Below are 125567 nucleotides of genomic sequence, written 5' to 3' on the forward strand. Positions count from 1 at the left end.
GGAGGTAAAACACATTTGCCATGTTTGTTTGCTTCTATAAGCCTCGGAAGTCAAAATTTGTGTGAAAATGAATAAAAGTTGATGTTTTACTGCCACACTAGTGTTCATTTCAGCTAGAAACTGCAGTGAATTATGTGTTTAGATATATGTTTTTGGTGTTTTGCAAAAATGTTTATAGAAAAATGAAGAATGGAAGCTGACACCTAATGATCTGTGTATGTCACAGGCAACACCCCATAATAGTGAGTACATTTTGGATGAAATAAGACAGCATTCAAAGAAGATCTGTTTCTATAGTAACAAGTTACATAGCAACCATGGCCACTGAGACACTGCCTCACATGGCTAAGGCTTTGTGAACTTTCAGGGGAGAATAATTTCACAGTAATTGAAGAACAGTGTTTAATGTCAAACTGTAATGTCTGAGATGTGATTTGGGTGGAAAAGAGACTGTCCATCCTTCTGTAATGTTGTGTCAAAAATAGCTAGATGACATGAGTACCAATCTGTCTGGGGATATTTGGGAAGATTTAAATTTTGCATTGTTAAATCTGTAACTATCAGAATTTCTAACTTTATTTGTATTACACACGTTTGGGGAAATACAATATAATATGAGTTAATAGGAACACATTTCTGGTTTAGTTACACTGATGGGGCTGTGGCGGTATATAAGACAGAGATAGACACAGGAGTCTAGACAAGACTGGTCTAGAAATACATCCACAGGGGGAGTGTCTCACAGAGCCGATTTAGTGTTCTTCAAACACACAGTTCTAAAAAGAGAAACAAAAAAGAGAAAAAGAACACAAACCACACCAGGGTGGGCCATTATCTAATTTATTCTATTCAAAATATTACTAATAACGCTTATGACAGTTTAATATCCTCCCAAGTGTCTTTTTTCTCTGTGGTTGAAGATGGTTTCTTCCACAGCTGTGTAATAAGCAAGGGCAAACATGTCTCAGTGTGTGAGAAAGAGGAAAGTCTCCATCTAGAGTACAAACATTGAAATGTACTATGACATCATAACTATGAATTAGTGGCATGATTGAAACAACTCATTTGTCATAATATTATATTAAGAAGCAAACGGTAAGTCTAGGGGTAATAATACAAATTATTATTATATATATATATATATAACCTGGTCTAGATGTACAGTTTTTGTTTAGCACACAAAGTGGTTTCAAATCTCAGCCTAACATATATTTTATGTTATGTTAACAAACAACTATGCACATGAGCTTGCAAAGTGAGCTGCTTCGACATTTTAATATTTTCTCATATTTGAATTCTGTCGCCGCCTTTTCTCTTGTGTACTCAGTTTTTTACACATCTGTTTTTGAGCCAATCACTGCTTTTATTGAAATACAAAATGGCATCCACAATAACAGATCAAAAAAAAAAAAAAAGCATGTGCCGTCAGTAAGAATGGACATGCCACTTCTGGTGGTAGTCTTGAAACTGCCATATCATCCCGTAATATGAAAACATCATCCAGCAAGACTGTTATTTATCATGTCAAAGGTCTATAACATTTGTCCATTTATAGCAATACTGACATTATTTTGAGACATTTACATGATGAATATGAATGAATATGTGTATTTTTTGACTGATGCAGATGTAGTTTGGCTCATTGGCTCAAATATATTTGAGTTATATTTGAGTTTGACTTATTTTAGTTGAAAAATAACTGCCATTTGTTAGATTACTCTTCATGTTTTGTGTGTGTGTGTGTGTGTGTGAGTGTGTGTGTGTGTGTGTGTGTGTGTGTGTGTGTGTGTGTGTGTGTGTGTGTTTCTAGTTCAGTGCTTAACCTACTTGATAACATTTTTTCTTCAAGTTTGCATAAGTCCAGACAAGTCACAACAGATTACGAATAATTACGAGTCAATGGTTCGTCCCATTATTCTCTGTGATTTATTTTGTGACGTAGGAATTCCTTTGAAAGGCCGAACTCACAGACAAGAGCCACATACAGTGGCTTTAAAAATTATTTAGACATTTACACAACACTTAAAAATATATCTCAGTTATCGCATTACATACAAAATATCAAAGCAAGTGTTATTTTAAAGTAAACAAGTACATTTTCAAGCAAAAATTCAGGTTTTGAAATGATAAAGCAATAGATGTACTGATGTTGCAACAATTTAACAAAAGATAAAAGTATTTTGACACTGTCTGGTTGTCAAACATGGATCATGTTCATAGTTACTGTGATGAATTACATCTAACTCTGGTAACACCTGTGGGAACTAACTTCATACATCCATTAAAGGGTTAGTTCACCCAAAAATGAAAATTATGTCTTTAATTACTCATCCTCATGTCGTTCCACACCCGTAAGACCTTTGTTCATCTTCGGAACACAAATTAAGATATTTTTGATAAAATCTGATGGCTCAGTGAGGCCTCCATTGCCAGCAACACATTCAGATGCCCAGAAAGCTACTAAAGACATATTTAAAACAGTCCATGTGACTACAGTGGCTCAACCTTCATTTTATGAAGCAATGAGAATAATTTTTGTGCACCAAAAAAAAAAAATAAATAAATAAAAAAATAATAATAATAATAATAATAATAATAATGCCTTTATTCAACAATATCTAGTGATGGGTGATTTCAAAACATTACGTCATGAAGCTTCAAAGCTTTACACATCTTTTGTTTCGAATCAGTGGTTTGGAACTCCCAAAGTTACGTGATTTCAGTAAATGAGGCTTCGTTACTTCACAAGTATTTCGAAATTTCAATGGTTTACCACTGGGGGAAGGGCTTTGGCAGTTAAATACATGCTCCAAACCACTGATTCGAAATAAAAGATTCGTAAAGCTTTGAAGCTTCATGAAGTGTTTTGAAATCACCCATCAATAGATATTGTTGAATAAAGTCATTCATGTATTCCTGTCACTTCATAACATTAAGATTGAATCACTGTAGTCACATGAACTGTTTTAAATATGTCTTTAGTAGCTTTCTGGTCATCTGAAAGTGTTAATTATCTTGCTGGCAATGGAGGCCTCACTGAGCCATCAGATTTGATCAAAAATATCTTAATTTGTGTTCCAAAGATGAACGAAGGTCTCACAGGTGTGGAACGACATAAGGATGAGTTCTTAATGACAGCATTTTAATTTTTGGTGAACTAACCCTTTAGGTGTGACTTAAGTGTCCAAATACTTATTAGTGTTTCTGTACATTCCTTTGAAATAGTTTCAATAAAAGATAGAGGTTACCTGAAAATATCAGAAAGCCTACTCCACTTACAAGAATGTGTAAATAGGCAGAATCAGACAGAGCAATAAACATATCAAAACAATTTTGGCACTTTCAATACTACAGTAGCCTATTTAGAAGAACTCGATTCTGATTTTTGAGAAATCACTATAAAGAGTCAAAACAGAGGACCTGATATACTTTGCATGTGTAAAATATTGAATATAAACATGTAGTACATTTAATCTCCCAAATGTAAAAAATAAATGCAAATACCCCTCATTATAACCCAAAATTACACTATGTATGAAAAAAATCATTGTTCTCATAAAGATTTTCGATATCAATCAGGGCTCGTCCCAGCGAGCACACAGTCTTCTAAAGACAGTCGGCTGAGGTCATGTCTGGTCTTTTATGCTGTTGTCTCTGTACTGGCACGTATTTTAATGTGCTAATAGCTGTGAACAGACATCTTGTCTCAAGCTGCTGACTGGCAGAAGGTGACATTGAAAGCTGTGTTTTCAGACATGATGCATACTGTGTTGGCAACACTAATGACAGTGCCTGCTCCCACAACATATGCTGATCACAAACTATCACTGTTTCCATTTAATAAATCCATATTCTATAATAATCTTTCAAAGACTTTTATATTATATGTTAGAGGTAACCTGCCTCTTTCATATATCTAAAATGCCACTCTGATTATTACACAACAACTGCAATATTTAACATGAAAGCTTTTATAATACACAGGTGCTCTGATATTTAATGCAGTAGGAGATACCAGGGGCAATGATAACACAAAATTTCTTCAATTACAAATCTTTGTGATAACAAAGATATTTAGAGAGGCAGTTCTATCTCTGCCTGAAAGAACTGTGATTATTTTACTTGTTAGAAGGTGAAATAGTTAATGTTAATGTTAAATCTAAGTTCATTTTTGTTCATGCTAGTTCACAGTGCATTAACAAATGTTAACAAATACAACTTTGGACTTTAAAAATGTATTAGTAAATGTTGAAATTACTATTGACTATATGATTAATAAATGCTGTAGAAGTAGTGTTCATTGTTAGTAATTTGGTATCCAACTAATATGGTTAACTAATGTTAACAAGTAAAGCTTTATTGTAAAGTGAAACTACAATTTCATTATGGTTATACGGGCAATAAATAGTTATGAATTAAAACACGTATGACTGAATTTCAAAATATGGATTGAATTAAAAATATATAAAGTACATTATTTCATTAATGATTGTATACATTTGTCAACTGATCAATACATTTCAGTATATATGATTTTAGACTTACATTCAAGTGACAGTTAAAAGAATAAGGCGAAAACCCCCAAAAAAGTTTGGTAATATTATTAAATATTAAAGCATAATATTACTACTTTAACTGATGTGTTCACTTATTTAATATACAGTGTGTTAATATAATTTATTTTTAAATGACCTCTTGATATATTGACATAGCAATATTATCATCTGATATGTAAATATTTTTAATAGCACTATAACTGTTGGAACATATATTTGTTTCTTATACCAAAAGACATCATGGCAATGACGATCACAATGGCCCCAGATCTCCCCTAAACAGAGTTCAACTTTATAAGGAATGTTCTGAGTTGAAAACTACATCTCTGGCCTTCATGAATGTCAGTTTGTGTGTATGCGTGTTTTCCACATGGCTTATTAAAATGCTAAAACAGTAATATAAATGCACAGATAAACACAGTAGCCTGCCTGCTCATATCCATCAATAAAATTTGATTACTGTATCTACACCGCACAACTAGATCACTTCCATCATAAATAACAGAGCTGTCTACATTGCAGAGACATGTCTTAGTTGACAGATGCCCATTTTCCATTTTGACACGCTGCAGCTACTCCAACCACTTTTGTGGTTTGCCTGTCTATTTAAAATATGTGTGAAGTGATTCCTGTGTATTTGTCTTTTATGACCATGGCTTCCATGTGTAGTATTAGTTATATCTTATTATAGTATTTATTAATAGTTTGAATTAGATTTTAATTTTTATATTTTAGTCATGTTGTTATGTGCTTTTGTCATTTTTATTGGTTTTTGTTTTTTATATTTCTTAGCCACATTCTGATGTTTCTGGTCACTTAATGTTACTGCTACCTGCCAAATCTGCAGATAGAATTGTAGTTTGTCTGGCCACAGATGGAGAACATCACTTGACCAATGGCCATAGGTAATCTGAGAGATCCATGCTATGGTTTCAAGGAAATAAGAGACACACAGGCATGAGTCTGCAAGTCCACCAGCTAGTGGCCATAGCGTGTGCAGTCTGCACAGATATCTTATCACTGAGGTATTTCCACCTTTATATTTCCTCTTCTTTCTTTCTCCATCATTGATGTTGGACAGTTGTGTTCAGGATCCCTGTTTATCCTCCGAGCTTTCTGGAGGGAGTGGAGCTTCCTCTGATGTTGGAGACTGAGCTCCTCCGGGACCATCTGCAGAAAGAGAGCAAAGAGACAGGTTAATGAACAGAACACCACATTTGTGTGTGTGCGTAATTTGACTGACCTGTGAGGGAGAGTTCAGCTAGTTTGAGAGGAAGGTCAGAGGGGTTGACACCGGCAGGAGAGCCCAGGATGTCAGGCAGAGCATTTCGACGACCTGACCGACCCGACGATGCAAAATCCAACGCCGGCTCCACCTCCGTCATCTCACCACTGCCATTCTAGAAGAAAAAAATATAATAAAAAAAATTGCCAATTTGAGTAAAAATAGTAAAAGTTGGTTTTCAAAAAGTAGAAGAAAGTCAAGTCACCTTTATTTATATAGCGCTTTATACAATACAGATTCAAAGCAGCTTTACAGTGATAACAGGAAAATGATTCAAAACAGAGTTCATTTCAGCTGCACAGGAGCTCTAAAAGAAAATAGTGTCACTGCTGAGCAGAAGTCAGATTATTGTTGATTCAGGCCCTGTTTCCACCATATTAAGATCCATTTTGGTCGATCGGATCACAAATGGATGAGGGAGACACATACCCGTTTACAATCTGTCTCTTTTGTCCACTTTCAACCACTTCTGTCCTGATTTCTTCAAAGGGAAGGGTCTATATGGGTAATTGTAAGGGGTTTTTTTTTGTTTGTTTTTTTCGATCTAATGGACAAAATAAGCTTGTGCAATTTACATTTGAATGCTACCGGAGATGGCGGAAAAACATACAGAGAGCATCAGCTTTCGTTTCTGCTCTGACAGCCGCAAGACGGGCCGAACGCAGTGAGTGCATGTTAGAAATACGGAATGGTGAGAGAACATGGTGCTTGGTATGTTTTTTTGTTTTCAAACCGAACTTGTGTCTTCAGCCGACAAACTAAATCCGGCTAGCATGCTTTCCATAATGTTTACACATTAGGTCAGTAAGCGGAGGGCGGTCTTTAGTGGCTGTTTGAATACATTCGACCACACTACAAAAGCAATCCTGTCAAATGATCGACCAAAACGCATCTAAATACCAGGTGTAAACATGGCCTCAGTTTGTAAATATCATCAATTATTAAATTGTTTTCATTTCTCTATAAAGTGTCATCCAGCTTGGTTCAGTTCTCATCCAATAGTGTCAAAATGCAGTCAAATTAATAATAGACAAGGGCTCTTTGCACTAAGTGCAAATAGTGATACATTTTGTATCCACACCATGTAAAAGTATCAGTTCTTTGCAATAAGAGTAAATAGTAATTAGATGCTAACTATACTTTATATTGGCAGATACTATTTGCACCTCAGTATTTTTGTACATTAACAATAAATTATTATATTTATTAAAATTATTAAATGGATGCTGCCTTATTTTTAATTTTAGAACATTATTTTAATTTTTATTGAAAAAAAAAAAAGCGAGCTCAGCAAAAGGAGGAATCAAACCCACGTCTATTGCGTTATGAGCCAGGTCTGCAAGCCTTACTCGCTACTGCTGTACCACTGAAGGTGTTAACCTCCATGCATCTTTTTTAAAACTTGACTGCACTGTAACAAGTTTCTGTAGTTTTCACAGCATTATTACTGTAAAATGAACAAATCCTTACTGTAGAACCTGTACACAGCATGTTGCTGTAAATCTGCAAAGCATCAAGGTGAAATTTTAATGGTGGGTAAATTCTACAGTAAATTTATTTTTTGCTGTGAATCACAATAAAGAAATTTTGAGCAGGACTTTTTTCAGCAGCAGAAACTGAGGAGATTCCACAATTTCTTTAGGATTTGACTTCAACAAGGTAACTTTGCTCATATTTTGCAATGTTACGTTAATTTCCAAGGCGTCCTCATGTAAATTTGCCTGTGTTTAGGAGTGCGCCAGGAGAGAGATGCAGAGAGTGGCACTAGTAAGCCATATCTTTACAAACATAACTGTTTGCTCATGTAAATTTGATAGTTTTTTTTTTAATTTATGTATTTTATCTGTCAATATTTGATAATGTCATTAGTTTGGTGGAGTAACATTGCTGGATAAAAGTAAACTGGAACTCTATGCACATGCACATGCATGTGTGTTAGCAAAGTGCGCTAGCCATTTCTTCTTCGTTTTTCTAGCTATGGCATGATGAATCAAATACTGAAGTGGGCTGAAGTAAAACGCAGCAACAGGTAAGGATTTTAAACAGCACAACATTTTTCAAAGGGTCATGTTTTCTGAGTTTCTTTGCGAGGCAAAATACAGCAGCTACATAGAATAGATGCTAACCTTTTTTAGTGAACTCCTGCCTTGTGGAAGCATAATATGCCATTGTATTGTCATTGTGTTTGTATTAAACCATCACAGGACCCTTCATTTACTGTTTAACTCCTTACTTTTAGGCTGCATCAAAGAAACCACAACAGTCATTTCAGGTACAAGCTAACTATGCATACAATATGTTGAGTTTTGCTTTATAGAGAAGGGAAATGAGCATTATAATATATGGTGACTGGTTCAATGAGTTTTATTCTGGAATTTGATCGATATGGGACTTTATTGATACAAAATGGATATGACAAACTATGTATGTACATCGTTGTGTTGTGGCCAATCGATGTGTTGTCATGACCTCAAGTTCATATGTTCTCAAGTTTATTGTAAAAAAACTACATGACATATAGCAACTGTTATGATATGCTGGTGTAGAGATGAGGCTGATACGGATTTCCACAATGAACATAGAACTTTAATCAAACAAAGGTAAGGAACGCCAACATATACAGTAAACAACATTCAGAACGGACAAGGAGTGAAGGGAGTGAGTGTCATATAAAGGGAGTGCTAACAATAGAGTCCTAGGTGCAGGTGATGAGTGATGATGAGGAACTGACGAGGGAAGTGAGTGCAGGTGTGGAGAACAGGAGGATTCTGGGAAATGGAGTCCAGGGAAACAAGGGATCTGTAACAGTACCTCCCCCTCCCGGTAGGCGCGTCCTCGCGCCGTAGATGTAACAACCGGGAGGGGGGCGGGCGCCCTGGAGACCTCAAACCGGAGCAGGGGAAGGAGTAAACTGGAGTGGAGGTCTCCAGGGCAGGTCCAAAAACCATGGCGGGTCAGGAGCCGTGGGCAGCCATGGCGGGTCAGGGGTTGAAGGCAGCCTTGGCGGGTCAGGAGCCGTGGGCAGCCATGGCGGGTCAGGGGTTGAAGGCAGCCATGGCGGGTCAGGAGCCGAAGGCAGCCATGGCGGGTCAGGTGCAGCGGGCAGCCATGGCGGGTCAGGTGCAGCGGGCAGACATGCAGCGGGCATACATGGCGGGTCAGGTGCAGCGGGCAGCCATGGCGGGTCAGGTGCAGCGGGCAGCCATGGCGGGTCAGGAGCCGAAGCCTTCGAGGCGTTGAGCCCAGGCGTCGCTGAAGGACTGGCGGGTGATGGCGGAACCGAAGACTCCGCCGACCGAAGCGCAGCCGGGGCTCCAGAAGGCCGCAGTTGAACACAGACGACAGACAACAAAGTGAACACTAGGGGGAGTGAGGAAGCCAACTGGAAGCGAGGGACGGAGGGACGGAGCGGAGACGGAGGAGTGCAGTCCAGAGGGGAAGGCAGGCTGACGAGGGACCAAGGTGTGAACGGGGGCTGGATGGAGACTTGTGAGGCTGGAGGACTGATGGGCAACGGTGGAGCAGAGGGAGGTTGGAGCCAGGGTGTAGGTAATCGCCCAGAGGTCCGAGGTGGAGATCTGGGCGAGGGGGCTTGAGGTGAAGGTTCAGTGAAGACAGACATGGGAGGCGGGAGAGGGAGGCAGGGAGGGAAAACAGTCTTTGGGCTGGAGGGTTCATAAACACAGTTCATAGGAGCAGTAGGTTCGGCGGCGGCGGCGGCTGGAGCGGCTGGCTCGGCGGCTGGAGCGGCTGGCTCGGCGGCGGCGGCTGGCTCGGCGGCGGCGGCTGGAGCTGAGGGCTCGTAGGCGGAGACTGGAGAACTTTGCTCGGCGGCGGAGACTGGAGAACTTTGCTCGGCGGCGGAGACTGGAGAACTTTGCTCGGCGGAGGAGACTGGAGAACTTTGCTCGGCGGCGGAGACTGGAGAACTTGGCTCGGCGGCGGAGACTGGAGAACTTGGCTCGGCGGCGGAGACTGGAGAACTTGGCTCGGCGGCGGAGACTGGAGAACTTGGCTCGGCGGCGGAGACTGGAGAACTTGGCTCGGCGGCGGAGACTGGAGAACTTGGCTCGGAGGAGACTGGAGAACTTGGCTCGGCGGAGACTGGGGTTGAGGGCCATTTCATCCCCTCAAATACAATTAAAATCCCCACAGGCACTGGAGCTGGCTCTGGAGACACTGGAGCTGGCTCTGGAGACACTGGAGCGGGCTCTGGAGATACTGGAGCGGGCTCTGGAGATACTGGAGCGGGCTCTGGAGATACTGGAGCGGGCTCTGGAGACACTGGAGCGGGCTCTGGAGACACTGGAGCGGGCTCTGGAGACACTGGAGCGGGCTCTGGAGACACTGGAGCGGGCTCTGGAGACACTGGAGCGGGCTCTGGAGACACTGGAGCGGGCGCTGGAGATACTGGAGCGGGCTCTGGAGACACTGGAGCGGGCTCTGGAGACACTGGAGCGGGCTCTGGAGACACTGGAGCGGGCTCTGGAGACACTGGAGCGGGCTCTGGAGACACTGGAGCGGGCTCTGGAGATACTGGAGCGGGCTCTGGAGATACTGGAGCGGGCTCTGGAGATACTGGAGCGGGCTCTGGAGACATTGGGGCCGCTTTCCTTCCCCTCCTCCGCTTACTGGGCCCAGTAGCGGAATATGGGTCCAGCCTGGGGCAGGCAGGGAGTTCGCTGGAGCGGTATGCGGAGGAAGCCGGAGGTTGATTGACTGGCCCGGCCAACCGTGTTTCTGGATGGACCGGACGACAACACTGATCCTGAACCTCTTCTACTAAGAATTTGGAGCCATTCAACCACAAAATTAAATTGATAGTATCGCTTAAGGAGAAACAAAAAACAGGTTCATCAAAACGGATAGTGTCGTCATCCAATCCATCCAAAAACAGGGAGATCAACTGAGCGTCGGGCCAGTTAGACAAGTAAGCAAGCTCAACGAACTCCTCCACATACCTCTCCAGCGAACGTCCTACCTGCAGGAGCCCGATAATGCGTTCGCTGGCTGTTAGGGTGAGAGGCGATGGAGGAGCTGGATCCAGGGAGCTGGGGAAAGTCTCCATTTTTTTTTTTTCTGTGGAAATCCGGTTGGTTAAGGTCCGTTCTTCTGTTATGATATGCTGGTGTAGAGATGAGGCTGATACGGATTTCCACAATGAACATAGAACTTTAATCAAACAAAGGTAAGGAACGCCAACATATACAGTAAACAACATTCAGAACGGACAAGGAGTGAAGGGAGTGAGTGTCATATAAAGGGAGTGCTAACAATAGAGTCCTAGGTGCAGGTGATGAGTGATGATGAGGAACTGACGAGGGAAGTGAGTGCAGGTGTGGAGAACAGGAGGATTCTGGGAAATGGAGTCCAGGGAAACAAGGGATCTGTAACAGCAACATGCTTTTCATTTGTTTCTATAGTAACTGTCTTTAGTTAATTTGGTTTTAGCTGTGTTTGATTAATTAGTCTTGTTTGTATTAACTAGTTAAGTTGTGCCTTGTCTCCATTCTCTGTTTGGTGTTACGATTATGTTAAGGTGTGTCACTCTGCCTGTTTAGTGGATTGGCTTGCCTTTGAGGGATTTATTAAACTTGGTAATGGATTTATATTGAATTCTGCAATAGTATTTTTCTGTCTGCCGGCACACACACCCATTGTGTGACAATAATATAGTATAATTGTTACAATGTGTCATTAGGAAAGTCACAAAGATGAGGAAACATTCAAGGACGCTTTGATGATGAATTCTTAGAAAACAAGAATAAAAAGAAATGCTACAGTTGTGGCCAGAATTATTAGACCCCTTCATAAATATGATCAAAGATGACTCTAAAAATAAACCTGCATTGTTTATCCTTTTGATCTTTAATTTATAAAATTAGCAAAAATCTAACCTTTCATTGAAGGAAAAGAATTGAAAGTGGATGAAATAAATGTTTTTCTCCAAAACACGTTGCCCACAATTATTAGCACCCTTTTATTCAATACTTTTTGCAACCTCCTTTTGCCAAGATAACAGCTCCGAGTCTTCTTCTATGACGCCTGATGAGTTTGGAGAACACCTGAGAAGAGATCAGAGACCATTCCTTCATACAGAATCTCTCCAGATCCTTCAGATTCCCAGCTCCATGTTGGTGCTTCTTCTCTTCAGTTCACTTCACTCATTTTCTTTAGGGTTCAGGTCAGGGGACTGGGATGGCCATGGCAGAAGCTTCATTTTGTGCTCAGTGACACATTTTTGTGCTGGTTTTGATGTTTGTTTTGGATCATTGTCCCAACGGATGATCTAACCACAGCCCATTATAAGATTTCTAGCAGAAGTGTCAGGTTTTGATTTTTTATCTGATAGAATCCATGATACCATGTATCTGAACAAAATATCCAGGACCTCCAGCACAAAAATAGGCCCACAACATTAAAGATCCAGCAGTATATTTAACCGTGGGCATGGGGTACTTTTTATCCATGTGTGCACCAAACCCATCTGGTGGGTTTGCTGCCAAAAAGCTCTTATTTTAGTTTCATCTGACCGTAGAAGCCGGTCCTGTTTGAAGTTCCAGTCATGTCTGACAACTGAATATGCTGGAGATTGTTTCTGGATGAGAGCAAAGGATTTTTCTTGAAACCCTCCTGAACAACTTGTGGGGATGTAGGTGCTGTTTGATAATTTTTTTTAGGCTTTCTGAGATTCAAGACTCAACTAATCTCTGCAATTCTCCAGCTGTGATCCTTAGAGAGTCTTTGGCCACTCAAACTTTCCTCCTCACCGTGCATTAGGATGATTTAGACACACGTCCTCTTCCAGGCAGATTTGTAATATGTTTAGTTGATTGGAACTTCTTAATTATTGCCCTGATAGTGGAAATGGGGATTTTCAATGTTTTAGGTATTTTCTTACAGCCACTTTCTATTTTGTGAAGCTCAACAATCTTTTTCTGCACATCAGAACTATATTCTTTGTTTTTTCTCATTGTGATGAATGATTACGGGAATTTGGCCTTTGTGTTTCCTCATTTTTATACTCCTGTGTAACAGGAAGTCCTGGCTGGACAATTTAATGTTCATGATCACCCCGGTGAGCTAAAAAAAATTTAAATATGAATGCAAATATACTTCAGAGATATTTTACTCATAAAAATTCTAGGGGTGCTAATAATTGTGGGCAACGTGTTTTGTAGAAAAACATTTATTTCTTAATGTTATTTTCCCCCACTTTCAATTCTTTTCCTTCAATGAAAGGTTAGATTTTTGCTAATTTTATGAATTAAAGATCAAAAGTATAAACAATGCAGATTTATTTTTAGAGTAATCTTTGATCATATTTATGAAGGGGTCTAATAATTCTGGCCACAACTGTATCTGTCACAAGAACTGATGAAGACTAAGGGAACATTATAAGCATGAACAAACAAAGGGACCTAATAAGATAATTAATGAGACAACAGGTGAACAGAATGATTAATCAAACAGACTGAGAAACTACATCCAACAGGGAAGAAACAAAAACAATGAAGACAGCATACATGTTAATATAATACAATATAATATAATGTAATATAATGTAGCCATTATGCCATAATTGAAAATAAAGTGTTTAAATTTATAGTGTATTAATGTTACAGCTTGGTTGTATGTATATGCACAAAGAGGAAGCTAAAGGGTAGAACAGTCTTTAATAAATGCACAGGCAAGTAGATCCGCAAACACAAAACACAACCACACACAGAACGATACCGGACAAGGATGAACTGAAAACACAAGACTTTAATACACTGACAAACGAGGTGGGTAATGGAACACAGCTGATAGTGATGATGAAAGTGATCAGTAACTATGGTGACAACCCTTTATGACTATCCCATGTTGCTAAAGTCATTCAGGTTTGTTTACGCATTAAGATGATGTTTCCTCAACACAGAACATAGCCTTGAAACTTTGGGATGGTCAGCTCAGCTCCCTAACTCCTGAGCTTGTGAATCTGTATATGGTGTACATGAATCGCGGCACTTGTAAGAACAGTAAAAGACATTGGCTCACACATTGGGACTCAGATGTCTCTAGTTCTGGTGACAACACAATGTCATTATTTTATAACTCAACTACTGGTATTCATGAACAGCAGCATTTTCTTGTTACATATACATGCATCAATTCAGGGATAAAAATTAGTTAGATTATGCTAATTACCTATCTAGTGATTATGTGTCGTTATGTGTAGTGAGTTGGCTCATGTGATCGAAGTTTCACGCTTCAGAACTTCCGTTAAGGGAGCATAGTGAGCATTGTTGCTCCCTGATTTTCATGGTGCATTGTGGGACTTTTTAGGAAGTGAATATTTCAGTGCACTGGAAGGATTCTGTGACTGGGGCTGCGTTCCAGTTCGGTTTTTAAATGCCCTTCCCTCGCTAACTTCACTCAGTCTCGTTGACTCGGATGTACGTCATTGCTTACGTTGCACGAGTGCCCACTTCTGGCGGAACCTTTGTATGGGCTGAACTGGAACGTCCTAAGCCCTTGATCACTTGGAATCCGCAATGGAGCTGATTTATTATTAATTTTTTTCCCCTTACAAAATTGTTTAATACAGCATTCTATATTTATATATGTGTGTTTTAAATGTTTAAAAAATAATTAGAATATCATAGAGTTGTTTGTGGTGGGGTAAATTAAACGCAATATGCGGTGACGTCACAATCGTGTTGCATTGTGGGTTATGGAGCTGCCTGAAGTGTACATATGAAGTAGACTCGCTCCCTCGGTCAAAATCGAGGGAGCGAGGGTCTGTCCATATAAACTTCCCTCGTCCACTTCACGAAGTGGAACGCACTTCAAAATGGCGGCAGGGATTCCCCCGAGGGGAAGTGTTTAGGGAAGTTTGCGAGTGCGTGTCTAAAACCGAACTGGAACGCAGCCTAAGACAGCCCTTAAAATGGCTGACTCTCTGATCAGTGCTGAATACTGAACTAGGGAGCTGATTGGGTTCCACTCATTATCATGTTCACACTAGTTAATATGGTCAACATAGTAATATTAATGTTGACTGGATTGTTTAATGTAGCCAGACCAACTTGTATACATTGTCATCAAGCCATCAGTCTTGCCTTTAGTCGTCTACATTAATGACTAATTTCTTCCACTGCAGGAAATGACTCCAGCCCAGAAGGAAGTTTCCCATTCAGGAATAAAGTCAGTATTAAGGATTTTGAAGCTTAAAATTCTACAGTTTTTGAATTATATTTACTTTCTGTTTTATTTGTTACCAATTGTATCTGGACATTTTAATTCAACTTCTAAAAGATGATGGATTTGTATGTTTAGGGGTGTTGTATACCAAATAATAAAAATGTATAGCCTATAAATGTGTATATAATGTAAAATATTTTATGCCTATGTATTTTCACATTTAAAATGTTTAAAATAAATGTCATTTTGTGACAAAAATCATGTCTTCATTTGTGACCCGATCTGGCGAAATGAGTCGGAAGTCGCAACGTTCTATTTTAAGATATGGGCCGATAATGTGGAAAAACAATGAAAAAATCGATTTTTTAAGCTAATTTCAAAGAACAGACTTTCAAAAATAATCTCCCAAAGTTTCGTAGTCCAGATAATCGAGTAAAGGTATTTAAATGGCTATTAAATTTGACATGGTTTCGCTAAATTAGCTGGAAATGAACTTCTCATCTCCTCTCGTCACTTATGAGCATTTCCCAGTATCCCCTGAAACGTCATTATCTCTGCTCTACAAATATGGTGTTACACGTTGTATAGAACCAATCAAAAAGCTGACCTAAACGCTGATTTTTAATAATGGGAAGCCCGGTTTCGACTGACAGGCACGCGATCGGTCCAGCCATCCTCCTGTCAGACTAGCGCGCCTTAAAAAATAAAATCATTGATCACAAGATATTACTCACGAAATGATTCAACATACTTGGCTAAAAACATGTCTCTCATCTCTCTGGGATGCAGTGTGTATCCAATGTTCCCGGACCCATCCATGTTCGTTTTCCAACGTGGAATAACACAAAATAGATATAATTTTAAAGCTTAGAATCTCATCTTTTTAATGCATCTAACCATTTTGAAAAACTCCTAATGAGTGCTGAGAAGCACCTCTAAACTGGAGTTTACCGCCCGTTGGCGCCTCCTGGCGGCGGAAAAAATGAACAATTTTTCAAACTATTCTTTATAATATCACCACAAAATTTGAAACAGATGCAGCTCACATATAGGAGAAAATCACCAAAAAAGTTTTTTTTTAGCGATCTTATTGTGTTCCTGAGTTATTCCATGTCAAATAAAAAAAGAAAAATTATTTTTAAAATATTTATATATATTTTTTGTCTTTTATCAGCTGTTTCTCGGCAAGAAAATGTCCAAATGTAATGTAATTTATATTTTCTTAAAATTTAAAATGTTTTGTATCAAATGATACCTACCTTTTGACTCTCCTTGCTAGAGTTTTGGAGTTATGAGTCTTTACTTTTGTGTGTGTCGCTCAGTAAAAAAAAAAAAAAAAAGGAACTCTAAAAAAGACTTCAGGTCTTAAAGTGTTAATTCAAATAAATACTTTAAAATAATTTGAGCTTCAGCCTGGTTTAATAGCATTTATATATATATATATATATATATATATATATATATGTGTGTCGTTGGTCAAATTAAGCTGTAAAATAAATAGTTTATCCCTTTAAATGCAATGGATTTTGGATGGATATCAACAAAAAAACGGGCAAAAAACTTTAAAAGCGATTTTCTCAGGTTTTCAATTTGAAAAAGAGGGCAGACGACCATAATTAAAATGGGTATATCTTTAAAACCATTCAAGGTATGACTTTGACTAGGATATCATTTTGAAGCTTATTGTGCTTATCTCAATTTTGAAATTTGGGTCACTGACTCATTTTGCTGGATCAGGTCACATTTTATAGTACATAATAAAAACAGTTTACAGTAATCTAATATTTGCTGTGATAAAAAATTACAGCAGTAATAATAAAATTCTGTGAAATGTACGGTAACTTGCTGGCAGCAATTAGCAAGTAAGTTGCTGTGTTCTATTCCACAGTATGCATACTGTGAATGTAATCACAGTAACTATTTTGTTACATTTTTATTATTATGCAGTAATTTTACTGTAAAAAGAAACACAGTAAAAAAAAGTTAATGTGATTTGATTTACAGTTATTATTTTGTTACTGTGTTTATTATTACAGTAAAATTACAGTTACTGTGATTACATTTACAGTAAGCATACTGTGGAATAGAACACAGCAACTTACTTGCTAATTGCTGCCAGCAAGTTACCGTGCTTTTTACAGTGTTCATACAGTGTGGCCCAACCAGTCATTGGTGGGTGGAGCTTGTAGTGTTTGCCAACAAGGGATGCTATTTGCACTTAAGGGCACCGTTAAGGGCATTGTTGAATATTAAGTGTCCCCAACTAAGCAAGTCAGAGGCAAAAGTGGTAAGGAACCCAAATTCCATCAGGTGACAGAATGAAGAAAAAAACCTCTTTTAGATGATTCTCTTTCAGAACTTGAGAATGATATAATCTGTTTGCAAAACAAAATGAGTGAAACAGAAGAAAATAAAAATATGAAGAACTAAAACAAAAACTAAGCAAAATTAAGCAAAACAAAACAAGAATCGAAAAAAAAAAAAAAAAAAAAAAAACTTGGTAACTGTAACGAAGCGGGAGTCATGGTAAGATCCAAATGCAAGCTTTATTAAGAATGTCGTACAGGCAGGGTCAATCAGGAGCAGACGAGAACAGCAAGGGACAGGCAGGATCGTAATCAGGATGCAGGCAATGGTCAGGACAGGCAGATATCATTCACAGAACAGTATAACAGGCAAGGGTCAGGACAGGCAGCAACGGGTCAAAAACAGGAACAGGCAAGATCAATCACAGGCAGACAGAAAACAAGGAAACGCTCAGAATTGTCACAAGGAATCAAGACTTCGCACACTGGTGGTGTGAGTGTGAGTCCTTTATAGTCCTGTTAATGTACTGCAGCTGGGTGTGGTGATTAGTGAGGAGTGTGTGCATGGCTGTATGTGGCGACAGGTGATTGGTGTGGAGTAACCATGTGACTGGCAGGGAGGATTGTGGGTAATGTAGTCCGGGAACTGACAGGAACAGACGGTGATCGTGACATAATGTCCCCCTCCCGGAAGGCGCGTCCTCGCGCCGTAGATGGCACAACTGCGGAGGGGGGGTGGGTGCCCTGGAGACCTACAGGCAGGAGATACTGGATGTGCAGGCGGGTATGGAGGTCTCCAGGGCAGGTCCAGGAACTCAAGCAGCCACGGCGGGCCAGGAGCCTCGGGCGGCCACGGCGGGTCAGGAAGCCATGGCGGGTCAGATGGCCTGGGCAGCCACGGTAGGTCGGGTGGTTCAGGCAACCACAGCAGGTCAGGTGGCTCGGGCGGCCACGGTAGATCAGGTGGCTCGGGCGGCCACGGCAGGTCAGGTGACCTGGGTAACCACGGCAGGTCAGGTGACCTGGGTAACCACGGCAGGTCAGGTGACCTGGGTAACCACGGCAGGTCAGGTGACCTGGGTAACCACGGCAGGTCAGGTGACCTGGGCAACCACGGCAGGTCAGGTGACCTGGGCAACCACGGCAGGTCAGGTGGCCTGGGCAACCACGGCAGGTCAGGTGGCTTGGGCAACCACGGCAGGTCAGGTGGCTTGGGCAACCACGGCAGGTCAGGTGGCTTGGGCAACCACGGCAGGTCAGGTGGCTTGGGCAACCACGGCAGGTCAGGTGGCTTGGGCAGCCGCAGCAATGAGTCCATAAATGGCCCTGACAGCAGTGGCTGGGCAGGGTCCCCACCCACCAGCTCCCCACCCCTAGGTATACTGCCCCCCCCAAAAAGTTCTTGGGGATTTCAGCGGAGCCCGTCGCAGGTTCGTGTGCAAGGAGTTCGGGTGGCGCTGGCAGGGCCAGGCGTGTGGGTGAAGCCGGCAGGGCAAGACGCCTGAATGGCGCTGGCAGCGCAAGGAGTTTGAGCGGTGCCGGCAGGGCTGGAAGCTCGGGTGGCGCCGGCAGGGCTGGAAGCTCGGGTGGCGCCGGCAGGGCGGGGAGCTCGGGTGGCGCCGGCAGGGCGAGGAGCTCGGGTGGCGCCGGCAGGGCGAGGAGCTCGGGTGGCGCCGGCAGGGCGAGGAGCTCGGGTGGCGCCGGCAGGGCGAGGAGCTCGGGTGGCGCCGGCAGGGCGAGGAGCTCGGGTGGCGCCGGCAGGGCGAGGAGCTCGGGTGGCGCCGGCAGGGCGAGGAGCTCGGGTGGCGCCGGCAGGGCGAGGAGCTCGGGTGGCGCCGGCAGGGCGAGGAGCACGGGTGGCGCCGGCAGGGCGAGGAGCACAGGTGGCGCCGGCAGGGCGAGCAGCTCAGTAGGCGCCGGCAGGGCAAGACGCTTAGGCGGTGCTGGTAGAGCATGACGCTTGGGCAGAGCAGGAGAAACCTCTGGAGTGGTCTCCAGGCCCACAGCGACCTCTTGAATGGCGTTAGCGTCTTGAGGAGAGGAGGACGCCTTCTTCCTCCTCCTCCTCCTCTTCCTCCGAGAGTGAGGCGATGGTTCACCGACTGGAGCGGTCTCTGGAGCAAACTCACTGGCTGAAGCGGGTTCTGGAGCGGACTCAATGGCTGGAACGCCCCCTACCTCCGTGAGCACCGAAGGGGCGGCCATCTTGCCCGTAGGCACTGGCAAAGCAGCCATCTTGTCCATCGCGTCCAGGGCGCTTGAGTGCGTTGCAACAGGCGAGCTTGGGAGCGTTGCAACAGGCGAGCTTGAGAGCGTTGCAACAGGCGAGCTTGAGAGCGTTGCAACAGGCGAGCTTGAGAGCGTTGCAACAGGCGAGCTTGAGAGCGTTGCAACAGGCGAGCTTGAGAGCGTTGCAACAGGCAGGCTTGAGAGCGTTGCAACAGGCAGGCTTGAGAGCGTTGCAACAGGCAGGCTTGAAAGCGTTGCAACAGGCAGGCTTGAAAGCGTTGCAACAGGCAGGCTTGAGAGCGAAGCGTCCGGCAGGCTTGAGAGCGAAGCGTCCGGCAGGCTTGAGAGCGAAGCGGCAGGCTGGCTTGAGAGCGAAGCGGCAGGCTGGCTTGAGAGCGAAGCGGCAGGCTGGCTTGAGAGCGAAGCAGCAGGCTGGCTTGAGAGCGAAGCGTCCGGCGAGGACTTGGGGATGCCAGCTGCTCGGACCGTAGTCAGTGGAGGATCAGCCACACTGGAACGCAACCCTCTCCGCTCCCGGACTGATCTACAGACGTGACGTTGCTCTGGGCGATCAGCGAAGGCGTGACGTTGCTCTGGGCGATCAGCGAAGGCGTGACGTTGCTCTGGGCGATCAGCGAAGGCGTGACGTTGCTCTGGGCGATCAGCGAAGGCGTGACGTTGCTCTGGGCGATCAGCGGAGACGTGAACTGTTGCTGTTGTGATGGTAGCCGCCATCTTGTGCGTGTTACCTGGCGCGGCGGCCATTACGGGACTCACCATGGTGTCGCATTCCTCCGCGACACCCACAGTAAATGGAGAGCCAACAGTCAACAATGCATAGTCCATAAAGCTGCTAAGTGATGAATGCGGTCCCTCTCGACTTAATTTATTCTGGAGAGGTTGGTTGACGCCATCACAAAAAAAGTCAATCAGTGCACAGTCCGGAAGATCAGAGAGGTAAGCAATGTTTAGATACTCCTGCACATATTCCTCCAACGATCGCGTGCCTTGCGAACTCCACAATAGCAATAGATTAATGTCCATACCGTAATGAGATCCTCCGGGAAAGCTGCTGGATCTTGGTGGCGGCGAAGTCTTCTGTAACGAAGCGGGAGTCATGGTAAGATCCAAATGCAAGCTTTATTAAGAATGTCGTACAGGCAGGGTCAATCAGGAGCAGACGAGAACAGCAAGGGACAGGCAGGATCGTAATCAGGATGCAGGCAATGGTCAGGACAGGCAGATATCATTCACAGAACAGTATAACAGGCAAGGGTCAGGACAGGCAGCAACGGGTCAAAAACAGGAACAGGCAAGATCAATCACAGGCAGACAGAAAACAAGGAAACGCTCAGAATTGTCACAAGGAATCAAGACTTCGCACACTGGTGGTGTGAGTGTGAGTCCTTTATAGTCCTGTTAATGTACTGCAGCTGGGTGTGGTGATTAGTGAGGAGTGTGTGCATGGCTGTATGTGGCGACAGGTGATTGGTGTGGAGTAACCATGTGACTGGCAGGGAGGATTGTGGGTAATGTAGTCCGGGAACTGACAGGAACAGACGGTGATCGTGACAGTAACATTTTAAGGTGTCCTTGTTATATGTTACATGTCTGTAGTAAAAACAGTGAATTATGCATAATTACGTGAATTCAGGCTTGCTTGGACACAATGACCAAAACTAAGGTAAAACTCAAACAGGTAGGTTTATTTGCAAATATGAACATAATGCATAAACAGGTAATGGATGACACTTGAGATTGTTAGCAGATGAGACTTATATTGCTAACTTTAAATTTTTGTCTTCCAGAATCGTTGGAGCACACACACATGCACAGGGGAACATTGTTGAGATGAGGGATGACTGGAGATTTGATGAGATAACAGCAGCTAACAAGGTAGTCAGGAACACAAAGCAAAGCAGGTAAGTAGTCTGTAGCATCATACGTGGTCAGACCATGACTGAGGGAGTGAGTGTGCTCTATATAGTGCTAATGATAAAGGCTAGATGAGTTCCTAACCCTAAGCCAAACCCTATTCCTAACCCTAACCCCATAGATCATTCAGTGTTATCACACTCGAATTCTGGAATTCTCTCCCCCGCTCACTCTGTTGTGTTAATACTATCTCTGTATTTAAATCATTACTCAAAACTCACTTGTTTTCTGAATGTTATGCCTCTGATTTGATGGACTGATTGCTCTGCTTATATAGTTCTCTGAATGTTATGTTATGTCTCTTAAGTCCTGTTTTGTATTTTACTGTGCTTGATTCTATTCTTCTGTATGATTCACTGTTCATATAATGTTCCTTTACTGTATCTTTAAACTATTGTTTTTCACCATTGTCTACTCGTATTATCTCTTCCTTGTTAAATGTACATTGTAAAGTGCCCTTGAGCCCTGGAAAGGCACTATATAAATAAAACTCATTATTATTATTATTATTATTATTATTATTATTATAGTAAGTACATGTTGTTAATTAATATTGTTCAGTACTTTAATTACACAGTGACAAGGACACCTTAAAATAAAGTGTAACCCAAAGCTTTTATGCAACCACACATTCTGAATACTCAAGTGTACACTGTAAACGATTTCTGTTGTTTTCACAGTATTATTGCTGTATTATCAGAGAAAGCTTACTGTAGAAACAGTTTACAGTAAGTTGCTGTCAATTTTATAACTTTTGCAGTATTATTGCTGTATTTCCAGCTTTGTCTTACTGTAGAAACTATTTACAGGAGAGTTGCTGTCAATTTATGCTATTCTTTGAAAAAAAACAATAGAGTGGGAAAATAATTACAGTAATCCTTATATTACTGTTAAATTGATGACAGTAATAATCCAACAGACAAGGAATTTTATTTATTAATTATATATTTATTTATAAGGAATTTTATAATACATCGTTTCATAAGGTAACCCATATATTAAGGCATTTAGCATATAGTTAAAAAAAGTTTAATGTTTTATGTGGGTGTTTTTTTAATTGCGTATCTTTATGGTTGCCAGATTTTGACACAAAACCAACTAATCTCATTGGTTATAGCCAACAATTTTGTGGGTGGGAGGTAGTTGTAGAGATGTAGATGTCAATAATATAGGCTAGGTAAATAGATAAAAATCAATTCCCATGATATTTTTTATTGTTATTATTTTGCTTTTGTCACAGACACGTCAGGTTCCACCTCACTGCAGTACCCACGCACTCAATCACCAGCCTTCTAATCACCGCCACCTGCACGTCATTACCCTGCAATCACCAGCACCATAAAGCCACCACACTCACACACACTCACTGTCCGGTCTCGTTCGCACTACATGTTATGTATGCTAACCTTAAGGACTCACAAACGACTTACCTACCTGCTCCAGCGATCTCCTTCATCTCCTTCGTCTCCTGGTCTCCCCGTGTGCAAACCTACCTGTGTGTGTGAGTGTCTCCATCGTCTCCCTCAACTGCATCTCTCATCCAGCATCTGCAAGTTTTAAAGGACAGTATTATTTCCCATTCATCTCTCATCACGCCATATCTGCCTATTATCATACTGTGCTCTACTGTTTGCAAATAAATACTTAACTGGATTGCTTCTACTTCAGTCTCCGTGTCTCTGTTGTAACAGAAGACCGGACCATAACAACTTCACACTATGAGCACCAACGACCCGTTTCAAGAGCTCGTGGACACGCTGCGCCGAGCACTCACACCACAGCTATCGTCATCTTCCTCTGGCAACGCTTCCACTCCAGCACCAGCCAGCACCGCTTCCTCACCTGCATTCACCGCCAGTCCCATGGCCAAACCGGCGCCCTACTCTGGATCGGCGGAGGAATGCAGCGGATTCCTTCTCCAATGCGAACTGGTCCTGGAGATGCAGCCGCAATTCTACACCACCGACACGGCTAAAATAGCGTTCATCATCTCGCAATTGCAAGGTAAGGCCCTGCAATGGGCAGACTCTCTGTGGACTCAAAAGGGCCCTGTGGTCAGATCTTACTCGGCGTTCATCTCTCACTTCCGAGAGGTCTTCGGGAGACCTCTGACGGATTCATCGACTGGTGAGAAACTCTATAATCTAAAACAACGTAATCTCTCTGTTAACGAATATGCCTTGCAGTTCCGAACGCTAGCCGCCACCAGCGGATGGAATGAACAAGCTCTTATCACATCATTCCGTCAGGGGTTGGAACCCAATATGCGGCTGCATCTCGCTGCATACGAGGACTCCATTGGACTGGAACGCTTCATCCAACTCGCCATTCGCGTGGGGTCCCGTATGCAGTCGTGTCTCCTAGAGCACCAGGGCCAGTCAACCATCACCAACCTCCTCCGTCGGTCCGAACCCGTCAGCTCTCCAGAACCAGCCACCGAACCCATGCAGATTGATCTTTCTCGTCTCACCACTAATGAGAGACAAAGAAGGCTGACCCTGAACTTATGTTTATATTGTGGATTACCGGGGCATGTCATCTCCACATGCCCAACCCGTCCTCCTCGGCCCGTGGTGAGTGCAATTTTTCCCTCTATCCAAAAAATGAAACCACTCACTACTGTTGTAATCCTTACTGCTGCAAACACCTCTGTTCCAGTGGTGGCGCTCCTCGACTCAGGGTCAGCAGGAAATTTCATCTCTGGTGCCCTATGCCGACAACTCAACCTCAAAGTCTCCCCGTCTCCGACTAGCTATCAAATCCACTCCATCACGGGCAAACCCCTGAGCCGTAAGAACATCCGTCATTATGTGGGACCTCTTCAACTCTGTGTCGGCATCCTGCACTCGGAGAAGGTACATCTGCTGGTTCTGGAGGAATCCACTGCTGACGTGGTTCTAGGGCGTCCGTGGCTGGAACAACACAATCCCACCATCTCTTGGCGCACGGGCGAAATCCTGAAGTGGGGCGATCACTGCTTTCCCGACTGTTTCCCAGCGCTTCCTGTTCCAACGTCTCCACTCTCCAAGTCTCTCTCCATGAACGCCACCTCTATCGAAAGCCCTGTCGAGAAACGCTCCGTGGATGTTCCCCCGGACTACGCCCCCTTCAGTGACGTTTTCTGCCCGCAGCGCGCCTCCAAACTTCCTCCACACCGGCCATGGGACTGTGCCATCGATCTGCTACCGGGTGAACCAGTGCATACTTTGAACTTACATCAAAGAGGCACTCGAACAGGGATACATCCGCCCGTCTACTTCCCCTGCTGCTTCAAGCTTCTTTTTTGTGGCAAAGAAGGACGGAGGCTTGAGGCCCTGCATCGACTACCGTGCCCTCAACAAAATTACTGTCAAATTCCGCTACCCACTTCCCCTCGTCCCAGCGGCCCTGGAACATCTCCGCGGTGCCACTGTGTTCACCAAGTTGGACCTCCGCAGCGCGTACAACCTCATCCGGATACGTGAGGGGGACGAGTGGAAGACCGCCTTTGTCACGCCCACCGGACACTATGAATATCTCGTCATGCCGTATGGCCTAGTCAACGCCCTCCGTATTCCAGGATTTCATTCACGAGGTGCTCCGGGAGTATCTCCACAAGTTCGTTCTGGTATATATTGATGACATCCTCATCTACTCCCGGAGCTTGGCCGAACATCGCCACCACGTTGCGGAGGTCCTTCAACGCTTACGACAGTTCCACCTCTTCCTAAAAGCTGAGAAGTGCTCTTTCCACCAACCCTCCGTACAGTTTCTAGGATACATCATTGACCACAGTGGCATCCGGATGGACGAGGGGAAGGTCACCGCTATCCAGTCCTGGCCCACTCCATCAACTATCAAAGAGCTCCAACGATTCCTAGGATTCTCCAACTTCTACCGCAGATTTATCAAGAATTACAGTACCATCGTCAGTCCCCTCACTAACTTACTCCGTAACCAGCCCAAGTCTCTGTCCTGGTCCCAACTTGCCACCAACGCCTTCGAGACCCTGAAAAGAGCCTTCACCACCGCTCCCCTCCTCGTCCACCCTAACCCGGACCTACCATTCATCGTGGAAGTGGACGCCTCCACCACCGGAGTGGGAGCGGTCCTTTCCCAGCAGCAGGGGACGCCAAGTAGACTCCATCCATGCGCCTTCTTCTCCCGCAAGCTCAACCCGGCGGAGGTCAACTATAACATCGGTGACCGCGAACTCCTGGCCGTCAAGCTTGCCCTTGAGGAGTGGAGGCATTGGTTGGAGGGGGCTACTCATCCGTTTCAAGTTCTCACTGACCATAAAAATCTCGAATATCTGAAGGCTGCCAAAAGACTCAACCCTCGCCAAGCTCGCTGGGCCATGTTTTTCTCTCGATTCAATTTCTCCATCTCTTACCGCCCTGGTTCTAAGAACACTAAAGCTGACGCTCTGTCTCGCATCCATTCCCCTGAGGACAAGCCCGAAGAGCCTGAAAAGATCCTGCCGGAGTCTATATTCGTGAACCCTATCCAGTGGTCCGAAGAAACCATTCCCTCCTCCAATGCCTCCACACGCACTCCGCCGGGTTGCCCCCAAGGCTTGCAATACGTCACACGGGCACGTCGCACTCCACTTCTGCACAATACCCACTCATCACTTGGCACTGGTCACCCGGGGGTCAATGAGACCCTCTCGTTGCTCAAACAACGCTTCTGGTGGCCCAACATGGCCAACGACGTCAGAAGGTACGTGCAGGGCTGCAGGGAGTGCGCCATCTCCAAAAGTCCACGCCATCTTCCCACCGGCAAGCTACTTCCTCTGCCCGTTCCTGAGCGACCCTGGTCACACCTGGGAGTGGACTTCGTCACCGACCTCCCTGAGTCTGACGGTCACACGTGCATCCTGGTGGTGGTAGACCGCTTCTCTAAGTCCTGCCGTTTGATACCCCTGGAGGGTCTACCTACCGCTATGGCCACGGCAGAGATGCTATTCAACCATGTTTTTCGCTATTATGGAATACCTGAAGATATAGTCTCCGACCGAGGACCTCAATTCATTTCCCACGTCTGGAAGGCCTTCTTCTCCCTCCTGGGTGTGACCGTCAGTCTGTCATCTGGATACCATCCTCAGTCGAACGGGCAGACGGAAAGGAAGATCCAGGAGATTGGCCGCTTCCTGCGTACCTTCTGTCACGGCCACCAGAACTCCTGGAACCAGTACCTGGGTTGGGCCGAGTACGCACAGAATTCCCTCCGTCAAGCCACAACTGGACTAACACCCTTCCAGTGCGTACTCGGCTACCAACCCCCGCTGTTCCCCTGGGATGGGGAACCCTCCAACGTCCCTGCAGTCGACTACTGGTTCCGGGAGAGCGAGAGGGTATGGGACTCAGCTCACCACCAACTGCAGAGAGCCCTGCGCAGACGCAAGAGGACAGCCGACCTTCGACGCTCCGACGCTCCAGTCTATCAACCGGGGCAGAAGGTCTGGCTGTCCACCAGGGACATCAGGATGCGTCTGCCCTGCAAGAAGCTGAGTCCCCGCTTCATTGGCCCGTTCACCATCCTTCGGCAGATCAACCCCGTCACTTACCGTCTCCAACTCCCTGCACAGTATAGTAGAATTCATCCTACCTTCCACGTTTCTCTGCTAAAACCTCACCACCCTTCTGTTGTTCCCTCCACAGAACCTGACGTGGCAGCCGCCGAGCCCCCCCTTCCACTCATCCTGGAGGACGGCACAGCTTACGTGGTTCATGAGATCCTGGATTCCCGGCGCCGTGGTGGTCAGCTCGAGTACCTCGTTGACTGGGAAGGTTATGGCCCCGAGGAACGCTCATGGGTACCCAAGAATGATATCCTTGATCCTATCCTATTACAGAACTTCCACGCCAATCACCCGGACAGACCTGCCCCACGACCTAGAGGACGACCACCACGGCGTCGAGGTCCGCGGCCCTCAGGAGCGGGCCGTGGGAGGGGGGGTACTGTCACAGACACGTCAGGTTCCACCTCACTGCAGTACCCACGCACTCAATCACCAGCCTTCTAATCACCGCCACCTGCACGTCATTACCCTGCAATCACCAGCACCATAAAGCCACCACACTCACACACACTCACTGTCCGGTCTCGTTCGCACTACATGTTATGTATGCTAACCTTAAGGACTCACAAACGACTTACCTACCTGCTCCAGCGATCTCCTTCATCTCCTTCGTCTCCTGGTCTCCCCGTGTGCAAACCTACCTGTGTGTGTGAGTGTCTCCATCGTCTCCCTCAACTGCATCTCTCATCCAGCATCTGCAAGTTTTAAAGGACAGTATTATTTCCCATTCATCTCTCATCACGCCATATCTGCCTATTATCATACTGTGCTCTACTGTTTGCAAATAAATACTTAACTGGATTGCTTCTACTTCAGTCTCCGTGTCTCTGTTGTAACAGCTTTCTATTAAACACACTAATTACACAGAGAGCGGAATCGCACGGGATATACCTGGCAACCAATCATCTAAACCGTCAGCCCGCACTCATTTTCCAATTCATTTTCTGAGCCTTTGAGGATGAGCAAGACCAACAAGAACCAGTCAGGTGAGATATACAATTTTATTCAATATCTTAAAGATGTGTATTTCTAAATGTTTCACCCCAAATGGGAAGATATTCGTTTTAACGTTACCACTAACGTTAACGTTAAATAATCAGTGGTGAGTTTGATAGTAGTTTGTAACACAAACATTCTAACGTTAACGTTAGACAGTTAACGTTAGCCAAATACTAATTATCACAAGGTTTGCTGTTAATGTTAGTTAATAATTTCAAGTTTAGAACAAAGTAATCGAAATGTTCTTGTTTCTGAACATTTGTGTGTAACTTACACCGTGTGCGTGTGTCCTGTCGCAATCGAGGCCTTACGCGCCTAAGCCTAAACCTAAACCTATGTTCGAAATCGACCTATTACACTAATGTTATGCACGATTTGAAGGGACAACCACAGTGTTTTCAGTCATATTATACATTTATTACGTGAGAACAACCGAAGTAAGTTACACTTAAAGTGAATACACAGGCAGTGAAAGTCGCGCCGAATTAATGGATGTCTATGCAGTGCTGAATTTGTTTTTCATTTCTTTCAGCGTGTATGTTGTTCGATATTGCAGAGTGCTGATGAGTTAATAAAGAGGTAAGTCATTTTCAGCTATTGAAGAACGCAGTAAAATTCATAAAATGAGAGCGGTTTTAGCTTTGTAACGGATCGAGGAGATCAGGATGTCTATGTAGTGTTGAATTTGTTTTTCATTTCTTTCAGCGTGTATGTTGTTCGACATTGCAGCGTGCTGATGAGTATCGCTCTTCGGTAAATAAAGAGGTAAGTCATTATCAAGTCTGTTTATCACATTGATGTCTGTCAAGCTGTAGTGCAACTCAATTTTTGTGTTTTGTTCTCTATAGGCAGCAAAAACCTGGGATCTACATTGGCCCTGTCAAGTCTGGAGAGTGTTTTTACAGTTTAATTAATTAAATTGTAATAAAAGTTTTTAAATGGACTTCTGAGTGTCATAATTTATGTGACATCTAATAATAAGTTATATAACTGTGTGATTTCTTTTTTTTTTTTTGCATACAAGCCTTTATATTTCATTATTTTTCAAGCATGTAACAGATTATAGTTAGTTATATGTTGTGTATATATGTGTATATGTGAATATAAAAACTACCGTAATCAATTATACTGCATAGTAACTTTACTGTATTTTAAAATACAGTGCAAAAACATGAACTTTAATTTAATTTTATAAATATACTGTAAGTTATTATACAGTATGTTGTGAACTACTGTAGTCAGATTTACAGTAATATTACCGTGGAATAAAATACTGAAGCTTGCTGGCTATTTGTTGCCAGTAAGTTACTGTTGATTTTACGTTAAATTTTTTACAGTGTAGGTGAATTCAAAGAAAGCACATCATTTACATGCTAATTCTACTGTAATAAATATGCTTGCTTATGCATTATGTAATATTTAATTTTTTTGTATGTTCTTGCATAGTGTCATATGTTCTATGTAGTACACTTGAATAAATGCAGAAACAATCACAGCACTGCTGTTTCTATGGTAATGGGTAAAGAATAACCTCTGCTAGACAAACATGTAATCGTTCTTTTCTTCTCTTCCTGTTTAGTGGCTCTTTGTGAACCCTCTGCCCACTGCTGTTCACTGTAACACCTAATGCACTCTATAAATTAAGGCTTATGGGTTTTCACAGCTTTTTATTTTTATTTATTTATTGCTTCATGGTAATGAGATTTGGGAGGAAGTCACAAGGTAACAAATTAATAAATATTGATGCAATCTTACTTGTATAAACCATATACACTAGTGATGTAATATGTTTATGTTATACATTTATTGTAACTTCAAAATATCTTTGTTTTCCCACATATGAACACAAAAAAAGTGTGAAACAGTGTGAAGATAAGTAAATTGCCCGACTGAAAATGCAAATACCTGCCCTAAACTGTTAAATAGTAGACACTTGACTGAATGTTTGTGATTTTATGCTAGATATAATTTATTATTTATTTTCTTTTGAGGTAAAACAGATGACAGTTCATGTCTGTAAGATGCGCACACACACACACACACACACACACAATGATAGCAAGCCATCTGTTACCACTCTGGCTTTGCACCAAGGGAGTTCATCTAGTTTATGGTAGGTCTGGAGGGCATAATCTCCCCCTCTCACCCTCTGTGGGAATGGCCTTCTTGCCAAAACCTAAAACTTAACTTTTCTGATAGTGTTCTTAAACTCTTTCACTGTTCGTTCACTTCTGTACATCACACTCGCTTGTATTTTTCTAGCCAACTGCAGCTTTGTTGCATTTTTTATTTTCCACTTATTTTTAAGTCACTTTGGATAAAAGCATCTGCTAAATGCTTATATGTAAATGCAAAACGTTTAGCCTGTGGAGGTTGATAGAGTCTAGTCAAACAAAAGGGCTCTTGAGTCAAGAGCATGGCCTCTCTTCACTAATGGGGCAGTTGTTACATGTGTGTGCGGATTCTCACAAAGACCAAAAACACAGATCGAAAAGACCTAAGGATGAATGGACTACCTATCTATCTATCTATCTATCTATCTATCTATCTATCTATCTATCTATCTATCTATCTATCTATCTATCTATCTATCTATCTATCTATCGCATTTTGTTATTGGTAAGTTGTCACAATGATACTTCATCCCCTCAATTCCAAGTATACTTGTGCTTCAAAATGCTTCAAAAATGTTTTTTGTTAGTTTTTTTTTCTCTTTTTTTTTCCTGATCTCTGTCCTTAGATCACGACAATGCAACCTTTTTGTTTTAAGATATTTTGAGAGGCATTTTATGGGACAGGACAATGAAGGAGAGATAGGAAATAACTATGGATGAGAGTATGAAACAATATCAGGAATCAAACTTGTCACCTGTAACACTAATGCTAGGTGTCTGAGCGCCATCTATGAGACTATGCCTACGACATTTGGTATGTTTTGATTTAGACTTTGATCTAATTTCAGAGTAGCAGAAGATAACAGCCAGATTGTTTATACATTACATTACATTTAGTCATTTAGCAGACGCTTTTATCCAAAGCGACTTACAAATGAGAGTAGTAGAATCAATCAAATCAACATGAGAACAACAGTATGTAAGTGCTGAGTGAAGTCACAGTTATGTCAGTAAAGTGCTCATAGCGAATTTTTTTTTTTTTTTTTTTTTTTTTTAAATACACAAATAGATAGGAGAAGAATATTAGTCAAGGTAAGTGCTACTACTACTGGGTCAAGTGCTGACGAAAAAGATACGTCTTTAGCATTTTTTTGAAAACTGCTAGAGACTCAGCTGCTCGGATAGAGCGTGGTAGGTCATTCCACCAGCCAGGAACAGTCCCGGAGAAGGTCCGTGATAGTGATTTTGTGTCCCGTGATGGCACCACAAGGCGCCGTTCACTTGCAGAACGCAAGTTTCTGGAGGGTGCGTAAGTTTATAATCAGTGGCTAATTTTAGAAACTAAATGATTAACAGGTACATAACCAGTAAAACAGAACAAGCAGTGAACAGAAGTGAACCAGTCTATCTATTGGTAATCCAGGTCAGTGTGCCAGTGTATGCTTGGGTTTGTGTTTCAGAAAGAAAGTCAGGTCATAGTGATAAGACAAGAATATTTAGACAGATTAAATGAGAAGGAACTGAATGGAAAATTTTAAATATTATCAATCCACAAGACTGTTTGATGCAAACTGGAATTATAAATCACACTATGTTCATTCGTTTGGCCAGAGACAAAATGGCCCCCCTGACTGAGCTTGGTTTCTCCCAGGTTTTTTTTTTTTTTTTCTCCATTTATGTCACCTGATAGAGTTTGCATTCCTCTCCATTGTCACCTTTGGTTTGCTTTAGATGGGGTTTATAAGACACTTAATATTTAGTAATATTATTGATTTGACTGCACTGACAGTGTCGGATTAGAACAAAATTTGAACTAAACTGGGCTGAATAATGACACTAATGTCTTATGTAGATCTGTTTATAGCTGAATCGGCTTCATTTTATAATCGATGAAATTTGCAACATCAACACTGGTATTGAACTGAACTGAATCAACACTGAACTGACTTGAACTGAATAATGACACTATCATCTTTTTAGAGCTGTTTTACAACAGAATTTGAATTTGTAATATTTGATGAAGTTTGCATCTGTCACAAACTGTGGCTGTAATCATGCACATGATGAAGGAGATAATCTAACAACAGTCTTATAATATTAATAACTCTATTCAAGATACAGGAAAACACAGGAGATAATATAAAAACATCCACATAGAACAAAGATTATACCAGACAAAGAACAAAACACAGGGCTTGAATATGGGGAGTGTGGGGAGTGTAATCAAACATAAAAATAACCATGTGTGGGAACTCATTAATAACCAAGGAAACTAATTAGAAAATTAAGGCAGTCAAAACAGGAACAGAACACAGCGAAAACGAAACTAAAACTGACTATGTTACAGCATCATTGATTCGGTTATTTTCTTGTTTATTATTGTGAAGCTGTTTTGAAACAATCTGTATTGTATAAAGCATATACATCTATAAATAAAGGTGAAAGATGATTAAACTCTTACATCCATCCACAATAAATCTAATAAATCTAATTTAAAAAAAAATAAAACAACTGCAAGTCCTATTGCACATTCACAGGCTGCATGCAGTGTGAATTGTTAATGCCCCCACAATCCCATAATGTTAAACAGGTCCATTTAAAGGTTTTTAATTACTGTCCCTCTATTTATAGAATGTTACAGCATGTGCATGTGTCTCATCCTCTTGTTCTGCTTCCATGGCAACCGCCTCATTATCATCCATGGATGGGGAAATGTAAAGCACTGACTTAATCGTCCATTTACACAAAAACTTCCTGTCACGAAAAAAGTGTCTTTGTTACACGTTACATGCACAACTAATAACAGTAAACTACACATAATTACATGCAACTATCCCTAAATCTAACCCTGGAATAGCCGTCCTGATACTGCTCGGGCTCAGATATACTCTTCCACTATGGAGTCAAATTAATGCCTTAAAGTTTTGCACAAAAATAAAGTTTTGTAAAACACAAAAAAGAATTGAGCTATAAAAAAATGTTTTGCAAACAAAAATAAAGAATTGCAAAGGAAAATAAAATATTGAGCGGAAAAAAAATAAGTTTTGCAAACAAAAATAATAAATTGCAAAATAAAATAAAGTAGTGCAAAAATAAAAATATAATCAATTACAAAAATCAATGACAGCTGTAATCCTATTTTATCTTTGCCACATATTTTTCATGCTCAAACCTACTAAATCATTTGTAACGCTCATTTTATTCTGCGTTTCAGTCAAGCGTGCGCTCACGATACCGGTTTTCTTTTGCGCTGCACTGTTCTGTGCGGATCTCTTTATGGCACTGGTTTGACGTGGGGGTGGAGTCAAGAAACGGGGGCACGCCCCCGCGAAACACGTCATCGGCAGGAGACGCAGATCGCAACAGAACAGGGCAGCGTTTCCCAAAAGCATCATAAGCTTTTGGAAGCTTTTGGAAACCAATGGAGCTACGATCAACTTAGGCTTACGATGCTTTTGGGAAACGCTACCCAGATCAGATCAAGCATAGAGACAGAGCGCATTTATTATAATCTGAAAACCACGCCCACCGGGGGACAAACAATCCAACCGTCTCCATTGACTTTGTATTGCGTGAGACTGCCTTCTTGTCTTTTCTGACTCATTACAATAAACAGAACAATGCCTAAAAGCTGCTGTGTGACAAGGTGTACTGCTAACAAGCTAAAAAAAAAACAGAAATACGTTTTTATAAACAGTCGACCCCAAAAGACGAATGTTTAAGGACACAAAAGTGGATACAGGCAGTGAGACAGAGCGCAACGGGTCATATTACTATAAGAAATGCATTGGAGGGGGTCGTAATCGGTGACAACATATGCTAAACAAACCAACAAAAACAAAACATGCATTATTTTTCACCATGTCAAAGAATTATTTCACCTGTCGCCGATTACGTTCCCTTCCAATGTATTTCGCGGGGGCGTGCCCCCGTTTCTTGACTCCACCCCCACGTCAAACCAGTGCCATAAAGAGATCCGCACAGAACAGTGCAGCGCAAAAGAAAACCGGTATCGTGAGCGCACGCTTGACTGAAACGCAGAATAAAATGAGCGTTACAAATGATTTTGTAGGTTTGAGCATGAAAAATATGTGGCAAAGATAAAATAGGATTACAGCTGTCATTGATTTTTGTAATTGATTATATATATATTTTTTGCACTACTTTATTTTATTTTGCAATTTATTATTTTTGTTTGCAAAACTTATTTTTTTCCCGCTCAATATTTTATTTTCCTTTGCAATTCTTTATTTTTGTTTGCAAAACATTTTTTTATAGCTCAATTCTTTTTTGTGTTTTGCAAAACTTTATTTTTGTGCAAAACTTTAAGGCATTAATTTGACTCCATATTCCACTTTAAATCTAGTGTAAAGACATCTGTTTAGCCAAGAATTCACATACTACATCTCATAACATTGTACTCCAGTTATATCAAATTAAATGCATATGATTATCTTTTGCTTGAAATGTTATGAGCAGCTGCTACGCAAATTATTTTTGCTTTTCTGTTTCTACCTTGGGATGCCCATCCCTAAACTGTAATGTAGAAACATGCATTTTCTGTAAAGCTGCTTTGAAATTATATGTATTGTGAAAAGCACTATACAAATAAATGTGAATTGAATTGAATGCACTTAAATGCAGAATTTCACTGTAACTAAAATATCATAAAAAAGTGTAACCACAAAAAAACTAAAAAATAAATAAATAAATAAATAAGAGGAGAATATATCAAAGTATATTAAATACAGATGTACCTGAGGTTATCATACAGTATCAATTCATTTTTTTGCTCGATTCATTAATTTAACTCAAACATACAAACTGAATTTAATTTAAATTATAAAGTTTTTATAAACGTTATACTTAAAAGGTTACAGTTTGAAAATCTCCCATACAGAGTGATGATTCCATGAATATTTGCATATTATTTAAATATTTTAATATTTGCATACTGAATTGTTGTTTGTTTTACAATTAAAAAAGGTGAACGAAAAGGTTTTAAAATACAGGTAATGTGGAAGCATGGGAGAGGGAAAGATACACAGAGAAATGAAGAGGCTATTAAATAGATCCTCTGGGATGGATTAGACGTCTCTGTCTATTTAACTCTCTTTTTTTCATCTTACCTTCTCACATTCACTCTATTTCTTTTTCTAAGCCTTCTGAAGGATCAGAGTCTGTTTTTCGTACTTTGTCTGTTGGATTTCCAACAGATTAGTGTGAAACTGCCTAATGCCCATGGCTAAAATGTATCTGAATTATACACACTTACACACACATTAACACAATCATCATCACAAATCCTACAGTCTGGATATACACAGAAAATGTATTTCTTGGTGAGGCACAAGGAAAGATATCCACATCACATAGTCACACTTTTGTCCCTACAACAATCTTTTATTTTGTCAACTTGCATCTGATCTCTGAGTAAATGAAGCCTTTCATCCAAGCGTTCAAGAATTTATTTCCGGTAATTATTGATGAGCCCAATAACTCAGACAATAGACCACACCAGTCAAAATAACTATAAATCTGAATGTTTTCGTTCTCTCTTGTGCCTGTACTGGGTAGCTGCTATGGCATGCTGGGTGGTTGCTTACTGGTCCAAGCCAAAAGAGCCCACCCTCAACTTTCTATGATGGTCTCTAGATATACCGAAAACGGCAGAAAGATCTTGTAATGGTCAGTCCAGACGCAACACACACTGCAGTCTTTCAGAGTTGCTGACCTTGAAATACATTTTGGTCATTTAGCATATGTGCACCAGCCATGAGATGCCATCTGGCTCAAAACGTTGGCAGTGCCTCTGGCATAGCCCTGGAAATATGTACAAGGGTTATCAGGCTTGTGTTTGTCCTGTGGAATAAATCAGTTTGCCTCTAAGCATCTTTTTCAATGAGTAAGAAGGTTAAAATACACAGACTTTGGATGGATGGGATGGGGGGGGGGGGGATGGGGGGGGGGCACTGCACTTAACAAACAGATATATGGCAATACAGTAATGACAGGAGCAATCTGTAAATCGTTAGGAAATGCACTGCATGTTAGTGGTGGTAACCCAACATTGATATTTCGGCTGCGGCCTCTGAGTGAATCTCACAAAGTCTTTTAAGGATGAAAGACCTCACATGTAGTTAGTTTTTGTAAGTTTGTAAAGAAATATGTCCTTGTGAAAAAAGTACCAAGATTAATTTTGTTATATGTGCCCTTTGTAGGGTACTTCAAATCTTAAAAGCAACTCATACTTGATATACTTGATTTAATTGTTAATTATATGAAAAGGTTACTTAAGTGTACTTAAAGAGAGTACACTTCCATGACTGTTTCTTTACACACTTCAAAACAATATTACTGTCAAATTAAACATCTCAATTTAAATTACCTTTTAAATCATTATGTTTTAGTAATCTTTTGACATGCTTTAAAGGTAGGGTAGGGAATTTAATAGCGGCTAGCAATAGAAAGCTAGCTTTAAAAGCATTAGATCCCCCTCTCCCTTCAGAGCGCTTTCCAAAAAGAAAAAAAACATTTCTATTATTAACTGCTATCAGGGTGTGAAGAGAATTTCAACCACAATAACAAAAAGGGTTTATGAAAAAAATTGCCTACCCTACCTTTAAAGAAGTACACTTATTTTGATGTGTTGACTAACATACTAAAGCACATGTAAAAAAAAAAATAAAAACATTTATTTCTTGACTCATTTATTTTAAATGTACTAAATTGCATCTTTATAACTACAAATGTGTAATTACAAATATATTTAAACACATGACATGCAGGTTTCAATAGAAATGGCATTAAAGTATATTAGTTTACCACAAATGCTTGTCAATGTCAATACATTCAGCTGCTGTACACTTTAAACATATTTCAAAGACAACAGAAGTAATTATGAAATTACATTTAAAGAAGTCCTACTTATGTGTGCCAAAAAGCACTCAATTGCATTTAATATAAATTTAAACTATACCTTCTCATTTAAATATCAATTAAGTTAAGTGTCTGGAAACATTGCATTCAGTTTGCACTTAAGTATATTATTTAAACTGTATTATTTCGATAATAGGTATTCTTTTCACAAGTACAGTATGCTAAAATGTACTTCTTTTCTAGTACTTCTTCTTCTTCGGGTTATATATCCACCAGGCTGATTATTCAGTCATTATGAGATTATTGCTATTGGCTGATAATTGTGTCCAATGGGCCATTAACAAAAGTGAACATTCCTTCATGTGTTCCAAAGTTCCAAAATCAATTCATTTTTAATATTTTTTTTCTAAATATGATCTAAAATAAGTGTATATTTAAATTCAGTATTATTTATTTTATTTTATTTATTTTACATTTTATGTGTTCTTCTATTATATCATCTGCATTATATTGATTATTGGCCAGCATGTTCTCTATATATCATTATCAGCATTAGCCATGAAGGAGAAAAAAATAAAAATAAAAAAAGAAGAAGAAAAAAAAAAAGAGGACCACCACTATCATTAATTCTGTCTGTAACTCAGTAAATCTAATCTTGTGTAATATGCTAAAAGGGACCCATTGATCTCTGGATGGTGATTTAGTGGATTAAAAAAAAGAAGCTTGTTCTCTCTCTAGAAACATCCTTCTATCTTGACAGTGTAATTAAAGGAAAGAGAGAGATGTTTCTTCCTGTGAGCCACTGAGAAACATTAAATCCCAAAACAGTTTGCGTGTAATGTTTGTGTTCAATTATAAATGTGTGTAAATGTGCAAGTATACTGTGTATGTGTGTGTGCAGTAATTGTGCTCAAATTTACTTCATCATGATTAAGAAATGCTAGAAGACTCATGATTAAACATCAGGCAAAACAACAAAAAACATTTATTATTAGAGGTATTTATTATTAGGCTACTATTGTATTACTCATGCCCGCACACATACAAACTGTGTGATATCGCACCCATGAATTAAGAATTAATTCCCACAATTTATGAATTTGTGGCCATGTTTCATTAATTAATTTCCTCATTTTAGTTCAATTTTGGATATGTTTTACTAATTTGTTCCCTTGTTTTAATTTAATAAAAAAGTGGCCACAAATTATGTATAATGGAGGAATTAATTAATAAGTCACGGGAACAAATTCTTAATCCGTGGACTTACACTGACAAAGGGACTCAGGTCAAATCTAGATAACAGAATATCATAACGCCTCTTTTGACTTGGCCAGTAAATAACCTCCAAAAAACACTCAGAACACCTAACCCGTATAACCATTGTGGCAGCAACTTTTTCACAGGCAAACACTACTCACAATTTCTTCTAAAAATCTAGTTTGCTTAATATGTTTGTTGCACACTGTCAACAAAAGCCAATAAAAACAAACATATACAACCAGCTGTCCTCTCTAATAAAGTGATTGTTTTGAAACTGAAGGAAGGCTGAAGGGCTGAAAGATGGTTAAATGTCTTGTCAAGGTGAACACAAAGAGGCAGTTAACACAGAGCGACTCTCAGCATCTTAAAAAGCAAGGAAAAGCGTGGGCTGACTGTGCTGAATTACCCAGAATACCACACTGAGACATCTTACACAACAACCACATGTTGCTGGGAATCAAAAGTACGAAGAGCACATTTGTGCATCCCTTGCTTTTCTCCACTGCACAACATAATAGCAGCATGTCCTAGAACACAAGGCGGGGGGTAAAGAGACAAGACCAAACACATGCATATGAGGAAATATATTCTGCTCTACAGTGACTCATTTGGTTAAAGAGATAATTCCAGAATGAGATTTCTCCCAGGGAATACAGCAGCTCGGAGAAGGCTTATCTGAGTGGTTCTTAGAATTTTCTGGGCACTGGGAGAGATATTTCTAAATGGTTGTACTGCTGTTAAATTGTTTTTTACATTCTGCAGTACAACTCACATTCAGTATGAGATTCCAGGGAGTGTTACAACACCATCACTTTCCCAATTAGAACTGAGCTACAGGGGTAAAATCACTATAAGTGTCCAACAACCTCTTGGTTGTTGAAGTTGTGAGGTAGGTTGTAACATCAGCATATATAATCCGATGTCTCAGTGAGGCCTCCATTGCCAGCAAGTTAATTTACACTTTCAAATGCCCAGAAAGCTACTAAAGACATATTTAATACATTTCATGTGACTACAGTGGTTCAACCTTAATCTTATGAAGCGACGAGAATACTTTTTATGCGGCAAAAATCAAAATAAAACACTGCTTCATGAAACTTCAAAAACTTTGTAAAGAAAAAGATTCAAAGATTTGTAAAGTTTCGAAGCTTCATGAAGCAATGTTTTGAAATCGCCCATCACTAGATTTGTTGACAGTTTGGTGCACAAAAACTATTCTAGTCGCTTCATAACATTAAGGTTGTAGTCACATGAACTGTTTTAAATATGTCTTATAGCTTTCTGGGCATTGAAAGTGTAAATTAACTTGCTGGCAATGGAGGCCTTACTGAGCCATATGATTTTATCAAAAATATCTTAATTTGTGTTCCGAAGATGAATGAAGGTCTTACGGGTGTGGAACAACATGAGGGTGAGTAATTAATGACAGAATTTTTCATTTTTGAGTGAACTAACCCTTTAAACACTAATTAACTCAGTTATGGGATAAGCATATATTTCTAAATGACTTCAATTAGAAGCAGATAAATATGTGAATACTATATAGATGTTTGCAATAGACATACAAAAAATAACAGTGTATCTTAATTTATTCTTCTCATTTGGGGCACTTTACAGTGGTATAGATTTTATAGTTTTATATAGTTATCAGCACTTTTCTTTCTTATGTTACGATTTATACTTTATTTTTAGCCTACTTATTATCATTATGTTATTATTGCATCTCAGTTCAAATCTGCCTGACTCTTTTCTGAAATTATATCAGTTTGAAAGATAAAAATAGGCTATACATTCTTAAACAACCTGCCATTTGGGTCATGACATTTCAAAAATGCAGCCAAGCCAAACAACACAGAGCATGTTCAAACAAAACACATGGATCATAGATGAATGCATGGGGGAAAGAAGCTAATGCCATTTTAGGCCAAATACACACTTTTATTGCTTCTTGTTACGAGTTCTGAATTGATATCAGTTTCAAGATTTGTTTTTTTTTTTATTTTATTTTTTTAATATATAATGTTACAGATTCTGATTGAAGACTAACTTTTGGTCAAAACACTAAAGTATAGATTTACATATTAGGCTATATTAAGCTTAAATGGCCTCTGCAGTATTATTGTACAACATAAAAAAAAAAAGGAAAAAAAAAAGAATGATAATTTTTTAAGATGATTTTCATAGTCATTTACTCTCAAAAACAGCAACATGTGAAAGTATTGATATTTCGGAACTGTACAAATAAGCAAATGTTAACTTGGATTTAAAACTGCTGTAATATTCAACATATTAACACTGATGATTGTTCATGTTCAAACCAACCAAACAAATATATATATATATATATATATATATATATATATATATATATATATATATATATATATATATATATAAAAGCTGATTAGTTAAATGATCATCTAATATTAACAATTTAATATTTTAGATAAAAGCTTCACTTACCAATAATGAGCAGTCCTACAGCAAGATGGTTTTCATTTCTGCGTTTATCATGTTTCTCTTGGACAGAACAGGTGTGTATCAGGGCATCTTCATACAGTGTGTGTGTGGCATTCAGCCTCTTGAACAGTTCACAGAGCGTTTGGAAACAGACTGTACCATCTTCACCACACTGAGGGGGAGGACAGAATCAAATCAGATTGTTTTTTTGTTTGTTTTTGCTCAGTGTTTCACCTCCATAAGTAAAATGAAAATGGCTTCCAATGCGAGTACAAATCAAAATGTACTATATTTTGAGTTTATTGTCTCAACAAGACTTCCGCATTTGATATAACACTAAAAATTTGGTGGTTTTATAAATATGACTGTAACGAGGTTAGTAGATATGGGAAGAAGGAGGCGGGAACCGGCGAACATTCAACGAAACTTTAATATAAAATAAACAAACAAAACGAAAGTAATGCCGGCAGACCCTCGCGGACGTCTGCCGGCCACACAAACATAACAAAACATAAAATAAAGTCCAGGCCTGGTCCTCTCTCGTCCTTCACTGATGTCGCTCCTCCTTTTATGCCTCCGGAGCTCCTCCGTGAGAGACTCGAGGCCGGCACGCCTCGCAGGTGACGCTCATTATCACTCGCGTCACCGGCCTCGCGCCGTTCCCTCACGGCTCTCGCCCGCCCTGCTCGTCACATACCCCCAACGCCCCTCGCAGGCCGGGGGTACCTCCGAGACTGCGCTTTACTCCCCCCCCGGGGCCTGTCTCGGCGGCCGCAGCACCTGGGGGTAAGGACAGACGAGACGAGAGAAAGGAGACGGAAGCAAGGGGAGCGACAGGACGAGAGAGGGGAGAGAGGAAAAAGAAAGAAAAAAAAAAAATGCTGGGTCCGGCTCCCAGACACACTGCCGCTCGGTCCTCAGCCTGCCAAGAGGCTCTTCTTCGCGGTGCCATGCGGTGGCACTGGACGCTCGGTGGACGGCCCGATCCTCGACCGCCTCCTGGCGGCCGGCGATGGCTCCTCCGACTGAGGGCAGCCGGCAGCGAGTCCCCCGTCCCCTGCTCCTCCCCTTCATGGCGGACGGCAGCAGGCTCCGGCCCACGGCAGACGGCGGCGACTCCTCCGCTCCCTCCAGGTCCAGGACGGCAGCCACCCCACCTCGTCCCAGGAGCACGGCATCCGGGTCTCCGTCCCACCTTTCACAAGGCTCCAGCACCACCGCCTCGGGCAGCCTTTCGCGGTCTTCACTTCCGCGCTGCCCGAACTCCGCAGCACCGCGATCCCCCTCAGCAGCGAGGGCTCTCCGACAGCATGTCCCTCCTTCCTCCCGGGTTTCGGCACCAATGTAACGAGGTTAGTAGATATGGGAAGAAGGAGGCGGGAACCGGCGAACATTCAACGAAACTTTAATATAAAATAAACAAACAAAACGAAAGTAATGCCGGCAGACCCTCGCGGACGTCTGCCGGCCACACAAACATAACAAAACATAAAATAAAGTCCAGGCCTGGTCCTCTCTCGTCCTTCACTGATGTCGCTCCTCCTTTTATGCCTCCGGAGCTCCTCCGTGAGAGACTCGAGGCCGGCACGCCTCGCAGGTGACGCTCATTATCACTCGCGTCACCGGCCTCGCGCCGTTCCCTCACGGCTCTCGCCCGCCCTGCTCGTCACAATGACAATAATAAATAACGTCTTGGTTACGTATGTAACCCTCGTTCCCTGAAGGAGGGAACGGAGACGTACGTCAGTAGTGACCGACGAATTGGGATATCGCTTAGAGAGCCCTATCATCTTCGTGTAAACTAAAACAAGCCAATGGAATTGGCGTGCGATATTTGCATAATGCGCACCGCCCCCGACAGGTGTATATAAATAGGAAGCAGATGCAATCGCACTCTGTTTTTCGCTGAGGAGACAACTGGTGTCCGCACTACAGCGAGGGTACAGAAACTGTGGTGACGGGACGTACGTCTCCGTTCCCTCCTTCAGGGAACGAGGGTTACATACGTAACCGAGACGTTCCCTTTCAGTCGGTCACGTTCGACGTACGTCAGTAGTGACCGACGAATTGGGATCCCAACTAAAGCGCCACAGTTACGAAACCCCTTCCAGTGCCCAGCACAAGCTCAGCCGCCCATAGCACCGGCTGGCGGTGAAGGGGACGAGCTTACACCGAGAGAGTCTACTGCTGTCTAACCACTACCCACTAAGTAAACTAGACACACTGGGGAAGCGAACCCGTAAGGGACGCTGCGGAAACCACTACCTACCCAATGGGGGAGGAGTTTACGTGGGAATACACACATGGACTGGCCCGGGGGGGCAGTACGCATATGGAGTCCCTGGGATGGCTCCACCTGGTTAGGGGGAGACTCATCTGACAGGTGACAGCAGAGCTGGCTCTGCTAAGGGAAAGACACGGACTCGGCCCGTAGGGAGTTTTAAACCGTGGAAAATACACATATGGGACCGCTCACGTAGAGGGGTCACGACATATGGGCCCCAGCCAACAGACAGCGTCAGCGACGGATGTAGGCCTGGCATCAGACACTCCGCAATGTCCGAGCCGAAGGGGGAGGCGGAGGAACTCGACAGGGTTCGCCAAGCGGGGAACACGACTGGAGTGAAAGTATGCACGTATCCGGCCAGTGGCGGGAATGGCATTGCAAGCCGACACTTAGAGTGGGTACAACACGTCTACCGACTAGTGGATGCGAGTACACGTGAGGATACCGGCTCTACACGTAGGCTATAAAACCTAGCGAACGTGTTTGGTGTCGCCCAGCCCGCAGCTCTACAGATATCTGTCAGCGAGGCGCCATGAGCCAGCGCCCAGGAAGAGGCCACCCCTCTGGTGGAGTGGGCTCTCAACCCGAGCGGGCAAGGCACGCCCTGGGATTCGTACGCCAAGGCGATGGCATCCACTATCCAGTGGGCCATCCTCTGCTTGGAGACAGCCTTTCCCTTCTGCTGGCCTCCGTAACAGATGAAGAGCTGATCTGAGGTCCTGAAGCTTCGCGTTCTGTCCACGTAAACGCGCAGAGCGCGGACGGGACAGAGCAAAGCTAGGGCTGGGTCTGCCTCCTCCGAGGGCAGCGCTTGCAGGTTCACTACCTGATCTCTGAAGGGAGTGGTAGGAACCTTGGGCACGTATCCAGGCCAGGGTCTCAGGATGACGTGAGAAGCACCGGGCCCGAATTCTAGGCACGTTTCGTCGACCGAAAATGCATGCAGATCCCCTACCCTCTTCAGGGAAGCCAATGCAACCAGAAGAACCGTCTTAAGAGACATTAGTTTCAGGTCGACTGATTGCAAAGGTTCGAAGGGATGACCCCGGAGAGCTGTGAGAACCAGGGTCAATCCCAAGAGGGTACGGAGGAAGGGCGAGGAGGATTCAGTCTCCTGGCCCCCCTCAGGAATCTGACGATCAGATCGTGTTTCCCCAGGGACTTACCCTCAACTGCATGGTGATGTGCGGCAATGGCGGCAACATACACCTTGAGGGTGGAGGGAGACAGCCTTCGATCCAACCCATCTTGCAGAAAGGAAAGCACGGATCCGACCGAACATGATCGGGGGTCCTCTCGGCGAGAGGCGCACCATTCGACGAACAGGTTCCGCTTCAGCGCGTAGAGATTCCTAGTGGAAGGAGCTCTAGCGGAAGTGATGGTGTCTACGACCGCTTGCGGGAGATCACTCAGAACCTCCGCATCCCGTCCAGGGACCACACGTGGAGGTTCCACAGATCGGGACGCGGGTGCCACAGGGTGCCCCGTCTCTGAGTCAGGGGTCCTTCCTCAGAGGAATCGGCCAGGGAGGTGCTGTCACGAGGAGAATGAGGTCTGAGAATCAGGTCCGAGTGGGCCAGTACGGAGCCACTAACAGAACCTGCTCCCCGTCCTCCCTGACCTTGCACATGAGTTGTGCGAGAAGGCTCACTGGGGGAAACGCATGTTTGCGCAGACCCGGGGGCCAGCTGTGTGCCAGGGCATCCGTGCCGAGCGTGCCGCCGGTCAGGGAATAAAACCACTGGCGGAGGGCAGTTTCCGGGGAGGCAAGCAGGACTACCTGGGCCTCGCCGAAACGCTGCCAAATCAGCTGGACCGCCTGGGGGTGGAGCCGCCACTCGCCCGCAAGTAGATGCTGCCGTGACAGCTCGTTGGCTGCACGGTTGAGCACACCTGAGACACGAGTGGCCCGAAGGGACCTCAGATCCTTCTGACTCCACAACAAGAGATGGCGGGCGAGTTGCAACATGCGACGGAAGCGTAGACCACCTTGACGGTAGGTGTACGCAACGGCCGCAGTGCTTAGTGAGCGGACTAGAACGTGCTTGCCTGACAACAGCTCCTTGAAGCGGGCCAGCGCAAGACGAACCGCTAGCAACTCGAGGCAATTGGTATGCCAATGCAGCTGAGGCCCCGTCCAAAGACCTGTCACTGCATGCCCGTTGTACGTGGCCCCCCATCCCGTGGCAGAGACATCTGTGGAGACCACAGCGTGCCTGGACACTCGTTCGAGGGGTACTCCGGCCCACAGGAACGAAGGGTCCAACCACCGGACAAGGGTGCGACGGCAGCTCGGTGTCACGGGGACACGGAGCGTGCCGCACTGCCACGCCCATCTCGGGACCCGGCCGCGGAGCCAGTGTTGAAGCGGTCTCATATGAAGCAATCCGAGCGGCGTTACCGCGGCTGCAGATGCCATATGCCCCAGGAGCCTCTGAAAATCTTTCAGTGGAGCCGCTGTCCTGCACTTGAGCGAGCTCAGGCAGTTCAACACCGACTGGACGCGCACCTCGGTGAGACGCGCAGTCCGTGCGACCGAGTCTAGCTCGAGACCGAAACAAGAGATCCTCTACCCGGGGGCGAGTTTGCTCTTGTCCCAGTTGACCTGAAGACCCAACCGGTTGGGAGCTACAACCATGTCGGGTAGGACTTTGTACTGACATGCCCGACCCTCGAACGCAGACCGACCTAGGAAGGGTCTGTGTCGAGGCAGAATCGAGACATGAAAGTAGCGTCCTTCAGGTCTATTGCTGCAAACCAATCCTGGGGACGGTCCAGGATTGGCCGTAGCCCACCGCCCTTTTACGGTACAATGAAGTAGGGGCTGTAAAACCCCGACTTCATATCGGCTGGAGGGACCGGCTTGATTGTACCCTTCGCCAGGAGGACAGCAATCTCCACCCGGAGAACAGGAGCACTGTCCAACGACACCTGAGTGAAGTGGACAGCCCTGAAGACCGGGGGACGCCGGGCGAACTGAATCGCATAGCCGAGTCTGATAGTACGAATGAGCCAACTGGACAGGCTGGGGAGCGCTATCCACGCTTCCAGACACTGAGCCAGCGGGACCAAAGGCACCACAGACGCACCGGGGGTGGGGCAGCAAGGCAGAGAGGGACCCGACTCGGACGGCTTGGGGGCGGCCCGGAGTTGGGTCGGACTCTGCGAGGCAGCAGTGTGCATGGGAGACGGCGCACGGGACGCGGTCTGCACCAACACACTTCCACCTGCTGGCGAATGGGGAGGGAGCTGACAGCAGCGAGGCGGAGCCTGGCACACTGGCAGACACCCCTTGTTGTGACCTGGAGTTTGAGGAAACTGCTCTTTTTGTGGCAAAGTGGGTACCGCTGGACTCCGGAGAGCCAGCGGCGGTAGATGGACAGCCGCCACAAAATCCCCCCCGGCCCTCCTCCGGGGGTGGGAGAGCAGATGGAATACTCTCCCAAAGGGCAGGAACCTTCCGCTCCAGGTCGCCCATCTCAGGGCCGAGTTTTCCCCGACCGCTTGCCACCTGGCTGGCAGAGACGGGCTGGGCACCACGTCCGCGCCCGGCACCCTGCTGTTTGGCTGGTGTAGGCTGCTGCTTTGCCAACTTAGCAGGGGCGGAGGAAGACGCAGGCAGGCGCCCTCGGCGACGAGCGGGCTGAGGCTGAGCCACGGGCGGCTGGGTGGAGGCAGCAGCGGACCGCCGTGGCATGACATGTCTGATAGCCTCAGCCTGCTTCTGTGCAGCGGAGGACTGTTGGGCACAGTTCTCCGCCGCGTCGCCGAAAAGGCCGACCGGAGACACGGGGGAATCCAGGAACCGATGTTTGTCGGTCTCCCTCATGTCTGCCAAGGTCAGCCAGAGGTGGCGTTGCTGGGCTACCAGAGTAGACATCGCCTGGCCAACAGAACGCGCTGTCACCTTCGTTGCCCGGAGGGCAAGGTCAGTGGCAGCGCGCAGCTCCCCAAGCAGCTGTTGGTCAGGACCTTCCTGGGGCATCTGCGACAGCGCTTTTGCCTGATAGACCTGCAAAAGGGCCATCGCGTGCAGGGCAGAGGCAGCCTGCCCACAGGCACTGTAAGCTTTCTCAGTCAGACCGGCTGAGAATTCACAGGCCTGGGACGGGAGACGCGGCTCACCGCGCCAGCCAGCGGCCGTTGGACACAACTGCGTCGCAACAGACCGCTCGACTGGCGGGATCTTCGCGTACCCCCTGGCTAGCCCGCCGTCCAGGGAGGTGAAGGCGGACGAGTGACCAGGCCCTGTACGAGCCCCATGCGGAGCTTGCCAAGACCTGGTCACCTCATCGTGTACTTCCGGGAAGAAAGGCATTGGGGCGGGACGCTGGATTTGACCAGCGCGACCCCCGCCAAGTACCAATCGTCCAACCGAGATGGGCCGGGACAGGGTGGAGGGTTCCACTCAAGCCCGACGCACAAGGCGGCCCGGGAGAGCACAGCCGTGAGCTCGGGATCCGACTCGGGCAACGCTACCGTCCCGGGCGGCAGCGCGTCCGAATCCTCCCCCGAGGACTCAGGCTCACCTTCCGATGCAGCGATCGACATCCAATCCGCCGCCAGCACACCAAAGGTAACGGCTGGACAGTCCGTAGAGGGCCCAGCGGAAACCAACGGTGGCACGATGGGTTGCGGTGCTGATGAGGCGGCAGGGGCCCGAGGAGCGTTTCCGCTCGGCGGGGAAGCCCTGACCGTAATCCTCCGGTCACCCTTCCTATACAGCGCCGTACCGTCATTCCGGTTCCCGGGGCCGGAAAAAACGGTCGTACGCGGCATAGGAGAGGGGACCCCCGCTTCCTGAGACTTCAGGAAGGAGAGTCTCGACCTCAGCATCGCGATAGTCATGTTCCCGCAATGGGAACATGAACCATCCACAAAAGCTGCTTCAGCGTGCAGAATGCCCAAACACGAGATGCAACGATTGTGCCCATCAGCAGGGACCAGGGAACGACCGCACCCATTAACGCACAGACGAAATGACATACTGTCAGGGTTTAAAGGTGCCCAAGAATGCTTTTTCACAAGATGTAATATAAGTCTAAGGTGTCCCCTGAATGTGTCTGTGAAGTTTCAGCTCAAAATACCCCATAGATTTTTTTTAATAAATTTTTTGAACTGCCTATTTTGGGGCATCATTAACTATACACTGATTTTGGCAGCGCCGCCCCTTTAAATGGCGTGCTCCCTGCCACACGAGCTCTCGACTATATTACAGTGCATTTACACACAGCTCACACAGCTAATATAACCCTCAAATGGATCTTTACAAGATGTTCGTCATGCATGCTGTATGCATGCTTCGAATTATGTGAGTAAAGTATTTATACAGACTGCACATGTTTAAAAATGAAAATAGCGACGGCTCTCTTGTCTCCGTGAATACAGTAAGAAACGATGGTAACTTTAACCACATTTAACAGTACATTAGCAACATGCTAATGAAACATTTAGAAAGACACTAAAAATATACTATCATGGATCATGTCAGTTATTGTTGCTCCATCTGCCATTTTTCGCTGTTGTTCTTGCTGGCTTACCTTGTCTGTGCACAGATCCAGACTTTAATACTGCCTTTCCTTGTCTAATGCCTTGAACATGGGCTGGCTCTTGTTATTTAACTATGCCAATATAAATTCAATTTTTTATTCTAGGGCACCTTTAAAGGCACAACATTTTTCACCATTAGAGGTTGCTTATTCAAAACAAAGTTGTAGCTTAATGACAACTTGAATTTGTGGAATCATGGGAGGTGTTGTCCTCACATCTGGAAAAGAATCCGATGAGACTCTGGCAGAAATCATATTCATGATTTCATTCATCACCATTATTTTCCAGCACTGCCTTAACCCTCTTGGGCATGGAGTTCACCAGTGCTTCACAGGTTGCCACTGGAGTCCTCTTCCACTCCTCCATGATGACATCACGGAGCAGGTGGATGTTAGAGACCTCCTCCACCTTCCATTTGAGGATGCCCCACAGATGCTCAATAGGGTTTAGGTACCCTCAGCTTCTTTAGCAAGGCAGTGGTCATCTCGGAGGTGTGTTTGGAGTCGTTATCATGTTGGAATACTGCCCTGCAGCCCAGTCTCCGAAGGGAGGGGATCATGCTCTGCTTCAGTATGTCACAGTACATGTTGGCATTCATGGTTCCCTCAATGAACTGTAGCTCCCCAGTGCCGGCAGCACTCCTGCAGCCCCAGACCAAGACACTCCCACCGCCATGCTTGACTGTAGGCAAGACACACTTGTCTTTGTACTCCTCACCTGCTTGCCGCCACACATGCTTGACACCATCTGAACCAAATTTTATCTTTGTCTCATCAGACCACAGGACATGGTTTCAGTAATCCATGTCCTTAGTCTGCTTGTCTTCAGCAAACTGTTTGTGGGCTTTCTTCTCATCATCTTTAGAAGAGGCTTCCTTCTGGGACGACAGCCATGCAGACCAATTTGATGCAGAGTGCGGCATATGGTCTGAGCACTGACAGGCTGACCCCCCAACCCCTTCAATCTCTGCAGCAAGGCTGGCAGCACTCATACATCTATTTCCCAAATACAACCTCTGGATATGACACTGAGCATGTGCACTCAACTTCTTTGGTCTACCATGGCGAGGCCTGTTCTGAGTGGAAACTGTCCTGTTAAACCGCTGAAGTGTCATTTCTTCAGTGTTGTCACATGAAAAGATATAATAAAATATTTACAAAAATGTGAGGGGTGTACTCACTTCTGTGAGATACTTCATATAACATTGGTCTAGTGGTTTTGGATACAAACAAACAAATTTTATTTATTAATAAAAATAAATAGAGAAAGAAAGAAAGAAAGAAAGAAAGAAAGAAAGAAAGAAAGAAAGAAAGAAAGAAAGAAAGAAAGAAAGAAAGAAAGAAAGAAAGAAAGAAAGAAAGAAAGAAAGAAAGAAAGAAAGAAAGAAAGAAAGAAAGAAAGAAAGAAGTACAACTATCCAACATTTATAAAACAATCATTTAGGAGTGCTGATTAATAAAACAGAGAGAAAAAAAAACAAAAACAAAAAAAAAAAACAGAAAAACTTACCTGTCTAGTCAGAATTTAATAGAGCTATATATATATATATATATATATATATATATATATATATATATATATATATATATATATATATATATATATATATATATGTATGAAGAGTTCAGATGCAAAACCCTCTAAATCCATCAGACTTCTTTTCTTTTAAATTAGCATTTTTGCCAGGCCTTTACAAGTTCAGGAGTTTCATTTTAAGGTCATTAGCTAGTGAATAAAATAATTTTTTTTTTTTTTTTTTTTTTTTTTTTGCAAAAACCTCTAAATACACCTATTTGGGACAAGACATAGTAAATAGTTGAAAATCACTAAAGATGCAACTAGAAACCCTGAAAAAGATGAGAGCACAATCATTTCAAAACTAAACAGTAGACAAACCTCTTTACACAGGGATCTAACACGTCTCTTCTATTCAGCCATCACATTTTGCCTCCTCCGTTTACATGGCACAGCTTCCATATGAGACAGAAGAATAGCATCTTGTTTGACTTTGTCTTTGGCGAAATAGAGCTGTTGTTTGATGTATAATAAATCCGATTCCTTCAAAGTAACGGCACTGCACAAAGAACTGTAATATATAATAATATATAATATAATATAATATAATATAATATAATATAATATAATATAATATATATATAATATAATATAATATAATATAATATAATATAATATATATAATATAATATATATATATATATATATATATATATATATATATATATATATATATTGTTTTGTGTGTCTCCACTTGCTGAATGTTAAATAATAAGAATGTTAAATAATCACACTGAAAGATGATTGGACAGAATAAGGGTTAACACAGCTTCCTATTGGCTGGCTGGTTCTCTGTGCTGTGTGCGCCCTCTATTGCACTTATCAGCACGAGGCGTCGAATATGCTGGAATGGGCCTATACTATATCATCAGCTTACTCTGTTACTGTGTTTTCTCAGTTTTCTCAGTGAATAAATTGATGAAAGACGATTTCTTGAAGCACGAGCTCTATTAACACAACACAATGCAAAGAGAAAGGGAAAGGGATGCTATAATACTATATTTTATCAATTCACTTAAAATGTCAATCTGAAGTGTCAACAAGAGTAAACACGTTTTATCTGTCCTCATTAGAATGAACAGAATTTTGCGCCATCTAGTGTTTTTAAAGATAGTTATCATTTTCTGTTCTCACATTAAATGTTGCCCAGATTATAGATATTTGTGATCTCATTTTTTTGTACTAAATATGATATTTGAAGACACTCCATCTACCAAATCATCTTTCCCAGAGGTGCTAGATCTTCTAAATGGCTAAATTGGTATAAACACTAACAAAGAGCTGTTTATTGCATTATACTCCACTAGATGTCGTTGCAGTACATTAAATGAAATTTTTAAAAAAATGTAATGGAAGTGCTTGATGGATTGAAAACCTGCTGGAATTGAGAATTTCATAAACTCAAAAACTATGAATTATTGGGATGATGGATGAGTCCGAATCAGTTGTTGCGGAAGGTATATTTGAAGTATGATGATAACATATGATTCTCTATATGCAAACTACGCAAGTTGCGTAGGGCCCCCGAATTACCAGGGCCCCCCTTGCTCATCAGTATATAAAATAAACATGATGATAATAACGTTAATATTTCTTTATAACATACAAATATATGTGTGGTGTCTACTAAACATTGGCGGAGTCATGTGGAAATATTTTAATAATGATTTATATTTATTCGATTAAATATTTTTATTGAACTCGGACATCATGCAGTGCGGGAGATAGGCCTATAAACTTCTGAAACAGATAAAAAAATTTATTTTTGAAATATTTTAATTTCTTATTTAGTCTTGACAAAGCAAAAGTCGTAAAGCAATAACTCCAGTCCAGGTCTCCACAGAAATGCCCCATGATGGAATGTAACTTTCGGTTTGTGTTGGTGTACACAACAATAATCAAAATGTTCTTATGCGTGGTTTATAAGTTAAAGGTGCCCTAGAATTGAAAATTGAATTTACCTCGGCATAGTTAAATAATTAGAGATCTGTACATGGAAATGACATACAGTGAGTCTCAAACACCATTGTTTCCTCCTTCTTATGTAAATTTGATTTGTGCAAAAGACCTCTGAAGAACAAGCGAATCTCAATATAACACTGACTGTGACACAACTGTCGGGATCATTAATATGTACGCCCACAACTTTTGCATATGCCAGCCCATGTTCAAAGCATTAGATAAGCCAGTATTAATCTCTGGAGCAGCACAGCCAAATAATCAGACGTTATGCAGGTAAGCAAGCAAGGACAACAGCGAAAAATGGCAAATGGGGCAATAATAACTGACATGAGCCATAATATCATGATATTTTTAGTGATATTTGTAAATTGTCTATCTAAATGTTTCATTAGCATGTTGCTAATGTACTGTAAAATGTGGTTAAAGTTACCATTGTTTCTTACTGTATTCACGGATATCAGAGCCATGTCGTAATTTTCATTATTAAACATTTGCAGTCTGTATAGTTCATAAACACAACTTCGTTCTTTATAAATCTCTCCAACAGTGTAGCATTAGCCCCGTTAGCCACGGATCACTATGAAATTCATTCAGAATCAAATATAAACATCCAAATAAATACCATATTTACATGATCTGATGCATGCATGCAGCATGCATGACGAACATTTTGTAAAGATCCATTTTGAGGGTTATATTAGCTGTGTGAACTTTTTTTATGCAATGTATTATAGAGTTGTGAGCTTGGGGGCGGGGAGTGCGAGCATTTAAAGGGGATGCGCGCTGAATCGATGCATATTTAATTATGCCCCAAAGTAGGCAGTTGAATAATAATAATAAAAAAAAAACATTTGCATAATAAAAAATCTAAGGGGTATTTTGAGCTGAAACTTCACATATACATTCAGGGGACACCTTAGACTTATATTACATCTTGTGAAAAAGGGTTCTATGGCACCTTTAATAAACATTCATGTTCAGTATTACACGTGGTTGTGGTAATCAGGTACTTTTAAAACAATGCCCATGAATCTAAAATTATTATTATTTTTGTTTACCAAATTTTGTTTACCTGCTTTGACTGCGTGTTAAAGTTTTTCTGACAGTAGTAATTAGAGCATTACTACTATCAAAAAGCATTTATTTAGCTGTCAACGAAAATTTGGTTTTAATTTTACTTAATTGTTTTTACTGCCAATTTTAAACTATTTTAATAGGTTTCCCTTTACATATTTTATATTTCTGTGAGCTTTCAAGCATGGGGCAGACAAGCCAGATAGGGGCGGGGATTTCACACATGGGGGCGGGGCTGTGGACGTGGGGGAGGACTCTGATTTCAGAAATAATAGATTCATGGCTCTTCTCTGCCATTGACTGAAATAGACTGGTAAAAGTTCCATGACACCTACCGAGAAGATATCTGTAGCAGCGGGACTGTAGTAAGGAAGAGTGGGGGTGTTAGGAGGTCATGTAGGCTATTACGTATTCCATATAAAAAATAAAAAAATAAAAAAATTCATTGTCTTAGTCTAAAATTCCTAACTGCACTAATTGAAATCATGGTTTGTAGCATTACATGACCTAAATCAATTAGAATAAAACACCCCAGGTGAAAAAAGTGCATATCTATAATGTACTTAAAGTGCTCTATTTTTGTGCACTAATTTTGTACTTAATATACTAAAAATTCTTCTTTAATACTTCTTAAGATAATCTTAGAACATCTAAGTGTACTCAACTGTGCTATTTTGAGACACCATGAAATATGAAATAAAATGTAACTTTTAGTACACTGTCTTGTGTACTATAAGTGGTAACTAAATACATTTTTTAAATACAGAGATAGTATTTTAAAAGTACATTTTAGTTCATATTTCATGGTGTCTCAAAATAGCACAATTGATTGCACTTAGATATTCTTAAGATAACCTTAAGAACTACTAAAGAAGAATTTTCAGTATATTAAGTACAAAATTAGTGCACGAAAATAGAACGCTTTAAGTACATTATAGAAATGTACCTTTTTTTCACCTGGGACACATGCTGATTTATTTCTAAATTTACATTATAAAATGAATATGTCAAACTAATCTGACTGGAAAAGCAGCAGCAGTGTACATCATGTGATAGCAATGTTTGAAATGCATATGGAATTCTGTTTAAAATACTGTTTGAAAATATCGAGTAGTATTTAGTATATGACTTGCAAAAGTTTCCTCTCAAAATTTTATAAAAAGCAAATCGATCATATTTATTACAGAGATACTACATGTAATTAAACATAAAGAGGTGACAACAGTGTACTGTTTTAAATACATTTCATTGCATAATACGTATCGTTTTACATACTACTTTTAAAAAAATAGTATGCAGTGTTCAGTAGATAGGCTACTGCTCAGTATGCATGAGCATCGTGCCATTTTGAACACAGCCTGTGTCCTTGCTTGAGCATGCGTGCATGGTGACAAACCCACGAGACTCCACCTTCCAGTAACAAGAGTGATTTATCATGAGCACAGTGGCGACAGACGCACAGAAATCAGCCGATGCTTTCACAAAGCCAGTACATCTGATGTGAAAGTGTTTTATACAGCGCACAAGGATTAGAATAAAAATCCACGCGTGAGAGAACACCAGAGAGAAGACAGCGCGCAGTTTGCGAGTGGGAAGCAACACAACGGTGCATGTGATAAATACATGATTGCACGGAAGCTTTTGCGTCGAATTCAAACGGGCGTGTGCGACTTTAACAAAAAGAAGAAAAAAATGCGTTGTGAATTGCTTATTTAGGTATAGCGAGTGCTGTTAGGTTATAAATATTCCGTAATAAATAATGTGGGCTGCTTAATATATGTTCAGAAATTAATTAAAACATCTTAGCTATTTTTTTTTCCTGGCTATTTGTTTTCATAAATCGCTAATATAACAAAGATAATGGCTTCTTGATGAGGACCAAGCTACCAACCCGGAGTCCCAAACGCAGGTTTGATAGATAGGGCAAACTGGAACTGGAGATGGAACATAAGAATTTTACAACCTACTTTTGGAGGCCTCGACCATATTAACCTCTTTCTGAACTGTCTTCTCTAGCACCACGGACAGCGACCATGAACAGGTTACGCAGGAAAGCGTGTGTGGCTCTTTTATTGTTTACTTTATTCATTTTTGGTACTATGATGGGCCTTCGAACCCTGAAACCCACTGATGGTTTCTCGGATCTTGCTCCAGGAATGGAGTTGATGCCTTTGGTGGGAGAGCGAATGGACCAAAAACCCAATTATGTAGTTGAATCAGCAGGTCAAAATGCTGGTGGGGGCAGTGACACCAAGATAGTGTTCTCCAACTCTGGTCCTGACCACAGCATATTCTATGACATTCACATCTTCTATTATTTATGGTATGGCTCGCCACAGATGGACAGTAGTTATATCCACTGGGACCATGTACTGGTACCACACTGGGACCCCAAAATAGCTGCCAGTCACCCGAAAGGACGACACAATCCTCCAGACGACATTGCGTCCAGTTATTACCCTGAACTGGGACCCTACAGCTCCAGAGATCCAGATGTCATTGAATCCCACATGTCGCAAATCGAAGCTGCGGCTGCAGGTTTTATGGCCAAGATACAGTTTGCTGAATTAGAATATTTAATATTTATAATATTTGTTTTTCTTTGGCTATTATAGTACAATGTAGATGATCGTTCATCGTTAAAAACATTAAAAGAGACGTAATGTTGCTTGTAGAGCAATGCATTTCCACTTTTGATGCCAGGTGTGGTGGTCCTGTCCTGGTACCCGCCTGGTGTGGCAGATGAACATGGCAAACCCTCAGAGGATCTAGTGCCAGCTGTAATGGACGCTGCCCATAGACACAGTATCAAGGTAACTGGTGAGAGATCCATAAAACTTATCTGCTTACACAAACACTGCGTTTATGAATTTTTATTCTGATGTATTTTTTAAACACTGTCGGAAAAAAAAAAATACTGTTAGGGGTGCAAAAGCTTGTACCCTTAAGCAGATAATTTTGTACCTTATCTACCCATTAAAAGGTGCATATTAGTACCTTAGAGTAGGTCTTCCTAAACATTTTTTGTCATCTGAGATCCCTTAGAAGTTAAATATTTACTTGAAGTACCCCTCTCAGATTTCAAGTTATTATTTTAATAATTTAACAACACATTTGCATGTTCACGGTTCTGATGTCAGTTAATGGTCACACAGCAGGCAAGTAAACAGAAAAAAATCACTTGATTTTGATTGGTTTTATTTTAGTCTTGGCAAAATATGGCAATGACATGTCATTTCATATGAAACTTTTTCATATTGCAACTGCTGAGACATCCAGACACAAAGAACAAAGACTACTGTTAATGAAAATAGTTACTTTATAGGGCATTCATATTTGGGGTCACACCTTACCAACTAACACTACAAGTTACAATTTACTGTATGTCTTAAATTCTTCACTTTCAAATGTTCAAACCCTCAAGCTTTTACCATGTCAGATCCCTAAGCTTTTAATTTGGTGGAATATAAACTTTTGTAAACAAAAAATGTTGGAAATTATGTGAATGTGACTGTAAAATAAGTGAATTATATAGCTACTTCTTTAAACCGCAGCCTCCAATTAATCACGATTTGATAAGATAGATTGCTGTTTCAGTTTGATTTTGATTAATTGCACAGCTTTGTTTTTATTTTAATGTTACATGCATTCTATTTAATTAATTATTAGTTTTTCATCAACAACAACAACAACAAAAAATATCTGTAAGTACTTTCTTTTTCGACTTGCTTTGCCTAGGCCAGAAATCATGTTATCCACTAGCTATGTATGCTTTCTTTAAAGGAACAGAGCATAATTGTATGCAGTATTAATGCAGTAATGTCATAAGTAGTAGCAAATAATAATAGATTTGAAACTAGAATAATAGAAAAAGAAATGTGACTTCCACCACCTATATTATAAGACTTTATAAAGATCTTACCAACTGTTCTATATTGCAGTTTTCACATTACAACACCCATATGACATGTATAAATATCAGGAAATAAGAAAGATATTATATTTTAGTTTGTATCTTATCAGTGTTCTTACAAAAGACAGTAAATATGTTTTTATATATATATGATCATTCCTTGACATATACCCTTTAACAACTCGACAAGAGCTATGAGTAACTAAGGGTACATTTACTTGACAACAATGTACTAAAAACAATTTTTTTTTTTTTTTTTTGTACAGATGACAGTGTTATCAAAACTATCTCCATTCACACAGATCCGCGCAAATGACTGAAAACACAGTATTATGCATGCCAGACAATGACTTGGCCATGTCACTCTGTAAAGAAAGATTACGCATCTGCGCATATGCGCATTCTTTTACAGAGCACTTGCCTTGCGCATGCCTATCCACCTTATTTTTACAGTTTACTGCACTTAATACTGCACTGATAATCTTCTCGTTATTTCCCTATAGCAGCTAATAAATCAAAAGTCTTGCACATTCACAGAAAACAACTTATTTCTGTATTGAAAAATAATGTGGATAGACTAAACATGTAATACACATGCATGCCGTCACCATTTTCACAGATTCTCGTTTTTGCAGTTTACACGGAGATGATAACGGTATCGTTTTCAAAAACTTCTACTTTGAAACCTGTTTTCAAAAGTTTGCATTTTCAGGCCACCAAAACGCTGTTGTTGTGTAAATGAACTGGCAAAACGCATAAAAAGTTTTCCATTTTTAGTTGAAAATGGTGTCGTGTAAACAGCCCCTAAAAATAGTTGGTTTTTTAGGAGCTTTTCAATTTTGTTGCAACAACTGAATCATTTGTGCTTTTGTGGATGAGCCACTTATTGTAATTTCTTGAGCTTTCTAGTGGTTGCATAAGTCTCTGTCTTGACTGCCTACAGCTGTGTTCACCATTTATGCCTGATGAGCTGTTCAGAGCTGTTGCTGAGCCTTTTTGTCAGTCATGTTTTGTAATCCCCTGCTGTGAAGAGAAGCAAGTCTGTAAGACCATACCTGTGATTATAGTCATGTTTGTGTCCTTGTTGCTTGGTCATTTTGAAGGTAATTCTGTTGCAGTGTGGTCAGTGTACAAGTTGTGTTTTTCCCTGTGGAATGAAATTGTTGAATTTTAGCCGTAACATTGGGGATTTTAGTTTTAAAACAGCTTAAAGGGTTAGTTCACCCGAAAATGAAAATTCTGTCATTAATTACTCAACCTTTTGTCGTAAGACCTTCGTTCATCTTCGGAACACAAATTAAGATATTTTTGATAAAATTTGATGGCTCAGTGAGGCCTCCATTGCTAGCAAGATAATTAACACTTTCAGATAACATTAATGTTATGAAGCAATGAGAATATTGTTGAATAAAGTCAAAAGGTATTCTTGTTGCTTCATAACATTAAGGTTGAACCACTGTAGTCACATGATCTGATTTAAATATGTCTTTAGTAGCTTTCTGGGCATCTGAAATTGTTAATTATCTTGCTGTCAATGGAGGTTCCGAAGATGAACGAAGGTCTTACAAGTGTGGAACGACATGAGGGTGAGTAATTAATGACAGAATTTTTGAGTGAGCTAACCCTTTAATAAGTATGTCCTTTATCTGTACAGTAATGTGCAAGACATCAAGCTGTTTCCAAAAGACCTTGAATTCTGCACCTGCTCAACTGTTCTGTTTTGGGTAAACAAAGCATAGCATAGATAAACTATAAGATAAGCAGTCTTGGAATACACAAGGGGCTGTATTGCAAGGCAATTGCAAAATCTTTGAACAAAATATTTGAATTAGTTTGGAAGAAGAATGCAGTACCAGTCATTTTAACTCATTCATAATTGCTCCCAGTGGCTATAGAGGCTTCTTGAGCAGTGGGATGGAATGGAGTGTATCTCTTCATTGCATGTGCTTCGTTTCCCATCAGAATTGACAATGCTGGAGTCTGTTTTTTTTTTTGTCTGATCACAATGCTTACCATCCTTTTGGTGAGGTCCTTTCTTAAAAAAGCAATAATTCTAATTTTCATTTGTTGATAATGTGAATCAACAGATAAAAGTGTTTTAATGACAGATTAACACAGTTTACATGCTCTTTCAAAATTAGTTTGAGCTCCACATGTGGCTGTACATCTGTGCTGGGTCATTCTGGACATTTCAACACTACCTGTCAAAAGCTACTTATGATACAATTTTTCACCCACAAAGATCCCCGATTTGAGCTAGATTGTATAAACTATTTCCTTTGTAGTTATCCATAGCTAACACCCATTTCAGTTCTATAAAGGATTAGTTCACTTTCAAATTAAAATTTCCTGATAATTTACTTACCCCCATATCATCCAAGATGTTCATGTCTTTCTTTCTTCAGTCGAAAAGAAATTAAGGTTTTTGATGAAAACATTCCAGGATTGAACTAGCTCTCTTCTTCTTCTCCTTCTTCTTCTTCTTCTTCTTCTTCTTCTTCTTCTTCTTCTTCTTCTTCTTCTTCTCTATTAGAATTCCAGCAGTGTAGACACTGCTAAGTGTATTACTGCCCTCCTCAGGTCAAAGTTTGAACTAAATAGTCATATACAATATGCTAGTGCATGTATATAACGATTAGTTCAAACTTTGACCTGTGGAGGGCAGTAATACACTTAGCAGTATTGCCGGAATTCTAATAGAGAAGAAGAAGAAGAGAGCTAGTTCAAGATGAGCATTTATGGTTAAAACGTATACGATTTTTTAATTTTTTTTTTTTTTTTTTTTTTTTTTTTTTTTTTAGAAAATGAGCTATGGTTTCTCTAGATAAGACCCTTATTCCTCGTCTGGGATCATGTAGAATGCTTTGAGCTGCAATGAAACTGTAATTTTGACCTTCAACCGTTTGGAGGCCTTTGAAGTTCACTATATGGAGAAAAATCCTGGAATCCTACTCCCTCTAGTCCTTTTTTTTAACACAATCTTCCATATGGAGCAGTGACAGTTCCATTAGGAGCAACCAAAAACACAAAACTACATCTGAAGCCGACAGCTCTGTAGCTCTAGCCTTGGGCCCGGAATAATGGAGCAAATACCAGTATATTGACTACCTCAAACCATACCAGTGTATTGACTATCTTAGTAAATCACGTTGCTGGATTTGTTTTAATACTCTCTTGCCATAAGTTCTGTGTCTGAAAGGGAAACTCCTACAAAAGCATATGCAACAAGTACGCAAATCCACAAAAATAATGGTGTCCACCAGTTAGTCACCATGGCAACTGATCACCTTCATCATCACACCCAGCTGTTCCTAATCTCCCTGCTTGTTAACCCCTGTATATAAACCCTGTGTTTCTAGTCTTGTGTTGTCCGGTATTGTTCATGTTATGTTGGTGAATGTTCCTGTGGATTCCTGTTTATCTCCAAGTAAAGACTTCTATTTACTCGATCTCCTCGTTGTGTGCTTCGTATACCAGTCACCGCAACAGAATACCGGACCAAATACAGTTATACAGTTTGCGGCGTGTGTTTGTTGTTTTCCGTCTCAGTGTTTTTCGTGTTTCTCCTTCCGTTCCCGTCACCATGTACACACCCGCATATCTGTTGTTATGCCTTGAACAGAAGGACCGCTCCCTCGAGGCACATTTGGACAATTTTTTGTTCTTAGCTCCATCAACACATTTCCCAGACAGCAGCCTTTGCAACTTCCTGTATGCCGGCCTCAACACCACCACCAAAGCGCTGCTGTCCTGGGAAGGACCTTGAGGGAGTCTCTGTGAGTATGTGGAGTGGGTGCTGGCGTCATGTGGATCTTCAATGACTGTGGATAACCCCGACGACGACGCCAGTCCCACTCCTACTCCAGTGCACAGCCATCAACACCCTGACTGCGAGGATCGGCAGCATGAGCCCACCGCAGACCGCGAAGAGGACTTCGCCGCGACGTTTGAGCCAGGTCGAGAGCGACCGAGCGGGACATCGCCACGGAGCCTGAGCAACGCGGGACTGACCAGGTGTGCGAGCCGGCTGTACCATCCATCGCCGAGGGAATCTTAGTGGATTACGAGGGTATGGAAGCGAGCTCCACCCAAACCCCTGCCACTGAGAGTGAGTTTTTGGTCAGCTCTGGAGACATTTTTTTCTGATTTTGAAGAGGTAAATTTGCAACCTGTTTTTCTACAGTCTCTGGCCCCTCCCAGCCTCCCTCTCCCATCACCTCTTCAAGATTTTTTTGGGACTCTTTCATTTTCTGACGAACTGTTTAGCACGCTCCAAACCCCTCCTCTGTCCCCAGCCACGCCTGCTATCCAGTCGTCACAGTCTCCCATCAGCCCCTCAGTTTCCCCATCTCCTCTCAGTGGTAGGGTTACACCTCGGGACTGCTGGGAGCTACCTCCTCTTGGGCGTGAGGAGCCTGGGATTCAGCCTCCAGCCTCAGAGCTCTTCACTCCCCCTCGACCCGTCAACCTGGCTCCTACACCTACGCTCCTTCCTCCCTCGTCGTCAGCAAGTACCATCGGCCATTCGGTCTCGCTGGGTTCCCTCGGCACGTCGGCTCCACCTGGGTCGGACATCGCCACGCCTCTGCAGAGCACTTACGGGCCAGTCGCTGCTCTCTGGCCCTCCACCCCTTCTGTGACGGCAAGCTCAGCCCTCCCTCAGGCTCCACCTCCGCCCTCGGTCACTCCTGCTCCACCTCTGCCCTCCGGATACCCGCTTCCTCCTCGGGGGGTCGTCGCTTCGGCTCCGTCGCGGTCGCCAAGGTCTTCGTGGTCGCTTCAAGTCTTCGGGCGTTCCGGCTGCATGGTGGGCTCCCACGCTGACATCGACGCTGCCGATCGTCCCCATGGTGGCGTATAGGACTACACCACCATGGCTCCTCCCGCCAGCGACGCCATCATGGGGCGCAGTCTTGGCTGTGTACTGGACGGCTTTGATTCTTCCTCTGTTCAAGGCTTCCCTCTGGACACCATCACCTTCATCTCCCTGGTCACCATCTCCTGCACCTTCCTGGACTCCTGCACCTCCCTGGACCCCTGCACCTCGCCTCCTCCCAGGTAACCGTCCGCCTCCTGAACCGCCTCCTACACCATCAGTACCATCTCATCTTCGTCTTCCCCTCTCCAAGGCGCGAGGACGCGCCTTTCCGGGAGGGGGCGATATGTCACATGTGCACTCCGTTTTGGACTTGTTGTTGTTCTGTTTCCCACCACCAGTTAGTCACCATGGCAACTGATCACCTTCGTCATCACACCCAGCTGTTCCTAATCTCCCTGCTTGTTAACCCCTGTATATAAACCCTGTGTTTGTCCGGCAGTGGTGTATAAAGTACTCGAAAACCATACTTGAGTAAAAGTATAGTTATCTTACCAGAAAATGACTTTGGTAGAAGTCAAAGTCACTGTTTAGAATATTACTTGAGTAAAAGTTTTAAAGTATGTGATATTTTTTGTACTTAAGTACGAAAAGTATTTTTTTATATATTAAACGTACTTAAGTATTGAAAGTAAAAGTACAAGTAAATGTAAAATACAAAAGGAGCAAAAAAATATAAAAAATTGTTCTATACACAGTTTGAGCAGCAAGATTGTGTTCAGTTTTAAATCTTTTTTACATTTTGTTTCTTTGAATTAAAAAATGGCAAAATGTTTATTGTAATTTTTAAAAAAAATACTAATATATTAATTATACATTGATTGTTCATGTTAATTCATAGTGCATTATAACTAATGTAAGAGACAACTTTAAAATGTAAAAATGTAAATGCTGAAATTAACAATGAACAATACTTTTATAAACCTTTAATTTACAAATGGACTCTTATTGTAAAGTGTTACCATTTCATAACAGCCATGCTTAAAACTTACCATCTTTACACACAAAATATAGCATGGGTCTATTATACGTACACATTATTTGCCTCTATTTTAGAAAGCTTGATGATGATTTAATCAAAATGTGTGTTACAGTGCCAATAAAAAGAACAAATCGAATACATTTCTGATAAATGTTTCTGTCGCTGCATGATGATGATACAGTTTAAATATGCAACTTCGCTGGATAACGAATGCATAACAGCGAACAAATGGATATAAACTAATGCAAATGAATGGTAACAATCATGACATTAAACAGTTGGTATTTTTGTCACATTAGTAGTACCTCAAGCGGTTAAAACAATGTTAGCCTCGACGGAGAACATACTGCTGTTCTCCACTAATGCAGCATCTAACTAATTACTTTATAATGATATGAAAACATGTACTGTAGTGTACACTGTATAACATACCGTTTTGTTGTTCGTTTTAAATCCGTTTTTTAAGTGTCCCGCTATGTGCAGCGCGCAGCCTCACGTCACGTGTCAAAACAAACTTTACGAGGCATCAGTAGTTTTTATTTCGCCTCTAGAGGCCGCTCTCATACTGTATAATGACAGCGCACTCTTCTCAGCTGCTCCAGCAACGAATGCAACCCATATAATGAAATCAACCGCGGTTGTGCAAGCACTTGCTTGCAGTCTGTGTTCTTCCGACTTATTTTGTAGTAAGTAACGAAAAGGCTTTGGGAAAATGTATCGGAGTAAAAGTATACTTTTTATTTAGGAAATGTAGTGGAGTAAAAGTAAAAGTAAAAGTTGACAGAAATATAAAGACTCAAGTAAAGTACAGATTCTCTCAAAAAATACTGAAGTACTGTAACAAAGTATTATTACTTCGTTACATTACACCACTGTTGTCCGGTATTGTTCATGTTATGTTGGTGAATGTTCCTGTGGATTCCTGTTTATCTCCAAGTAAAGACTTCTATTTACTCCATCTCCTCGTTGTGTGCTTCGTATACCAGTCACCGTAACACGTTGTCAGAGTGCAATCAGACCTCACTAACCGTGTGTTGGAGTTAAAAATCATCATTTGTGTTCTACTGACGAAACAAAGTCACCTACATCTTGGATGCCCTGGGGGTAAGCAGATAAACATCAAATTTTCATTTTTGGGTGAACTATCCCTTTAAATCACTCAACTAATGTGGTAAAATATACATGGGAATCAGTTGGTACTACATTAATATTGAAGGTTAGAATGAACTGATTTGTATACAAATCAGTTCATTGTGTAGGTCCCACATTATATTAAGTGGCCTTAACTACTATGTACCTATATTTAAATTAATCATTTGATACAAATGCACTTATTGTGTACATACGTGTTTTTACATTATACTTATATTTTAAAAACACCTGCATGTAATTACATCTGTAATTAATTTCTGTAATTACATTTATAATTACACTGTTGACCCATCCCTTACACCTTACCCCTACACTTAAACCTACCCATTCCACTAAAGCTTTCCCAAACCGTATCCCACCTCAATAGCTGAAAAGTGTTTTGCAATTCAGTATGAACCCAATTAGTTTATTGTTCTCATTTTTTTGATGTAAGTACATAGTAGTTAAGGCCACTTAATATAAAGTGGGACCTTAAATTTAAACTTAAATTACATTCCAGGACATTTTTATAATTATGAAGTTATAATAGGCCTACTAACTTAAAAATATTTTCTACTCCAATTCGTTTTTTTGAAATATAAACATTTAAATGGTGGATGTCAACTTGAAGAATTTATTCAAACATGCATTATATAGGCTATTGAAGAACATTAAAAAATTATAATATGTAACATGGTGCAAATAATTAGCTAAATGCTCCTCTATAGAGTTTTCTAACTAATGAGTTTATGTTCACTTAATATGTTTGTTCTGAGGTAAATGTGATATTACGTGACATTGTTTACAAGCTGTTTTATTAACGTCTTTCCATGATATGGATTTCGTTAAGTTGTACTATATCTTTTAACATACCTGGGCAATTCCAGCGTTATGGACGTGACATTTGGAGTCAAAACTTGAAATATAAACGCTCAAAGAATGCATTTAATAGCAACATATTGAACCGTCTATTTGTATATTCATAACCCCTTACTAAAGGAGTCCAGACATTAGAAAAATGTCAGACTATACAACTGTTTTATATTTTAGATGAGGAAAATATACAGCGTTACGGACGTGACAAAAAAAGTCACTAAGCTTTGGGTGACAACATATTTTTTACGAATTCTGTGAATTACATTGAGCAAACCAAAAGTAATACTGCCCACCGAATGAAGAAGGGTTGGCTCTCCACAGAGCATAAAATAATAATTTTATTTCATTTTTCGTGTTCGCATTAATGAGGAAAAACAACGTTACGGATGTGACAGTTTTCCGTTACGGACGTGACCGGTCTGAAAGCGGCACAGAAGACTGCTTTAAAAACTGCTTTAAAACTTTCACAGAGACCTCAAGCAGGCATTTAAACCACCAAATATTGAAATCTGGGATACCAGTATGGTAAGACCCCACAATTTATTAACTTTTTACTAAACTTTTTACAACTTTATACTCTGTATTGCAAAAGGTTATAGATTAGACCTATTTCTCATGTTGACAAGCGTGTGCGTTCAAGATTCAATTTAGAGACCATGATTTTCCTTCTTACAGAACTGCTTGCTAAAATACATTGACAAATATTAATGTTTATCATAAAGCAGTTTAAAATCGCAAGTTTTCCCCACAGGTGGACCGATTGAAGTAGCCTACACTATTGCCAATCGCAATCATGTCAGTTTTGTGTGTGAATGAACCCACGGTTTTCGGCTAGTTTCACAGTTTAAAGCGGAGTCTTGAGTCAAAATGATCAAACTTTATTTCAAGTCAAAATTATTGCAATGTTATTAGCCTATTTTGTTAGCTTGATCGCACGGATTGTGATCAAGGCTAGGCCATTCATTTTTTAACCAACAGGTAAAAACGCGACATCCCAATTCCCGAGGGAAATGTCCTATGAGACACAATGCTCTTCTATAAGTTGTACTGTATCATCTAGGCCTACCTTTTGATGTTCATATTTCGTTCTGTAAATGAAGGTCTAGGCTACACGGTGCGAATTTTGACGGTCAGAAGATCGTATGTCCACGTCACAAGTGAGTTTATCTGAAAATCGCACGGACGAGGTGATAGGCTATACGACACGATTTTTCGACCTGCCGATTTCCGAAGCAATCGCACAAAGTTCAGTGTGTGTGAGCATGCGAGCAGAGCGCGAGCTCAAATCAGAATAGCCTACCCTTTGACATGCTAAAATAGGCCTATACGTTTTTTTTTTCTCCTTCATCGACTATAGTTGTTCAAGCCATTAATTACTTAAATACTGGAGAGAATATTATAATTAGCATTTATATAGGACTCAAGCGCAAGCATAAAGCTTGCCAAAGAACTGGCAAAAGAAATTATGAATGTGACAAAAAAAAAAAAAAAAACAGCAAGGAGACATTTTGATTGTTTTTTTTTTTGTGTTTTTTTTTTTTTACAATCTAATGTTTTCTAAATCAGTGTCGGCTGCAAAGATGAAGTTGACATTGGTGACTCTCATCATCTTCGCTGTGGATGTGCAGAATGCACTTTTCATTCGGATTACATAATCAGAGAGTAGCCCATTTCTTTTAGTTTTTAATTATTTCGTTTAAAAGAAGACATTTCGAGCTTTCTATAGATATTTTTCTCGTGTCTGTGAGTCAAGCAGCCTATGCTGAGTTTCGGTTCATTTAGCATATAAGACGCGCTCCAGATCAAGTGATCGCGCCCGCGCATCCATGAATATATTTGCCTCTTATTTATTAAATCCAGGCAATTTGTTGATGAAACATTAAAATTAAGATTCAATTTTTACAAAACGAAATTCACTTTAAAGAAAGGCTTTCTACAAAACAAAACTTAATGAAGCGATCAAAATCATGTCTGACCCACTCCATGGGCCCCATAATACACCCGGCGCAATGCGACGCAAGGCGCAGCGCAAGTGTGTTTGCTAAGTTTGCGTCCGGCGCCGTTCGCGTTTTCCCGTTCAGCGCCAAGTCCTTAAATTAGTAAATGCATAGTTAGTGCTCCCATGGGCGTGCTGGTCTAAAAAAGAGGTGTGTTCAGGCGCATTGCTATTTTAAGGAGCTGAAAATAGACTGCGCCATAGACCAACTCAAACCTGGTCTAAAGTCTAAAGTCAATGGCACAATATTTTTTTGTTAGAGCGCGTTAAGAAACTGCGCCTCTGGGCGCGTCCACAGTGCGCGTTGACTTTGCTTATTGGGATGCGCATCACACAAACATGCCAAATATTAAAAACAAAAGGATTACAGTGTAAAATAATATTATTGCGTAGGCTACATAAATATAAAAATGTAATGATGAATAGTCATTGCGTTTATTAGAATTAGGCTACCTATTTTCAATTCAGCCTATTAATAGTTATAATGATGAATGAAAAAGGCTAATTAATTGAACAATCGAGCCAATACTCATCGCGGAGCTATTTGAAAGCCTGCATCCAACGCAGACGACTGAAAGATTGACTGGCCACTTAACAGGTAATTTCAGCAAAACAAACTCGTTGAACTCCTCAGTTGAATCGGTGTGTTTAATAAGTCAGTGTATTTTATAATGTTACGTATTTTCGAATTGTTCAGCCAAATGGAGTACCTGCTCGGCCAAAGAATCGAAAGACGGAGGAGGCATAATAAAGGAGATGTCCTCCGCTGGCGTTAGGTCTGGGGTGGCTGTATGTGGCTTTTCCAGCTTTTCCGCCAACAAATTCCGCCATGTAAATAGCAATCCGCCATGGCTCGAGCGCATCTCGCTCTTAAAGGGAATGGGAGATGACACTGATTGGTTTATTGAACGTTACGCCCATTACTCATTAAGAGAATAGGGACAACCCATTTCAAAAATGCAAAAATCCGTCTTTAAAATAGCAAAAGTGGATTTGGACACGCGCCGTGCGCTTTACACTTTGCGTTTAGATCGTTAAAATAGGTCCCCATGTCTCCAGATGTATTGCGCATCTTATGATGAAATTAAAAAATAAATAACATTATAATAGGCATATTTAAACATAAATATGAAATTAAATATGTTTTCTTTAATGGCTACCAAAGTACAGTAGTACAGAGAAATGTCATGTCGGGATCAAGAGTGGTTCATGAGTCGAGTCGGATAGCTTAATTAATAGAAGCATAATTAATTTTTTAACCTGATAACTGTAGCTCTTGGGCGATCCGCTGTAAAATATCATCTTCAGACAACCCTGTCATGGTACACACTGCTTGACACAACATGCTTGATCAGCTCTTGATCAAGACATGAAATTTCTCTCTGTACTACTGTACTATATGTGTTGGTAGCCATTAAAGAAAACATATTTAATTTCATATTTGTTTAAATAACCATATTATAATATTTATTTTTAATTTCATCTATTTGATTAAGACAAGTGAACAGCATGACTAAGATAGAATAAGATGCGCATTACATCTGGAGACATGGAGTAGGTCAGACATGATTTTGATCGCTTCATTAAGTTTTGTTTTGTAGAAAGCCTTCTTTAAAGTGAATTTCGTTTTGTAAAAATTGTATCTTAATTTTAATCAATGTTTCATCAACCAACTGTCTTGATTTAATAAATAAGCAACAAATATGGATGCGCGGGCGCGATCACTTGATCTGGAGCGCGTCTTATATGCTAAATGAACCGAAACTCAGCGTATAGGCTGCTTGCCTCACAGACACGAGAAAAATATCTATAGAAAGCTCGAAATGTCTTCTTTTAAACGAAATAATTCAAAACGAAAAGAAATGGGCTACTCTCTTATTATGTAATCCGAATGAAAAGTGCATTCTGCACATCCACAGCGAAGATGATGAGAGTCACCAATGTCAACACTTTGCAGCCGACACTGATTTAGAAAACATTAGATTATTAAAAAAAATAAATAAATAAATAAAATATTAAAATGTCTCTTTTTTTTTTGGTCAAATTCATAATCATTTCTTTTGCCGGTTCTTTATGGCAAGCCCTATGTGTGTGAATGTGAATAATCAACTAATCAATGTGATTAGTCCACTTATGGCTTGAACAACTAGTCGGAAAAAAAAAAAACTTATTTCACATAGGCCTATTTTCTATCCAGCATGTCAAAGGCTATTCTGATTTGAGCTCGCGCTCCGCTCGCATGCTCACACACACATACACACACTGAACTTTGTGCGATTGCTTCGGAAATCGGCAGGTTGAAAAATCGTGTCATATATCACCTCTTCAGATAAACTCACTCTTGACGTGTGCGTGGACATACGATCTTCCGACCAATTCGCACCGTGTACGCCCGCTTAACTGCCAAGAGGAAGAGAAGATCGGTTCATGTGCGCCTGATCCGCCGCTTACAGGCGCTGCAGCTAATCTGTCACGCGCCATAGGCTATTAAAGAGCGACATCTATTGCTTGAATTTTGTTATAAAATCGACTGAATTTGAAAGTTAAACCTTTTTCATATTAAAACTAACAAAGCACAAAGAGTATTGCGATAATTGGATATGTTCTGATATGGTAAGCCTGAAACAGATGATAGCAATATAAAGAAGCAAACTCATAGGATTTAATATGAAGCGTCCGTAACGGTCACGTCCGTAACGCTTATTATGGTTGTTCAGAGCAACGTAGTGAAATTAATTGTTGATCCCAATAAGCATAAACATAATTTAGCTTTGCATATAAAGTTTCAAGTTATTTGCATTTATAATTGTTATATGACATAAACTTAATCTTTAAAACGTTACGGACGTGACAGAGCACTGAAGCGTCTTGACCTCTTTATTCCAGCCCTTATAAATTCAACAGGCAGTGCTGTTATGACTAAATGAGTGTATTTATTTCTCAGGCATGCCTCCATCTTTCTACACAATGCTTACTGTTAAAATAAAGTTTAAAAAGGGGGGGTCTTTGATCCCTTTTTTGAAAGCATGAAATATGGTGGGTTGAAAATTAAATTTAAGCATTGTTGCTTACCACATATATTGTGGATAAACAAGGCAATTTTCTTAAAATTTCTGTTAGAGCACATTATTACAGTATATTACAGACCTAAATGGACAATTTAAAAAGGGTTTTGTTCTTTTGGTTAAAACTTTTTTTTTCATGGTAAAGTTGACATTTGCGTGGAATTGCTCACCTTCAGTTGTTCATTCATGTCTATTTTGCTCTGTAACTAGAATTAAAGCGGAGGAGATGATCAGTTCACGGGTGCTTCACGCTGCGCTTCTCTTGAACTGAGGCGCTACAGCCACATTCAGGAGCGCCAAAACAGTTTGTTTTTTTGTTCATAGTAAAATGGGCAGAATTCGAAATATGAGGCTTTGTTTCATGTCAAAAGCAACAAAGCACAAATCTTATTGTGATTTATTGGATGGTTACGTATCCTCGCACTTTTGGGTATACGATAATCCTTGAACTTTCCTACAGGGTATACGCCGTATATCTGCATATCACTTAGACTACACCACTGGTCCACGTCTTTTCATCACAAATTTTTCACTGTGTGTCTTTAGTAAATCCTGATAGTAGTTTTTTTTGTTTTTGTTTTTTCAATGCCAAAAGAGGGTTTTTGCTAGCACATAAATCTGGCCTTTGGTTTTTTGGCATAATGAATTGCTTTTGTTTTTTTTTTTTTGTTTTTTTCTTCACTGTTGTATTCAGTCTTATCAGTGTAATTTCACACGTTTCCATGGCTGCTGACATTAATTGTGTGAAGCAGTTGGATTAGTTGGGGTACAAACATTTTCATACTGCAATTCATCTTTTGATTCTTATTCTGCAGTTTTGTACTTTTGACCTGGTGGGGGCCCAGCCCGGCCCGAACACCTCGGTCACTGTGTCACTCACCTCTGGTCAACTTTAGGCTATAGAATTATTTTATTATTGAATTATTTATTCATTAAATTATAAATTATTAGGTAAGCTAAGCATCATGTTTGATTTTTTATTTATTTATTTATTTTATCTTATTTATTAATTAATTTTTTTCGACAGCTACGATAGATTCTGACACTTAAAATAAAAATCGGGCTCCTGTATTCATGACATCAATTACTGCTTTATATGTTCAGAAATGGAAATAACTTAAAATGTTATTTGTGTATTGTACTTTTCATATTTTTAGTGTAGTACAGCAAAACTTAAGCACTTTCAGTAGGCTATGTTATGGAGCTGTCAACACTGGAAACTCTGTCTTATTTCGTAGTACAAAAGAGGACAGTGGTACAAGAGGATTACCAAATCATTGTTTTAAAGGTGCCCTAGAATCAAAAATTGAATTTACCTTGGCATAGTTGAATAACAAGAGTTAGGTACATGGAAATGACATACAGTGAGTCTCAAACACCATTGTTTCCTCCTTCTTGTGTAATCTCATTTGTTTAAAAGGACTCAGATCATTTATATGTATGTCCCCAATATTTGCATATGCCAGCCCATGTTCAAGGCATTACACAAGGGCAGCCAGTATTAATGTCTGGATCTGTGCACAGCTGAATCATCAGACTACATAAGCAATCAAGAACAATACCGAAAAATGGCAGATAGAGTGATAATAACTGACATGATCCATGATTACATGATATTTTTAGTGATATTTGTAAATTGTCTTTATAAATGTTTCATTAGCATGTTGATAATGTACTGTTAAATGTGGTTAAAGTTACCATCGTTTCTTACTGTATTCATGGAGACGAGAGCCGTCGCTATTTTCATTTTTAAAGACTTGCAGTCTGTATAATGCATAAACACATCTTCTTTCTTTATAAATCTCTCCAACAGTGTGTAATGTTAGCTTTAGCCATGAAGCACAGCCTCAAACTCATTCAGAATCAAATGTAAACATCCAAATAAATACTATACTCACATGATCCGACGCATGCATGTAGTATGCATGACGAACATCTTGTAAAGATCCATTTGAGGGTTATATTAGCTGTGTGGACTTTGTAAATGCACTGTTTTATAGTCAAGAGCTCGTGGGGGCAGGGAGCGCGTGATTTAAAGGGGTCGCACGCTGAATCGGTGCATAGTTAATGATGCCCCAAAATAGGCAGTTTAAAAAATGTATTAAAAACAATCTATGGGGTATTTTAAGCTGAAACTTCACAGACACATTCAGGAGACACCTTAGACTTATATTACATCTTGTAAAAACTGGTTCTAGGGCACCTTTAAGTGTGAAAATATAGCAAAAGTAACACAGAAATTAAAAAACAATGGACTTGTGACAAGGCCCCTGAAATAGTTAGACCTTCATTTTAAGCTTTCATTTAGTGATGAGGGATTTTTTTGCTAGACAAAGAGCAGGAGAAATAATAAGCGAGTGTCTCAGAATCAGCAAAAGCTATGAAAAGAGTGATTGTTTATCTCACAGAGTAAGATGAAGCCTGCTAAAATTACATGCATGGTTGTTGTTCTCACTGGAACTGTAGCCAAAGCACAATAAAGTCAGTTAGCCATTTCCAAAGCCCATATTTACAAAATAAAGATTCTGGGTATCAATACTTTGGTCTTCTGAGACCAATTCAATCATTTTGGATCTAACAACATCCAAAATGTTATGGTGTTGCTAGAGGAGTACAGTGAGAAGTGCCTGGTTCCCACAGTAAAGTTCAGTGGTAGTAAAGCTCTTATATAGGGATGTATGAGTGCTGAAGGTGTGAGGGAGTTGTGCTTTATCAATGCTGTCATGAATTCCCACACCACTGTGTAATTTAATACACAAACTTGAAACAGAAGATGTTACCCTTTCCTCATTCCCTGCATTGTTGGGCATTTTTTCAACATGACAATGAGGATATGCAATCTCCCAAGGTGAAAACCCTTCTGTGGACATGTATTGCACTCAATCTTAACACTCTTGAGCACCTGTGGGGGATTCTGTAGAGACAAGTTGAGCAACACTCCCCATTAAAGATCAGGGCATTTAAGGAGCTCATCATCCAGGACAGACGTGACAATTTGTCATGAACTTGTACACTGTGCCAAGAAGGGTCAGAGCAGTATACTCAAAATTATGGAAGACATACTAACTGCTGGAATATTATACATTTGTTGAATTAAATCTAGGGTGTACTTATTTCTGCAATCCTTAATTTAAACAAAATTGTCTAATTTACTTATTTTATGGATATTAATGACATATATACATAATAAAAACAAAAATATGTTTAATACATTTTAGTTTTGCCATCTCTCCATGAATTGTATTAGTGATCATAAAGAAAATACATCTTTTTGTATTTGTTCAGAGGGGGTGTAGCTACTCATTTATGCTGTGCACTGTAGTTGATGAACACCCCATGCATATATAAAACAATTGTTATTAAACTGTATATATAAAATGATTTAACTTACAAGTTTAATGCTTGTTTTTTTTTTATGTTTTTTGTTTTTTTTATTCGTTGCAACTGTTTCTGATGATTGCTTCATATAAGTAGTACACTATTTAGATCAATCAATATTCAGAAACAGGTGCAGTTAAGAGATTAATCATTTAACTTGAAAGCAGGTTATTAGTTATGTTGCAACAAAATATTCAGTCTGAAATTCCAACAAAAATGGGTGTTTTTGAGCCTAGTTCTGTCTTTGCAAGGCTGAGGTGGAGGTGATATTGCCTCATTCCAGCTGAGATGTCAGAAAGGCTGGCAGAGCTATGTGCTGAGGCTATGGAGTTGTCAAGATGGTGTACCTGTTTGTCATTTGTACATTGTCGTCCAATGCGTTGTGTGTATTGATGAAAAGGGCCCACACACTGAACCTTGGGACACCCCAATGGTAAATTGACATTACCTAAACACCCTGCCCTCCAGGAAACCTTGAAGAACTTGTTTGTTTGTTTTCTGCTTTATCTTGCTGTCACACAGTTATATGAAAGGGCACAGCAATGCTTTTAGGCTGAGTGAGTGAACTGACGTCACTCTATGCTTATACAACAACCACTGTATCTTATAACCATGCTCAAGGCCATGCCTCATGCTGTACAGACACATTCAGCCATTGAAATGAAACAGGATTTATCAGTACTTTTGTATTTCTGAGTATGTATAAATCTTTCCAACCATCAAAGCACTACATTTTTTTTATGAAGTAGAAATGTTAATCTCACTTGCATTTCATGTTTAAAACATTCCTTATAGAGACCTTTACTACTTGGCAGTAAGATGGCAGTGCATAACAGATTACAGCAGGGAATTGACACCTCTGATTTGATGTTGCAGCAAATTCAAAAAAAATCAAAATTCATCAGTACATGTTCCCCTGTCATATAGCATGAATAAGAAGAAAGGCACAGATTTTTTTTTTTACCAATTCTGACTCAAATATCTTTAGTTATTTGATATTTGGGGAAAACATATAGTGTGGCATTCACTATGTAATGAGTGAGTGAACAAATGATGGGAAATACAGTAATGCCACAGTCATTTTTATGCATCTTATGCATCATGGTGAGTTGTCACAAAGAATATGGATGGAGGCATTTTCTTTCCATCCTCTCTTTCTATATTGACAACTCAAACAAATCACTACTGTAACAGCTGTGCAAGTTATTGATTATGGTGATGTGAGTCCTAAAGAAACAGAAGAGCGTTGCAACACTTTGAATTATCAGCAACCTCCTTTTTAAGGCTGTTGCAGCAGAACAGTTATACTGTAAGATGTTCATGTCCAAAGTGTCTGATGTCAAACTGTCCATGGCACACTCTGTCACCAAATGCAGGTTGCCATGGAAACAGCATATGAAGACCTTCCAGATTGGCGGTGTGGAAAAATTGTGGGTGTTTGTGCTTGGCTTTTATATTTCAAGGCCCTGAGGGCTTTGCGGTTCAATCAGCCATGTGCATGTCACTGTCACTGAAGTGGTGAGGGTCTGTCTCCTTGGAGTAGTCAACATGATGCGTCTGTGTCATAAGTTACCATGTTTCTGGGACTTTGAGAAAGTCATCTGTTAGCCACCTTAAAAAGGTGTTGCAGTAGAATAGAGCAGTATGTTCAGTATCTCAGATACACATGTAATTCATTATTCACTGGTAATTATATTCTTGAGAACTGTTGCAACTGGATAATTTATCCATTTTTAATTTATTGCATTAAAAGTAATCATATAATATTAGTTCTTACTTTTCTTACTTTTGGGAATTGAACCCATGACTTTGCAAGAGCCATGCTCTTGAGCTACAGGAAAGCTGTATCGAGTCCAAAAACTTAATAGCGCATCTATTTTTGATTAACACATACCAGAAGCGCTCTCTCTCTCTCTTTCTTTCTCAAATGCACACATAGTTGTCAAAATGTCCATTGTGTGGAGTATCTCACGTAAATACAGTCGGTTATGGCTTAAAGGGAACCCCTGGTGTTAAGACTTGTATGGCTTAATATAACGTAAATTATGTCTCTTACTGAAACATGTAGTAGAAAACCCATGGAAGATTTATGTTATTTAAAAAATCCATTACATATTTGGACAATGGGTCACCATTTTGTTTGCGTTATATGGCGGTGACGTCAAATGGTTGCATTCACTGAGGGACTGACACTGTCATATTGCTATTTTTAACGCAATACAACTCGGAATATAATATACAATGCCACATTATGCAGCTTTTGGTTGTAATTTTCAGTCGATGAGCCACAAGAAAAGCAATGTAAGGCTTTACTGCTTTACTAGCGATAAGAGGAGAAAAGAATAGGAAGTTGTGCAGAATGTGGACGCGTTTACACTGGCACAAAATATCCGATCTTTTGCTCAGATCTGACACAGATCGGAATGAGTTGCACACGTGTAAACACTGATTTTTTCGCATCCGATCTGAGCCACTTCCAAATGTGGTTTTAAATCTGATACATATCCAATCTCTGGACACGTGACCTACGTCTAAACATGCATATCCAATTCCAATTGGAATTCCAAGCCATCACACGGCCAGGGCAGCACATTTGCTCACTAAAAGGTAGCTTTAATGTTGTATTATGTAGCAGACGTGCTTGTATACACTCGCACTGAAAATTTGCAGCTTTATTATTGAGGTAGGAACATATATGTCTAACGTTATCTATTATTTTCTAGAAAGAAATTGCGCACACACACTTACATTCAGCAGCTGAATTTCAACCTTTGCCCGGTTAATTTAAAAGAGTTACACACTAAAACTGATAACTGTAGATAAAATATCAAACGCAAATTACATGTATTTTCCAGTCTATATCTGTTCAGTCAGAATTCGCGCTGCAATACATCCATGACACTGATAGCTGTTAACTTTATCTATCCATTCTGACAGGTAGGATCTTGACCACACGACGTGAAGTATATAAATAATTTTGATAGGGCGGCCATTCAATGTGCATGTAAAACTATCAATACCAATCATTTTGGGGCGGGAAGTAATGTAAACACAGATATCGGATACCAGTCGTGTCTAAAGTGAATGTAAACACACTGGCCAAAAAATCGGATATGGTCAAAAGATTGGATCTGTGCATTAAGAATTGCAGTGTAAATGCAGCCTTTGTTCTCTTCACTTTAGCCCTGATGACTTTGAGGCTTTGTATCTGTATGTTTTGGTGCAACGGTAATCTAGTAATGCACACAGGTCTTAATATCCATGGGGTTCCTTTTAAAACACGATCAGCCTTTTCAATTTGAGCCAGAGTGCAAAATTAGTGAGGATGAAAACATCAAAGCTATGCAATGTCTCTGTGGCTGTTCAAACTACTGTTGTATGACTGACGTGTTAAAATTGTCTGATACATATATATTGCCCACCCCTTGCTCACCCGTCCCATATTCCAGATACACTATTTACAGCCCTGATGTCACATGTCTGTCTGTTTTGGTAATTTGTTCTGTTTGTCACATGTCCTCCTTTGTTTAGTTCGCCCGCCTTTAGTTAGTTGTCATAGTTACTCATTTGATTAGTGTCCATAGTTCAGGTGTGTCTTGTTAATTAGTCTCGTTTGCCCCTTTGTTTGACTTGTATATATTCCCTGTGTTCTCCCTTGGTCTCTGTTGGTTCTTGTTTGTATGTGGTGTTATTTATCCTGCGTTTCTCTTGGTTTCTTGATTCCTTTATTAAAAGTCTACATTTCTGCAAATCTCTAGTGATGGGCAGATCGAGGCTTCGTGAAACATTGAAACAGTTGAAGCAAATGTGCCGTAATGATTCGAGGCTTCGAAACAATCTGATACCCGTCTCCATGGTGACCCCTAGTGGTCAGAACAGTGGAAATGCAACAAAACTCAGGCCAAACATGCATTAAAAATACCCTTTAACAAATGCATTGCAGAAGTTTTATTGAAAGTAAAATCAATCAAAAGGAATGAACTAATCATCTAATAAGATTAAATATAGAGTGTCTGTATAATTTGTGTTCTTTTATCAATTTTAAAGGCTTGTTTCTTTGTTCCATGGCTCAAGCTAAACAGGCCAATAAGAGATTAATAACTACCATTATTCATTTTAATTATTCTAATGTATAATTAAAACATCTACAAATGTATAAAACTGATCAGAGATCAGGTAAAACCATAGGGTAAAGCCCTAGACACTTGTTCAATTGTTCTCAGTGAATGATACATGGGCTCACTTTATCATCGCCCTCTATCGGTGAACCATTGAAATTTCGAACAGTTTCGAAACAGTGATGATGTAACGAAGCCTCGTTTACTAAAATCACATGACTTTATCAGTTTGATACACGCTCCGAATCACTGATTCGAAAAAAAAGATTCATGAAGCTTCGGAGCTTCATGAAGCAGTGTTTTGAAATCGGCCATCACTACAAATCTCCTCGTCGTGAATGTTCCTACACCATGTACCGTGACAGAAGAACCGACCTATCCAAAAGCATAATCCAGGCTGAGGATGATCTTTTGGGCCTACGGCAGAATGGTAGGCCTTTGGAGAGGTATGTGGAGGAGTTTCTCAAGCTCTTCCATCGGGTGAGCTGGCCTGATGCTTCTCTCAATGTGTTTTCTTATGGTACTGGATAGGGATACCATTTGGTATAGCAAACCTGCTTGTTATTTCTCCCTAGTCGAGTCTATTAGGTTATCTTCCTCATCCAGCCCCATCGAAGACACGCATAGCATCGGCAGCTCACCCTAATCCGGTTCCCTCCACATACCCCTCCAGTGGTTCCATCCATATCTGCCCTCCAACACTTCCCCAAGTCCTCAGTCCAGAGATAAAGATGGCCACCAATTCAGAGCCTCACCCTAAGATGGCCACTGCCATGCCTGAGCCCTTGTTCAGGATGGCCGCCACCACGCCTGAGCCCTCGGCCAAAATGGCCGCCATGTGTAATGGAGGACTTCTGGCTGATTGACATCTGGTCAGAGCCAAGTACCATCCCTTGCCAGAGTCCAGACTCCGCTCCAGTCCCTGAGTCAGCTCCAGACTCCGCTCCAGTCCTCGCTCCAGCCCACGGATGCGCAGATCCTCCCAAAGAAATTTTGGGAGGCCATATACCTGTGGCTGTAGTGGCCGAGGCCACACCGCCATGGTGCCCTGAAGCTCCCAACCCGCCATGGTGCCCCGAACTGCTGGTGCAGTTTGACGTCACACTCTGGTCTCATTGATAATACGTAGGTATTAATATGTAACTTTCAAAGACACAAAACACACATTTTTGTACATTTGGATAGATGCTGAAATGTACTATATGAATGTATTAGCAACATTTAAATGTAGGACTATTACGTTTTTACAGCTACAAAACTTTAAATATTTACAAATCTTTCAAATCATAAAGATATATGTATGATTTCCCTTTTACCATTTTACAGATAAATGTAAGATCCCTTAACCCTTCTCCCAAACCTAAACCTATCCATTTTATACAGAATATTAAAACAGAAATGTGTAAGAAAATGACAATTTTAGTAACAATATAGCATTAAAAGGGTATTATGAGCCGCTAATCCTACTCCTACCCCAACACCTAAACCTACCCATAGCAATTTAATAAAACTACGTACAGATATTAAGAAAAACATAACAGACAAGTGAAATCACAATAATTTATTTATTGCAAAAACGTCAAAAGCGGTACCAAAAGTAGTTCGAATGACGATATGTTGCAGTAACAGTCCTCTCTGGTGATATATAAGGTATTAATAGATGAAAATATTAATCCAGCTTCTTATTACATTATTTAATATTAAAGCTGCTGTCCGTAACCTTTTTTGGTTAAAAATGATCCAAAATAAATTTTTTGACCATGTACATAACCAGTCAGCGTTTAAAACTATCTCCTTACCTTAGCCCGATTCACAATGGTAAGCTTGTAATATTGTTTTATAATTTGGGTGGTACTGGTGGGTTTCCGCGGGAAATTCAAGCATGTAGCCCTTTGTCTTTGCATCATCGCGTCACGTCTGTATACATAAAGAAGAAGTCCTGGCTAGCAGGCATGTGAGGCGGATCATTTATAGCCTTTTCTCAAAGCAGCTGCAATAATTAAACTTACTGTAATAATTTACTGTAATGTTTTTTTCCTCAGTCAGAACAAAAGTGGCAGACATGTTACTTGTTCAGATGACATTCTCTGGTGAAAATTTTTATTTTTTTGGTCATACTTCCAAGACTACAATCTGTGATTCCAAAGCACAGTATCCACACCGATGTGATTGACAGCAAACATTGGATTCATCCGTGCTGAGGCACAATGCACGTACAGATAATAATTCCGCAAACAACTGCAATTGCTGGTTTCAAACAGAGATGGCGACAAAGCGGCAAAATTACAGACTGCAGTTTTAAGTAGATGAGTTAACTGCATTTAATAAATGCAACTGAAAACGTATTGAAATGACAAATGAATACAATAGAATCAAAACATTAATGCCACAATTTTAATATTCATACATGAGAATTTGTACACATTCACACTTGGATACGTAAATAATTTAAGTTTTAGTGCAGAAAATGTCAATATTGTACGTTTTAGTGTGTATGAAAACGTAAGTAAATGTGCATGTAGTAGAACCACACTTTATGTAAAAATACACATGTATTCTCATGTTGAACAGTTCTGGCCCGGATTTGGCACGGAATGGAACGGTTACGCAATGAGAACCGTTTGGCCCAGGGGTAGGCAAGTTCGGTCCTAGACAGCCACTGTCCTGCAGAGTTTAGCTCCAACCCTGAAAAAAAACCTTCAGCTGCCTATAGCCTTAGTAATCCTGAAGAGCTTGATTAGCTTGTTCAGGTGTGTTTGATTAAGGTTGGAGCCAAACTCAACAGGACAGCGGCTCTCTAAGGCTGCGTTCCAGTTCGGTTTTAGACACGCACTCGCGAACTTCCCTAAACACTTCCCCTCGGGGGAATCCCTGCCGCCATTTTGAAGTGCGTTCCACTTCGTGAAGTAGACGATGGAAGTTTATATGGACAGACCCTCGCTCACTCAGTCAAAATCGTCAACTTCATATTTATACTTCAGGCAGCTCCATGACCCACAATGCAACACGATTGTGACGTCACCGCATATCGTGTTTAATTTACCCGACCACAAACAACTCTATGATATATTAATTATTTTTTAAACATTTAAAACACCCATATATACATATAGAATGCTGTATTAAACAATTTTGTAAGGGGAAAAAATAAATAATAAATCAGCTCCATTGCGGATTCCAAGTGATCAAGGGATTAGGACGTTCCAGTTCAGCCCATACAAAGGTTCTGCCAGAAGTGGGCACTCTCGCAACATAAGCAATGACGTACATCCGAGTCAACGAGACCGAGTGAAGTTAGCGAGGGAAGGGCATTTAAAAACCGAACTGGAACGCAGCCTAGGACCAAACTTGCTTACCCCTGGTTTGGCCCCTCAGTGAGTTGTACACTGTCCGTCATTTTCTACACACTCGAGCAGCTTTACCGTCAACAATGTCTCGTAAGCAATCCTGTTGTTCTGTTGTTGGATGTAAGAGTGAACATAGGAGTCTTCATTTTCTCCCAACATCTGAGCCACTTAGGATGCAGTGGATTAATTTTTGAAGGTAATGCACCCCAAAATATACATAAATTTGTTTATATCTGCACAAATCATTGCTTTGTGAGCGAGGTCAATGCAAAGGGACAATACAAAACACGGGTTTTGCTAAAAAGTTGTTACTCAAGGATAGATCTGTTTGTTGGACTGAAAAAGGATGCTTTTGTGTGATGTAAAGTAAACTTCATAAAACTCATGAGTAAAGTTTTGGCCATCATTTGTATGGTGTCTGCTAAAACAGGCTTCTACTAATAGTGGATAAAAGCAAGATGACAACATCATTTATAACCATAATTAAACTAAACTATACCTCTTCTATCTCCATGCAGCGTATATTCGCTGGGTCTGTAGGCATCATTTTCTGACTCTGGTTTGAACTGAACACCAATACTGACAGTTTGCAGTGCTTGAGATTTGTCCTGTTTGTTTGTTTCATGAGCTCTTGAAGCTCCGCCCGCTTCTTGAAAGTGGGTTGGGTGCAGCAGCTCATTTGCAATTAAAGGGACACATAAAAATGGCTTGTTTTTGCTCACCCCCCAAAACTGACTATTTTAACTACTATAAAAATGATCTGTGGGGTATTTTGAGCTAAAACTCGACATACACACTCTGGAGACATCTGAGACTTATTTTACATATTGCATTGCAGACCTATTATATGCATTTCACTGTATCATTATCAAGATATGTATCAGTTTACTACAGACAGATGTAGGCTGTATGTTTGAATGACACCTTGATTTATGTATTGCTAGTGATTATTTTCTTCATTATTTCAATAACTCCAATTCTTTACAGGTTGCGTTTCACCTGCAGCCCTACAAAGGTCGGACGGACCTCAGTGTGCATGACAACATCAAATACATTATTGACAAGTAGGTTGCACTTCCTTAATATACCTCCATACCTCCTGCACCTTCGCAACACTAAAATTTAGTTCTAGTCCTAGTCCTAACCCTTCTCCATTCTGATGAGCTGGCTTGCTTTGAACTGGGGGTGGAATTCAGTCCAGCCAGGCGAAAAGAAAAAGAGAGTGGTGTTTTAAAAATAGAGGACTTTTCTTTCATTAATCATTAATGAAACAGAACATATAACATGACCTGATGGTATCATAGCTAAGCCATTCATGTTCAAAAGCCTGTAACAATGGCTGTAAATCTATAGCACTATAACAATCTACTGACTGTTACATGCCAAGTATTTCTTTTTTTTTTTTAGCGAACACATTTTTAAGTTATTCATGAATTGTTCTCCTCTAGCAGCAGGGATACTTTGGAAAGAAATACATTATGTAAAACTGATCTAGGTAAGTGTAGGTTTACATGGTCTGTATCAGGTAATATAGACAGCTTTACTGCTGTGGAATCATGTGTTCTGAGATGCTCACCTTGAGAACAAGGACACATATGCTGTATTTTGCATTCATCATTTTTTTTTTTAAATGTTACACATAAAAAAATAAAAAATAAACACGTAAAAATTAAATTTAAAAACATAGCCAACATATGATGTGCAGTTTAAGTATTTGGAATACCAAATATGATCATTACCAAACTGCATCTTTGAGAAAACATACATTTTACTAAAACATTTTTCTAAAAGAAAATGTTTTGGAAAGGATTGTGAAAATAGTTTTGTAGTTTTCACAAATGTTTTAAGCATTTAGAAAAACCAGCATGTATATTATATATCTTTATATATTATATTTTTTGGTAAAAAAAAATAAAAATAATAATAATAATAATGCATTCACTATCATTAACGGCAAGACATTTGTTACAGGATTTATTAAACTTTATATAATTTACATTATTTATTAAAAAATATGACTGCTCATTGTTAGTTCACGTTAGCTCAGGTCCATTAAATAATATTAATAGATACAGGTGGAACCTTATTGTAAAGTATTAGCCATTATTTCTTTATCTTTGTTTTAATTATTCATAATTAATTTTAAAATGAATTAACAACTTTTGATTTTAAAAATGTATAAGTAAATGTTTAGATTAACGTCTAACTAAGGATAAAGGGATAATTCACCCAAAAATTTAAATTCTGTCATAATTTACTCCCCCGCATATTGTTCCAAACATTTTTGACTTTCTTTATTCTGTGGAAATAAAAGAAGAAATTTTGAGAGCTGACTTATGGCTCGATAAATTCAGTACAGTACAGTACATTACGATTCAGGACAGTAAATCCTGATCCAGCTTGCATTTCCACTGCCAACAGTACCCTTACTTGATAGGCGTGGTGTGCGCCCGTAAAGTAGAGATCAACGTCATTCTTGCGTGAAGAAGAAAGTGACACTAAACAACAATGGAGGAAATACAGCAGCTTTGTTTAAGCAAGGCTGCAAGGAAAAACAGCCAAAAAATACACATTGTGTTGCAATGGTATTGTGTTGTCATTCCCCTTGTAGCACTCGCAAGTGCCGATTCTCTGTCAACCAATCTACGTTCTGCAGGGAGTGTAGCTCCACCCTTTTGGTACCGGTACTATTGTGCTAGGTACCCCACTGGAAGGGTCCCAAAAAAGTGGTACGGTTCAGTATTTTGGTACCATTCACAACTTCTAACATTGGACACGGAAATAATTGCGTACCACACTGTACTGTACTGAACCGTACCGCTCAGTGGAAACAAGCCATTAGTGTTTTTTTTGTTTTGTTTTTGTTTTTTCATATAGTGGCAGTCAATGGTAACCAAAACTGTTTATTTACCAGAATATATTTTGTGCTCCACAGAAAAAAGAAATGGGTAACATTTTACAATAAGGCTAAATTCATTAACATTGGTTAATATATTAGAGCCTGGTTTCACAGACAGAGCTTAGATTAAACCAGGATTAGGTCTTCAATTAGGACATTTAAGTAGCTTTTATAAACATGCCTAAAAAACATTACTGGTGTACATCTTGAGACAAAACAATGGCACTGACATATTTTAAGATGTGTCAGTGCAAGTTGCTTTCAGTTAAAACAGCTCAAACATACATTTTAGTCTAAGACTAAGCTTAAGCCTTGTTTGTGAAACTGGGGGTGAGTATCATGAACTAACAATTAACAGCATTTCTAAGTACAACAACAATATAAATCCAAGTATATTAAGTAATATTAATACATTTAATCTTCACAGTTAATTCATGCTTTCACAATATTTTAACTAACCCAACCTGATATGCCAGAAACTGTAGATTAAAAATGTTTTGTTCATTATTAGTTCATGATACCTAATGCATTATGGTAATGAATTGAGCTTTTTTTAGTGTTACCAATAAATGTAATATTTTTATGTAAAAAAGTAATTATAAATAACAAATACAGTGTGTATATGTACTATAATATTACAATTGTGATACATGCTTAGCTCTAAAATGAGCTCCTGAAATCTTTTTACAGATATGGGAAACATGGGGCTTTCTACAGGTTTAAGTCCAGCACTGGGAAGGTCCTTCCACTCTTTTATGTGTACGACTCCTACCTTATGCCACCTGAGGCCTGGGCTGAGCTGCTAACCGTCAGAGGGTCTCACAGTCTCCGAGGAACTCCTTATGATGGCATCTTCATTGCCCTCATTGTGGAAGAGCGCCACAAGCAAGATATCCAAGCTGGTGGTTTTGACGGCATGTACACCTATTTTGCTTCTAATGGCTTTTCGTTTGGATCTTCTCACCAGAACTGGAAAGCAATCAAAGCTTTCTGTGACAAGAACAACTTACTGTTTGTACCTAGTGCAGGACCTGGTTATATGGACACCGCCGTCCGGCCGTGGAACAACCACAATACGCGCAACAGAGTGAATGGACGATATTACGAGACCTCTTTGCAGGCAGCAATATCAGTAAGGCCTGATATAATCACAGTAACATCATTTAATGAGTGGCATGAAGGAACTCAGATTGAGAGGGCTGTGCCCAAGAAGACTGTGGCCCGTCTGTATTTGGACTACAAACCCCATCAGCCAGACCACTACCTGGAGCTCACCAGGAAGTGGGCAGAACATTTTAGTAAGGAGAAAGAGCAGTGGCTTATGTGATTGGACCTTGTAACTTCTTAACATTGTTGAGATTTGAGTCTAACACTGACATTGTCAAATATGATCCCTCAATTTATGCATACATTTTTAAGGCAGCTAATTAGCAAGGATAAGCCACCTTCTCTCACACATTCAATGAACAGTGATAATTGATTTACTGTCAATTTTCTTGAAAGCAAATGTTTCGATGCAAGTATTTACAAGAACAGTTCACCCAAAAATGAAAATTCTGTCATCCTATAGTTGGTGTAAGTTACCCATCAGCCATCACCAACCATATCTTCATCATGAGGCTGGCCTCGTCACTAAAAGCCTGTTTACACCTGGTCACTTTGTGTGTTTTTACTGATCGGATGACTATCTGTTTTGTTAAAACTCTTCCATATACACTTGGTCACATAAATGTGTCGGAATATAAATCCAATCTTCGATTCCCACGCTATATGCACACAAACATTTATTTTTTTTACGATTTTGGGAGAAGTACAATTTACATATTTGGCTTCAACAACCAAATGTATTTACAATTGTCCAGACAAATCTGGAATGCATGTCAAACCACCTCCTGAAGTGATTTGAGCGATTGGGTTTAAATCTTTCTTGAATGTGCTTCGAAGGGCATTTACACTTGGTCTTTTCACAATCTATTAATTATCCGATCAGATAAAATGCATGAAGTCATCAGGTGTAAACAGGCCCTAAAAGACTGCATCCTACAGCATTTTTCTGGTCTCATTTACAATTTGTAAGTATGAGCTTATTTACAGTGACTAATATATGTCATCTAGTCTTGCTTAACAGTTTTACAGCAGAAGGATAAATTGCTCATTATTTCAAATCTAAATTACATTTATTTCTTTCCTGGAACTCAAAAGGAGATGTTCTGAATGATGTTTTTTCTATATACCAAAAGTGAACAGACTGTCCAAAAATGTAAGTTGTGATTTGCAGAAAACCCCTGTGCATCTCTCTAATATCATTCACGCAAGCTCATATTCATGCATGGGACATCACTAACAGCCCAAGACACATGAGAACCAAATCTGTTTGCCATCACAGACTTCAAACCTGGCTAAAAAGTGTCTTTATGTGCCATATTTGTATGGATATGAATGCAAATGAGATTTCAGAGCTGCAATTAACATAGACTTTCAGCAAATAATGTGTTCTGAACACAAAACTATAGTGCACAATTTGTATGGTATGCTTTTATAGTTTTGTTTTGTTCTATTTTGTCATTTTGGAGCTCAGCAGCATCCGTCCTCATTCCCTATCATTGTATTGAGAAGGGAAGTGTGAACATTGTGCTATATTCTTCCTCCTGTATTCCACAGAAAAAAAAAAAAGAAGAAAATCAAATACTGTTTGAATTTACACGGTGCTGAGTGAATTTGCAGTTTTAGCTATTCCTATTAGGCCTTGAATTTGTGAATTTGACTTCTGCTAGCAGCAACTGTGTGGCCTCAGTATTTAAATACTGTACCTTACTTTTATTGTGTGTTTGGATGACATTTAAAAATGATTGGTGGTTGTGGTTATGGTTTGTTTGGATAATGGCTGGGTTTATTTTGTTCTGTAAATCCTATTAATTATGCTTATTGTAATCCACGTTTATTATTAAACAAGGAGAGTAAAACAATTATTTTGCCATAATGCTATATGATACAGACTATAAAAATGTGAACAGAATGCATTTGTGTAAAACAATTCTTATGTATATTGTCACATTCAAGCCAGTGCCTCAGTTTAAATAAGAATGTTTTTGTAAATAATTTACACAATTCATTCTGCTCAGAGGTGCAATATTTCCCAATATAAGTATTTATGGAATACTCACTGGAATTACCTATAACATCATTGATGTGCTGTGTAGATTAGAGATAAACTGAGTTTCTTTATGCTAACTTTAACCCTGTAGTACATAGCACAAAATTGACATTACTTTATACAACTAGAGGATGGTGTTGTCATGTATGATGAATGATGTTTAGTTTCTGGGCAGATTTTGGCTCGACGTTGCTTTGTGTTGTGCTAATGTTAGCTAGTGCTGTTACAGCAGTTTATGAATGTCAGCCCTGCACAAAGTAACACTTAAAACAGACACGCACTTCAACAGTGTTGCATAACCAGAGGACAAATTACACCACACTTAACACAATCAGCACTGTGCTAAAATAGCCACAGAAGAAGAAAAAAATGACAGACTTTATTGTGACAGGGTGACTTAAGAAGTATTTATATAGAAATATTTAAAAATTAAAAAGAAATATTTATATGTGTGTATTCTGCTGTCTATGCAGTGGCCAGATAGTTGATATTAAAATCTTTTCTTGAATTCTAGTTTAAAATTTAAAGTTGAATATTGTTTACAGGCAGAGGGAAGGTGGCTGCAATTAAGTAGAAATAAGGACACCTCAAAAGTCTTTATTGAATAAAACAAAAACACTACATACAGGTTATAGCTTAATATGGGTCAAGACAATAACTGAAAATGAGTGAAAGCTGAGAGGGGTGTATATATATATATATATATATATATATATATATATATATATATATATATATATATATATATATATATATATATATATATATATATATATATATATATATATATATAATGTACAGACATAGATGAGAACTAAACAAGAGACAGGTGAAACTAATTGGTAACCATGAAAAAAAAAAGAAAAAAAAACAAGGACATCAAGAAAAACCTGTATAGCAGAGATGGTCTTGTTATTGAGAGATATGTGGGTCAGTGGCTGTACCATTGGAGAAAGTGTAATGGTTAAAGGTGCTCTAAGCGATGTCATGCGTTTTTAGGCCAAAACATTTTTTGTCCCATACAGCAAACATCTCCTCACTATCCACTAGCTGCCTGTCCCCTGAACACTGTAAAAAAAACGTGGTCTCTGTAGTCGCCGCAAGCTCCAAAAACGGCAACAAAAACTACCTGGTGCAGCCTGGACCACAAAACATGCTCCAGCCAATAACCGACAAGAATGATTTTAAATGCACGTTCATGACTGTTTCAGGAAGCACGGAAGGGAGGGGAGGAGGAGGAGGAGGGAGGGTCTAGCTAGCCTCTGTTTACATTTGACAACACTCGAACGTCAACAGAAAGTTACTCCACCCAGGATCGCTTAGAGCACCTTTAACTTGGATCATGTGTGCCTTGATAACCAATCACATTACTTCCTTGACATCATTGAATTTCGTTCAGAGTTGTGCGACAGTCAATCGCTGTTTGCAGATACCATAAAAATGAACGAGAAGTGCTGTTAACTGAATCATACCTGTCGCACAATTGTCCATGACTTCTCTTATAAAACAGAATTTTTGGGGGGGTGTAGAATAGATCTATCCAAAATGAATGTTTAAGAGCAAACATGTGGAAGATTAGCCGATGGGCTAAATGATAAGCTGTTTTCCCACAAAAGCAGTTTATTCAGTGTAGTGAAGCCTTTCCTCCAATGACATCCATTAAAAAAATGACCTCTGGTCTCCTTCCCTGCATACCGCAGCATTAGCAGGCGTTACACTTTTTTTTTTTATTGCAAACCTTGCTTGCAGGCTCGCCTTCAAGTGGCTTTGTATATTGTCAACACTCAGTAACAAAGAAAAGAGGAATAGGAACAAACAAGAGACACATGAATACTGACATAACTGGGTGAAATGAATGCCCAAAATAAAAGTCCTTGAAACCATTAGTCATTCGTAGGCTGACTTTCTGAAAAGTCTAAATGCTATGATGTTAGATCTGTTTAAGTAACATTTTATCAATTATTAATTATGCATAATTAAGCAATCAACCCTAACCTTAACCCTATAGTTAGTACATGTAGTTAATTAATATTACTCAGTACTTACTCATGTAATTACACTTTAACAATATCAGTTTTAAGATAGAAATCATGATATAAAACAAAGTGTATTTTGAGAGCAACATTCTGATGTTAATGCCCATGGGCACTTGTTCCCAGTCCTATAGTTTCTGGCCCATTTGGGTGGAATGACATGATTAGTGTACAGCATCCATCATAATCTCTTTCCTGCTCATATAACCAACTTGCACCATGCACAAAATAATGTCAAACCTAATCATAATTGTGAGCAATCTCTTTCCTCGGGTGACAAGCCTGCGCTCGCAGCCTTCCATCAACAATTCTCAGTAAGACTAGAGCTGAAAAACAGCACAGGAAATAGAAAATGACATGTGACACAAATAGAGAACACTTAAAGTTGCTTGAGATGTTTTGTAATAAAGCTAGAGTTTATTAAATAGAAGGGAACAAAAAGATTCTAAAGTCACCATGAAATAACAATTCTTGTATTTTATGGAATATTGCAGTGCTAATTATTATAAATAATTTATCTGTAAAATAATAATAATAATAATAATAATAATATGTCCTCATAATCTTATATAATTAAAAATATAATAAAATAAAAAATCTGAAATCTGAAGCTTTCTGTTTCAATAGTACTCGTAATGTAAAAATTTATACCAGAATAATACTGGAATAGTGTAATAAAGTGTAAATGCTTTACACCCCTGCAGATGCAGTCCACACAGCCTACATTGTACTAAACCAAGGACATGTTCTCATTCAAAACAAGGGCATTTACGGTAGTAAATTCATCTTGTACAAAATTGACTTTCAATTATTTTTTTGCCTGATGGTAAGAGTGCTTTGAATGACTCTCTCCAATAGGCCTGAAGCATGAGATGACAGATATGAAAGTACATCTACACAGTATAGAAGAGAGATGACATCATAATCATTATGGATACTGTAGAATAAACAGTAACACTTTAAAATTCCAGCGTAATAATCAAGGAACTTTGCTGCCGTATCATGGCTGCAGCAGGCGCAATGATATTACGCAGCGTCTCTCACAAACGTCTCCATGGTTGCAAGGCACGTTCCCTGTGCAAGCAGGGGCTCACGGGCGCTGCGTAATATCATTGCACCGCTGCAGTCATGGAACGGCAGCAAAGTTCCTTGTTTATTACGCCCGAATGAGAGTATAGTTCCTAGCCATATCAGCCTAGAAAATCACAACTTTTTATTTTCCGTCGGTCTTAGTACACGATTTAACTACAGAAGAGTCAAGTTTTAAATAGGAAAAATATCAAAACTCTTTGGTCATTTTTAAGCGCGATGCTAACGGTCTAATCAGATTCAATTAACTATGCTAAGCTATGCTAAAAGTGGTACTGCCAGAAGCGGAGATCAGCTGAATGGATTAAAAAACGGTAAAACTCAACTGTTTAAAATTAGCCTATTTTCAAAAAAAGTGGAGTGTTCCTTTAAATGCATGTTTGAGCTGTTTTAACTGATGTTTGAGCTGTTTTAACTGAAAGCAACTTGCACTGACATGTCTTCAAATTTGTCAGTGCCATTGTTTTGTCTAAAGATACACATCAGTGATGTTTTTTCCACACTGTAAAAAATGACCGTGATTTTAACAGTAAAAGACTGTAAAAATTGCTGCGGTGAAAAACTGTTAATTGGATTACAGAAAGTTTCCGTACTATATACGGTGAATAACTCTAATAGATCTAATGGTACATTTAATGTAATTTTATGGTAAAATACTGTTAAATTCATAGTTTTTGGAAGTGAGAAATAACAATTCATTGTAAAATTTACAGTGAAAAAAACTAAATTGACATTCCCACAATTCCCTGCGTGACACTTCACATTTGATATATTTTCATTGAAATAACTCTGTTTCTTCTTAGTTTTTCTCATTTTTTTCTAATCAGTTATGTACATTAGGGTTTTATGTTACATCTAATTGTTAAATTAATGTTTATTGCATTTTTAAAATTTCATACATGTTACCATGATGGTGTTTAGTGTGTGTGTGAATGACACTGTGTGCACCTTCTATATGTTAGTGTTGTCCTTCTCAGCTTGTGGAAAATCTGCTTGTGATGAACTTTGATTCATCATGTGACTCTCATCACCACTGTGTTTGGTGACTGTCAGTGTATTATAAAGGTACAAAACAGATTTTAGAACTTCATTAGGTTGGTAAATTAACATTATATCACTTAATGAAATACTTTATTTTACCGTAAATTTAACAGATTTTTTTTTTTTACGTTGCTACTGTATTTTATTATTGTTAATAAAAGCAACTTAAATACCCTAATTGAAATAAGGCCTTAGCCCTGTCTGTGAAACTGGGCCATTATGTATTTGTTACAGTATTTATTAACCTTTGTTAACATTAGTCAATAAAAATACTACTGTTCAACTCAGATCCATTAAAATAATGTTAACATAGAGAACTTTTGATTTTAGTATTGTATAGTAAATGTTGAAATTAACATTTACTTAGATTAATAAATGTTAATTCATGTTAACTAATGTAGTTAACTATAACAAATGGAACCTTATTGTAAAGTGTTCCCAAATAACCTATGAGAAATTTGGATAAAAGTGTCTATACACATTTGGACTCTTTTCAAAAGTAAAAGCATATGTTTTGGTGATTAAAGGATTAGTTCACTTTCAAATGAAAATTACCCTAAGCTTTACTCACCCTCAAGCCATCTTAGGTGTATATGACTTTATTCTTTCTGATGAACACATTCAGAGAAATATTAATAAATATCCTGATGCATCCGAGATTTATAATGGCAGGGATCAACAAGTATAAGGTGAAGAAAGTGTCTCCATCCACATCCATCCATCATAAACATACTCTCCACACAGCTCCGGGGGGTTAATAAAGACCTTCTGAAGCAAAGCGATGCGTATCCATATTTAATAAGTTATGACGTAAAATGTCTAGCTTCTGCCAGACTGCCTTCCATATTCTAGTTAACATATAAATGTTATTTAGTCCTATACTTCAACAGAGGCTGAACTTCTAAGAAGCATTGATGTTAAAAATCTTGACAATTCCTTCTACTTTCACCAAATAAAAGCTCTTATATTCAGTCCATGTTCTCTGACAGTTGTCTTTGTTGTCTGCAACTGTAGCCCTTCTCTTGACCCCCAACCCTATTGTGAGAATACAATAGCCTTTAGTAAAATATGCTTTCAAACAATCAGCCTTTGGCTATAAGTGCACTTTCACACCATCACTGCCTTTCATATCAGCAGAAATGCATGAAACCATAAAAATATAATTATGGTACCAAGGCATGTAGAATCAGTGACAAGAGTCAACACTGAACTGAACTGAACTATTGCCTTCTGTAGAGCTTCTTGTAGCTGAATTGAACTTCACAACAGTTATTGAACTGAATTTAAACATTGAACTAAATTGAGCTGAATAATGAATCGATTGTCTTCTATGGAGCTACTTTAACAGCTGAAATTGAATTTGTTTCATAATTGATTATTTTACAACACTGTTATTGTGTTTATAACTATGGAGGTGCTTTGAAACAATCTCTGTTGTATAAAGCTCTATAAACAAATATGAATTGCCTTGTCAATGAAAACAAAATAACAATGAATCATGAATTTAATCAACTGGTAATTTAGTGAAATAAAGAAAAAACTGTTGTTAGTTGAAACATGTTCATAGTGAACTACATCTATGGTTGATCTGCTATAAGACACCTGTGTGACCTTGAGAAATAGGTTAATGAACTAACATATTCTGTAAATTCATGTTGTATTTTACAGCTTAATTTTTCAATTTCAGACTGCTTCACTGATCTGAACTCTTTGTTTATCCTGTCAGGTGAGGGTCACATCAGCTTCATTCATGTGAATCACTCAAAGCAGGTCCAGAGCATTTCAGGCTCTCTAATGTGAGGCCCCATCAGGCTGTCTGAGCCAAGATACAGCCCAGACAGATGCTCTGTTAGCAAAAAAAAAAAAGAAAAAAAGAAAGAAAAGGGGAAAAAAGATGGTGTGTGATCTCAGCAATTTGCCTGGTGTAGATAAAAAGCCTTCTCAGGACATGCTGACGCTGCACACTGGAAATAAATTTGGCAAAACAGGAACAGAGACTGAACCAGGATAAAAGATACCTGACTGTGCACCTACTGCACCACATCTGACCTGAAAATGAGTTGATTAATAAAAAAGTGAACAGCTCTCAGTATGCATTCTAAGTAGTTATCAGGCATTATTAACAGATCTCTATCACTTTAGTGATCAGAACTCTCATCACTCTCATAATTGTTGTATGATAATACTGAGCTCTGCTGGGCCAGTGAGCAACCTTCACCAGCATCTTAGCATTGGCATCAATTTTTTTCAATGAGAAACACCACTCACATTTTGTTCAGAAAAAAAGGATGTATTGACAAAGCTGCTCTTCAAGGTTTACACTTTTTATTATGCAATGACATTTACATGACTATTTGTGATTTACAGTAATTTTAAACTTGTTTTTACTCACAAACAATTTCTACCAAATAAAATATTTTAGAGCTTGACATAACTTGTCAAAAAATGTTCATAACTTAAGATTTCATTAATTTCAATGACATTTCCAAGTATAGAAATCACACTTTTTAAATTCTTTGATATATCCATGTTTTCTAAGGGGTTTTCACACTGCGCTTAAAGGTTTAGTCCACTTTCAAAAAAAACTTTCCTGATAATTTACTCACTCCCATGTCATCCAAGATGTTCATGTCTTTCTTTCTTCGGTCGAAAAGAAATTAAGTTTTTGATGAAAACATTCCAGGATTATTCTCCTTATAATGGACTTCAATGGCCTCCAAACGTTTGAAGGTCAAAATTACAGTTTCAGTGCAGCTTCAAATGCCTTTAAATGATACCAGATGAGGAATAAGGGTCTTATCTAGCGAAACTATTTCTCGAAACGTTTTCTACTGAAGTCCATATAAGGAGAAAAATCCTGGAATGTTTTCATCAAAAACCTTCATTTCTTTTCGACTGAAGAAAGAAACACATGAACATCTTGGATGACATGGAGGTGAGTAAATTACAGGGCTCTCAAGTTTTGAAGACAGTCAAGAGTGACACCAACAACAACAGCAAAAAAAAACAACTTTCGCCACCTTCTAACCTGCCCTCAGGGTGAATGAGATGATGTTTATTAGTTGCCTTTTACCTGACATCTTTGAAAGACAGATGCAATGATTAATGCATCCACAGTGTTTCCCACAGGATTTTGTGAGACTGTAGTGGGTGGACATCGGCCCCTCTAGGGGAGGAAAATTTTGTACATTTTTAATTTAAATGCATGAATCTAGTGCATTCTAAGAGCAAAATTAAGTGACTAGATCAATGAAGAAATTTGTTCTCTTGTAAACAATTTTGTGCTCTAAAAGTTATTTATTTATTAATTGCTGATGATAGGGCACATTAGTCATGTACACAACATATAGTAGGCTAAATGAGAGTTCGTAAGTGGTCAAACATGTAGAGTACACATTTAAACCATTAAAAATATGTAGCAAAAGAGGTTACCTTTGTTGAATTAATTTATTTGTGGGAGCCTGTGTCTGTATTTGTGGAACTAATGGTCACTCTTTGATTTGTTAACCAATCCAGAATGCACTAAACACACCACTTCATTATAGATAAAAAAAAACAAATGAATAAAAATATATAATCATAAGCTGACCAATAAATAAATAAGTAAACTAGGTGAGTATATAATTCAGCAGCAAAAAGTATTCTAGCCTAATTCTTGGAAGAAGAAAAAAAAGCTATGGAATGGCTTCAGATGACTTTGAATATAGGCAAGGCAAGGCAATTTATTTGTATAGCACATTTCATACACAATGGTTAATTCAAAATAAAATTATTAAAACTATTTGGAGAGAGAGATGTTTAATGTAACAATATGTCAGTCATCGTGTGATAGCAAAATATAACTAGGCCTAGACTACTTGTTCTCAGCAGGTGTCAATGAACAGGCTGTAAAACTGTTGGCTAAGTTCAGACACTCATGAAAAACTGATGCTGATTATCTGATTATCTAACAGCAGTCAAGTTGTCATTGTTTGTGTCAAACAAGTTGTGAATTTGTTGTAACATTAAAACAGGAGATCGTGACTTACTCACTCACTTACTTTTCCTCTGTGGGTGAACGAGGATGATGGTGAACAATTCCAGGATATGCTTTTTTTTTTCATTGGTTGTTGCGTTAAATCTTACCCAGATACAATAGTGCTATTTTCTGATTGGCTATTGTGTATATAGCCTCTTTTTTTTTTTTTTTTTTTTTTTTTTTTTTTTGATTGGTTGATAACTGGCAGGTTCGAGACGCGCTTGATTCCTTCCCGGTTCCAGAGAGAGCGGCGCGGCCAGATACATTTTGGGCGCTGCGGCATATTAAATATATGATAAATAGTTTTTCTGCGTGAGAAATACAATGTGTGGCGGGAGTGCGTGACAAAAGACTGAAATGAGTGACTGTCACGCTCTATGCGTGACACTTGAGAGCCCTGAAATTATCGCTTTTAACACCGGGTTAAAGGAACGTTTCACAGGGCTAGCACCGCTTTTTACCCGGGGTTATGAAAACCTGCTCCGGAGCAGGGTTAGCACCGCTTTTGCGTGCCAAACTTGTACGGTGTTAGAATGTTACAAACGCTAGCAACAAACATTGCGTACTCATATTTGCGAGCTTTGGATAGTCACGGAAACACTGTGCATTGTAAATTCAGAGAGGAAAAATGTCAAATGCTGACAGAAAACGCGAAAGTTTGAGGGAAGAAGAGACCGTTTCATTCTTACCTTTAATAGTCCGAAATGAAAACTTGATAATACAGATAGGCCTAGTTATCATCTAGAAATATGCCAGATGAGGATGCAAAATGCTAGAGCTATAAACAGGTCTCATGCTGCGTTTATCCAATCAATGACACTGACACCGCAAATATGCAAATAAGAAAGTTAACCCTGGGTTTAGGAATGTATAGTGTGAAACGTCATTTTATGAATACCCGGGATTAATTTTGACCCCGGGTAAATTATGAGCATGTGAAACGTGAAACAAGATAACCGAGGATAATTCCGTTTATCCGTGGTATAGAATGACCCAGGGTTAAATATTTCAAGTGTGAAAAGGCCTTAAAACCGATGAAAACCCATTAAGAAACATGTCAGCTTAAATCTTTTTTAGCTGTTTTAACAACAAAAAAAAATTGTACATTTGTTCATACTAACCTATTAACTGAATGCCTTAGAATACAGATGTCTTTTTAAAGAACACTCTTAAAAATGATGTGTTAAAAATGTACACAAAATATGTGTTAAACAATTCGTAACACATTTTGTGTTACCACAGACAAAATTATGTGTTAAAAATGTACACAAAATATGTGTTAAACAATTCGTAACACATTTTGTGTTACTACAGACACATTGTGTGTAAATGTTGCGCTTAACTGATTGTTAAACCTGGGGTGTAAATTTCATCGGACAGTAAGCATAAAATTTTCTCAAGAGCAATTTTTGAAGGGGACACAAATAATACAGCCAACATTTTACTTATAAAGGATATATGTAATGTTACACAGAAGACAATCTTACTATTGTAGCATGTAGACTGTGCCATTATGCTCATTATTTCTCTTTGGTTCAATGAAAAAACTGACTAAATTGACCAAAATATTCAAAATAATTTATTTATTTGAATATTTTTTAAGTTGTTTACAACCAAATCACCAAAATATGATGAATACACATTGAGCTAAACCAAACACACAACAGTAAATCAATTAGCCTTATTGCAGTTCTCATATTCTTATCAGTGTTAATTGTTGTTGGCGGGGGTGACTTAGTATCCAACAAGCTATTATAAACAAGCTACCAAACAAGCTTTAGGTAACTTAGGTAACTTTAGGCAACATTATAATCGCTAAAATAGCGGACTCACGGGAAAAAAAATCGTGTTATCATCTTTTTTTTCCTTTTTTTTTTTTTTTGTTATGACTAATTAATTACTCAGTGTCGTCAGTATTAAAGCAAAAATAACCACTTCATCCGATGTTTTTGAATAAAACAGCCTTGACAGCCTGCTTACTGGAGCTCCTCTCAACTGTCTGCAGAACAGAACTGTCTTCTTCCGCCCGCCGGCGCCGCCGGACTACACACACAAGTGTGACGTGCGCGGTGGACCAAACCACTGTGAAGCAAGGGAGGGGTGACTCAAAATCTTTCTAAACTTACAACGCCTGTTTGCGTTTGTATTTCTTTAATACTTACACAATTATTATAACTATATATCATTTAAAATACTTACAGTGTTTTATAATTATATTTTTTTGGGGGGGGGACTGCACTCAGATAGGGGACCCCCGATTTACGCCCCTGTGTTAAACACATTTAAGCAGTACATATAAATAAAATGTTTTATTTTATTTATTTTTTTTACTTATATTGATATCTACTGTATTCATGTAGTTTATCATGTTGCCAATATAAAATAAGCATTTGGGCGCGCGGGGTGAGAATACTGGATTTCGGCATGCTGTGCGCGCATGGCGCGCCTGCGTAGTGACGTTCCTTTTCAACTGTCGCCTCGTCAGCCATGTCGGATGATTCAGCTTTCTGCCTCAGGTGAGTGAAAATAATTAAAATACCTCTATAATAGTAACTTTTTTCCCAACCTTGCCTAAGATTATTTTGTGTTAGTTGTCCAAAAAGTTGTTGTTGTATTTTTTTATTATGTCGTCTCCATGATTACTGTCTATGTTGGTACCCCAATTCAAATACACGGCTGGCCTGTTTACTAAATGTCGTCTATAGGCCAACTAACTTTAGCTGTCGCATTTACGGTTTTTGTAAAGCTGTGTTGGCAGAATTGTTAATTATACGTTTTAAGCGAAATACATATTTGTATTGAACGTTGAGTATGAACTCATTAACCTTATGGTCCTTTTACAATTACTATGGAATGTTTCATATTCAACAACGCAAACATAACGTAATCGACCTTGCGCGCCATTTTTGTGCTACGTTACCTGACGTGTCACTGACTATTTAAAATGTATTTTTTTATTGTTATACACTGTTATTTGTTTTCTCATTGTGCGGTGTATATATATGGATATTTTCCCCCCTTTTATTTAGATGATGGATGTCGAGGGACAAATTACTCTAACAATTTTACACAGAGTGCTTGTAACTGTCTTCATAGACGGAAAGGAAATATGGAGAAAACTATTCACAGATGGAAGTATCGGAGAACTGATAGCTTCAGCCAAAACTGAGCTGTCTCTTGACAAATTTCAAATACATTATATTGCAAGCAACACCCAGGATCTATTAGAAGGAAGTGTTCAACCATTACAGGTAAACCATTAATGTATTTCACATTTATATTACTAGTGGTCAAAGTAAACATTTAAATAATTAAAATGTTTTTCATTTTCATTTCTTAGTGTCATTCATCAGATGTAACTCGTACTGGCACCCCAACTGGATTGTTTACACTGCTTGATGAAAAAGCCCCTTACAATCCTGAGAGAACACGAGACAAAGACACTTTCTATTTCCTCAAGAAAGTTTCTTGTTAAAGTTGCTGTCAGTGACCTCATTGAGAAACATGGATTGTGAGTATAAGTGGTTGTTTATAAGATGTAAGGTGTATTTGTTTAAAATAAATGTAATTTAAATTGCATTGTATTTAAATAAATTAAACATTTCATAAAACTGTTAAAAATAGAACAGTAAATAAAGTTATTTATTGAATTAACCTTAACAGTCTAAAGTACCAGTGTTTATATATATATATATATATATATATATATATATATATATATATATATATATATTATATATTTTTATGTTTGTCGATGTTGTCTGTGTTAGAACCATTTCTGTGACTTTTTTTTTTTTTTTTTCTCTCTCCCAGCTATCCATTTGGTACAGAAAAGCTGGCACTAGCAAAGGAGATTGTGTCATCGTTCCCCTCGTTAAGGATTCAAGTGCCCTTTGGTGAAAATGAGGGACATGTAAGGATGTTTTTACATTATAAAATAAATTATTTAGCAATGTGAATATAAACTGCTCAAGTATATTTGACTCCAACTTAATTCTATTTTTGCATTACTCATGTCAGGAGCATTTTTTTGATGGGCCATCACACAGTGGCTTTATAGAGAACATCAGACAGAAGCTTCAACAGAACCAGCGGATGTACAGTTTGAAACGTCGTCATTGTACACTGCATCCTCCTTTGCCGAGTCAGGATGAAACTGTGCCAAGTGAGTAGTTGACCCTGATAAAAAGGATGCGACCGTCACCAGAGGATTCATCATCAATAAAGGCTGCAGTTGAACAAACCTTCAGTTACCGATGGAAATGGATAACAACTAAATCCCCAACTGTTGCTGAAATCTTCAAAGAATATCCCAGATTTCTTGACATGCCCGCCTTGGTAATAGACATGCTCAACTAAGAGAGAACTTTACACAAACTTATATTTCATAACTGTAATATTAATATTTCTTTTTCTTTTTTTTCATTGAAGATGGACATTTGAATTTTCCAAACTCACGGATGGCAAAGACGACTTTTTTATCCGGAAATGGGAAGGGTGCATAATTCCAAAGAATCCTGGAGAAGAAAAATGACATACAACACTTGCTGGAGAAAGCCAACAATCAGCAAGATGGTATGATTTTCTGCCTCAATGTTTGTTGCCTGTGCACACATTTTTAAACTTAGTTTAAATGAGAAAACTAAATATGAATTTTAATGTTCAATTCATTAAATAAATTAATAATAAAATAAATTTTTGTTTAAAATTCTTCTTTTGCATGTGACCTGCATCTTCACTTCATCTTCATCAAGATGAGCTGTGCTACACTGTTGAAGATCCTCACCCACGGCGTCTGGGAGAAGTGTTGCTGGCAGTAAATGCTGTGTGAACTCTGCAGTCTCATACCTGTTGGAGCAAGTGCCGGTATGCTTTTTTTACTCTTAGCTTGTGATAAACAACATTGTTTCTCATGCAGCAACATTTTCTGATGCTTTTCATTGTTTCATTTCTGTAGGCCAGTACCAACGTGACCTCCTTGCTCAGTGAATCCATGAGTGGGTCCCTGAAGTCAGCTCAGCCGCAGTTGGTTTCCATCGGTTCTCTACAACATGGAGCCCAGTACGTAATTGTGGCAAAGAATGATTCTTTTGCCCTTCCACTTGATGTTAAAAGCCTGACCCGCGTGAAATATGTGACATAATTTTTGCACCTGTTGTGTCAAAAGGGCTTGCAGCTTATCTTAAACAACTAATAATAGATCACCATACACAATTCAAGCTACTTTATCCTAGGGCTGGACAATAATTCAATATCAATATATATCGCGATATAATTTTTTCCGATAACGGTGATATGATTTTTAAACACATTTCCGGTATTTCGATATATACATTACAACATTTCTCACTGACTTGAGGCGCAGCCGTTAGAAAGAGCAGAACGCGATTGGCCATTGGCGTGATGACGTACACCACAGAGACACGCAGCCATCAGCCAGTGCTCAGCGTTAATATGGTTTGTTTAAAATAGCAACATGGAAAACAGACAGACAGAGTTCAGATAATGTATGTTTCAGTCGATGGATGCGCAAAACGTTACAACAACGATAATCAAAAAGCGTGGACAAAACAGTCACTCTTTGTAAACTGTTAACAGCGAGTGCCGTGTGCTCTAATGTCCAGTCATTTACGCCGTCATCACCCGGGTGTTGATAGCGCGCGAGCGCAGGTGAGACCTGAACAGCACACGATGCTATCTGTTTAAACTAAACTCATTTAAGCTTTGCTGATTTAAACCTTCAAGAACAAGACGCGAAAGAGAACTTGCACGCGCTGTGAGAAGATTTGTGTGCGCTCATCCCACGCGCGCACACGCTTATTTCAGACAGCGCAAATACTGATTTCTCTTTCAAGTCTTGCGCTTCGGCGGACAAATTCATACAAAAATTAAGTCAACATGTCCGTCTTGGCGAGTATTTTAGCAAACATAGTCGGTTATGTCTTAAGTGAACGTATATTACTCGAGAAAGACATCGCATGTGTAACAGTATATGTAGCTACTGGATCGTGCATGTCTTATAGGGGGAAAAAAAAATTCCTGCTGCCTGTTTTTAATGTTAAATCAAACAACAAATAACAAAGAAATCACTCACTGCTCTTGACTGAATAGTTTTTGTAACTTCAATAATGATTCATCTTTATTTATTTTATACAGTAAAAATAATATGCAGTGTTATTTTATATTTAATTACTTTATCCATTCTGTACCTGAAAACTGCAGTTAAGATACCTGAAAAGCACTGTTTATTCTATTTGAATATTTGCTTTATTGTACTTTTTTGTGATGTACTTATTTGCTCGTTCTTATTTTCTTTATTTTTATTTGACAGTAGTCTTATTTTTAGGGTCACGGTTTCGGTACGGTTCGGTATGTGCTAATAGCACGTACCGAAACCGTGACCCTAAAACCATGATACGAACCGAACCATGAGCAATTTGAACCATTGCACCCCTAGTGTCATCAACACTCAACAATGTTCCTGCCCCAGCAATGTGTTTTTGTTGTTTCTCACTGTTTTTTTCTGTTTTTACTGTTCACAATCTTTATCTTGGCTGAAGCACTTTTGTTTTAATCTATATTAAGGATAATAAAATCAGCCTACATTATAGTTTAATGTTAAAGATATTAATATTACAAAAGTGAGTGAGTCTTATGTTTATTTTTTATGTTTGTATGAAGGCTAAATACAAATAAAAGCTGAACATACATTTATTTGTACTGTTTTTATTTCTTAAATATTATATAGTTTTATAGGAAGAGATTTCATAGATTTGGCAAATTCATTTTTCAGACGTTGTGGCCGTTCTTGGCAGTTTTTCTGAGGCTATTATATAGTTCATATCGATATCGGAATTATATCGTATCGACCGAAATTAAGAATTATATCGTGATATAAATTTTGGCCATATCGTCCAGCCCTACTTTATCCTGGTAGGAATCTAATTCCTAAACATCATTATATGACACATTATTCGAGTATGAGTATTGACTTTATTTGGACCTCTTTCCAAGTTGTGGTGTATGAAGTTTGAAGCCATACATCACCCTCTTAAGCGACATGTCCAAGTAGTATGCAACTTTCGAAACATTTAAAAAACGCTGGCTCATAAACATCAGATTCAGCAAATGTACCACTGGAAATTGAGCTCACCACTCAATTTGGAAATGACTGTGCCAAATGCTTTCCCAGTTGTGATTGCATCTTTGTATAAAGGTGACAAATTGCTTGACAAACTGGTGACTTAATAGTTTACAGACCTTTAAATATTGTTTCATTTTGTGATCAGCAATATGTAACTCCTAAATACAAAATTTTGTTTTAAACATGTTGGCGGTTGAAACTGTTGAACACATTGTGTTTTGACCAGATTAGACAATAAATTGTTTTTTAACATGATCACCTATAGGTGAATGCATACACCGTAAGTGTGGTTATTTCTTTGAATACAGTTTTTAGGTTAATTAAAATATTTATTACTGTATGAAAATTAAATGTTGGTACACTTGAGAATAAGTTCAGAAAATATGGTACTTTATATGTTAAACTGTTTCATACATATCTGACATTTTATTTGACTGCTTAACAGATGAGTTTTATAATATTTGATGAATGTTTTTTAAAATGTATGATGTGTTAATGCTTATTTCACAAGTTTATAGTCAGTGTACTGTAGTAAAAACATTTGAACGCATTAATTCTATGTTAAAAAGAAAAACTGTAAGTGTGTAATGGTTATTTCCTTTTGAATACAGTTTTTAGGTTAATTAAAAGTATTTTTTCTATATGAAATTAAATGTTGGTACACTTGAGAATAAGTTCAGAAAATGTGGTACTTTATATGTTAAACTGTTTCATACATATTTGAAATTTTATTTGACTGCTTAAAAGATGTTTTATATTTAAGGAATTGTTTTTAAAATGTATGATGTTGAATGTGTTGAAATTCTTATTTCACAAGTTTAAAGTCAGCATACTGTAGTAAAAATATTTGAATGCATTAATTCCATGTTAAAAAGAAAAACAAATAAATAGTATGTGAACCGTATAATTGGTTCCTGTGAGATTTCATAATGTACACAAATTGTTTGATCTAACATAATTGTAATAAATTTCATATTAACATATATTAACACAACTGTGTGTTACTATGAAATTGTTTAAGTACATACAAAAAGAACACATCAATGTGTTAACTTGAGCTGCACATTTATGTTACATTTTATAACACATTTTGTGTGTTGAATTTAACTCAACGTGTTCTCCCTGAACACGCTCAGAGCATGTGTTAAAAATAACGTTGTTTTCAACACATTTGTTTTAAGAGTGAAGACACTGGGCAGATTATTGCTGAAGTGAAAGCACTGTACTAACATTTTTTTATATATAAAATATATTTTTAAAAATTTATTTGGACTCTGAGTTGGCCATAACCAACTTTTGCTCCAAATTGTCGATATCACAAAAATGTAGATATTTAGACGCTATAAAAATAGCTATACCGGGTGACACTAACAATTTGTTTTGTGAAGGGTGCACCTATGCAGTAAATGTTGTAATATGAAACATACTCCTAGGGGAAGGAGCCCATTTTAAAACGGTTTTCACAGGATGTGAAAGAATAAGTGTTTAAGCTTTCGTATAAATAGTCTACCTAATTTATGACGATTGCTAAAATATATGATAAAAAGGCAATTAACAAAAACTGCACCCTGTGTTCTGCTAGTGGGACACTGACAGTTAACAGGTTAAAATCAATAACATGCATTTAGAAAATAGATAGGGTTACTTTTTAATGCTGACATTTATGTAGGCTACTTTTAGTTCTTTTTCTGGCTCACAGCAACTTTGTATTCTCTCTAACTCGACAGTTTCTGGATGATACTGACACCTAGTGGACATAATATATGAGTTTACAGACACGCCTTTTTTGCACACGTCTCTCAAACACAGAAACAGGAAACTCAGTTAAAAGAAACAAAAACTAATCTGTTGTGAAGCTGTTGTATGTCTTTCTTTATTGTTGTACATGCAGTGAAATGGCTGAAGCCAGTGTTTCAGAGGAGCAGTTCATCTGTGCAGTGTGTCTGGATGTTCTGAAGGATCCAGTGGCCATTCCTTGTGGACACAATTACTGAATGAGCTGTATTACAGACTGCTGGGATCAAGAGGATCAGAAGAGAGACTATAGAGAGTCTATAGTCTATAGCTGCCCTCAATGCAGAAACACCTTCAGTCCAAGACCTAGTTTAGCTAAAAACACCATGCTGGCTGAAGTGGTGGAGAAACTGAAGAAAACCAAAGTCCAACAAACCAAACTCAAAGCTGCTGTTCCTGCTGCTCCTGGAGATGTGGAATGTGACGTTTGTACTGGAAGAAAACACAAAGCCGTCAAGTCCTGTCTGGTGTGTCTGGAATCTTACTGTCAAACTCATTTTGAGCGTCATGAAGAGTTTCGCTCAGGAAAACCACACAAAGTGACTGATGCCACTGGACGACTGCAGCAGATGATCTGCCATCAACATGATATGCCTCGATTGGTTTTCTGCCGTACTGACCAGCAATCCATCTGCATGCTGTGTGCAATGGATGAACATAAAAACCATGACATTGTATCAACTGCAGCAGAGAGAGCTGAGAAAGAGGTATGAACTGAAATTATACATTGATGTATGAATGCTGACATTTCAAGTGCTGCTCTTCACAGGCAGTATCCAGCTGTATCATATGGATTATGTGATCAACACAGTTACTAAATGATGGCTCTGTGCATTTGCATACAAGTTGAACTGTCACATCGCTCAAGTTCTAGTTCTGTTCCAAGTTCAAGTTCTATTTCTGCTTCATAATAATTCATGATTGCAGAATAATGTGGACAGTAATAATTATAAAGCCCCCTTAATGTGTGGTCTTTATCAAAGCTTTATGTCTCCACCCCTCTACAGAAACACTTGAAGGAGACACAGAGGATAATCCAGCAGAGACAGAAACGTCTTCAGCAGCTGAGAGATGCTGTGGAGTCTCATAAGGTGAGTTTGGAGAAGTTTGAGACAGTTTGGGCTTGGTCACTGTGATTTTGCCAAGTATGACATGTTCCTGGATCAACATTCCAATCAACCAATCAGATTTGATGGGCAAGTTTACCGTTTATGTCATGTTTAGGCTTGCAACCAGGGTTAGGTGCTTCTACGTCAGTGTTATTCACCTATCTTTCCCCTCTGATTTTAGGGATAAGTTATGGGTAGGATTAGGTTTAGGGGTAGGAATAGGGTTAAGACTAAATTTTCAGACCAGAATGTTGTTCCAGGATCAACAAAATATGTGTTGTGTGATTGTTATTTGTGTCCCATAACAGCGCTCTGCACAAACAGCAGTGAAGGACAGTGAGAGAATCTTTAAGGAACTGATCCGCTCCATTGAGAGAAGCCGCTTTGAGGTGACACAGCGGATCACAGATCAGGAAAAGGCTGCAGTGAGTCAAGCTGAAGGACAACTGGAGCAACTGAAGCAGGAGATTGATGATCTGAAGAGGACAAACACTGAGCTGGAGCAGCTTTCACACACGGACGATCACATCCATTTTCTTCAGGTAAAGGCTGGGATATATATTGCACAACTTTTATGATCTGAACAGATTTTGAAACAAGGTACTCTTGCAGACCTAATAAATGCTTAGAGGGAAAAAAAAACTGATCATCATACACTAAACGACTGAGGATCACAAAATAACAGAATTTCAAGTTGTTCCAAACACAACAAACTCATGCATTTTGTTGATAGGAGACACAGCACAAATGAAAACAAGTCATTCTGCTGATATGAATGTTGTCAGGAATGTTGGCTAATCTTACTAAAAAATGCGTATACCTGCCATGTTAAACTAAACTAAAGTTCAAGTATGTTTTTAAGGATACTTTATAAGTATACTAATATCAATGTACTAGTAGTATACATGTAACCCATTGACATATGATTTTTCCTCAGAACTTTTTTTCATCAGTGTGTCCTTTAGGACTCTAATATGTGAAAGCAAGTCTTTATAATTCTTTTTAGTGAGAAATTAGCAGTAGTTGTTTTTTTTTTTCAGCCAATATCTTTGCATTTACAGATAATTTGCAGATTTTTCTGCAGTTTTTCTGATTTATTCAATGTATTCCTGTAGAGTCTTCAGTCTTTCTCAGTTCCTCCTGAATCCACAGACAACATCTCTGTCAGTTTCCTCTTTTCTTTTGATGGAGTGACAGAATCTGTCTGTCAGCTGAAACAGAAACTGGAGGATTTTTGCAAAGAGGAGATGAAAAATATATCTGGTAAAATACCTCAGATTCATCTGCTCTCTGTAATGAATCTAATATCATTTATTTATTTATATATATATATATATATATATATATATATATATAAAAATTTACACCGTTTTATATCTGTTATTTCCAGTCACACACAGTAACATTGTTCCCAGGACCAGAGATGACTTCCTACACTGTAAGTCACTAACACAATAACACACAGCTTTTAGTTCAGCTACACACACACACCAATGATAAAACGTATTTTGGGTTTTGCCTTAAATTTTAAAGAAAGTTGAGGGGAAATCTAGAAATGGAACATTGCAGTTCCAACTTTCAAAGATTCCATGTTGGAAGGTTTTGACTTATCAAGTGAATATTATTTTATAGATCAAACCAATGTTTAAATGTAAGTATATAATAAAATTGTATAACTATTGATTCCAGTGTTTTTCTCCATCAGATTCCCATCAGCTCACTCTGGATCCAAACACAGTGCACAAAAACCTCTGTCTGTCTGAAGGGAACAGAGTGGCTACTTTCACTTACACACTCCAGCCGCATCCTGATCATCCAGACAGATTTGATGGATGTTTTCAGGTGTTGTGTAGACAGAGGGTGTATGGATGCTGTTACTGGGAGGTTGAGTGGAGTGGGAGTCGTGGTGTGGGTATATCGTTGTCATATGAGAAGATCAGCAGGAAAGGAATTGAAGAGGAGTGTGAATTTGGATTTAATGATCATTCCTGGTGTTTGTCCTGCTCTTCCTCCAGTTTCTCATTCTGGCACAATAATATAAAGACTAAACTCCCTGTACCCTCCAGTTCCAGGAGGATAGGAGTATATGTGGATCACAGTGCAGGAACTCTATCCTTCTACAACATCTCTGACTCAATGAGCCTCATCCACAGCATCCAGACCACATTCACTCAGCCTCTCTATCCTGGGTTTGTGGTTTGTCGTCAATCATCAGCAAAACTGTTAATTTAGCTATGTAGATTATAGAGAGTTTACTTATTGTACTGTTATATGCCAACCCTGAGCTGTATGATAAATCAGAACATACTTACATTTATTAATTTAGACATGACTTACCAATGAGAAACAGTAAGATGTTTTGGGGTCTTCTATTTTCTAACATAACTACAGCTGAACTTCTGTTATTGAATGTAACATGTATGCTATACTATAACAGAGTAAAGACTTTCTAAGCTACTAAATGTTAAAATCTCAATCACTTTGTGTTTGGGAGTCCAAACTGAGTCCCAAACAAAGTGTGACAGAACAATATTGGCAAAAAAGAGAATGCAGAATGGGTTTATACTTTTAAATAATCTTTTGGGCAGGGTTTTGACAAGATACTGTTGTTCTAAGGAGATCACTTGAAACAACTGTGCTATCATTACACATTCAGGACCTTTAATGCGAGATGTTTTTGGAACATTATGTAAATCTGCATTTTAAGAAGTATTTTGTTAATCTGATGATTATCCAGAGAAATGAGATGTACCAAATTAAGTGTCATAGAAAAGGGTCTAAATACTTGTCAATGTGATATTTGATTTTTGCTGTCATTATGTGGTACGGAATGTAGATTGATGCAAAATAAAATGTAGAAAATAAATGAAGGGAAATAAATGTTTAATATATTGACATGCCTACTGAATAAAAAGGGAGTGAAGTCACCTTATGAAGTCTTAAGCCTTTTTTTTTTTTTTTTTTTTTTTTACACAGTCAAATTTATTGATTAATAAAAAGTATGTCTCATGTTTGAGACACCAAATGAGAAAATGGGGAATAATCAAATGTACAAATGTATCATTTTCAAAAAGACATCACATTTCTCAGAAACTGGAAAGAACAATAAGACTAAAATCGCTATTACTTAGAGAAACACTGGTTTCAATATTTACATTGTATTTCATATGTTCAGATATCTTGTTTGTGTTGCAATAGGGCCCTACAGCAGCCCCTGTCGTTTCAGATCCTCGTAAGTCTTCTTGTTAACCACATTTCCGCTAGAGTCTTCATATTCCTCCTGCAAGGCAAATTAATTTTTTTTTTTTTTTAAACTTCTCAATATTGAGTCTCAGGATTCATTTATACAAAAGTGCAGCCATTTGAAAACTTCACTCATCTTTCAACCTCCAAAATAAATAAATGATAATAATAATAATAATAAAAAATTCATGCAGAATGTAGATTAAAACCTGATGCTTGAGCAGAAAAACTCACCTCTGTGTCTGGCTGCCATCGCTCCAGTGCTTTCTGTGACTTCAGCTTTGACCAGACTATTTCAGAGAAAAGTACAAGGACAGATAACATTAGATTAATTTCCATTTTCCAAGTCCATTGTGTGTTAACATGCAAAAATTATGATTAACAAAATACTGACACCAATATTATTATAGCCATTTTTCTCAACATTTAAAGAATTCAAGAAGTTTGTCTTAATTGTCCTATATATTTTGTTAAGCTTAATGATATATTGTGCTCAACCCGGTCACCATCATATTTGTCCATCATTAAAATGTGTACTTAAAAAGGTATCATCCTTTAAACTACAGTTGTTGTTTGTTTTGTTTTTTTTGTTTTTAACAATCGCTAGGACCATTTTTTAAATACTCAAGTCACTTTTTCAAAACTCTTCACACAACATCAGTCTTTGTCGGCTAAACTATGCATTATTTATGATAGCTTTGGCACAAAATGCATTCAATGACTACTACTTTCAAATTTTATTCTCACTAAGACACAACCACCACCAAAAACCAAAACTCTGTACCCGCAGGCCAATTAATCTGTTAGACTTAAGTTCAAAACCTAACCTAACACGAAATAAGACATCAAGTTATTACATTTCTACATTAATACCTTATTGAAATATATTCCTAATCCAAACAAATGAAATGCCATCCAAACAATTAGATGCAGCTGAACACCTACAAGCTGAACAAGGTGTTAATCTTTAAATTTCATTACCATCTATACAAAAGAAGAAAATTTAGGAATAATTGTATACTGTAATATAAACATGCACCAAGTAACACATACTGCAGTGAATTCTAAAGAGTAAACAGCTGTTATTCTTGTTTTGTAAAGAAAAAAAACATTGTATAATGCTACTTGTTTAAGTTTGTTTTATGAGTGAAAGTGTGTTTGTTGGATGAAAACCCCTTGAGTTGATTTGAGACATATGAAGTGTTTTGGTAGTTTTAGTGCAATTTGAATGTGAAATTTACTGCTGTGTCAAGCTAGAAGTTGGTAAGGAAAACTGTGAATAGTTTTGAAAAAGTGACCATTCTACTGAAAAATGTGTCCTAGAGACTGTAAACCAGTGCTCGCAACCCGTCGATCATGATCGACTGGTCGATCTTTATCACTGTTCCAGTAGATCGTGAAGATAACAGAAATACATTAAATTTCTCCAGTCTTTGTACTGTATTTTTGTATTTATTTTTATGTTATTTTCTGGAGCTACTGGGACAGACAGATGAAGGTAAATAGCCCACATTATAACTGAGTCTGTAAAACGGCCGTTAACAAGAGGCTAGAGACGCTGAAGACAGACACGAAGAGGAGAAAATTCTGTAGCAGGCAGAGCAGCTCACTGTTCACGATGCTCGAAATATAGAAAGAAAATATAAATATTGAATTGGGGATGATGGATTATGAATTCATCTCTAAAAGGAGATCATTCTTTTTCATCAGAATCTACATTGACCACAAAAAAAAATACTAAATACTATCTGGGCTATCTTTTTCTATCAAGTAGATCTTGTCTTTCAAAAAGGTTGAGGTCAGGGATCTGGGGTTAAAAAGGTTGGTGACCACTGCTGTAAACTGTCAACCCTGTTAGCAGTTATACCTCAACACAGCTGGTTGATGGAACAATGCTTTTTATTATTATTTATTAACACTACTACATCGCATATAACCCATTCAGAATAAATCTTTTAAGAATTAGTGTACTCACGGGAGACTGCATCCTCAATCTGGGTGACGTTCGCAAAGTGGGCTGTATTGGGAATGCCCAAACAGCGCATACCATGAGCGTGACGCCACTCCTGAAAAAGAGAAAATGGATTCATTGTCTTTGCTGACATTCACAAACTCTGAATCTCAAACTACTACTACTACTACCTAACTACTACCAACTTTTTGCTGTCTCTTATACTGCATCTTTCATCAAATTACAAAAGCACAGATTCTCTCCCTCATATTTTAAAAGTAAAGTTAAATTATTTGTTATTTTATGTAGTAGTAAAATTGTACGTAGTAGTATTTTACGTAGTTTTACTTATTTGAGTAGTCAGTGAAATCACTAAACTAACTAAAATGAGATCCTGCTCTATAAATACACCCACTAGTATAGAGCAATTTTTTTGGAAACTTACTGCAAAGTGTCTCTGGAAGGCTTTGGGTCCTCTGTACGTGTAATTCCCACAGATCTCACAGTTGTAATTGATGTTCAGACCGTGCAGCTTGTACAGCCAGTATGGAATTGGCTAAAGAGCAGACAAAAGATAAGGTTAATGGCACAGAGCAAGCCTTTTATCACTAGGGCTGGGTGATGTATTGAATTATTTGAGATGGCTATATAAAATAGCTAAAAACTAAATATTTTTTAAAAAAAAGTTTGAAATATTATTCACTAAGGCACAGCCTTAATGATCACTACTGTCCATTATCTTTTGGAGGGACTGGAAACAATTACACATCAATTCGATCATCTTAATATCTAATCTGAATAAACGCATTTCCTTTAGCCAAATCTTACCACTATAACAAAACCAAGCATACCTTTCCATCCCAGCCAAGTGGCAGGTTTTTGGGGTTGTATATAATCTCATTATCTTCATCTTCACTCTCACTCTCACTGGGCTGTTCTTCATCCTCCTCATCACGCTCCTCTCCTGTGCGTGCCTGCTTCCTCTGAACGTTCTCGTGTGTCAGCTGCCTTTGCTCCTACAACACACACAACAAAATACAAAGAGTGTTATCACTGCAGAGAACTCACACAAACATCCATAACAGATGTTACCTTACCAAAACCATTCATACAGAAAGCAGTTACCAGAGCAGAACACTAATATAATTATACACATACACACAAAGCTACTAAAACAAAAACAGGCAGACTTCTTTACCCCCAAGATCTCCACATATTCATAAATTTGAGCTTCAAGAAAACCGATTTCCTTGTTGCGCTCTGAATCTCTGCAGACACAAGACAAAAGATCAAAAGTTACATTTAAAAAGGCAAATAATGTATACAAAGTAGGGCTGCATCCAAGTAAAAACACAAATATGTTGTATTTAGTCCCTTGTTTCAGTACCAATTTAAATCCGGACTGCATTATATTATATAGTTTCCAGAGTGGGGAAGGGCTTACTTCTTTGGTCCCTTGGCTTTTGGGTTTTTGGCAAACAGTGAGGGGTCTAATGACTCTAGAGATTTTCCCTTAGTGCTGAACAGACGCTGTGCTCTCTCTTCTAGAGTACTACAAAGAAAACATTAAAAAGTTAATAATAATAAATCACATGCTCTGTAACAGACATTACGTACAGACTCAAGAATCAGGGACTGTCAGTCCTATGTATCTTTTATTTGTAATCCAGTTAAATGTGAAACTAGAATTAAACAGTGCTATGTGAGCAGGGCAGTGTGTTGTGCATACTCACCCTCCACATTTGAGGCCTAAAGCCATGAGAGCAGACTTCAATCTGTCCAGACCCAGAGACGCCAACTCCTACAGGAATAAAACAACAATACTGTGTGAGACAACATTAATGAAAAAATTATTACCTAGGAAAACAGGAAATAAAAATGACCAGAGACACTGACCTCCCAGGAAGAGAAAGCAGACAGATCCAGATGGGCTCCCGCGTGGGTCAGAGCACTACTCGTCTCTTTCTGCAACACATTTACAGAAAAACATCCTTATTCATTCCCAATGCACATATCTTTCCTTAAATTTGTAAAAAGGCACCTGCCGCAACTTACTAAACTAGTAATCTACCCTAGGGTTAGGATGATATGGTATAAAGATATGAAAAATGATACATGACAGTGTACTGTATAGCAATACAGTTGTGGTATAACCAAAGCTTTATACACCACAACACCAAGCGGAAAAATAAAGTCTATTCAGAAAGTAATGTTGTAAAAGATAGGCATCTCACTATCATGCAATACTTCTTTGCTGACTTCAAATAGAACATAAAATCTACCATCCATTATTTCAACAGTTCAAATAAACGGTCACTTATGTTTGGAAACTATGCAGACACTGCTGAAATGCATGTAATAAGATCTGTAGCGCTCGTTAATGTTGTTGCTTAAACCCACCGGCCACCCTGGGAACATTCCACTCTCCCACTTCTTCTCAAACTCTATCAAGATCTTTCCGTAGAGATCATTCTGATCCAGGAGAGGCTTGACACGATCCGTGTATTCCTGCAGGTACTCCAACAACATCTCCAGATACCTGCAAGAGCAGAGACATCTCAAAATGATGCAAAATTATTTAGCAAAAAAGGCAAGCCGCAGATTTTATTTTACGATGCAAAAAAGCTCACAGGAAAAAAGCATTTATTTATATTATTTGATTTAATACATTTTCTTAGGCAGGACATCACTTTTGGCCACTACAGTATATAATATTTGGTCTGAACAAAAATAGCAAATGGACTGAATGAAAATGCAAAGCAAAAACACATTCATGTAACAACAAAAAACCTCCTTGGGTTTGCACTAATCATGTGATCATATTTCTGTCAGAATGTCGAATTTCACTGAACGGCGATATGTTTGCTGGTATGAAAAGGACTAAATAAATAATAAATTATAATTTCTTCATTTTGAAAAGTTAAACAACAGGACTTCAGAACACTTCTCATTACAAACCTAGAAATGGTTGGCACATGTTAAATGCTTGTTATTACAACCCAATGTTAAAGCACACGCAGAGGTGCGTTTGTGTGGAGCAGCATTTACCTTATCGTAAGCTGCATGCGTATAAATGAATAGTGTTTCATTCTGAAATATGCATATTTATTGAAATCACAGCTTTTGTGATTTGATAATCTCTAAAACCCATACCGTTACTTTGATTTTATTTTGAACAGTTGTTCAGTGCTGTTATATGGTATTTAAAATGACCAGCTTTCACCTACTTCTTATATTCAGCATTCTTCCTATCTTTAGAGATGTCGAAGAGCTGATCGAATGTTGACAGATATGTGACATACTCCAGTTTCTAGAAAAGATCAACAGACAGAGGCATTAGAATCTTTTATTCAATTAGAAGTCAGGCAATTCAAAAATGAGCCAGTAAATCAGACAGTACCTCTACTCCTTTAAGATTAATGTACTTTAAGTAGCAGTCATGGAGATCCAGGTAGCGTCCATAACCCTCTTCATCAGTGAACTCCACCAGATCTGTGATCAGCAAGACTGTTATGGACTGTTTACACCAAAAACAACAGCTATAACAATAACTATATTAGTATCCACAACAAAGGATATAATTTTTTTGTTTATTACAAGCATACACTGCAGTTATGTTGTCTGTAATAAATAATAGGCGCAAGCTTCGTATGAATGTTGAGCACACAAAACTTCATACACAGCGCACACGTATTGAATTGAGTCTTGAATTCGTGTCGTCTTGCGCTTCAATATTTAAATTGACAAGTCTTAAAAACGTGCAAATGAAAAAACTTTCATGACAATGCAGCACCAGTCTGATCAGGCAATTGACAGTTTCATCAACTGTCCAAAACGTTGTTTTTGCTAGCCCCGGGCCATTGGGCAGTCCTTATTGTCGAGCCCTGTTTATAGGTATCGTCCTTTCTGTGAACAGGCCTTTAGACCATGTAAACCGAATAATTAAATAATAATAAAAGACCTCTTCAATAATATTTGGGGTTAAAGGTGTGTTCAAATTCCTAATCACTTAAAGTATTATAATGTGTTGTATTATAAGCAATCACATCAGTGATGCTTGCCTTAGCAAACATCGCTTACATTACTCAAGACTTACTTTGTGCCTCCTCACTAGGGTTGTCTTTGGCTTTCATGAGCTCTTCAAACTCCACTGACATAGGTACACAGATCTGGAATTGAAACAAAGAACAAGTAGAGTGTATATTTTGCACTCCAAGCAGAGCATGTGAGCAAAGTGGAGTGGTGTGATGCTCCACTCAATCGCTCATGGGCCCAAGCTCAAATCCCGCTCTGACATCAAATTTCTATGTACTGCACTATTTGTGTTAAAGGTGCTAAAGAGGATATTTTCGTCGACTGAGAAACCAAAGACTGTTAGTGAGTTTTTGAAATGAGCGCATGCGTAAGAACAACCCCCCTCCTTCACAACTCATTTCAAGGGAACGCCTCCCAAAACTCGTACACGAGTATTGGAACACGAGTGTTTACCACCGGCATTCGCTGTGTCGTGTTCGTGGATTCATTATGTCGGACTCACCGCAGGTAACTCATAATCTGCAGTTGTTACTCCTGTCTCCTGAAAAAAACATTGCATGCAGCGCCTGTGGAGTGTGGAAAGTTACTGGAGCGCGCAGCCGTGCACGTTTCTCACAAGGAACGTCATGGCAGTGATTGACAAGCCAGAGGGCCCATTGTTTATGCAATGATCTGATGATTGGCTGATGTTTTTAAGGCCCTACCTCGTGCACAGATGATGTATATTAATATTATTACTTTCAGTGCACCTCATAAATAGTCTTTTATCCGTTAGTAAAGACAGTTTCAAGTAATATTGCAAAAATGTATAAAACAAAACAACCTCTTTAGCACCTTTGAAGGTTTTACTATAGCCTTTGTTGATGCTTTTAAGGCATAGTTGGGGACGTTTACCATTATTGTTTATTTAGCACAGTATGCATATTACATTAATGATAATTAGTTGAGACAGGAGAAACTGTGCATCTCTTTAGTTTCATACAGATTACATTGCAGGAGAATATTTGTTTTAAATTGCCTTATTTAAAAGTAGACATTTCAAGCTTTCTTTAGACATATGTTTCATGTTTGTGATAGCTATTTGCTGAGCTTCAATATTTATTTGTGAGGCGTGTATGGTATTTTAAATTGTTTCCACTGTATTAAGGAAATAATACGGCAGAATGTGCCGGGACATTCATCAACCGCATAGCCCATTTAGTTTCATATTTAGGTTTAAATATTATAATATTATTTTTTTAATTTCATCTATGTTGATTAGGGAAAGTGAACAGCATGCGTAAGACAGGCTACATCTTAAGATACACAATATGCTGGGAGACATGGTGTGGGTCAGACATGATTTTTACCACTTCATTAGGTTTTGTTTTGTAGAAAGCCTTTCTTTAAAGTGAAGTTTGCTGCTTTGTATAAATTGTATCTTCATTTTAATCAATGTTTCATCAAACAATTGCCTGGATTTAATATATAAGAAGAACGTTGAGCGTGGACAAATGAACAAACGAACCCACTACCATGTTTCTGCAGCCTTTTTAAGACGGAAACAACACGTCTTTTTGTTTTTAATGAATGTCTTGAATACATGTCTCAATTACAGTAGGCTTAGAGATAGTTATCATATGTGGCTTTAAAGGAACACTCCACTTTTTTTGAAAATAGGCTCATTTTCCAGCTCCCCTAGAGTTAAACAGATGAGTTTTACCGTTTTCGAATCCATTCAGCCGATCTCCGGTTCTGGTGGTACCACTTTTAGCATAGCTTAGCATAGTTCATTGAATCTGATTAGACCGTTAGCATCGCGCTTAAAAGTGACCAAAGAGTTTTGATATTTTTCCTATTTAAAACTTGACTCTTCTGTAGTTAAATCGTGTACTAAGACCGACGGAAAATAAAAAGTTGCGATTTTCTAGGCTGATATGGCTAGGAACTATACTCTCATTCAGGCGTAATAATCAAGGAACTTTGCTGCCGTTCCATGGCTGCAGCAGTGCAATGATATTACGCAGCGCCCGTGAGCCCCTGCTTGCACAGGTAACGTGCCTTGCAACCATGGAGGTGTATGTGAGAGACGCTGCGTAATATCATTGCGCCTGCTGCAGCCCTGGAACGGCAGCAAAGTTCCTTGATTATTACGCCTGAATGAGAGTATAGTTCCTAGCCATATCAGCCTAGAAAATCGCAACTTTTTATTTTCCGTCGGTCTTAGTACACGATTTAACTACAGAAGAGTCAAGTTTTAAATAGGAAAAATATCAAAACTCTTTGGTCACTTTTAAGCGCGATGCTAACGGTCTAATCAGATTCAATGAACTATGCTAAGCTATGCTAAAAGTGGTACCACCAGAACCGGAGATCGGCTGAATGGATTCGAAAATGGTAAATCTCAACTGTTTAACTCTAGGGGAGTTGGAAAATGAGCCTATTTTCAAAAAAAGTGGAGTGTTCCTTTAAAGAAATAGGCTTGTAGCTATAAAGTGGTATAAATATTGACTCGAGTGCTGAATTGCAGAGCTGGTGCTATTACTTACTATTTTTTCACCACTGTCATATTTGTTGTGTGTTTTTGTTATTGAGAGGACAATATAATATTCACATATTCATCTAAACTGCACTCTCAGCAGCTCTGATGGTGTCAGGATGTTCATTAACAGTGTATTGCTGCAAAGCTATTTCAAAGTTCTTTTTACCCCAAAGCAAAGTATGAACAAAAACTTCATTGTGAGTACATCACAAAATGAATCTTTGCTAACTCGTTTTCTCCACACTCCCTTTCAATTAGGTGTAAGTCTCCTTTTTTTGAGTATAAGATGTGCAACTTCATTAAAAACAATATTTGAACTCCATAACCTTAGACCTATTGCTTATTTCACATTCTCAAAGCAGTATGTTACAAAGGGCATTCTGGGTTGAGTGAGCGCTCTCCACTCCGGAGGAAACATTACCACTACTCCGCTCCCCGCTTCACTCGCACTCAGGCTCACATGCTCTGACTCCAAGACAAAAGCATGCAATTCAGAACAGGGTGAGAGTTGAAAGACAGAAACTTCATGTCTACCTCATGAGGATGTTTTCTGTGGAAATCCTTGATCTGTTTGAGTCGGTTGTAGAATTCAGCAAACTCATTTGGTCCTGATATTGCATTTAGCTCATCCTTCCTCATTCTGATGAACAAACAACACAACCATATGATCAAACAAATGAAGGCAGATGAGATATATTGCGATTATTCAAATGTCCTCAAGAATGTCTTACCCATCTTTGTCTTCATACAAGTCTCTGAGGTTTGCACTTACTTCCATGTATCTCTGCATGTATTAAATAACACAAACATATGAGCTACATAACTTTAAAACACATTTCCATGACCGTGACATTAAGAATTATTTGTAGGAAACCAAAGAGAGGACAAAAGAACAGACGAATCTTACATCCAGCATAGCCCTCACTCGATGATCAGAGTTTATCTGGTCTCTCAGCTGTTGAACAGAAAAAGGAACAAGTTCATTTATCAAATAGATAGCAACACAGCATGCAGCAGTGATTACGGCCAATCAGATATTACCAGAAATTATTACTTACAATAATTATGTAATGCCTGTGAACAAGGCAGAATTTACTAAAGTATACAAAGGTGCAACAGGTTTCCACAAGAAACTAACAAGTTCAATGGATCATATCAGGAAAACAGAATGTTCCTTTTTTCATGTTTACAAGGGGTGACAGGATCATGGTACAGTGATAGCATTTATCCTATTGTATTACTAATATTTTTTTAATTGTAAAGTTCAAGTTCTGCTTGTAAGCTTCTATAAATAAAAACATCTGCTTAATGTCTCCATGCAAATTTAAACTTATCTTTTGAAAGTACTTCAAAAATACCATGGTAGTATTGTCAAAAAAGTACCAAAAAAGAGCTTGCGTTTTTGGTGAGGTCACAACGAAGAAAAACAAACATATGAAGAATTTGCCAATCATAACATACTAGGTTAGTTACATACACAAAGTAAAAAGATACAGTAGAAAAAGCAGGCTAAGTTTCGTGTATTAGCATAATTTAAACTCATTCACAGATCTGTAAAATTACCGTGTTTTTTTTCGTCAACATCTCCTTCGTTTTTGCGTCCATAAGTCTCTCTTTCTCCTCATGGTATCGACGCTGTTGCTCTAAAATCGTTTCCATGTTGATTTTTTTAATTTCAAAGTAAATGGCTTATTCAATTGTTGTTTAGTTTAGCCTGCGTACGCGCGTGCAACGTACAGTAGGAAATCAATCCCGAGTTTATTTCACCCGGCTAGAAACACGAACAAGAGAATAAAGGTTCCGATGTCAGACCTCTTTTTTTGACAGATTTTAAAGTGCATATTGCAGGTTTAACATTTTTTTCGAGATGAATATATAACCTTGTACAAAAATACGATATAAAAAGGTACTGCAGGGTTTAAAAATGTTTTGCGAGACATAAGGGTATTAATTTAGTAGATAAAGTAACGGTCTCTGTAAAAACCGCTTTTTTTTCAGCGTCGCGTCATTTTACGTCACTACAGGGAAATGTTCGCAGAGCTCTGTGTTGATTCAGTGCAGAATATATTGGTATTTAGCAACAGCGGCCGTGAATCAGTGTGTTTTCGGTAGTTTTTGTATTCTATTTATCATCGTAATGGTAAATTATTGTGTTTGTGGAGGTTGCACAAACTTCAGCCTGAGGACATCGAGTACAGAGGTTTAACTTACTAACAAGAAAAACTGCGCTGCTATCTTCTGTGCCGGGGTTTGTTTTGTGCAGGTGAAGAGACGGGATTTCACTTCTGCATGTGCTTCGAAAAACGCGTTCATTTTAGACTGGAGAATCCGTGTATCATTCGTTCATTCATTTTTCTATATAAAACCAAAAATCAAAAAACAAAAAAACTAAAAAAAAAAATTATTTTCCTTTTTAAAATCCAAAATGAAAAAAACAGAAAACGACTCGTTTTCCGATTTTCGATTTTGTGCTCAAATTAAAAATGGAAAAAACGGATAACGAGCCCTCAAATTATATTTTGGTTTTCTCATGCAAGTGGCTTACCGGAAGTCATCGTTACGCGCGCGGGGAAAGCGTCAAAGCGAGTGACGTGGCCGGACTGAAGTAGTTAACAATACATACTAAAATACAATAGTTAGAAAGATATGTGACGAAATAATTAATAACTATAAATGTGCAAAACATATAGGCCTACAACAAATAAATGCAATATAAAAGCTAAGGAAACTGAATCATCATATAGAATATATAAAGTTGCTCAAAATATTGGCCATATACAGTGTTAATGCAAAAGTAACTAGTTATTATTATTATTATTATTATTAATATTACTATTATAGCTACATGAATTAATGCACTTATTGAAAAGTAAGTCACTTTATCTTTATTAATTCATGTAAAATGCATGAATTAATAAAGCTATTTCGTTAGGGCAATATATTTATATTGTCCCTTAAAACTCCTAAAATTTCGTATTTCGCAAGACCAAAAGCTATGGAAGCCCGTTTCCGCCACTAAATAAAAAATAAAAAGAGTAATTGCGACTTTTTATCTGAGAATTCTGACTTGTTTCCTCACAATTGCGAGTTATAAAGTCAGAATTCTGAGATATAAACTCGCAATTGCGTGATACAGAGTCAATTCTGACTGAGAAAAAGATATCGAACAATTGCGAGTTTATATCTCAGAATTCTGACTTTATAACTCGCAATCGTGAGAAAACAAGTCAGAATTCTCAGATAAAAAGTCGCAATTACTCTTTTTATTTTTTATTTAGTGGCGGAAACGGGCTACCATAGCTTTTGGTCTTGCGAAACAGGCGAAATTTTGTACAGTTTTAAGGGAAAATATAAATATATTGCCCTAACGAAATATCTTTATTAATTCATGCATTTTATTTAATTACATGAGTTAAGAAAGATAATGTGACTTACTTTTCAATTAGTGCAATAATTCATGTATAGCCTAATCAGCGTGCGATTTGTGAAAAAAACAGATGGGGGGACGTTTTGAAAAGTTTTATATATATATATATATATATATATATATATATATATATATATATATATATATATATATATATATTTGTTTAAAACCACAGTGTTTACAATATAATAATAATTATTATAGTATAATATTAATAGGCCTATACTATTTTTGGCAGCTGTTACAGAAACATTTTTACAAAAAAAATCTGATTTAACCTTGAGATTTGAAGTATTAGATAGCTTAGATATTTTGCACCACTACAATGACACTAATAATTCTTAATTTCTGATAGAAATGCAAAATCAATGGGTAGTTATTAATAGAATAACGAGATACAAACCTTTAAAACCATGTCAACAAATACATGCATGCAGTTTTGAGGCAGCTTTAATCGTATGTTTGGTAATTTCATGACTTAACTTACAACAGAACATTTTTATTTTTATTTATAGGCCTACATAGCTTTATTTAAGCTATAATAAAGTAATTATGTAGCGCGCGCCGGCGCATTTGCTCATGCAATTCTTGAGTGCGCGCCACGAGCACAGTATAACGGCTAATTGAACAGTCATGTTAATTGTTAATTGAGTTTGACCGACATATTGACATCTCATCTGACCGCAGTTCACTGTTGTTCAACTGAAGCTCCTCGTAGTCACCTGTAGCCTACCTTTTCCGCGCTGGTTTGACTTGAGGTGAAGTTGGAATGCGCGTCTGAAAAATGTCCAGTTTGTTGTGGTCGTCAAGAGACAGCTCTATATAAACGCAGCGTTTTACTTGGTGATGTTTAAAACATATATATATATATTTTTGGTATTTTATGCTCTTTTGGTGGTTTGTGGAGTAACATCACCCGGGGGGGATATTTTTTATAGATACAGGGATACACAGACCAGACCAGACAAATCGCACCCTGGCTATAATAATAATAATATTAATAATAACTTTTGCATTAACACTGTATATGGCCATTTTTTGTACAGAATGTCTGCTTGACTGTCTGTTGTACCAGAGGGAGTGGGGAGAGAAGAGGGGGAGTTTTATATGGTCGCCGTGGGTGGGTGGGTGGGTTTGGTTAGTTTCAGTGTTTTGCACTTGATCCACGTCTTATATATGTAACCTGTAACATTCAATAAAAATTTGATCACAAAAAAAACACTGTATATGGCCAATATTTTGAGCAACTTTATATATTCTACACTGTAAACCCTAATGCTCAAAATACTTAATTCGTTTGAGTAGGACAAACTTAAATTAAACAAATTAGTTCAGTTAAATTAACAGTTATGAGTATTTAAAACTTTCTTTTACTTTTGAGTTCACAGCACTGACATATTTCAAGTAAACTAAACTGTTTTAGTTGCAGCAGATTTCTAATTCCCAGCATGCTTTGCATCAGACTGTCTAAATGTTGAAATAAAGTGTTATTTTGTGTGTTTTTGCATAAGATTAACATAGGGAGACATAAGTTAGTGTTTAATGTTGTGTTATGTTGGGATTGACAGGGGGTTCTGTTATGTTAGTTTTGTAGGGTTACCATTCTGGTGAAGAGTAGACCGTGTGGTTAGGTTGAGGATGGGCTGCAAAACTTTTAAGACCACATATACTGTATGTTGTTTGATTATATACATGCAAGTATATATTGACAGTCTCTTTGATAATTATAATAGCATGTGTTTTTTGTTAACTAACATTTAACCAAGACTTGAATGTGATGTTTATGTAAATTAACTATATGTACTTGAGTAGGGCGAGGCTGAGAACTGTGGGAGCGAAGGAATGCCAGTGATGTGATTGTTAATGAGAGACACCTGTGCACCACACTAGCATTGCTCCACTTCCATGGCACTCGGCCCCGCCCCACTTGTCACAAAAAAATTAAGTTCTACTAACTTAAAAAAAATAACCCAGCTAACACACGACGTAACAGTTACGTAATGTATTCGTACTTTTTGGTAATGTCATGACTTACTAACTGACAACGTAACTACGACGTCGCATGCCAGTAATTTCATTACCTTCAGATTACCATCTCACAACGTCGTCAGTACGTTCTCCTAACGTTATAAGATTACCCAGAACGTTCCAGATACGTCCTCTATTCGTAATATATTGGTAATTCCATGACTTACTAGTAACGTAACTACAACGTTGTATGCCCGTAATAATATTACCATCAAATTACCATATCACAACGTCGTCAGTACGTTCTCCAAACGTTACAAGATTACCAAGGACGTTCCAGATACGTCCTCTATTCATGGCCGCGGGAAGTGGGGGTGCAGGGGGTGCTGCAGCACCCCCTAGTGACGAGAGGGAGATTTTAAAAAAAAAAAAGTAGGCCTATTGAAATATTTTGCACAATTTATAAATTCCTTATGAATATTTTAGAAAATGATTTTGACACACGTAGGCTATTACGTATATTTTGGATTTTAATTTCATATTTTGAGGCCTAATCAACACAGGTTCGGAAGTTACGTTGTCAACGTCAGGCAGGCAGGTTTGGTCGCCGGGTAAAGAGGTTTCCCGCTCGTTCCATGCAGAATACATCCATCTTTGGCAGCAGCTGACTAGTAAATTTACATAGTTTAATGACAGAAATGAGGAGAAAATATGTCACAGAAACGGATTTTGGACATTTGGACACCTGTAACCAGGGCACCCCGCCTGCATGTAACTCAGGTAAGAGCATGGTGCTGCCGCGCTTGTAACATTTATTGCTTTGGCAACAAGTGTGGGACCAGCTTTGACTAGCCAAGCAATTGTAAGTAGTACACTATAGTATGTTTGTAAGGTGGTGGGGATGGAGATGGAGAGTATTATTTGGTTCGTGTGTTCTTTGCGTAATGGTTGTGGAGAACTGTTAAATAACGTTTAAATAGTCGGAGATTATTTCCTTGTGGTTGTTGTAAAAAGGTTGGAGATGGAGACAGAAAGCTTTATACTGTGCATGTGTTCTTTGCGTAATGGATGTGGAGAACTGTTCAATAAACAAATTGCTTAAATAGTCAGATTATTTCCTTGTGGTGTGCGTAAAAAGATTGGAGTTAATAGATTTGCGTGTGACATAAACGTGCAGTGACTCAAGCCAGCTGACCAAATCGATTGCATTGTTTTAGTGTTATTGTGAAGTTTGATTAATATTATATTTTGTTGTAATATTATTTGTTGTATCTAAATAAGTTGCATGTATGTATAGGCTATCTGAAATTGTAATGAAAGTAATTATTTCGTTTTCTTTCGATTATTAAACTATTATTTCTGATTCTGCTTCTGCTTCAGATTAATAGCGCATTGCGCATATCTGAGAGCTGATGTCTATGTGTTTCAGACTCTGGCTGGCTGTGCACTAAAGTGTATATGACAATAAAGTAGTAAATCTCAATGTATTTATTTTTAAAATGTATTTTAAATAGGCCTATAGGCTCATAGGTTTTTTGTCAAAAAAAAAACAAAAAAAAAATTCACTGCACCCCCTGTTCAAAATTACTTCCCGCGGTCCTGCCTCTATTCGTAATATAATGGTCATTCCATGACTTACTGGCAACGTAGCAGCAACGTCATGTGCTCGTAATTTCATTACCATCATTTACAAATTCTTTATATGTTATTATTACCAGAATTTGCAATATAAAACGTGTAATTAAATGTCAGACACAAGACTGAAATGTCCCCTTAAGAAAAAAAAGGTTTCTTTTCACCAAATCAGAGTATGGATGACTGTTTTTTATATATAGTGACGTGACATACAGCGCGCGCCTCCACAAATGTAGTGCGCGCGTGCCCACAGTATGTTGATAAGAGTGTAAAGTTAATTTTTCTGAGAGAAGAATTTATTTTTCCGAGGTGACAACGAATAAATGGCTTTTATAAAAATGTATAAAGTTAACTTTGGAAAGACGCAAAACCTTTTTTTATTGTTATGTTTACGTTAGTGCAGGTGGCCGTTAGAGTTGCCATGGCAACCGGGAAAACATTCAAGCTGCTGGAGAGGACAGCGTCGACGTTTCTCCGTGTTTCTCGTCAGTTTTATAGCAATAAAGTTCAACAACTGCGTCAGATTGGTTAAGTAACATTACCCACAGTCTACTTTAAGTACTTTTGTTAATATTTTTACCTTTGTGATTTCCTTGATCGTCTGAAATATATGTTATGCAAAATGTTACGTTAGCATAGCATATGTTTTTAATGATACTGAGAGCAAAACGTCTTGAATGCTTTTATTTTATGTTTCGCTGTAGGCTATATGTTTTTATTTATAGTTTGAGTGTATTTCATTATTTTTATTTGGAGTTTTATTCATGTTCTGTGTGTTTTTCAAAATAAATGAATTGAATTCATTTCGAGTCTGCATTCATCGTTCACAGCTGTTGGAATAGCCTTTACATTAGTTTGGGCAAATGAGGACATAAATTAGGTTAAACTACTGCATGTCCGCCCATAGAAAAATAAATAAAAATAAGAATTACCAACTGATGACCAACACACAACTATTGATACACAACGTTGCCACGACGTCGCAGTTACTAACTGGCAACGTCACAAAGTTACGTTGTGGCGACGTATAGGCACCTTTCACTTTTCCGGTTGTACGTCGCCACGACGAAAGTTTGGTCACCAAATTACGTTGCAGTTACGTAACAGTCACGTATTTTGGTTAGCTGGGAAGTTAGTTAACTTAAATGTTTTGAGGTAATAAGTTTCCTCAAATGTTTGGAGTATTCTGAACTTATTGAGTTTTACAGTGTATATAATGATTCAGTTTCCTTAGCTTTTACATTGCATGTATTTATTGTATATGTATATGCACATTTATATTTATTAATTATTTCGTCTCATATTTTTCTAACTATTGTATTTTAGTATATGTATTGTTAACTACTTCAGTCCGGCCATGTCACTCGCTTTGAGGCTTTCCCCGCGCGCGTAACGATCACTTCCGGTAAGCCACTTGCATCCAATGAGAAAACCAAAATGTAATTTGAGGGCTCGTTATCCGTTTTTTCCATTTTTAATTTGAGCACAAAATCTAAAATCGGAAAACGAGTCGTTTTCCGTTTTTTCATTTTGGATTTAAAAAGGGAAAAAAAAAAAAAAACTTTCTTTTTTTGTTTTTTGGTTTTATATAGAAAAATGAATGA

At 39.2% G+C, this 125567-nt stretch overlaps 4 protein-coding genes and 1 long non-coding RNA gene across 5 annotated transcripts; 3 read left to right on the plus strand and 2 right to left on the minus strand.

Moving 5' to 3' along the window:
* Positions 1-3062: 3062 nt before the first annotated feature.
* Positions 3063-40869, minus strand: LOC137037886 (cAMP-dependent protein kinase inhibitor alpha-like). Its single transcript, XM_067412258.1, has 3 exons — positions 40776-40869; positions 5800-5956; positions 3063-5726 (listed from the first exon to the last, which is right to left on the minus strand). The coding sequence occupies exons 2-3, from the start codon at positions 5939-5941 to the stop codon at positions 5644-5646; spliced, it is 225 nt and encodes a 74-aa protein (XP_067268359.1). The 5' UTR covers positions 5942-5956; positions 40776-40869; the 3' UTR covers positions 3063-5643.
* Positions 40870-55253: 14384 nt separating this feature from the next.
* On the plus strand, positions 55254-86652 carry maneal (mannosidase endo-alpha like). The gene is made up of 4 exons (XM_067412187.1): positions 55254-55758; positions 55924-56033; positions 81890-81966; positions 84492-86652. Exons 1-4 carry the CDS (start codon positions 55254-55256, stop codon positions 85126-85128), a joined length of 1329 nt encoding a protein of 442 aa, XP_067268288.1. The 3' UTR covers positions 85129-86652.
* An 11408-nt stretch (positions 86653-98060) lies between these two features.
* On the plus strand, positions 98061-99995 carry LOC137002074 (uncharacterized). Its single transcript, XR_010891763.1, has 6 exons — positions 98061-98387; positions 98477-98647; positions 98950-99049; positions 99157-99474; positions 99568-99711; positions 99891-99995. It is a non-coding gene; the product is annotated as an uncharacterized lncRNA (long non-coding RNA).
* Positions 99996-104105: 4110 nt separating this feature from the next.
* On the plus strand, positions 104106-108152 carry LOC137002180 (E3 ubiquitin-protein ligase TRIM16-like). Its single transcript, XM_067361686.1, has 6 exons — positions 104106-104781; positions 105082-105165; positions 105492-105725; positions 106299-106446; positions 106574-106621; positions 106889-108152. Exons 1-6 carry the CDS (start codon positions 104275-104277, stop codon positions 107413-107415), a joined length of 1548 nt encoding a protein of 515 aa, XP_067217787.1. The 5' UTR covers positions 104106-104274; the 3' UTR covers positions 107416-108152.
* sf3a3 (splicing factor 3a, subunit 3) lies at positions 108129-118689 on the minus strand. Its single transcript, XM_067361687.1, has 17 exons — positions 118497-118689; positions 117841-117888; positions 117665-117717; positions 117468-117573; positions 114474-114546; positions 113778-113869; positions 113605-113687; positions 112778-112916; positions 112274-112342; positions 112111-112178; positions 111822-111929; positions 111576-111645; positions 111229-111393; positions 110823-110933; positions 110402-110492; positions 108661-108716; positions 108129-108463 (listed from the first exon to the last, which is right to left on the minus strand). Exons 1-17 carry the CDS (start codon positions 118590-118592, stop codon positions 108386-108388), a joined length of 1506 nt encoding a protein of 501 aa, XP_067217788.1. The 5' UTR covers positions 118593-118689; the 3' UTR covers positions 108129-108385.
* Between the last annotated feature and the right edge of the window lie 6878 nt (positions 118690-125567).

Source organism: Chanodichthys erythropterus, chromosome 15 (assembly GCF_024489055.1).
Source record: "Chanodichthys erythropterus isolate Z2021 chromosome 15, ASM2448905v1, whole genome shotgun sequence".
Taxonomy (NCBI): Eukaryota; Metazoa; Chordata; class Actinopteri; order Cypriniformes; family Xenocyprididae; genus Chanodichthys; species Chanodichthys erythropterus.

Bases quoted from the DNA above. Each gene is read 5' to 3' on its own strand.
- LOC137037886 (XM_067412258.1), bottom strand. From the start codon at position 5,941: ATGACGGAGGTGGAGCCGGCGTTGGATTTTGCATCGTCGGGTCGGTCA. The intron at 5,727-5,799 runs GTCAGTCAAATT...CTCTTTCTGCAG, and splicing joins AGCTGAACTCTCCCTCACAG to ATGGTCCCGGAGGAGCTCAG.
- maneal (XM_067412187.1), top strand. From the start codon at position 55,254: ATGAACAGGTTACGCAGGAAAGCGTGTGTGGCTCTTTTATTGTTTACT. The intron at 56,034-81,889 runs GTAACTGGTGAG...AATTCTTTACAG, and splicing joins CCCATAGACACAGTATCAAG to GTTGCGTTTCACCTGCAGCC. The intron at 81,967-84,491 runs GTAGGTTGCACT...ATCTTTTTACAG, and splicing joins ATCAAATACATTATTGACAA to ATATGGGAAACATGGGGCTT.
- LOC137002180 (XM_067361686.1), top strand. From the start codon at position 104,275: ATGAGCTGTATTACAGACTGCTGGGATCAAGAGGATCAGAAGAGAGAC. The intron at 104,782-105,081 runs GTATGAACTGAA...ACCCCTCTACAG, and splicing joins CAGAGAGAGCTGAGAAAGAG to AAACACTTGAAGGAGACACA. The intron at 105,726-106,298 runs GTAAAGGCTGGG...GTATTCCTGTAG, and splicing joins ATCACATCCATTTTCTTCAG to AGTCTTCAGTCTTTCTCAGT.
- sf3a3 (XM_067361687.1), bottom strand. From the start codon at position 118,592: ATGGAAACGATTTTAGAGCAACAGCGTCGATACCATGAGGAGAAAGAG. The intron at 111,646-111,821 runs GTAAGCCCTTCC...TTGTGTCTGCAG, and splicing joins AAAGCCAAGGGACCAAAGAA to AGATTCAGAGCGCAACAAGG. The intron at 110,934-111,228 runs GTATGCTTGGTT...TCTGCTCTTTAG, and splicing joins CACTTGGCTGGGATGGAAAG to CCAATTCCATACTGGCTGTA.